The sequence below is a fragment of the Eucalyptus grandis genome, chromosome 6 (genome assembly GCF_016545825.1).
Source record: "Eucalyptus grandis isolate ANBG69807.140 chromosome 6, ASM1654582v1, whole genome shotgun sequence".
NCBI lineage: Eukaryota > Viridiplantae > Streptophyta > Magnoliopsida > Myrtales > Myrtaceae > Eucalyptus > Eucalyptus grandis.
The window spans coordinates 18,168,797-18,312,438 of record NC_052617.1 but is presented as its reverse complement, the minus strand read 5'-3'; the positions used below and the strand labels follow the sequence as shown (position 1 = coordinate 18,312,438).

General features: G+C 39.3%; 4 protein-coding genes and 6 long non-coding RNA genes across 60 annotated transcripts; 7 read left to right on the top strand and 3 right to left on the bottom strand.

Moving 5' to 3' along the window:
• The first annotated feature begins 28,104 nt into the window (after positions 1-28,104).
• LOC120294736 lies at positions 28,105-39,019 on the top strand. Its single transcript, XR_005552026.1, has 2 exons — positions 28,105-28,328; positions 28,432-39,019. It is a non-coding gene; the product is annotated as an uncharacterized LOC120294736 (long non-coding RNA).
• Positions 39,020-44,271: 5,252 nt separating this feature from the next.
• Positions 44,272-48,428, top strand: LOC120294740. The gene is made up of 2 exons (XR_005552030.1): positions 44,272-48,028; positions 48,137-48,428. It is a non-coding gene; the product is annotated as an uncharacterized LOC120294740 (long non-coding RNA).
• A 2,096-nt stretch (positions 48,429-50,524) lies between these two features.
• Positions 50,525-57,133, top strand: LOC108960394. Its single transcript, XR_005552025.1, has 2 exons — positions 50,525-50,819; positions 51,269-57,133. It is a non-coding gene; the product is annotated as an uncharacterized LOC108960394 (long non-coding RNA).
• An 11,315-nt stretch (positions 57,134-68,448) lies between these two features.
• LOC120294737 lies at positions 68,449-70,396 on the top strand. The gene is made up of 2 exons (XR_005552027.1): positions 68,449-68,657; positions 68,748-70,396. It is a non-coding gene; the product is annotated as an uncharacterized LOC120294737 (long non-coding RNA).
• A 4,050-nt stretch (positions 70,397-74,446) lies between these two features.
• LOC120294739 lies at positions 74,447-79,451 on the top strand. Its single transcript, XR_005552029.1, has 2 exons — positions 74,447-76,390; positions 76,495-79,451. It is a non-coding gene; the product is annotated as an uncharacterized LOC120294739 (long non-coding RNA).
• A 2,461-nt stretch (positions 79,452-81,912) lies between these two features.
• Positions 81,913-119,725, top strand: LOC104448713. 50 transcript variants are annotated; one of them, XR_005552022.1, is made up of 5 exons: positions 88,489-94,848; positions 95,328-95,387; positions 96,103-109,769; positions 109,873-111,609; positions 112,228-119,644. It is a non-coding gene; the product is annotated as an uncharacterized LOC104448713 (long non-coding RNA). The 50 variants fall into 50 exon arrangements; XR_005552017.1 differs by having other exon boundaries at positions 88,489-94,901; XR_005551993.1 differs by having other exon boundaries at positions 88,490-109,769; positions 112,228-117,258; positions 117,902-118,005; positions 118,752-119,725.
• A 1,276-nt stretch (positions 119,726-121,001) lies between these two features.
• LOC104448703 (pterocarpan synthase 1) lies at positions 121,002-121,556 on the top strand. Its single transcript, XM_010062588.3, has one exon. It carries the CDS (start codon positions 121,002-121,004, stop codon positions 121,554-121,556), a length of 555 nt encoding a protein of 184 aa, XP_010060890.2.
• A 270-nt stretch (positions 121,557-121,826) lies between these two features.
• On the bottom strand, positions 121,827-124,976 carry LOC104448704 (mediator of RNA polymerase II transcription subunit 18). Of its 2 annotated transcripts, none has more exons than XM_010062589.3 (6): positions 124,670-124,976; positions 123,925-123,993; positions 123,147-123,246; positions 123,012-123,069; positions 122,565-122,921; positions 121,827-122,306 (listed from the first exon to the last, which is right to left on the bottom strand). In XM_010062589.3, the coding sequence occupies exons 2-6, from the start codon at positions 123,958-123,960 to the stop codon at positions 122,204-122,206; spliced, it is 654 nt and encodes a 217-aa protein (XP_010060891.2). In that variant the 5' UTR covers positions 123,961-123,993; positions 124,670-124,976; the 3' UTR covers positions 121,827-122,203. The 2 variants fall into 2 exon arrangements, with proteins under 2 accessions (XP_010060891.2, XP_010060892.2); XM_010062590.3 differs by having other exon boundaries at positions 123,925-123,987.
• Positions 124,977-127,434: 2,458 nt separating this feature from the next.
• Positions 127,435-129,486, bottom strand: LOC104448702. Its single transcript, XM_010062586.3, has 5 exons — positions 128,880-129,486; positions 128,646-128,723; positions 128,425-128,524; positions 128,007-128,140; positions 127,435-127,874 (listed from the first exon to the last, which is right to left on the bottom strand). Exons 1-5 carry the CDS (start codon positions 129,246-129,248, stop codon positions 127,629-127,631), a joined length of 927 nt encoding a protein of 308 aa, XP_010060888.2. The 5' UTR covers positions 129,249-129,486; the 3' UTR covers positions 127,435-127,628.
• A 2,836-nt stretch (positions 129,487-132,322) lies between these two features.
• Positions 132,323-134,444, bottom strand: LOC104448701. Its single transcript, XM_010062585.3, has 5 exons — positions 134,312-134,444; positions 134,162-134,222; positions 133,639-133,965; positions 132,815-133,155; positions 132,323-132,678 (listed from the first exon to the last, which is right to left on the bottom strand). The coding sequence occupies exons 1-5, from the start codon at positions 134,390-134,392 to the stop codon at positions 132,460-132,462; spliced, it is 1,029 nt and encodes a 342-aa protein (XP_010060887.1). The 5' UTR covers positions 134,393-134,444; the 3' UTR covers positions 132,323-132,459.
• Between the last annotated feature and the right edge of the window lie 9,198 nt (positions 134,445-143,642).

The following is a 143,642-nucleotide window of genomic DNA, read 5'->3' as shown; positions in this document are numbered from 1 at the left end:
GCGCCACAACAGATCAGTATCCAATATGGATCCACTTGCCGGTGTCTTCTTGCTAGAAGTAGTCCCTCCCTCATGTTCTCATCCTTCAATCTCATTGGGAGATGTCGTTATAGGAAGTGTTTGGTCTAGCTCCTCCTCTGATCCTTTGTCAAACTCACTTTCTGTACAATTGTTTGACGGAGCTGCTTCTGGATTTTTGTTATTTGGTGAATCCGCAGTGGCTTATTTATTTCATGGAGCGAAACTGTTTGTCTGAGGATGTCAAGGACGATGAATACGATGACACGGGTCAGCTTTTTTCATAAAACAGGGATGCTTGAGTCTTTTGGAGGACTGATGATCCTTTTGCTGCCGTCTTTTTTTCTTGGTTGAGATGATGAATGATGAACTAGTAGTCTTTCAGGGGATGGGCTGAAATTTGCTGGTCTTGATTGGTTACTTCGGTTTTTTTTTTATCTTTGGGGGTTGATTGTTGTGTAGTCCTGATCCTCTCACAGGTTGGAGTTTTGCTAGACTCGACTCAGTGGTGATCTGTTGCGAGCTGATGATTGTCTGAAATTGGATAAGCTCTATCGTCTCTCGAGGCAGTTATCGGTTTGAATGAAAGTTGTTCTCCAGTCCCATAATTCCGATGCGAAACCCGATTCTCATTCCTTTGGAGGTCTGTTTGATGTATGATCTGTGATGGTTCTTTCTTTGCAAGGTGTACGCGCCACAACAGATCAGTATCTGATACGGATCCACTTGCCAGTGTCTCCTTGCTAGAAGTAGTCCCTCCCTCATGTTCTCATCCTTCAATCTCATTGGGAGATGTTGTTATAGGAAGTGTTTGGTCTAGCTCCTCCTCTGATCCTTTATCAAACTCACTTTCTGTACAACTATTTCACGAGCTGCTTCTGGATTTTTGATATTTGGTGAATCCACAGTGGCTTATTTTCTCCATGGAGCGAAACTGCTTGTCTGAGGATGTTGAGGAAGATGAATATGATGACACTGGTCAGCTTCTTTCATAAAACTTTGATGTTTGGGCGTCTTTTTTCTTGGTTGAGATGAAGAACTAGTAGTCTTTCTGGGGATGGGCTGAAATTTGCCGGTCTTGATTGGAATTTGTTCTTCGGTTTTTTTATCTTTGGGGGTTGACTATCATCTAGTCCTGATCCTCTTACAGTTTGGATTTTTGCTAGACTCGACAAGTGGTGATCTACTGCGAGCTGATGATTGTCTGAAATTTGATAAACTCTATTGTCTCTCGAGGCAGTTATCAGTTTGAATGAAAGTTGTTCTCCAGTCCCATAATTTTCCAATTAATGCGAAACCCGATTCTCATTCCTTCGGAGGTTGGTGTTTTATTGATGTATGGCCTGTGATGGTTCTTTGCAAGGTGTACGCACTGCAGCAGATCACTATCCAATACGGATCCCTTGCTGGTGTATCCTTCCCAGAAATAGTCCTTTGCTCATGTTCTCATTGTGTGTCTATGATTGTGTGTGCATTCCTCAATCAGCTGACGCCCTTACTCTTCAGAGGGGACATCTTTCCTGAAAATGCGCTCCTGGCCTTTCTTCTTTTCTTTTTATTTCTTAGATTGATTTTAAAATCGGTCTGATTCTATTTACGCTATGTTATTTTTTGAAGGTGATGCCTGGCCTTTATCGAACTCTGCCATGTTGTGGGCATTGTTAGGGTTATTGCTCGTCTGACCGTTGGTTGAATTATCATTGATTGATCTTTCCATTGTATTATGAGCTGATTCTGGTATTAACTATTCCTTGAATTGGCAGTGGTTTCTTTCTTCTTGGAGCAATCATTTTCTCTGAGGATGATGTCTGAGAGGACAATGAATATGATGCAGCTGGTCAGTTGGTTACAAAAAATATGACATTTGGGCTTTTTGGTGGACTATTGATCTATCTTGCACTGTTTGTGGTTGAGTTGATCATCTAAAGAAGCCTTTTTTCTTCAGGACAAACGATGGACTGAAATTTCGACAACCTTCTAGGCTTCTTTTACAAATTGAAAGTTTACTGGTTTTGACAGCTGGTGATCTGTTGCGTTTTCTGTGGGGCTGAGTTGATAATTGTTCGAAATTGGATGAGCTCCCGCTTCCCGAATTTTGGGCAGTTTTTGGTTTGAAAGGAACTTGTCCTTTACTTCTGTTATTTCTTTGTTAATCCGAAAGATTAGATCTAGTTCTCTTCCCTTTGCAGATTAGAGTTTGGTTGAGGCAATGCTTTATGTGGCCAGTTCGATATGGAGCGTCTATGATCTGTGATGTTCTTTCTTGCTGCATAAACATAAATTTCTAATTTGTCTTCCACTTATGTTATCGTCTAGTTAAGGTGGTTATCATCTAGTTGAGGTGGAACGATCAGTTGCTCTCGTTTCTTCGCAGGTCATAGTTTGGTCAAGGCAATACCTTACCTCATCAATATCGAGATGGAGTGTCTGTGGTCAGTGATGGTTCTTTCTTGCTGCATAAGGATTAATTCATAGGACAATCTCTCCTTTCAGAGTTCTTTCTTGTCTGGAAAGGTCTACGCAATTGGTTTCACTTCAGGGCAAACTGGTAGCATCTTATATTGAAATGATGTACTTCAGATATCTATCACAATTTGCATTCCTAATCTTTCTTATATTGTTTCTATTTCTTAATGGAAGCTGATGGCTGATACCAGTTGTTCTTTGGTAGATTAGAGCCTATATTATCTTTGCGATTGGATTGGAAACTTTTGATTAGTATGTCTTACCTTTTTCTTTGATGGAAACTATCCTGCATTTTATTTATCATGGACTTTTTCCTTTCAACAGACTTTGTTACACATTCATTTTGAAATACGTTTGTTTTGACTTGGTGTGTACGTCTGCTTGAATTTTGTGTCAATATAATGTTAAATTTGGTTTATTTGAAGAATTTTTGTTAGGTTCCTTTTGTGTTTATATTTTATGAGATTGATGTTGTCTGCATGGTAATTTCCTATGCTGAGATGTTATTTTTATGTGACATATTGCCTCCTTTTTCCCTATGTTATTTGGAACTTGCAGGCGAGGTTCTTTTCCAAAAAATATTTATTTTTTACATTGTTTATGTGGGGTAGCATTTACCTTTTGTCAAAATTTTACCAAAAGTATAGCATGGAATGTTCACTTATAAAGTGATGTTCTTGGATGGTTCATCAATAGATTGATCCTTTTAAATAGTTTATCATAATGATTATGGATTTATGTGGATTGGCAGTTGCATCTTTCCTCTTGTAGCGATCTCTTCATCTGAGCATGTCATCTAAGAATGACAAATACATAGAAGCTGGTCAGTTAACATGGAAGAAGGTAATTGGGCTTCCTGGAGGAGAGGTGATCTAATATGCAGTCTTTGTTTTCTTGAGTTCTGAAGTAGTCTTCTCTGATTGCATCTTCAGGATGAGCGAATGTTGAGGATTTATAGGCATCTTGTAGTTTTGATTTAAGTTTGTCTTCAGTTGATTATCTTTGGGGAGCAGTGATAATTATTATCGAGTTCTAATTCCTCTACAGGAAGCTTTGCCAGGTTTGAGAAGTGGTGATCTATTGCCTTCTTCTGTAGGGTAAGTTGATGATTGTTTGAAATTGGATAAACAGCCATTTTTGTGGATTCTAGGGAATGGTATATATGATGAGGCTGGTTGATTATTACTTAGAATGACTGAGCTTTTCTTGAGTTTGACGATCTATTCACATCTATCTTCGGTTGGGTTGGTGTATGGGCAGTGTCCTTGATCATCTTGAGGACCAGGTGAAGAGCTGAAATTTTGATAAACTCCTGCTGCGTAGGCACTTTGTTGAATGTCATTCCTCAGTTGATTCCCTTGGAGTGGAAAGAAGACAATTCAGCTTTTTCTGTGTGGCTAAGTTGATGAATTGTGGAGTCCGCGCTTTGTTTGAAATTGGATAAACTCCCCCTTTTTGGATTTGGTTCCTTTGATGTCTTCACTCTATATGTGTACATGGATGAATCCTTAATTAATTAATATTTTGGCCATGCTATGATAGGGTGTGTGAGAACAAACTTGACTTATGCTTTGAGGGTTTGAAGTTTGACAAAAGATTGCTGATTGTCATTGGATGGCCTCTCTGTTGGACATACTTGCAAAAGGAGAGTACTAAATCTCCTTAGTTGCAATAAGATATCTGTATGGGTTTTTGCTTAGCCAATATTCTCCACTGCTATAATACTTTCTTCTGGCTACGTCATTGTTGGGGACAGTTTACAAGTGAGGGTTTTTGTATGTGAGATGTGTTGTTTTTAGTTTGTAGTGTGCCACCTTGAGGACCTAAATTGTGAATATTTTAGGTTCCTGTTGATCAATGGGACAATGAAGGCTTTTCTGCAAGGACCCAAGTTGGCATCTCATTCTGAAAAGATGGACTGCGCTGTGCTCTTGCCTGTTTGCATGATTGGCATATGTGATCAGGCCTCACATGGGGATGTTGACCGGACAGCCATATGGACATAACTTCCTTGGCATTGCTTGCGCTCGGACCGGTTCTTTCCTTTCTGCTGATTCTCTCATTTCTTATTCATCACAAAGCTGTGTCGTTTCGTGTATGCTGTTAGTAGACATGGCTGGTCAAGCTGGGAGGAGCAGACACTTGGTGCTCGGCTGCCATGTTTGTCAAATTTTGTAGTTATTTTTAAATCGGTGAAACTGAAGGGGCAGACAACAATCCTGCAGTGAATAAGCTTTGGTTTGAGGTTCTAACATATCTTGCGAGCATGGACCCCTTCTGATCTCTTATGATACCTAATGTACGACGGGTGAACTTCTACTTCGTATATATAAACTAAATTCACAGCTGTTTAGGGCTATGAACTTATACATGTCCAATTGCATCCTGATCCTTTGCGAATGATGATCTGTCGACCAGATATTTACTGTATCTCTTTCTCATCGGCTCTACGGGGGTTGTTCGAAGTCATCTGGAGATACTAGACAGTTGCCTTATGATCGGTTTCATTTGCTTTGGTATTTGCTTTGAAGGGATGAATTTTGAAGCATCTGGTTGGGTCTATCTACAGAATAATGTTGGCGAAGGCTCTGATTTTGGATAGACAGCTTATCAAAGTTATTAAGGTTCAGGTCTCCCTCTGATCATACTAATTTTGTGGCTTCCATGCTGTATGGACTTATTCAGTTTTCCACGTGTGCTTGTTCCAGTTTAGAGCGATCCAATTAAGGACCGTGTAATCAAAACTGTTAGAGAATCCAAGTTCTTGAGTTGGGAAGGCAGGAGGTTATTATTTAATGCAATTATGTTTAGTTGAGCTACTGAATTGTTGTTTTCCTTTTTGGATTGGAGTGATGAGCGGGTTCTAGATCTTTCTATAGGGATTGTCTGATTCTTTTATTTTCAAGGATTAGAGGAGATTCAATGAACATATAATTCTCTCATGTTGTGAGTTGGACTCCTTTTGTTGCAGATCATTCTGAATTCGACCTGGTTTGTGTTTAGTGTATTTGACTTAGCAAGCTTTCGCTTTGCTTCTCCTGGGTATTTTTCGTATAAGTGGTTTATTTTGGGTGCCAGTTCAAGTCTCTCTCTTTGATGACGTCGTGTCGGGACACGCGGCGAGCGTCCCTTCCCGATTCTTTACGCAATGATAAATGACCGATGGCACCGCGAGCGTCTCAAGCAACGGTCGGAATCGGCAGCCCACCGACTTTCCTGAATTAAACCGTCAGCAGATCACAGCCGTCCAATCCCGACCCCTGTTTCAGATTTTTTTTTTAATTATCGGACGGTCAATGCGAAGTCGGTGAATCCTTCCCTATGAATAACGGGCCTTCTCCCCTTTCCGACTTTCATGATGCGTTTCTGGTTCTGCTCGCATTCCCCTCTTCTCTTTTCTCTCGCCATGGCGACTGGCGATATCGTCGTCTTCCCGATTGAGAGCGTTCTCCGTCGGCCCTTCTCCCTTTTTCTTTTCCGTTTCTCGATTGATTGATTGTTGATGGGGTCCGATCGCCATCTCGGTCTTGATTTTGTGGAAGCATCATCTGTGGCGCCGAGATTCTCGAGGGTTTCGCTTGCATCTCTGTCGGTGTCTGGCGGTATCCTCGTCTTCCAGAGAGGAGGAGAAGTAGCGATGGTCCCGATTTGACTGTTGATGGGGGACTTTGTGAAGCATCATCTGGTTGCAGAGAACTCAATGTTGCGGAGATTTTTGAGGGTTTGGCTCGGCCTACTTTGCCTATTGTTTATCGGATTTCTTTGGTTTACGCCTCGTCCCTTTGATCACTTAGCGATTAATTGACCGATCGATTGATCTTTGCGTTATGCGTCGTTGTTTTGACCAGCTCGCTCTGGATTCTTCTTGTTCGGTGGATGAGCAGTGCGCGCCTTCTTTCCTTCCTCTTGGATCATATCTCTTGAGGATGCCGTGATGCCGTAATGGGAGTGTTTGGTTTAGCTCCTCCTTTGACGCTTTCTTAATACAATGACCGATCAATCCTTCTGTACAATTGTTTCACGAGCTGCTTTTGGATTTTGTTATTTGGTGAATCCGCAGTGGCTCCTTTCCCCTTGGAGCAAAACTGTTTGTCTGAGGATTGTCTAAAATTGGATAAGCTCTATCGTCTCTTGAGGCAGTTACTGGTTTGAATGGAAATTTGTTCTCTAAACCCATAATTTTCCGATTAATGCGAAACCCAATTCTTGTTCCTTCAGAGGTCAGTGATTGGTTGATCTATGACCTGTGATGGTTCTTTCTTTGCAAGGTGTACGCAGCACAACAGATCATTATCCAATCTGGATCCGTTTGCCGGTGTCTCCTCCCTAGAAATAGTCCCTCCCTCGTGTCCTCATCCTTCAGTCTCATCAGGAAACATCGTTATGGGAAGTGTCTGGTTTAGCTCCTCCTCTGATCCTTTAAAGAACCCACTTTCTGTACACTTGTTTTATGATCTGCTTCTAGATTTTGGTATTTGATGAATTTGCAGTGGTTTCTTTCCCCCTTGGAGTGAACTATTTTTCTGAGGATGGCAAGATCGAATGAATACCATCACATCGGTCAGTTTGTTTCATAAAACCAGACGTTGGGATTTTTGGAGAATGATGATCCTTTTGCTGTCTCTTTTTAGTTGAGATGATGAACCAGTAGTCTTTCAGGCGATAGGCTGAAATTTGCTGGTCTTGATTGGAATTTGTTCATCAGTTTTTTTAACTGGGGGTTGATTATCGTCTTGTCCCGATCCTCTCACAGCTTGGAGTTGTGCTGGACTTGACAAGTGGTGATCTGCTGCGAGCTGGCGATTGTCTGAAATTGGATAAGTTCTATTGTCTCTCGAGGCAGTTACCGGTTTGAATGGAAATTTGTTCTCCAATCCCATAATTTTCCAATTAATGCAGAACCCGATTCTTGTTCCTCCGGAGGTCACCGTTTGGTTGATGTATGATCTGTGATGGTTCTTTCTTTGCAAGGTGTATGCGCCACAACGGATCATTATCCAAGCCGGATTCGCTTGCCGGTGTCTCCTTCCTAGAAATAGTCCCTCCCTCATGTCCTCATCCTTCAGTCTCATTGGGAGACATTGTTATGGGAAGTGTTTGGTTTAGCTCCTCCTCCGATTCTTTAAAGAACCCACTTTCTGTACAATTGTTTTATGATCTGCTTCTAGATTCTGGTATTTGGTGAATTTGCAGTGGTTTGTTTCCCCCTCGGAGTGAACTATTTTTCTGACGATGGCAAGAACGAATAAATACCATGACACCGGTCAGTTTGTTTTATAAAACTAGATGTTGGGCTTTTGGAAGACTGATGATCCTTTTGCTGTCTCTTTTGGGTTGAGATGATGAACCAGTAGTCTTTTGGGTGATAGGCTGAAATTTGCTGGTCTTGATTGGAATTTGTTCTTCGGTTTTTTTAACTTTGAGGGTTGATTATTGTCTAGCCCGGATCCTCTCACAGGTCGGAGTTTTGCTAGACTTGACAAGTAGTGATCTGCTGCAAGGTGATGATTGTCTGAAATTGGATAAGTTCTATTGTATCTCGAGGCAGTTATCGGTTTGAATTGAAATTTGTTCTCCAATCCCCTAATTTTCCAATTAATGCAATACCCGATTCTGGTTCCTCCGGAGGTCAGCGTTTGGTTGAAGTATGATCTGTGATGGTTCTTTCTTTGTAAGGTGTACACGGCACAATTCCTAGAAATTGTCCCTCCCTCATGTCCTCATCCTTCAGGCTCATCGTGCGTCTATGATTGTGCATGCATTCCTCACTGAGCCGACACCCTTTCTGAACTACTCTTCAGGGGAGACATTGTTCCTGAAAACGTGTTCCTGACCTTTCTTTCTTTCTTTATATTTCTTGATTGATTTTAAACTCAGTCTGATTTTGTTAACACTATGTTATTTTCCAAAGGTTACACCTGGCCTTTCTAGGACTCTGGCATGTTGTGGGCAGGGTCTGTGCTCCTCTCATTGCTGATCGATTCATCATCAATTGATATTTTACAAGTTCAATTGTATTATGAGCTCATTCTGGTATTCACTATTCCCTGAATTGGCAGTGGCTTCTTTCTTCTTGGAGCGATCATTTTCTCTGAGGATGATGTCCAAGTGGACAATGAATATGATGCAACTGGTCAGTTGGTTACATAGAATGCCACATTTGGGCTTTTGGAGGACTAATGATCGATCTTACACTATTTGTGGTTGAGCTGATGATCTAGAAGTACTACAAATGATTGAAATTGAAATTTTGACAACCTTCTAGGCTTCTTTTACTGGTCCAAAGTATTACTGGATTTTGACAGCTGGTGATCTATTGCATTTTCTGGAGGGCTGAGTCGATAATTGTTTGAAATTTAATGAGCTGTTGCTGCTCGGATTTTAGGCAGTTATTGGTTTGAATGGAACTTTTTCTTTACTACTGTTATTTTCAAGTTAACCCGAAAGATCAGACTCCACAGATCAGAGTTTGGTCGAGGCAATATTATACCTGGCCAAGATTGATAAGGAGTGTCTGGGATAAGTGATGTTCTTTCTTGCTCATACACATCAACCCCTAATCTGTCTTCCACTTCTGTTATCTTCTGGTTAAGGTGGAACGATCAAATGTTCTCTTTCTTTCGCAGGTCAGAGTTTGGTCGAGCCAATAGTTTACCTCGTCAATTTTGGTATGGAGTATCTGTGATCGGTAATGGTTCATTCTTGTTGCATAAGCATTAATTCATAGGACAAGTTCTTCTTTCAGAGTTTCTCTCCCCATTCTTCTGTAGGACTCCTGATTGCACTTTCGGCTGCATAAGCTAGAGTTATTTGTGGGTGAATAAAAATGAAATTTTGAAGTTCCTTTGCCATTGATCAACAGCTCTCTGCTACTTTTCACCAGCTTTAAGATGGTGAATTCAATTTGGTGAAGATGGTTGTTGAGACTGAGGTTTTATCCAACTCTGATCACAATCCACCGTCAGGAAGTTGGTCAAGGTGGAGACAAATTGCTTTTTATATGGACAAAGTATCTTTTTGGTTTTTAATAGCCGTGGAATTTGATTTAGATGTAGAAGATGTGCTAATTGCAGGAGTCTTTCGATTATTTCATAGTTATTCTAAGTATATTACTCGCCTTGTGGTTGGATAGCATTTGGTGCACTCCCTTGCTGGTAATTTCACTTGAAACGACTGGTTGGTCACAGATGGATGAGGTTCTTGCCTTCTTGGGGAATTGCTTCAGTCAGATATGAGTTTTTGGTCTGACTCTTTTCTTTGTTATTCAGTTGGTACTGCCTTGATTCGCTTATAATGTATATAAGTTTTTCACCTGATGGAGATTCTTCATAAAACCTGTCTTTAAACACCACAACAGATCACTATCCAGTATCCAATCCAGATCCGCATCTTATAAGTTCGAAGGCCAGTGTCTCCTTCCTGGAAATAGTCCCTCTTATGTGTCCTCATCCTTCAGTTTCATCTTGTGTTGTGTTCCCCTCTCAGTCAACAGCCTCTGCGAAGTTCAGATGAGACATCGTTCCCAAAATGCGCTCTTGATCCTCTGCTTTTCGTCTTGTTTCTTTGATTGATTGTTAAATTGGTCTGATTCTGTTTATGCTATCTTATTTTTCGAAGGTTCCACCTGGCCTCTCTGGGACTTTGCCATGTTGTGGGCGTTGTTGGGGTTTGCGCTCTTCTGATCGTTGATTGATTCATCATTGATTGATCTTTCCATTGTATTATGAGTTGATTCTGGTAAATACTAATTCCGTGAATTGGCAGTGGCTTCTTTCTTCTTGGAGCGATCATTTTTTTTTTCTCTGAGGATGTTGTCTGAGGACAATTAATACAATGCAACTGGTCAGTCAGTTACCTAAAATATTACATTTGGGCTTTTTCGAGGACTAATGATCTTGCACTCTTTGGTTGAGCTGATGATCTTTAGAAGCCTTTTTTCTTCAGGACAAACAGTGGAAATTTTGACAACCTTCTAGGCTTCTTTTACAGATTGAAAGTTTTATTGGATTTGACAGCTGGTGATCTGTTGCTTTTTCTGTGGGCTGAGTGGATAATTGCTTGAAATAGGATGAGCTCCTTGTTTTCGGATTTTGGGCAGTTAATTGGTTTGAATGAAACTCTTCCTTTAGTTCTGTTATTTCTTAGTTAATCTGAGAGATTAGACCTAGTTCTCTTCCCTTTGAGATCAGAGTTTGGTCGAGGCAGTGTTTCATGTGGCCAAGTTCAACATGGAGTGTCTACAATGCAGCATCAATTTCTAATTTGTCTTCCACTTCTGTTTTCTTCTAGTCATGGTGGTTATCATCTAGTTGAGGTGGAACGATCAGATGTTTTCTTTACTTTGCAGGTCATAGTTTGGTCGAGGCAATCCTTTAACTCATCAATTTCACGATGGAGTGTCTGTGATCAGTGATGGCTCTTTCTTGCTGCATAAGAATTAATTCAGAGGACAAGCTCTTCTGTCAGAGTTCTTTCTTGCCTGGAAAGGTCCACACAAGTTTGAGCTTGTTTCTCTTCATTCTCATCTGTGTGCCACAATCACTAATTGGATCTCTGGTTATTCATGGAGATATCATTAAGATGTATGCGTTATGCACTTCTTCCCTATTGTGGAGATCGTTCTTGGCATTACCTAGTTTGCTTCGCCTTCCTTCGTACACAACTTCTGTGTTTTTCTTTTGGTACAGATCAAGAGGTCACTTCGTGTTCTTTATGTGCAAGAGATTGTTCAAGTTGGATTCAGTCAATGGCCATATAAATGTCTAAAGAATTGTAGGTTTTCTTTGGTCATTGGGACTGTGAAGGCTGTTTGCTGACAGAATCGGTTTCTTCAGGGCATACTGGTAGAATTCTATTTTTTGATGATGTATTCCAAATAACTATCTGGATTGGTATTCTTAATCTTTCTTATTTTAAATCTATTTAACAGATGATGATAGTTGATACTAGTTGTTCTTTGTTATTTTAGAGTCTGCTTTCTCTTCGGGATTGGATTGGAAACTTTTGATTTGTATGTCTTGGAGAAGTGGTGTTCTATTATGCAGTTTTTGTTTGCTCGAGTTCTGAAATAGTCTCTGACCACAGATTCACTATAGGCGCTGGACTGGAATTTTCAAGATCTCTAGGCATTTTGTAGTTTTGATTTAAGTTTGTCTTCAGTTGATTGTCTTCAGGGAGCAGTGAGATAGAAATTGTTGAGTTCTCTCTAGAGGTTAAGTTTTGCCGGGTTTGAGAAGTGGTGATCTATTGTGTTTGTCTGTAGGGCTGAGTTGATGATTGTTTGAAACTGGACAAGCAGCTGCTCTGTGGATTCTAGGCAGTTATTGGTTTGAATGAAGTTTGTTTTCCACTTCTTCTTTTTTCTGTTTATGGTGAGATGATTAGGCCTTCCTCTTTTTCCTTCTATCGCAAGCCTCTTCTGTTTAGGTGCGGGCTGTCTTTAATCTGTAATGGTTCTTTTTACATTTCAATTAACAAGCTCTTCTTTATTTGAGCTTCTCTTGCCTTTTGTTGTTTTTGGAAAATGAATAGTCATTCACTATCTTCCATTGTAGGGATTGTTTATGAATCTGGAAAGCTTGGGATCTCAAAGTTCTGGCTTGTTTCTATGCTTGTAATGCATGCTGCATTAACTAAAGTGATTGGTGGTAAATCATGGAGATATTGCAAGTGTAATTTATTTGCGAATGCTAGCTTCATACGATTTAGTTAGCTTAGGGTTTCATTCTATACGATTTATATGTTTTCTTTTGATACAGAACTTTTGGTGGAACTTTTCATTTACCAGGTGATTTCTATGCTTTAAGTGGGTGTTGACGAGTGGTCATGGACATCCTTAGTGTTTATGCTCCTGTGATCATCGATTGATGGATTGATCAATCCTTCTGTTGTTTTAGAGCTGTTTCTGGATTTATAATCTAGTGCATTGACTGTAGCTTCTTTTCTCACAGAGTGATCTCTTTGATTGAGGAGGTTGTCTCAGGAATGGGTACATATGATGTGGTTTGTCAATTATTACATAGAATGACTGAGCTTTTCCCAAGTTCGATGAGCTATTCACATCTATCTTTGGTTGGGTTGGTGTATGGGCAGTCTCCTTGATCATCTTCAGGAGTGAGTGAAGAACTGAAATTTCGATGAACTCCTGCTGCGTAGGCACTTGGGTTTTTATTGAATCATTCCTCAGTTAATTCCCTTGGAGTGGAAATATGATAACTGTCTTTGTTCCTATTCCTTTATAGGTTGGAGTTTTGCCAGATTTTATAAGTGATGATCTATTGCCTTTTCTGTGCAGCTGAGTTGATGCATTGTGGAGTCCGGCCTTTTTTTGAAATTGGATAAGCTCCCCCTTCTTGGATTTTGGTTCTTTTGATGTGCTCACTCTATATGTGTCTATGGATCAATCCCTAATCAATTGATAATTTGTCCATGCTTTTATGATAGGGTGTGCGAGAACTACCTTGACTTATGCTTAGAGGGTTTGAAGTTCGACATAAGATCTCTTGATTGTCATTGGATGGCCTCTCTTTTGGACATAACTCCTAAAGGAGAGTACTAAGTCTCCTTACTTGCAATAAGATATCTGTATGGTTTGCTTAGCCAACATCTTCCACTGCTCTAATAATTCTTCTGATACAGTGATTGTTGGGGAGATTTTACAAATGAGGTTTTTTGTAGGTGAGATGGGTTGCTTTTAGTTTGTAGTGCCACCTTGAGGGCCTAATTTCTGAATATTTTAGATTCTCGTTGATCCATGGGACTATGAAGACTTTTCTGCTGGACCTAAGTTATACTTCGTTGCAAACTGTTAGCATCTCATTCTGAAAAGATGAACTGGTACTGTGCTGTTTTAATAACATACACCACGTGTGTTCCTTTCATAACCAGTAGGTCTCTTTCTTCTCGTGTTTCATGATTGTCATAAGTGATCAGGCCTCACATGGGGATGTTGACAGGACAGCCATGTAGACATAACTCCCTTGGCATTACTTGCACTCTGACTGGTTCTCTCCTTTCTGCTGATTCTCTTGTTTCTTATCCATCACAAAGCTGTGTTGTGGCTGTACACTGTCAGCAGACAACTTGGTGCTTGGTTGGCATGTTTGTTGAATTTTGTGGTTAATTTTAATCGGTGAGACTGAAGGGGCGGATGACAATGCTGCATAAGCTATGTTTTGAGGTTTTAACATACCTGGTGAGCATGGAGCTCTTCTGATATCTTATGATACCCTAGTGTACGACAGGTGAACTTCTACTTTTTATATGTGATCTTAAATTTAATCAAGAACAGATGCTGGTGAGGATGGAGCTCTTCTGATATCTTATGATACCCTAATGTACAACGGGTGAACTTCTACTTCTTATATATGATCTAAATTTAATCAACAACAGATGTTGAAGCTTTTTAGGGTTATGAATTTATAGATGTCCAATTGCTGCATCATCCTTTGCCATTGATGATCTTTCGACCAGATGCTGTAATTCATGGTTCTACTGTATCTCTTTCTCATCGGCTTTACAAGGGTTGTTCAAGTCATCTTCCTTGTAATTGGAGATACTAAATGGTCACCTTATGATCGGTTTCATTTGCTTTGGTATTTCGTTTGGAGGCATGAATTTTGAAGCATCTGGCTTGGTCTATTTCCAGAACAATTTTGGCGAAGGCTCTGATTTTTTACAGAAAGGTTCATCGATGTTATTAATGTTCAAGCCTCCGTCTGATCACATCAACTAATTTTGCAGCTTCTAATGCTATATGGATTATTCAGTCGTCGACGGGTGCTTGGGCTTGTTCCAGTTTAGAGCGATCCCAGTAAGGACCATGTGAGGATGCTAATTGATCAAAATTGGTAGAGAATTCTAGTTCTTGAGTTGGAGAAGGCAGGAGGTTATTATTTAATGCAATTATGTTTAGTTGAGATACTGAATTATTGTTTTTCTTTGTGGATTGGAGTGATGAACAATGTGTGGATCTTCCTATAGGGATTGTCTGATTTTTGTATTCTCAAGGATTAGAGGAGATGCGACGGACATCTAGATCTCTTCCTGTTGTAGGTTGGAGTGCTTTCGCAACTCATGCTGTCAACTTGGTTTGTGTTGTAGGATATGGACCCATTTTAACTATTTGGGGGATCGATTGACTTAGCAAGCTTTTGCTTTTTGCTTCTCCTGGGGTACTTTCGGTATAAATGGTTGACTTTGGGTGCCAGTTCAAGTTTCTTTCTTCTATGATGTCATTTTCTCTATCTTCGTTTCGTCTGCAAACTTCACTGGGTAAAATAACTACAATTGAGTCTTGTGTCCAAGGGTAAGTCTAGTTGGGGCTTCTACTTTTTGCTTCTCTTGGCGTATATTTCGTATAAATGGTTAATTTTGGGCACCAGTTCAATCTGTTCAATGATGTCGTCCTCTCATCTTTTTCTGTGATCTTGTTTCTTTGCTTGGTGGTTTGGCGGCACACATCAATGGTAGTTTGACTTATCAGATTCTTCTACCCAACTCTTGTGAGATAATTGCAGATATTCGCTAACATCATGGCCAGTTTATTCCTTAATACTTTCAATTTGTTTGGTACAGTCTGTAGAAGAGCTCTTCGGGATTCTCTCTATATTAAAGTTCAAGTTGATATAAATTTGCCTGACAAATCAGTTTTATATTGCTTGTGTGTTGAAATCGAAAGTTACTTGGCCATGAGCTCGCATGATCCTTCTACATGGGTTCACCCCTCATCCTCTTCAAAACTCTTATTCTATTATCTTCATTTTCTGAAGATGTTGGCTCTAGTTTGTACCTAAAAAACTATATCTGCAAGGATGCTCAGGAATATGCTCGTGTGTAAGTGAGGGTGGATGGTTTGGATGTTTTTTGCCAACTTTTATAAGCTCGCTCTTTGAATGAGATGGTGCCCTTGGACATGTTGCTTTCGGGTAGGGTTCATGTGTTGTATGAGCCATGCCTGATGTTGAACTTGAGAGGAAAGACTAACTGTTTTGAAGACCTTGCAAAGAAATTGAGCCTTCCTGCAGCATATATGGAGCTTGTATAATTCTGCTCGTATTTTTGGACTTATCAACATATTTCTGTCTATCGGCAGTTGCTCATTTTTTAGAGCAAATTGTGCAACTATTATCATAGCACAAGTAAGACAGTTGTGGTTGGCAGAAAATCAGGCATGGATTGTGCAGATAGCACCTGTTTTCATTTTGGTTAGGGTGTGATGTGCTAACTTTTGTAAGTGATGTCCTGGGCCCATGCTCTGTATTTTATAAAGACTTCAAATTTTTGACATTTTCCAAACGAGAGGCGGTGATTTTCTTGTGACTAGTTGTGGGTGTTCCCGGTCAAGTTTCCTAATTGGAGATATTGAGTGTTTTGCCAACCAGTAATCATGGGCAATTATGGACTTAGGTAAAGTGGCAAGTCGAAGTTTGTTGGTCTTTTATTATTTTAACCACATTTTATTTAAGAACAAAAAATTATTTAAAGCAGCCAGCCCCAATTTCTAAAACTGGGGTCATGCTGCGACCATTGCAACTCTCAGGAGGTCAAAGATGACCCGTTATCTCAAACGAAAGTTGGAATTGGCAGCCCACCGTCCCTTCCCAAGTCGGTGGATACTTCATTATATTCTTCCAGTCTTGTCACGCGTTTCTGGTTCTGCTCGCGTTCCCCTCTTCTCTCTCTCACCTTCTTGAGAGAGGAGTAGCAATCCCTCTTCATCGACCATTCCTTCCCTCTTGTTTCCGTTTCTTGGTTGATTATCTCTGCATCTAAGTGTTTGCTTGCAAAAGCCTCACCGTTGTGGAGATTCTTGAGGGTTTGATTTGGCCTACGATACTCATGGTTATTGGAATTATCTTGTTTACGCTCAATGATTGATCAACCCATCTGTCTTTGCGTTATTGCTTGACCAGCTTATTTTGGATCATACCTCTTTCGTCTGAGGATGTCGTCATGGGAAGTGTTTGGTTTAGCTCCTCTTTTGACCCTTGATTGATACATTGATGGATTGATCTTTCCCTCCAATTGTTTTACAAGCTGCTTCTGGATTTTGTTATTTGGTGAATTGGCAGTGGCTTCTTTCTGGTCTTGTCTGAGGATGTCAAGGACAATGAATACTATGATGCATTGGTCAGTTTGTTTCATGAAAACTCAGATGTTGGGGCTTTTTGGAAGACTGATGATCCTTTGCGATCTCTTTTTGGTTGAGATAATGAACTAGTAGTCTTGATTAGAATTTGTTCTTCGGTTTTCTTATCTTCGGGGTTGATTATCGTCTAGTCCTCATCCTCTCACAGGTTGGAGTTTTTCTAGACATGACAAGTGATCTGCCGCAAGCTGATGATCGTCTGAAATTGGATAAGCTCTATAGTCTCTCAAGGTAGTTATTGGATTGAGTGAAATTGGTTCTCCAGTGCTGTAATTTTCTGATTGATGGGAAATTCGATTCTCATATCTTCGGAGGAGAGTGTTCAGTCGATCTATGATCTGTGATTGTCCTTGCGCCACAAATTGCTATCCAATCTAGATCCACTTGCCAGTGTCTCCTTCCTAGAAGTAGTCCCTCCCTTGTGCCCTCATCCTTCAACCTCATCATGCGTCTATGATTGTGCACGCATTCCTCACTCAGGTAACACCCTTTGGGCAGTACTCTTCAGAGGAGACACCGATCCTGAAAATTTGTTCCTAACCTTTCTTCTTTTCTTTTTATTTTTTGATTGATCTTAAAATTGGTCTGATTCTGTTTACGATATGTTATTTTCCAAAGGTTAAGCCTGGCCTCTCTTGGACTCTGCCGTGTTTTGGGCATCGTTAAGGTTTTGCGCTCCTTTGATCGTTGAGTGATTCATCATTGATTGATCTTTCCAAGTTCAATTGTATTATGACATCATTCCAGTACTCACTATTACCTGAATTGGCAGTGGCTTCTTTCTTCTTGGAGCGATCATTTTCTCTAAGAGGACAATGAATACAATGCAACTGGTCAGTTGGTTGCATAGAGTACAACATTTGGGCTTTTTGGAGGACTAATGGTCTATCTTGCACTGTTTGTGATTGAGCTGATGATCTAGAAGTCTTTGTCTTGAGGACAAACAGTGGATTGAAATTTTGACAACCTTCTAGTCTTCTTTTACAGTTGAAAGGTTTACTGGATTTTGACAGCTGGTGATCTATTGCATTTTCTGTGGGGCTGAGTTGATAATTGTTTGAAAGTGGATGAGCTCCTGCTTCTCGGATTTTGGGCAGTCATTGGTTTGAATGGAACTTGTCCTTTACTTCTGTAATTTTTTAGTTAATCCGAAAGATCAGATCTCGTTCTCTTCCCTTCGCAGATCAGAGATTGGTTGGGGCAATACTTTACTTGGCCAAGTTCGATATGGAGTGTCTATGATCAGTGATGTTCTTTCATGCTGCATAAGCATCAGTTCCTAATTTGTCCTCCACTTCTGTTATCTTCTAGTTAAGGTAGAACGATCAAATGTTCTTTTTCCTTCGCAGAGTTTGGTCTAGGCAATACTTTACCTCATCAATTTTAATGTGCAATGTGTGCATAAGCATCAATTCATAGGACAAGCTCTCCTTTCAGAGTTCTTTCTTGTCTGGAAAGGTCCGCACATGTTCTGGCTTGTTTCTCTCCATTCTTTTCTATGTGCTACTATCACTAATTGGATCTCTTGTAAATCACGGAGGGTATTTTGTTATATGTGAATGCTCTTTTTACCTATCCTGGAACTAGCTCCAATCATTACCTAGTTTGCTTCACCTTTTCTTTTTACACAACTTCTGTGTTTTCTTTTGGTACATAACAAGTGAGGTCATTTCGTGTTCTTTATGCGCAAGAGGTTGTTTGAGTTGGTTGGACTCAATGCCATATAATCGTCTTAATTGTAAGTTTTCTTTGGTTATTGGGACTGTGAAGGCTTATTGCTGACAGAATCGGTTTTACTTCAGGGCATCCTAGCATCTTATTTTGAAATGATATATTTCAGATATCTATCACGATTTGCTTTCTTAATCTTTCTTATTTTGTTTTATTTCTTAACGGATGATGAAAAGATTACTTTCTCGGTCTAATTTCAGAAGCACCTGACTTGTTGCAGAAGCTCAATTCATTCTGTTTCCTGTTGCCTCTTTGGGACTTTGCTATGGTCATGGACATCATTAGGGTTTACTCTCCTTCTTTGATCATTTAATAATTGATTGGTTGGTCGTTTGAGTTAATATTTTTCAGGAGCAGATTCTGGATATGTTATTTAGCATAAAGAACAGTAAATATGATGTGTTTGGTCAATTGTTGCATAAAATAAAGCTTTCTATCTTCTTTTTTTTTTTTTTTGGGGGGAACTGACACGATTCCTCTGCAGTCTGATGTTGGGTTGGTGGACCAGGAGTGCTGGGTTATGAACACGTGTTTCTTTTTTAAAATTTATTCTTTAATCATCTTTGGGTAGTGGCAAGAATCGAGATGCTAATCGTCTAGTTCTAATTGCATTAGGTCGAAGGTTTGCGGAATTTGAGAACTGCTGATCCATTGCCTTTTCTGCAAGGCTGGGAGGATGAATTGTGGAAACAGGGTCTTGTTAGCTCTCATTTGGATGCTGGACTAGGAGTACTTGGCGATGAACACTTATGTTTCTTTTTTAAAATTTATTCTTTATTTAATCATCTTTGGGTAGTGGCAAGAATCTAGATGATAATCATCTAGTTCTAAGTGCATTAGGTCAAAGGTTTGCCGAATTTGAGAAGTGCTGATCCATTGCCTTTTCTGCTAGGCTGAGAGGAAGAATTGTGGAGAGGGGATTTTGTTAGCTCTCTTTTGGATTGTGGACAGTAAATGGTTCCAATATTATTCTTTAGCTCCTTTGTTTTTTCAAGCAAGAGGATCACCATCCCGTTCTCTCTCTTTTGTAGGAAATTGGTTAAAGCAAAGACTTCACCTCTAACTTCACTATGGTGTGTTATTTTGATTGATGATGGTGCTTTGTAGTTGTGTATTAGACGAATGGTTTGATTGGACGAGATCCTTAATTGTTTGGCACTTTTTACCTGGAAAGCTTGAGGTCCACATTAGTTTTGGCTTGCTTCTCTGCATTTTTATCTTATATGTGAACTGCAATCACTAATTGGATTGCTTTTGGAAAGCATGTAAATAGTTTATGCCTCATGGTGCTCTTATTGTAGACTCTTGATAAATCTGAATTTGGTTGGCACTTATGACTTTCGATTTGATTTTGTAAGATGATAGTTGATACCAGTTGTTCTTTGACAGATCTGAGTCTACGTTCTCTTCGGGTTTGGATGGCAAAATTCGATTTGTATCTTTTTCTTTGATGGAACTATCCTGCATGTTATTTATCACAAACTTTTTCCTTTCCAACATACGTTGTTGCACATTCATTTGGAAAAATGTTTCAAAAATGTTTCTTGCATATGCATTTGCTTGGACTTGGTGTGTATGTCTGCTTGAATTTTGTGTGAATAGATGTTTTTTTTTGTGTGAATAGATTCGAGCCTGCTTGATGTTAAATCTGGTTTATTTGAACAATTTTTTGTGAGGTTTCTTTTGTGTTTATGTTTGATGAGACTGATGGTGTCTGGACGGTAATTCCTATGCTGAGATTTTAATTTGGTGTAACCTATTGTCCCTTTTTTCTCTACGTTATTTGAACTTGCAGGATAGGTTTTATTCCAAAAATAGTTGTTTTTCGCACTATTTTTTGCAGTAACATATACCTTTTGCCAAAATTTTACCAAATGTATAGTATGTGATGTTTTCACTTATAAAACGATGCTGTGGGATGGTTTATTTTATAGATTGATCTTTCTATTAAAATCTTTATCAAGATGATTATGGATTTCGGTGGATTGGCAGTCGCATATTTCCTCTTGGGGTGATCTCTTCATCCAGGCATGTCGACCAAGGATGATAAATACATAGAAGCTGGTCAGTTTACATAGAATAAGGTGCTTGGACTTCTTGGAGGATTGGTGATCTATAATGCTGTCTTTGTTTGCTTGAGTTCTGAAGTAGTCTCTGATCACATCTGAAGGACAGGCGATGGACTGAAATTTTGAAGATTTGTAGGCATTTTGAAGTTTTGATTTAAGTTTGTCTTCAGTTGATAGGACAGCTGTCTAGAAATCACTTGCCTCTGCATTGCTTGCCCTCTGACCGGTTCTCTCCTTTCTGCTGATTCTGTTATTTCGCATCCACTACAAAGCCGTGTTGTTACATGTATGCTGTCCACAGACATGGCTGGTCAGGCTGGGAGGATCGGACTAGGCTTGGTTGGCATGTCTGTCAAATGTTATAGTTATTTCTAGATTGGTGAAACTGAAGCGACACAGGATGATCCCTCAGCTGTAAGCTTTGGTTTACATATCTGGTGAGCATGGACTTCAGTCTATATGATACCCTAATGTACAACGGGCAAACTTCTACTTTGTAATATAATCTAATTTAATCAAAGCATGGCCGTTGAAGCTCTATGAAGTTATGGATCTCCAAATGCAGTATGATCCTTTGTTAATGATGATCTGTCCTCCAGATATTCTAATTCATGGTTCTATCACTGTATCTCTTTCTCATAGGCTCTACAAGGGTTGTTTGGAGTCATCTTCCTTCTAGTTGGAGATATTAAACAGTTCCTTATGATCGGTTTCATGTGCTTTGGTATTTGCTTTGAAGGCATGAATTTTGAAGGATCTGGCTGGGTCTTTCCAGAAAAATGTTGGTGAAGGCTCTGATTTTATACAGAAAGGTTAACCCGTATTAAGGTTCAAGTCTCCTTCTGATTATATCAACTAATTTTGTGCTTCTATGCAATACGGATTTCTTCAGTCATCAACAGGTGCTTGTCCCAGTTTAGAGTGATTTCACTAAGGATGGTGTGAGAATGCTAATTGGTCAGAGCTGTAGAGAATCCAAGTTCTTGAGTTGGGGAAGGCAGGAGGTTATTATCTAATGCAATGTTTAGTTAAGCTACTGACTACTTGTTTTTCTTAGTGGATTGGGGTGATGGACAATGTCTGGATCTTTCTATAGGGATTGTCTGTAGCTGCATGAATTCTGCGAAGATCTGGTTTATGATATTTTTATTCGAGGATGCGATGAATGTCCAGTTCTCTTCCTGTTGTAGGTTGGACTCTTTTTGTTGCAAATTATGCTGAATTTGACCTGGTTTGTGTTGTAGGGTATCAACCCATTTTAACTAACTTTTAGGGGAATGATTTGACTTTGGCAAGCTTTTACTTTTTGCTTCTCATGGGGGTATTGTTGGTGTAAATGGTTTATTTTGGGTGCTGGTTCAACCCTCTCTCTTCGATGATGTCGTGTTCTCATCTTGGATTGCGAACTTCACTGGATAAATCTAAATTACTACAATTGAGTCGTGTATCCAAGGCTAAGTCCTGTTGTTGCTTAGCTCGGTCATTTGGGGCTTTTACTTTTTGCTTCTTCTGGATGTATTTTTGGTATAAATGGTTTATTTTGGGTAGCAGTCCCATTCATTCTCTTCGATGGTGTCATGCTCTCATCTTTTTCTGTGACCTTCACTGGATAAAACTACAACTGAGCCGTATTTCAACGCTAAGCCAAGTTCCTTTGCTTGGTCATTTGATGGCACACATTGATGGCAGTGTTTGACTTATCGGATACTTCTGTCTTATTCTTGTGAGATGGGAGACTGATTGCAGATATTCACTAAAGTCACGACAGATTATCCGTTTCTACTTTCGATTGGTTCGGTGCATTCCATAAAAGCTCTCTCCGGATTCTCCTTTTGAATATCCAGTTGATGTGAATTTGCCTGGCAAATTACTCTTATACTGCCTGTGTGTTGGAATCAGGAGTTACTTGGCCAGGAGCTCACCCGATCCCTCTAGCACGGATTAACCCCTCATTCTCTTTCAAACTAATGTTCTATTATCATCATTTTTCTGAGGAAGCTGGCTCTCGTTTTTTAAACCAGAGCCATGCCTTGACCATGGCAATTCAGGACACGTGGTCAAAGATGACTCATCACGGGCGTCCCTCAGCATGCGTCTCAAGTGACTGTCAGAATTAGCAGCCCACCACCTTTCCTTAATATACCGTCAGCAGATGATGCCTGTCCAATCATGACTCTCCTTAGGATTTATTATTATCAACAGTCAATCCAAAGTTGTTGGATCTTTCCCTATAAATAACCGTCCTTTTCCCCTCTCGTCCTCATTATATCCTTTGCTCTTGTCACGCATTTCTGGTTCTGCTCTTCTGCTCGCGTTCCCCTCTTCTCTCTCTCCCCATGGCCTCTGCAAAGTGCAAACATCATCAACATGGAGAAGTAGCAATCCCGATTAGGCGCTCTTTGTGGACCATCCCTTCTCCTTCTGTTTCCGCTTCTTGATTGATTGTTGATGGCATTGATTGCTTTCTCGGTCTGATTTTGTGAAGCATCTGGTTGCAGACCCCCTGTTGTGGAGACTCTGGAGGGTTTCGCTTGGCCTACTATTCCTATGGTTATCAAAATTAATTTGGTTTACGCCTCATCCTCAATCGATCTTTCTGTTACCCTTTTAGCAGCTTCTGGATTTTTGTTATTCGGTAAATTGGCAGTGGCTTCTTTCCTCTTGGATCATCTCTTTTGTCTGACGATGTTGTTGTGGGAACTGGGAAGTGTTCAGCGCCTCCTCTGATCTTTTATTGATCAATTGACTGATAGATCTATCCGTTTAATCGTTTTACGAGCTGCTTCTTTCCCCCTGGAGTGAAACAGTTTGTCTGAGGATGTCAAGGACAATGAATACGGGAACACCAGTCTTGTTTTGTGAAACTAGGTGTTTGGGCTTTTTGGAGGACTGATGATACTTTTGTGGTCTTTTTTCTGGTTGAGACAATGACCTAGTAGTCTTTGATCACGTCTTAGAGCTGGCGATAGACTGATGAAATTTACTGGCTTTGATGGGAATTTGTTCTTCAGCATTTTTTATCTTGGGGAGTTGATTATCGTCTAGTCCTGATTCTCTCACAGGTTGGAGTTTTGCTAGACTTGACAAGTGGTCTTCTGCTGCGAGCTGATAATTATCTGAAATTGGATAAGCTCTATTGTCTCTCGAGGCAGTTATCGGTTTGAATGAAATTTGTTCTCCAGTCTCATAATTTTCCAATTGATGTGAAAACCGACTCTCATTCCTTTGGAGGTCAGTGTTTGGCCAATGTATGATCTGTGATGGTTCTTTCTTTGCAAGGTGTACGGGCCATAACAGATCCAATCCAAATCCGCTTCGTCATATTTTTATTGAAGGTTGAAAGCAGGTGTCTCCTTCGTAGAAATAGTCCCTCCCTCAGGTCCTCATCCTTCAGTCTTATCAGGCATCTATGATTGTGCATGCGTTCCTCACTCAGCTGACCCCCTTTGCGAAGCACTCTTCAGAGGAGACATCGTTCCCAAAAGTGCACTTGATCCTTCTTCTTTTCTTTTATCTCTTCATTGATTGTTAAATCGGTCTGATTCTGTTTATGCTACGTTTGTTTTCCAAAGGTCAAGCCTCTCCCGGCAGGACTCTGCCATGTTGTGGGCATCGTTAGGGTTTGTGCTCCTCTGGTCATTGATTGGTTCATCATTGATTGAACCAAGTTCAATTGTATAATGAGCTGTTTCTGGTATTTACTATTCCGTGAATTGGCATGGTTTCTTTCTTCTTGGAGCAATTGTTTTCTCTGAGGATGATGTGCAACTGGTCAGTAGGTTACATAGAATACGACATTTGGGCTTTTTGGAGGACTAATGATCTATTCTTGCACTGTTTGGTTGAGCTGATGATCTAGAAGTCTGTCTTTAGGACAGGTGATGGACTGAAATTTTGACAACCTTCTAGGCTTCTTTTGCATGCTTCTTGGATTTTAGGCCATCATTGGTTTGAATGGAACTTGTCCTTTACTTCTTTTATTTTCTAGTTAATTTGAAAGATCAGATCTAATTCTCTTACCTTTGCAGATCAGAGTTTGGTCAAGGCAATACTTTACCTGGCCAAGTTTGATATGGAGTGTCTGGGATCAGTGATGTTCTTTCTTGCTGCATACGCATCAATTCCTAATCTGTTTTCTGCTTCCCTTATCTTCTAGTCGAGGGGAACGATCAGATGTTCTCTTTCCTTCGCAGGTCAGAGTTCCGTCGAGGCAATACTTTACCTCGTCAATTTCAATAAGGAGTGTCTGTGATCAGTAATGGTTCGTTCTTGCTGCATAAGTATCAATTCCTTGGACAAGCAGAGTTCTTTCTTATCTGGAAAGGTCCACACAAGTTCTAGCTTGTTTCTCTTTATTCTTATCTGTGTGCTACGATCCCTAAATGGATCTCTCTGGTAAATCGCAGAGATAACATATGTGAGAGTCATATGCCGTGCTCTTTTTCTATCCCGGAACTGGCTCCAGGCATTACCTAGTTTTCTTGACCTTTCTTCTTACATGACTTTTAAGTTTTCTTTTGGTACAGAACAAGAGCTGATTTCTTGTGTTCTTTTGGTGCCAGAGGTTGTTTGAGTTGGTTGGACTCTGTTAATGGCCATATAAATGTCTACGTTGTAGGTTTTCTTTGGTTATTGGGACTGTGAAGGGTTATTGCAGACAGAATTGGTTTTAATTTGGTGCACACTGGTGGTGTCTTAATTGGAATGATGTACTTCAGACATCTATTATGATTCGCATTAATAGTCTATCTTATCCTTTTCTATTTCGTAACAGTTGATGAGCCGATTACTTTCTCGATCTAATTTCTGAAACATCTGGCTTGTTGCAGAAGCTTGATTTCTTCTGTTTGCGTTGCCTCTTTGAGAATTGGCCATGGTCATGAACATCATTAGGTTTATTGTCGTCCTTTGACAATTTATTAATTGATTGGTTAGTCGTTCTATTTAGTTGTTTTATGAGCAGATTCTGGATCCATTATTTAGTGGATTGGAAGTACCTTCTTCTCTGATGGACCAATCTCTACTTCTGAGGATGTCATGTAAGGAGCAGTAAATATGATGAGTTTGGTCGATTATTGCATACATTAAAGTGTTAAAGCTTTTTTTGGGAATGACAATTTCTTTGCAGTATAATGTTGGGTTGGTGGACTAGGAGTACGTGGTGATGAACTGAAATTTTTAATAATTTCCTGCATGGACACTTATGTTTCTTTTTTAAATTCATTCTTTCGTTGATTATTTTTTAGTAGTGGCAAGAATTGAGATAATGGTCTAGTTCTAATTGCTTTAGGTTGAAGGTTTGCTGAATTTGAGAAGCGCTGATCCTTTGCCTTTTTTGCAAGGCTGAGACCAGGTTTTGTTTGAAATTGGATAATTTATTGAATTCTGGACAGTAAATGGTTCCAATATTATTGACTCTGGTTTCTTTATTTTTTATTTACGCAAGGGGGTCCCTATTCTGTTCTCTTTCTTCTGTAGGTCAGAAATCGGTGAAGCAAAGACCTTACCTCTTACTTAAATATGGGGCATTCTTTAATCTGTGATGGTTCTTTATAGTTGGATATTAGAGGAATGGTTTGATTGGACTAGATCCTTAATTCTTTGGCACTTTTATCTGAGTATTAAGTTGTTTTTGGAAGGTCAATAATTGTCTACTTTCTTCTGTTGTAGGAGTCGTTCACAAGTCTGGAAAGCTTGAGGTCTGCATTAGTTTTGGCTTGCTTCTCTTCATTTTTACCTCATATGAGAACTGCATTCACTAATTGAATCGCTTTTGGAAATCATGCAAATAGTGCTCTTATAGTAGGTTCTTGGCAAATCTGACTTCCATTGGCACTTATGAGTCTTGATATTTGTCAACTGATTTTGTATGACCTTCTGAATATTGTATGTTGTTAGCTGATACAAGTTGTTCCTTGGCAGATTAGAGCCTTTCTCCACGTGATTGGATTGAAAACTTTTGATTTGTATATCTTACCTTTTTCTTTGATGGAACTATCCTGCATGTTATTTATCACTGACTTTTCCTTGCAACGTCTGCTTGAATTTTTGTCAATTTGTTAAATTTATATGAAGAATTTTAGTCAGGTTTCTTTTGTTCTAATATTAGATGAGATTGATGTTGTTTAGATGGCAATTTCTTACGCTGAGATGTCTCTATGTCATTTGGAACTTGCCGCATAGGTTCTTTTCCAAACTAATATTTGTTTTTTCACACTGTTTGTTGCGATAACACTGACCTTTTGCCAAAAGATTACCAAATGTCATAATTTCACTGACAAACAATTTTTTGTACGGTTCATCAATGGATTGACCTTTCCATTACATTGTTTAACAAGATGACTCTGGATTTTGGTGGATTGGCAGTTACATTTTTCCTTTTGGAGCGATGTCTTCTTCTGAGCATGTCAGCTAAGGATGATAAATAATACATAGCACCTGGTCAGTTTACATAGGATAAGGTGTTTGGGCTTCTTGGAGGAGTGGTGATCTATTGTGCAATCTTGTTTGCTTGAGTGCTGAAGTAGTCTTCAATCACATCTTTAGGCCCGGTGATGGACTGAAATTTTGGAGATTTCTATGCATTTTGTAGTTCAGATTTAAGTTTGTCTTCAGTTGATTATCTTTGGGGAGCATTGAGATAATTATGGTCTATCTTTAATACCTCTACAGGTTGAAATTTTGCCAGTTTTGGGAAGTGGTGATATATTGAGTTCTTCTGTGGGGCTGGGTTGATGATTGCTTGAAATTTGACAAGCTACCAATTCGTGTATTCTAGGCAGTTTTTGGTTCAAATGAAGTTTGTTCTCTGCTTCTGCTTTTTTTCGGGTTATGGCGAGATGATTAGGGCCCAGTTCTCTTTCCTTTGATGCAAACTTCTTCTGGTTCAATGTGGACTGTGTAAAATCTGTGATGGTTCTTTTGAGCTTCATAATCTTTATGTCATTTAACAAGATCTTCTTCTTTTGAGATTCTATAGGCTTTTGTTGTAGTTGGAAGATCATTGAGTATCTTCCATTGTAAGTATTGTTTATGAGTCTGGAAAGCTTGAAGGTTCACTAAGTTCTGGCTTGTTTCTTTTCATTCTTGTAATGCATGCAGCCCTCACTAAATCGATTGCTGATAAATCAGATATTGCATGTGCGATTTATTCATCTTGCTTTTTTTCTTTCTTTTATTTTTTCACCTAATACTAGGTTCACAGAATACCTAGCTAGTTTAGGCTTTCATTCTGTACAATTGACGTGTTTTCTTTTGGTTCAGAACCCTTGGTGGAACTTCTTCATTTATCAGGTGATTTTTATGTCTTGGGTTGTGAGGAGTGGTGATGGACATTGTTTGTGTTTATGCTCCTCCTTTGATCATTAATTGATGGATTGATCCATTTTTTTGTTGTTTTACGAGCTGTTGTTGGATTTATAATCCGATGGATTAGTAGTAGCTTCTTTTCTCATGGAATGATCTCTTTGATTGAGGATATTGTCTAAGGAATGGTACATAAGATGAGGTTGGTCAATTATTACTTAGAATAACTGAGCTTTCTTTAGTTCGCCAATCTATTCTCATTAATCTTTACATGATACCAAGTTAGCTCAGGCTTTCATTCAATATGATTGACGTGTTTCTTTTTTTTTTTTGGGGGGGGAGGGGGTGTACAGAACCTTTGTTGGAACTTAATCATTTATCAGGTGATTTCTATGCTTTAGGTGGCTGTTGAGGAGACTGCTCATCGACATTGTTAGTGCTTTACGCTCCTTCTTCGATCTTTGAGTGATAGATTGATCCATCCTTCTATTGTTTTACAAGCTGCTTCTGGATTTATAATCTAGTGGATTGGTTGTAGCATCTTTTCTCGCGGAATGATCTCTTTGATCAAGGAGGATGTCTAAGACATGGTACATATAATGACGATGGTCAATTATTACATAGAATAACTGAGCTTTTCTTGAGTCCAACGATCTATTTACATCTATCTTTGGTTGGTTGGTGGATTGGCAGTGTCCTTGATCATCTTCAGGACTGGTGAAGAAGAACTGAATTTTCAATAAACTCCTGCTATGTAGGCACTTGGGGGGGGTGGGGGTGTACAGAACCTTTGTTGGAACTTATTCATTTATCAGGTGATTTCTATGCTTTAGGTGGCTGTTGAGGAGACTGCTCATCGACATTGTTAGTGCTTTACGCTCCTTCTTCGATCTTTGAGTGATAGATTGATCCATCCTTCTATTGTTTTACAAGCTGCTTCTGGATTTATAATCTAGTGGATTGGTTGTAGCATCTTTTCTCACGGAATGATCTCTTTGATCAAGGAGGATGTCTAAGACATGGTACATATAATGACGATGGTCAATTATTACATAGAATAACTGAGCTTTTCTTGAGTTCAACGATCTATTTACATCTATCTTTGGTTGGTTGGTGGATTGGCAGTGTCCTTGATCATCTTCAGGACTGGTGAAGAACTGAATTTTCAATAAACTCCTGCTATGTAGGCACTTGGGTTTTTGTTGAATCTCCTTCCTCCATTGATTCCCTTGGAGTGGAAAGATGATAATTATCTTTGTCCTAATTCCTTTATAAGTTGGTGTTTTGCCAGATTTTAGAAGTGGTGATCTATCACCTTTTCTGTGTGGCCAGGTCAATGAACTGCGGAGTTCAGACTTTGTTTGAAATTTGGATAAGCTCCCACTTCTTTGATTTTGGTTCTTTTGATGTCCTCACTGTCAATGTGTATATGGATCAACCCTAATCAATTGAGTGCTTTTATGATAGGGAGTGCAAGAACTAGCTTGACTGTGCTTCGAGGGTTTGTGGTTCGACTTGATATCTCTGGTCGCCATTGGATGGCCTCTCTGTTGGACGTACTTGAATGAAGAGAGTACTAAATCTCCTTAGTTGGAATAAGATATCTGTGTGGGTTTGCTTAGCCTATATTTTCCACTGCTGCAATACTTTCTTCTGTTACAGTCTCTTGTTTTTATCCATCACAAAGCTGTGTTGTTACGTGTGTACTGTCAGCGGCAACATAGCTGGTCAGGCTGGGAGGATCAGACACTAGCTGCTTGGTTGGCATGTTTGTCAAATTTTGGTAGTTTTTTTTAGATGGGTGAAACTGAAGGGGCATACAACAATCCTGCAGTGAATGAGGCTCTGATTTGAGGTTCTAACATTTCTGGTGAGCACAGAATTCAGTCTACTTCCCCTTCCAATTACTTATGATACCCTAATGGACGGTAGGCGAACTTCTACTTCGTATGTGTAATCTAATTTAAGCATCAAGCATAGCTGTTGAAGTTCTTTAGGTCTATGAATTTATAGATCTCCAATTGCATCATGATCCTTTACCAATGGTGATCTGTCGTCCAGATTAATTCATGGTTCTAGTGACTCTGCAAGGATTGTTTGGAGCCATCTTCCTTCTAATTGGAAATATCAAACTTTTGCCTTATGATCAGTTTCATTTGCTTTGGTATTTGCTTTGAAGGCATGATTTTTGAAGCATCTAGCTGGGTCTATTTCCAGAACAAAGCTGGTGAAGGCTTTAATTTTATACAGAAAGGTTTATCAACGTTATTAAGTTTCGAGTCTCCCTCTGATTATATCCGCTAATCTAGTGGCTTCCATACTATACGGATTTTTTCAGTTGTTAGTGGGTGCTTGTTCCAGTTTAGAGAGATCTCAGTATGGACCATGTGAGGATGCTAATTGATCAAGCTGTTAGAGAATCCAAGTTCTTGAGCTGGGGAAGGCAGGAGGTAATTATCTAACGCAATTATGTTTTTCGTTGTGGATCAGGGTGATGTGTGATGTCTATAGGGATTATTTGTAGCGGCATGAACTCTGCAAAGATCCGGCTTATGATATTTTCATTTCACAGATTAGAGGAGATGCGATGGACATCTAGTTCTCTTCCTGTTGTAGGTAGGAGTCCTTTTTTTTTTTTGGCAGATTATGCTGAATTTGACCTGGTTTGTGTTGAAGTGTATTGACCCGTTTTAACTAACTTATAGTGAAATGACTTGACTTAGCAAGCTTTTACTTTTTGCTTCTTCTGGGGACATTTTTGGTATAAATGATTTATTTTGGGGGCCAGTTCAAGTTTCTGTCTTTGATGTCTTGCTCTCATCTTCATCTTTGAAAGTGACTGGATAAAACTACAATTACTACTATTGAGTCTTGTGTCCCAGGCTAAGTCTACTTGTTGCTTCTTCTGGAGGTATTTTAGGTATATTGGTATATTTTGGGTGCCAGTTTATGTCTTTCTCTTCGATGATGTCATGCCCTCGTCTTTTTATGTCAACTTCACTGGATAAAAGTACGATAGAGTCCTGTTTCAAGGCTAAGTCTAGTTGTTTCTTGCTTGGTCATTTGGTGGCACACATTGATGGCTACTTGACTAATGGAGTAGTGACTGAGTCCTGACTGTTGCATTTCTTATCAAATGCTTCTGCCTTATACTTGTGAGATGGGAAACTGGTTGCCGATATTCACTAACATCATGGCAGATTATCCCTTTCTTCTTTCAATTGGTTTGGTGCAGTCCATAGAAGCTCTGTCCTCGGGATGCTCTTTATATTGAATCTCCCAGTTGAACAACTTAGTTTTATAATGCTTGTGTGTTGAAATCAAGAGTTACTTGGTCACGAGTTCACTTGATCCCTCTACATGGATTCACGCCTCATTCTCTTCGAAACTCGTATTCTATTATGATCGTTTTCTGCAGAAGCTGGCTTTAGTTTTTGTACCTGCAAAACTATATCCGCAAAGATGCTTGTAATCTGCTGGTGGGGGTGCGTGGAGTGGATGGTTTGGTTGTTTTTGCCATCTTTAGTGCTCGCACTTTGAATGAGATGGTGCAGTGGACATGTTGGTTTAGGTGTGTGTTGTATGAGCCAAGAAAAATTGAGTGTTTTGATGACCTCGCAAAGAATTGCGCCTTCCTGCAGGATGTATGGAGCTTGTAAAACTCTGCTCATATTTTTGGACATATTTCTGTCTATTGTCAGTTGCTCACTTTGTTGAGCAAATTGTGCAGCTTTGTATCTTCTCACAAGTAAGACGTTCGTGGTTCGCAAGAATCAAGCATAATTGTGCAGAGAGCACTTGTTATCATTTTGGTCTGGGCGTGATGTGCTAACTCTTGGAAGTGATGTCCTTGGCTAATAACCTGTATTTTATGGACTTCAAATTCTTGAGATTTGCCAAATGAGAGGTGGCGATTTTCTTGTGACTAGTCTTGATTTTCGTTTGTGGCATCTAATTGTGGGGGTTCATGGTCAAGTTTCCTAATTGGAGATATTTTTAGTGTTTGCTGACTAGTAATCATGGGAATTATGGAATTAGCATCTCTTCCTCTCTCTTTTGGAAGTTCGCTTTTACAAACTATCTGGCTGACATGGGCACTTTGCCAATTAAATGTCTTTTCACTTTTTTCCGATATGAATGTTTTGTAATGGCTATTGGAGCCTTACAAAAGTCGAGGATTCCTGTGGCTGCTGGGATGTTTCCTGGCAGATTTGAGGTCTCATCTTTTTTACCCTGGATAGCATCTTTGTAGCTCCTCTCAGTGCAGTATTCCAGTTGAAGTGTTGGGAATAGTCTTATTATCAGAAGAAACAAACTGATTTCATCATTTGTTGATGCCAATGCTCTGTTGCACGCATTCTCAATTTCAGCTGGTTTATCTTTGGATTCAGTCAGGCACAGAAATTGACCATACCAGCACTGGTCGGTTTATTCTTCTTTCCTCAAGTAAAACGACTTTGATATTACAACTAAGCTATGCTGCCATTCACATTGACTTCACTCTAGCACTAATCTATGACAGCTATCGTAAAGTTGGAAAGTCTATAAAATTGAGCTTTATGATAAGCCACGGCAAAGCTCCATTTCAGTGCCTCCTACAGAACATTAATTAATTTGTTGAGAAATAATTCAACCATTAGTTTATATTAATTTATAAATTTGCTCCCTATATATTTTTCGATATAATTTTTAGCTACTAAGTTCTTCTGTTGATAATTTAATTGTTGTACACATAATCATTCTCAATTTATGATTAGCCTCTCATACTGTATTCAGAAATGGATGAAGAAATTCAATCATTTCTTTATATAATGCAAAAGATTAGATGATTCCGCTTGTTGGTAAAACTAAGTTGTCCTAATGATATTCTGTCCAATTCTAGCTCTTTCTTTGCCATAGAAACCAGGAAAGAGGATCCTTGTGCTCCTACTAGGAGAAGGAAATCCTCATAAAGATGTTTTTCCTTTGCCAGATTAAATGTAGTTACCTTTTTCCCCTCTCCAAGTTGATGAAGAGGAATGCCACTGCAAGCATTTTGCGTATAGATCAATTTCCCTTTCACTTTTCCCTTACATTGGTAGTTTATGATTGTCGATTTGTGAGGGTGGGTGGCTTATTGTTATTAGCATGAGTACCTCAGTAAGTTTGGCCACATTGGCATTTGGTATATTTTTTATTACCAGGTCTTTTTATTCAGTTTCCATGCTTTCTTTTGCCAATTAAATCTTTCAGTATGTTTTTCAGTTGAGATAATGGATTCTTCTGATTTTCCATAGTGGGAACTCTTATCTTGAGAACTTTGCTTTCGATTCTTATATTTACTACTTCCTATTGCTTTTTGTTAAAATTTTGCATATTGTTTCTTCAGGCATTTTCATTATCGAGTAGCCATTATTCCTCTGCCAAAAAACATTTTCTATGAGAATGGATGTCTCTCGGTGGATGCCTGCTGTCCATGTAAGGTTGTTAAGACTACAGCTTTTGGTGCATGCTGTCCAACAACTTTTTGCTACAATGAAGATTGGATTTGTTGCCATTTCTTTCATGCGGAAGCCATCTTTGGTCCCAGTATTCTTCGAACCTAAATTATTAAAGGTTTGTACAGGTCGCAAACAAATCATTATCACCTAATATGAAATCTCAAATCCTTGTGTGGACTTTGTTAGTGAATAATCCCCTCTGATGATGAGGGAGATGAATAAATTGATATAAGAACGAGTCGAATAACTTTGGTTGCTGTGTAAATGGATGATATTTTATTTTCTAGTTAGTAATTCTATTATAATATTAAGGATAACAAACTCCTAAGTGCGACCTCATTTGCAATTGAAACTATCGTGTGTAGAATCCTAGCATGAAATAGAAGTGAAAAATATCTTAAATTGATAGAAGTTGTGAAATAGATGATGAGCTTATAGTTTGATACTCGTTTATAAATTCATTAGGTGATCAGTCATGGATTGGTAAGACTTTGTATAAATGGAATGATTTGATGATATAATCCAAAGACAAAAAGGGGGCATAGGGACTTTCATCAACTTTGGTTGATGGTGAGGACAAGAGCCCTGTTGGGGAGAAAAGAGGTTCTTGTTAGTGGAGAGCTGCTTATCTTGGATAAAATCGGGTTAATAGAAAGCCATCCAAGTTGGATCGCCTTTTCTTTCTTTGCCATCAAGTCATTCATGTGGTTGAATTATCCCAAAAATGTTGTTCCTACTAAAGGCCAAGTAGTAGAATAAATCCCAACCTTCTAAATGGTGCATAATTTCATCTTGATATTTATATCTTATCATAAAAAGATCCAACAATTCAAATTTATTAGACTACATATTGGCCATTTTTGTCTATTAAAATATTTTCAAAATTATTGGCATGAAAGAAGAATGAAAAAGCTCGGGTTGATTATCATCTAGTCCTGATCCTCTCACAGGTCGGAGTTTTGCTAGACTTGACAAGTGGTGATCTGTCGGAGCTGATGATTGTCTGAAATTGGATAAGCTCTAGCCTCTCTCGAGGCAGTTATCGGTTTGAATGGAAATTTGTTCTCCAATCCCATAATTTTCCGATTAATGCGAAACCCAATTCTCATCATTCCTTCAGAGGTCAGTGATTAGTCTATCTATGACCTGTGATGGTTCTTTCTTTGCAAGGTGTACGCGCCACAACAGATAATTATCCAATCCGGATCCGCTTGCCAGTGTCTCCTCCCTAGAAATAGTCCCTCCCTCATGTCCTCATCATTCACTCTCATCGGGAAACATCGTTATGGGAAGTGTCTGGTTTAGCTCCTCCTCTGATCCTTTAAAGAACCCACTTTCTGTACAATTGTTTTATGATCTGCTTCTAGATTTTGGTATTTGGTGAATTTGCAGTGGTTTCTTTCTCCCTCGGAGTGAACTATTTTTTTGAGGATGGCAAGAATGAATGAATACCTTGACATCGGTCAGTTTGTTTCATAAAACTAGATGTTGGCTTTTTGGAGAATGATGATCCTTTTGCTGTCTATTTTTAGTTGAGATGATGAACCAGTAGTCTTTCAGGCTGAAATTTCCTGGTCTTGATTGGAACTTGTTCTTCAGTTTTTTTAACTTTGGGAGTTGATTATCATCTAGTCCCGATCCTCTCACAGCTTGGAGTTTTGCTAGACTTGACAAGTGGTGATCTGCTGCGAGCGGATGATTGTCTGAAATTGGATAAGTTCTATTGTCTCTTGAGGCAGTTACCGGTTTGAATGGAAATTTGTTCACCAATCCCATAAATTTCCAATTAATGCAAAACCCGATTCTCATTCCTTCAGAGGTCAGTGATTGGTCGATGTATGACCTGTGATGGTTCTTTCTTTGCAAGGTGTATGCGCCACAACGGGTCATTATCCAAGCCAGATTTGCTTGTCGGTGACTCCTTCCTAGAAATAGTCCCTCCCTCATGTCCTCATCCTTCAGTCTCATCGGGAGACATTGTTAAGGGAAGTGTTTGGTTTAGCTCCTCCTCTGATTCTTTAAAGGACCCACTTTCTGTACAATTGTTTTATGATCTGCTTCTAGATTCTGGTATTTGGTGAATTTGCAGTGGTTTGTTTCCCCCTCGTAGTGAACTATTTTTCTGACGATGGCAAGAACGAATGAATACCATGACACCGGTCAGTCTGTTTCATAAAACTAGATGTTGGGCTTTTTGGAGGACTGATGATCCTTTTGCTGTCTCTTTTCGGTTGAGATGATGAACCAGTAGTCTTTTAGGCAATAGGCCGAAATTTGCTGGTCTTGATTGGAACTTGTTCTTTGGTTTTTTTTAACTTTGGGGGTTGATTATTGTCTATCCCGGATCCTCTCACAGGTCGGAGTTTTGCTAGACTTGGCAAGTGGTGATCTGCTGCGAGCTGATGATTGTCTGAAATTGGATAAGCTCTATCGTCTCTCGAGGCAGTTATCGGTTTGAATGGAAATTTTTTCTCCAATCCCCTAATTTTCCGATTAATGTAAAACCCAATTTTCATTCCTCCGGAGGTCAGCGTTTGGTTGATGTATGATCTGTGATGGTTCTTTCTTTGCAAGGTGTACGCGCCACAACAGATCATTATCCAATCCGGACTTGCTTGCTGGTGTCTCCTTCCTAGAAATTGTCCCTCCCTCATGTCCTCATCCTTTAGGCTCATCGTGCATCTATGATTGTGCATGCATTCCTCACTGAGCCGACACCCTTTCTGAACTACTCTTTAGAGGAGACTTCATTCCCGAAAACGCGTTCCTGACCTTTCTTTTTTTCTTTATATTTCTTGATTGATTTTAAAATCAGTCTGATTTTGTTATTGCTATGTTATTTTCCGAAGGTTACACCTGGCCTTTCTGGGACTCTGGCATTTGTGGGCATTGTCAGGGTTTGTGCTCCTCTGATCGTTGATTGATTCATCATCGATTGATCCTTACGAGTTCAATTGTATTATGAGCTCATTTTAGTATTCACTATTCCGCGGAATTGGCAATGGCTTCTTTCTTCTTGGAGCGATCATTTTCTCTGAGGATGATGTCCGAGTGGACAATGAATATGATACAACTGGTCAGTTGGTTACATAGAATGCCACATTTGGGCTTTTGGAGGACTGATGATCAATCTTACACTGTTTGTGGTTGAGCTGATGATCTAGAAGTACGACAAATGATCGAAATTGAAATTTTGACAACCTTCTAGGCTTCTTTACTGGTCCAAAGTATTACTGGATTTTGACAGCTGGTGATCTATTGCGTTTTCTGGGGGGCTCAGTTGATAATTGTTCGAAATTGAATGAGCCGTTCTTGCTTGGATTTTAGGCAGTTATTGGTTTGAATGGAACTTGTCCTTTACTACTGTTATTTACGAGTTAAGCCGAAAGATCAGACTTCGCAGATCAGAGTTCGGTCGAGGCAATATTATATTTGGCCAAGATTTATATGGAGTGTCTGGGATAAGTGATGTTCTTTCTTGCTCATACACATCAATCCCTAATCTATCTTCGACTTCTGTTATCTTCTAGTTAAGGTGGAAGGATCAGATGTTATCTTTCTTTCGCAGGTCAGAGTTTGGTCGAGCCAATGGTTTACCTTGTCAATTTTGATATGGAGTATTTGCGATTGGTAATGGTTCATTCTCATTGCATATGCATTAATCCATAGGACAAGTTCTACTTTCAGAGTTCTTTCTTATCTGGAAAGGTCCGCACATGTTCTAGCTTGTTTCTCTCCCCATTCTTCTGTAGGACTCCTGATTGCACTTTCAGCTGCATACCATACGACTTGATGCTTCTGGCTCTCATTTTCCAGAGTTATTTTTTCTTATTAACAAAAATTTTACTGTGGGTGAATAAAAATGAAATTTTGAAGTTCCCTTGCCATTGATCAACAGCTCTCTGCTACCTTTCACCAGCTTTAAGATAATGGTGAATTTAATTTGGTGAGATGGTTGTTGAGACTGAGGTTTTATCCAACTCTGATCATAATCCACCGTCAGTAAGTTGGTCAATGTGGAGACAAATTGCTTTTTATATGGACATGGTATCTTTTTGGTTTTTAATAGCGGTGGAATTTGATTTAGATGGAGAAGATGTGCTAATTGCAGGAGTCTTTCGATTATTTCATAGTTATTCTAAGTATATTACTCACCTTGTGGTTGGATAGCATTTGGTGCACTCCCTTGCTGGTAATTTCACTTGAAACGACTGGTTGGTCACAGATGGATGAGGTTCTTGCCTTCTCGGGGAATTGCTTCAGTCAGATATGAGTTTTTGGTCTAACTCTTTTCCTTGTTATTCAGTTGTTATCGCCTTGATTCCTTTATAATGTATATAAGTTTTTCACCTCATGGAGTTCATAAACCTGTCTTTACGTGCCACAACAGAACACTATCCAGTATCCAATCCAGATTCGCATCTTATAAGTTCAAAGGCTAGTGTCTCCTTCCTAGAAATAGTCCCTCTCGTGTGTCCTCATTCTTAAGTTTTATCTTGCATTGTGTTCCCCTCTCAGTCGACAGCCTCTGCGAAGTTCAGATGAGACATCGTTCCCAAATGTGCTCTTGATCCTCTGCTTTGCTTCTTGTTTCTTTGATTGATTGTTAAATTGGTCTGATTCTGTTTATGCTATCTTATTTTCCGAAGGTTACACCTGGCCTCTCTGGGAGTTTTCCATGTTGTGGGCGTTGTTAGGGTTTGCGCTCTTCTGATCATTGATTGATTCATCATTGATTGATCATTCCATTGTATTATGAGCTGATTCTGGTAAATACTAATTCCGTGAATTGTGCAGTGGCTTCTTTCTTCCTGGAGTGATAATTTTTTTTCTCTGAGGACTTTGTTTGAGGACAATTAATACAATCCAACTGGTCAGTTGGTTACCTAGAATATGACATTTGGGCTTTTTAGAGGACTAATGATCTTGCACTGTTTGGTTGAGCTGATGATCTTTAGAAGCCTTTTTTTCTTCAGGACAAACAGTGGACTGAAATTTTGACAACCTTCTAGGCTTCTTTTACAGATTGAAAGTTTTACTGGATTTGACAGCTGGTGATCTGTTGCTTTTTCTGTGGGCTGAGTTGATAATCGCTTGAAATTGGATGAGCTCCTGGTTTTCGGATTTTGGGCAGTTAATTGGTTTTGTTAGGAGTAAGAAGGGTAAATTAGTCTTTACCACTTTTAGGGTTTATTTTTTATGTATATATATTAAAGTTTATTGAATAATACAAAGTAACTTTTCTCTACATGGTATCAGAGCTTAGGGTTTAACCCTAGACGACGGAGCAGCCGCCCGCCGCCGTCGACTCGCCGGACCGCCGTCGACTCGCCGGACTGCCGTCGGCTCACCACCACCGTTCACCAGAAGAGGGCTTCTCCCTCGCGAAGCTCACTCGCGTTGCTCGCACAGCTCGCTTGCGCGGCTTGCTCACGGGGCTCGCTCACGCGGCTCGCCCGCGTGGCTTGCTCGCGGAGCTCGCTTGCGCGGCTCGCTTGCGGGGCTCTGTCGCGCGGCTCCCTCAGCTCGCGCTGCTCACGCTGCCTGCACGGCTTGCTCGAGCGACTTCCACGCGCTTGTGCTTGTGCGATTTGCTGGCCTACCAGGGGTTTTGACCTACGAACTTCCTTTTTTTTTTTGCTGATCTGGGTTGGTAAAAAGAGGGAAAACCTAGAGAGAGAAAGAAGACAAGTTGCAGTAGCGACAGAGTGCAATACGATGATCTTGTGGGTTAGAATTTGCTTTAAAGTTGCTGATTTGGCTGATTTGGCTGATTAATGAAGCAAGTTGCTGCTTGGGTATAGTGCAGTTATTTATTTGATGATTTGAAAGTTGTGTGGTAGCTTCTGTCACTATATTTGATAGTGGTAATATTGAGTTATTGAATTGTTGAGGCTGAGTTGTTTGACGGAAGCTAAGGTCAGAATTTTTTCTTCTTATTTGGAAAATGGGCGATGAGAAGAATAATACTGTGATGAGTGAGGTGATTTCCTCTTCATCTAATCGAATTACTGATAAGAAGCTCGCAGGTAGTGCTAACTTCCACCAATGGAAGAAAATTGTGAAGCTTACTTTGACAGGCAGGAATCAACATAGACACTTAATTGAGTTTAAGCCTAGAGATGATGTAACTTGGGATGGTGTTGATGCACGTATTCTTGGTCAAATGCTGAATTCTATGGAGAGTAATATAGTTGACATGGTAACTCATATTGATACAGTCAAAGAACTATGGGAGTATTTAAATGAGCTGTATTCTGGCCAAGATAATTTGTCACGGATTTATGAGCTATCACAGGAGTTTTATCGATTTGAAAGAAAGGGGCGCTCTATTACTCAGTGCTTTGCAGACTTTAAGAGATTGTATGAGGAGTTGAATGCTGTTCTCCTATTTCAGCTGATGTTCAACAAATGCAACGTCAAAGGGAACAATTGGCTGTAATGGGATTCTTAGGATGTCTTGGTTCTGAATGTGAAAATGTTAGGTCTCAGATTCTTGGAGGAGAGAATATAGCATCACTCACAGATACATTTGTTCGAGTTCTTCGAGTATCTCGTGAGTCCTCTCGGATACTACATCTATGGTGGGGAGTTCAGCCCTTGTGTCCCGGACTCGGGCGGTAGTGGTAAGAGGAGTGATGGAGGAACCCGTGGCGGGTATAGTGGGCGTGGTGTCCGAGGAGGAGGCCGAGGCATTGGAATAGGGAGAGGTCAAGGTAATCAGCATCCTTATGGACAATTCCATATATCTACTGATAATTCGGGAACTACACGAGTTTGTCATTACTGTGGCAAACCTGGTCATATTCAAAAATTTTGCTACAAGCTACATGGGAGACCAGGGCAGCAGCACCAGTTTGCTAATACGGCGTCTAATATTGACCATACTCCACGGTCATCTGAAGAGAAGGTGGTGGTTATGTCTGGTGAGGAATATGCTCGGTACACACAGTCTCAAATCTCACAGCCTGTTTCTTCCACTGCTACTTTGGCTCAGACAGGTAATGCTACTGCATGTCTTTCGGCTACTTCTCGTCCTTGGATCATTGATTCAGGGGCTTCTGATCACATGTCAGGTCTTTCAGGTATATTTTCCTCTTTTTCTCCATCTTCGTCCATAGTTACTCTAGCCAATGGGTCACCTACACATGTTAGGGGAATTGGCACAGTTAACCCAAGTCCTTCATTACCTTTGTCCTCAATGCTTTATCTTCCACAATTTCCATTTAACCTAATGTCTGTTAGTAAGTTAACCAAAAACTTTTAGTATTCAGTAACTTTTTATCCTGATTCTTGTGTCTTCCAGGATCTGGCTACGAAGAAGACGATTGGTAGACGACGTGAGGAAGGGGGGCTGTATGTACTTGAAGATGCTTCTTCAGTTGCTTGCACAAGTGTTGCGTCCCCACATCAAATCCATTGTCGTCTTGGTCATCCTTCTCTACGTAGTCTTCAAAAGTTAGATTCTAGTTTTCAATCTCTTTCTAGTCTAGAGTGCGAGTCATGCCAACTTGGCAAATTACATCGTGTTAGTTATACACCTCGAGTCATTAAACGATCAGCATCTCCTTTTTTATTAGTTCATTCAGATATTTGGGGTCCATGTCGTGTGGTTTCCAATTCGGGTTTCAGATATTTTGTTACTTTTGTCGATGACTATTCCAGAGTTACTTGGTTATATTTAATGAAAGATCGTTCAGAATTATTTTCTATTTTTCGTGCATTTATATCTGAAATTTATACTCAATTTGGCATGCGTGTTAAAGTTCTGCGTTCGATAATGCTAAGGAGTATTTTTCCACATCCTTTTCGATTTTATGACTCAACATGGTATGATCCATGAATCTTCCTGTCCCGATACTCCACAACAGAATGGTATTGCTGAACGAAAGAATAGGCATTTATTGGAAGTAACTAGATCTATGTTATTTGAGATGAAGGTACCGAAAACCTTTTGGTCGATCTTTGTTCTAACTGCATGTTATCTCATTAATCGCATGCCTTCTTCTATTCTGCAAGGTGGTATTCCTTTTTCCACCTTGCTTCCTAGTGAACCACTATTTGTCTTACCACCCCGTATCTTTGGTTGTGTTTGTTTTGTTCGTGATCATCGACCCGGAGTATCAAAACTTGATTCCAAGGCACTCAAGTGTATGTTTATGGGTTATTCCCGCACTCAAAAGGGATATCGCTGTTATTCTCCATTACTGAAAAAATATTTTGTAACAGCTGATGTTTCATTTTTTGAATCCACTCCTTATCATAATGTTCCAATTGATGTGTCTGAATTAGATGAAAACTTGTGTGTGACCATCATTCAGTCTACTATTCCCAATGTTTCCCCGGTATCTACGAGAGAAACCACCTCCTCTCCCGAGTTTATACACGACGTCATCGTGATGCTACTCTGCTCCTCCTGCTCCTCATGTCACTACTATGTCGACTTCAGCTCCGAGATCCGCCATTAGCTGTCCCTCCTCTTGTATCTGATCTTGATCTTCCTATTGCTCATCGCAAAGGTACACGTATTTGTACTCAACATTCTATTGCAAATTTTATTTCTCACTCTTCTGTGTCTCCTAATTTTCAAGCCTTTTTAACTATTGTTGAACAATATTCTATCCCCATGTCTGTCACTGAGGCATTACAAAATTCTGGTTGGAGGACAGCAATGGAAGAAGAATTACAGGCTCTTGAGATTAATCAAACTTGGGACTTAGTACCACTTCCTCTAGGCAAAACTGTTATTGGTTGTCGATGGGTGTATGCTGTAAAAGTTAACCCCGATGGTTCTCTTGCTCGTTTAAAAGCAAGACTTGTTGCAAAAGGGTATGCTCAAGTGTATGGAGTTGACTATCTAGACACATTTTCTCCTGTTGCCAAATTTACTTCTGTTCGTATTCTGATCTCTCTTGCTGCAACGTATAATTGGCCTTTATTTCAGCTTGATGTTAAGAATGCTTTCTTGAATGGCACTCTTCATGAGAAAGTTTATATGGAGCAACCTCCAAGGTTTGTTGCTCAGGGGGAGTCTGGACTAGTTTGCAAATTAAAAAAATCTTTATATGGTTTGAAACAATCTCCACGAGCATGGTTTGGAAGATTTTCTGAGATTGTATTGTCTTTTGGGCTATCAAAATGTGGAAATGATCATTCTTTCTTTTATAAACAATCGAGGGGCGGCAAACTATTCTTGATTGTGTATGTTGATGATATTATCATCACGGGAGATGACTTGGTTGGTATAGCTGAGCTAAAAGCCTATCTTCAGCAACAGTTTCAAACTAAGGATTTAGGAAAATTGAAATATTTCCTAGGAATCGAAGTGGCACAATCACAAAAGGTGTTGTTCGTCACGGCGAAAATATGTATTGGATTTGCTCACCGAGACGGTATGTTGGGATCAAAGCCTCTTGATTCACACATGGAACAAGGGGTTAAATTAGTTGCTGATGGAGGAGAAATTCTTAATAATCCTGAGAGATATAGAAGACTGGTAGGTAAGCTGAATTATCTTACAGTTACTCGACCAGACATTGCTTTTCCTGTCGTGTAGTAAGCCAATTTTTGTCTTCCCCTCGTACATCTCACTTTGGGATGCGATTATTCGGATATTGAGGTATTTGAAGAAAGCTCCGAGAAAAGGAATTCTCTACCAAAACCATGGTCATAACAAAGTTGAAGCTTTTACGTGCTTTGATTGGGCTGGGTCTCCGGATAATAGAAGATCAACTACTTGGATATTGTATCTTAGTCGGAGGAAATCTGGTATCATGGAAAAGTAAGAAACAAAGTGTTGTTGCCCGCTCTAGTGCTGAGTCAGAATATAGAGCCATGGCACAAGTAACGTGTGAATTAGTGTGGATTTGACAGTTATTGATTGAGTTAGGCTTTAAAGATTTAGTACCCATGACTCTGTGGTGCGATAATAAAGCTGTTGTGCATATAGCTTCCAACCCCGTGTTTCATGAGAGAACAAAACACATTGAGGTTGATTGTCATTTTATCCGAGAGAAGTTGCAGAATGGAGTAATTCTTCCCAGTCATGTTCGAACTAGTGAACAACTTGCAAATATCTTTACTAAGTCCTTGGGTAATGGGAGGATAGAACATATTTGTAACAAGCTGGGCATGATTAATATTTATGCTCCAGCTTGAGGGGGAGTGTTAGGAGTAAGAAGAGTAAATTAGTCTTTACCACTTTTAGGGTTTATTTTTTATGTATATATATTAAAGTTTATTGAATAATACAAAGTAACTTTTCTCTACAGGTTTGAATGAAACTTTTCCTTTACATCTGGTACTTCTTAGTTAATCCGAGAGAGCAGATCTAGTTCTCTTCCCTTCGCAGATCAGAGTTTGGTCGAGGCAATATTTCATGTGGCCAAGTTCAACATGGAGTTCGACCAAAAAAAAAAAAAAGTTCAACATGGAGTGTCTACAATGCAGCATCAATTTCTAATTTGTCTCCCACTTCTGTTATCTTCTAGTCAAGGTGGTTATCATCTAGTTAAGGTGGAACGATCAGATGTTTCCTTTCCTTTGCAGGTCATAGTTTGGTCGAGGCAATACTTTACCTCGTCAATTTCACGATGGAGTGTCTGTGATCAGTGATGGCTCTTTCTTACTGCATAAGAATTAATTTATAGGACAAGCTCTTCTGTCAGAGTTCTTTCTTGTCTGGAAAGGGTCCACACAAGTTCTAGCTTGTGTCTCTTCATTCTTATCTGTGTGCCACAATCACTAATCAGATCTCTAGTTATTCATGGAGATATCATCAAGATGTATGCGTTACGCACTTCTTCCCTATTGTGGTGATCGCTCTTGGCATTACCTAGTATGCTTCGCCTTCCGTTGTACACGATTTCTGTGTTTTTCTTTTGGTACAGATCAAGAGGTCATTTCGTGTTCTTTCTGTGCAAGAGATTGTTCAAGTTGGATTCAGTCAATGGCCATATAAATTTTTAAAAATTGTAGGTTTTCTTTGGTTATTGGGACCGTGAAGGCTGTTTGCTTGACGAATCGGTTTTACTTGGGGCATACTTTGGTAGAATTTTATTTTTTGATGATGTATTTCAAATAACTATCCGGATTGGTATTCTTAATCTTTCTTATTTTAAATCTATTTTTTTACAGATGATGATAGTTGATGCTAGTTGTTCTTTGTTATTTTAGAGTCTACTTTCTCATCGGGATTGGATTGGAAACTTTTGATTTGTATGTCTCGGAGAAGTGGTGATCTATTATGCAGTTTTTGTTTGCTCAAGTTCTGAAATAGTCTCTGACCACATATTCAGGATGGGCGCTGGAGTGGAATTTTGAAAATCTCTAGGCATTTTGTAGTTTTGATTTAAGTTTTTCTTCCATTGATTGTCTTCAGGGAGCAGTGAGATAGAAATTGCTGAGTTCTCTCTGTAGGCTGAAGCTTTGCCAGGTTTGAGAAGTGGTGATTTATTGTGTTCTTCTGTAGGGCTGAGTTGATGATTGTTTGAAATTGGACAAGCAACTGCTTTGTGGATTCTAGGCAGTTATTGGTTTGAATGAAGTTTGTTTTCCACTTCTGCTTTTTTCCGTTTATGGTGAGATTATTAGGCCTTTCTTTTTTTCCTTCTATTGCAAGCCTCTTCCATTTCAATGTGGGCTGTCCTTAATCTATAATGGTTCTTTTTACATTTCAATTAACAAGCTCTTCTTTATTTGAGCTTCTCTTGCCGTTTGTTGTTTTTGGAAAATGAATAGTCATTCACTATCTTCCATTGTTGGGATTGTTTATGAATCTGGAAAGCTTGAGATCCTCAAAGTCCTGGCTTGTTTCTATCCTTATAATGCATGCTGCATTAACTAAAGTGATTGGTGGTAAATCATGGAGATATTGCAAGTGTAATTTATTCATCTCGCCTTTTTTATTTTGCGAATGCTAGCTGCATACAATTTTGTTAGCTTAGGGTTTTATTCTATATGATTTATATGTTTTCTTTTGATACAGAATATTTTGGTGGAACTTTTCATTTACCAGGTGATTTCTATGCTTTAAGGGGTTGTTGAGGAGTGGTCATGGACATCCTTAGTGTTTACGCTCCTTTGATCATCAATTGATGGATTGATCAATCCTTTTGTTGTTTTAGAGTTGTTTCCAGATTTGTAATCCAATGCACTGGCTGTGCTTCTTTTTTCGTGGAGCGATCTCTTTGATTGAGGAGGTTGTCTCAGGAATGGGTACATATGATGAGGTTGGTCAATTATTACTTAGAATGAATGAGCTTTTCCCGAGTTCGATGATCTATTGACATCTATCTTTGGTTGGGTTGGTTTATGGGTGGTGTCCTTGTCATGCGTTGTTGAGGCTTTAATACACCAGACAAATGGAAGAGACGTATTGCTTGTTCCCATATTCAAGGTTGTCTGTGGCACGAGCTTACTAGGTACATGCTTGATCCTGATAAAAAACTTTTTACTGGGGACTTTGATGGGTTTGAAACCATAATGGGGTGATCTTCTACTGTGTTTTGAAAATGTGGGCATCCCACCAATAACTGCAATGGGTAGGTTGCTCTGTTGAGGGGAGTGGATTGAGGCTTCTCTGCTTGCAGTTGTGTTGGGGTTTAGCATGCTGTTCATCATGGACATTAGTACTAGATCGTGCACCAGTATCTACTCCTATGCAAAATCTACAGTGCTCTGATTACAATTTTTTTTGTTCTGGAGATCGTTTCTTTTTACAATAGGATGGAGGACATCTGCAATAAGATCTTGCTGTGGACTTTCAGCTGCATATCTTTGGACTTGATGCTTCTGGTTCTCGTTTTCCAGAGTTCGTTTTTCTTATGAGCAAAAGATTCTGGTGTGTCAGTGAATAAGAAGGAAATTTTGAAGTTCCCTTGCCATTGATCAACAGATCTCCTCAGTTCTGATCTCGACTCACCATCAAAAAGTCAAAACAATGTGGAAACAACTTGCTTTTATATGGATGTGGTTTCTAAGTTGTCTTTAATAGCAATGGAATTTGATTAAGACACAGAAGATTTACTTATTACTGGACTCTTTCAGTTATTTCAGTCACTGTAAGGATAATGCCGGCCTTCTTTTGGCTGGACAGTTGGCATTTGGTGCGCTATCTTAATGGTTCACTTGAAGTGACTGGTTGATCACAGATGGCTTAGGTTATTAACTTCTTGGGAAATTGCTTCAGTCGGATATGAGATGGGTCTATTGTCTTTTCTTTGTTATCTGGTTGCTATCGCCTTGATTCCCTTGTGATGTATATAAGATTTTTACCTGATGGAGATGTTTCACAAAACTTGTCTTACTCATTTCTCCCAATCTTCTGATGTCGTTGAGGGTGGATGGTCCCTTTAATAGTGTACACCAGACATCAGGATGGTGATCTTCAAGAATGTCAATACGTCATCCAGCTATACTGAGTAATGTCTCTTCCTTGGCTATACGGTTTCCCGCCGGCCTTTGTATCATTGGCTCTCTGGGAAATTCTCACCAAGCATGGTTATTGTAAATGTAAATGCTATTAGATGTGAAAGTATTGACTTGTGCACAGCTTCTGGAACTATTGACAATCTCTACTACGGCTGAGCACTTCAATTTGTTCGTTATAGTAACCTGGTTCTTTTATATAATGAGTGTTTTGTTTTAAGTTCGGTACCTACCTTGATTATGTAGGCATATGAAATCTGTTATCCCTAATTCTGTTCAAGAGGCAATTTCTAAGTATTTGTTAGCAGTACTTGTTTTCCTTCTCATTGATGCTTAACTTGCAAGGCCACAGCGTTTGTGCTGTCAGCAATCAAGAGAGGTGGTAAAATTGAGAACTAGCCAAGATGCCAGTCACAATTATAGATATTCATTCTGATGAAGAGGTTTTGGTGTATTTCTTTCGTCTCCTAGGGAACTGAATTTGTTGCTGGGTTTTTGTTTGCCTATGGTTTTTTTTGACAAGTTGGTTAAGCACAATACAATGTTGACTGACTGAAGATGTATATTGGCCTTATGTTTACCATCTGGGGATTTACTTGAACGTTCATCTCTGGAAACATCTTTGGGACACATAATTATGATGATGGAGCTATCAATAGAAGTTTAATGTTTGTATGCGACTCCTTTCAGAATCCCTCTCTTTATTTGGAGTTTGAAAGTAGTTTTGACTCTCTATCTTGACTTTTATATCTGTGGATGACAAGTGGGAGAAGAGGGTTATCTTGTGGATTCTGAATCTGTTTATTTGAAGAAGCTGGGGTCTTCTATTTGCATGTCCCTCAGCTCCAGGTTGTCTTGCCGATTTTAATTCTGTTTGGAGTTAGGTCCATCGATTTGTGTTCCTTAGCTTCTGCATTACTGCATCATCTCTTACAATTTTTTAGCATTGCTGATCATGAAATGGCTGGGATTTTGCTCTTACTTACGTTGTGGGTGGTGGAGCCAGGCTTAAATGCAAGGGTATTGTCAAGCCAACATTAGTGCACCGTCCACAAACTTTCAGTAAATCCATGTTGATAAGAGGGGGAGAGTTTTAGAATGTTGCATGTCCTTTGTTCTATCTTATGTGCTATGATACTTGTTTTGGATCGTTCTTTAATTGTCATGTTTGTATTCATACTGGAAAGGAGCTTCTGTGGCATGAGAACAATTGTAATGCGTGCGTTTTGTGAATAGTTCGGTCTTGCCATAAAAAATTTGGAAACCAGTGCAGATTATGCAACTATCGTGTCAACCCAGATTGGTGAAAAATTGTGGCGAGGAAGGCTATTCCAGCAATGCGACGGCCATCGAATTTGCTTGAGTGCAGCTATGGCAGATAGGTTGGCTGGACAGACTGCAATTTTCTCGATTTAAAGAAAAATCCCTTATCCCATCTGTAGTAGAGAACTTGCTGCTCTTCTGAATACTTGTGTTTGCTGCTGTCGTAGTTAAGTCACCAGGACCATCTACGGGATAAAGAGTCGTCGGGCCCTCATTGTGGTCTGGCCGGGGGAGAGTGGGACCAGGCCCACTCGTTGCTGCTCAAGTAGGGATAAAATGTCTAGAGATTGTTGGAATATGTGTTACCAAGGGAGCAATTGAATCTAGATGGCTGCCATGTTGTAATTCTTGGTTCATAAAGATAATGCGCTACTTTTCATCCGTGGATGTAGGTCAACTCGACTGAACCATATAAATTTTCGGGTGCATCATCTAATGGTTTTATTTACTTTTTATCCATGTCATTGATTCTGGTTTAGGCAAAATGACAAAACAGGAAAAAATAAATATAATGATAAGACTTTAGTTTTGTAGTTTTTCGAACCCAAATTAAAACTTTTTATAGGTTGCAAATAAATCATTACCAATTAATGTGAAATCTCAAATCCTCATGTGTGGACTTTGTTAGTGAATAATTTTCTGATGGCGAAGGAAATGAATAAAATTGATACAAGAATGAGACGAAGTACTTTAGTTGCTTTGTAAATGGATGATGTCTTATTTTCTGATCAGTATTTCTATTATAATATCAAGAATAACAAACTCATAAGTGCTATCTCATTCGCGAAACTATCATGTGTAGAATCCTAGCATGAAATAAATGTGAATTTATCTTGAATTGGGAAAAATATAATCAACTGTAGATTGACTAATTTCATGGCGAATCTTTGATTGATGATAGGTTTGTAGTTTGATACTCGTAGACTGGGTAGTCATGGATTGAGACTTTGTATTTAACGGAATGGTGTGATGATAATAATACAAAGATGAAAAGGGGCATAGGGACTTTTCATCGACTTTTATCGATTTTAAGGATGAGTTGTCAGTAGAGAGATACTGATCCTTGATAGAACCAAGCTAGTAGAAAGCTATCCAAATTTAATCACCTTTTCTTACCTTGCCATCAAGTTGTTCACATGGTGGAATTATCCCAAAAATCTTTCCCTACTAAACACTAAATTTACCATACACATATATATATGGATGCATATATATATCCCACTCTACTAGAGAATGCCTATTTTCGTCCTAATATTTTAATTCTATCATAAAAAGATCCAACCATTCAAATTTGTTGCAAATTTATTTCCAAGTCCTTTAATGCATCCAGTTTGAGCAAATATTTCGTTAGATCTCCTCAAATTTCAATTTCACCCTTAAAGAATGGAAGGTTATCAAGTCTTATTGTCCAAACTCGACTTGAGCCCCTTTACTAGGTTGGGTGCTGGGGGTCGATCAACTATTCCTCAGGTGCTTTAGCTGATTGATTCTTTCGTCCATATTGGGCTAAGACCTCTATCTTGCTATTAGGTAGGAGCAGCTTTCCTTCCGATCTATATATTTCCTTTGGTGCTTCGGCCTCAATGAAAAAATAAAATGGAGCACCTAACAACGTATCTTCACAGACCAAGAACTACGAGATCGCCCCTTTCATTCTGAGGTGACGAGTGATGCTTAGGGTCTATTTGGCAATATTTTTTTTTCCCCAAAATAGAAGAAGAGTAGAAAACATGTTTGATAATGTTAATTAATTTTTCCATTTTTTAAAATATAAAAGTGGTTAGAAAATAGATTTGAAATAAAAATTAAAAAAATTAAAAAAATAACTTTTTGTTCTCGTGAATAATTTTTAGAATTTTTTTTCCTCCTTGGCCCCTAAGGCCCCCCCACCACCGTACCTTGCTGTCTGGCTGCTAGCCAACCATTGTAGACTAGCTGCGATAAGGAAGATTAAGGGAAAAATAAAAGTTTTAAAAAATTAATAAAAAATTAAAAGAAATTTTACATTATAAAAAATATATATTGATTGTATCAAATGCATTCCTCTTCTTTTTCCATTCTGGAAATATAAATTTTGTATTATTACAAAATGTATTTTTTTACTCAAAAATTATTCCAAATAATAAAAATAGAAAAAGATTATTTATGAATAGAAATTATTTTCTAGATGAAAAGCATTGCTAAACGGATTCAAAAATCCGCGTATATATAAGTGGAGGGAGAATATTTATTAGACTACATATTGGCCCTTTTTATCTATATTTTAAAGTAATTTGGCATGAAAGAAAATGAAAAATATGGGCCTTCTAGAAAATACAGTCTTCATTGTAATGCCATGGATCCGAATTTTGAGATCAAGAAGGAAGGACACGATCACACCAACTAAGGACACGTGTTCAAAGAAGATCCGTGCCGAGTGTGCCTTCCCGATTCTTCACGCGATACCGCGTGCGTCTCAAGCAAGCAACGGTCGGAATCGGCGGCCCACCGACTTTCGACGGTCACAGCCGAAGTCGGTGGATCCTTCCCCATAAATAACGGTCCTCTCCCCTTCATTCCTCGTTTTTCATTACGCGTTTCTGGTTCTGCTCGCGTTCGCCTCTTTTCTTCTCTCTCTCGCCATGGCGTCTGGCGATATCGTCGTCTTCCGGATTGAGAGCGTTCTCCGTCCTATTTCCCTTTCGTTTTCCGATTCTTGATTGATTGATTGTTGATGGGGGTTCCGATCGCTATCATCTGGTTGCAGAGTCCCCACCGCTGTCGCGCGGAGATTCTCGAGGGTTTCGCTTGCCCTACGGTCGTCCCCGTTGGTTATGGGAATCATCCGGTTTACACCTCGTCCTTTGATCGGTTAGTGATTCATCGGCCGATCGATTGATCTTTTCGTTATTCGGTGAATTGGCGGTGTGGCTTCTCTCCTCCTGGATCGTATCTCTTTCGTCTTTGTGAGGATGCTGTCGCGGGAAGTGTTTGGTTTAGCGCTCCTCCTCTGACCCTTTATTGAATGACCAATCGATCTTTCCGTATGATTGTTTTATGAGCGAAACTGCTTGTCTGGGGGATGATGAATACTACCACATTGGTCAGCTCGTTTCCTAAAACACGGGGTGTCTGGGCTTTCTGGAGGACCGACGATCCTTTTGCTGTCTGTTTTTCAGTCGAGACGATGAACTATAGTAGTCTTTGACCACATCTTAGACCGGGTGATGGACTGAAATTTACTGGTTTTGATGGGAATTTGTTCTTCAGTTTTTTGATCTTGGGGAGTTGATTATCGTCCGGTCCTGGTTCTCTCACAGGTTGGAGCTTGCCAGACTCGACAAGTGGCGATCTGCGGCGAGCTGATGATTGTCTGAAATTGCATAAGTTCTATGGTTTCAGTTTGAATGAAATTTGTTCCCCACTCCCATAATTTTCCAATTAATGAGTAAACCGATTCTCATTGCTTTGGAGTGGTTAATGTATGATATGTGATGGTTCTTTCTTTGCAAGGTGTATGCGCCACAACATATCACTAGTCAATCCAAATTTGCCTGCCGGTGTCCCCCTCCTAGAAATAGTCCCTCCCTCGTGTCCTCATCCTTCAGTCTCATCGGGAGACATCGTTATGGGAATCTATTCGGTTTATGCCTCGTCCTTTGATCACTTAGTGATTCATCGACCTATCAATTGATCTTTGCGTTTTGCATTGTTGTTTTGCCCAGCTCATTCTGGATTCATCTTGTTTGGTGAATGGGCAGTGTGCGGCTTCTTTCCTTCCTCTTGGATCATATCTCTTGAGGATGCTGTGATGCCATAACGGGGAGGGTTTGGTTTAGCTCCTCCTTTGACCCTTTATTGATACAATGACCGATCGATCTTTCTGTACAATTGTTTCACGAGCTGCTTCTGGATTTTGTTATTTGGTGAATCCACAGTGGCTCCTTTCCCCTTGGAGCGAAACTGTTTGTCTGAGGATGTCAAGGACGATGAATACTACGATGACACTGGTCAGCTTGTTTCATAAAACATGGATGTTTGGGCTTATCGGAAGACTGATGATTCTTTTGCTGTTTCTTTCTTCTTGATTGGAACTCGTTCTTCGGTATTTTTTTTTTTCTTTTTAATCTTTGGGGGTGGATTATCGTGTAGTCCTGACAGGTTGGAGTTTTGCCAGACTCGACATGTGGTGATTTGGTGCCAGCTGATGATGCTGATGATTGTCTGAAATTGGATAAGCTCTATCATTTCTGGAGGCAGTTGTCGGTTTGAATGGAAATTTGTTCTCTAGTGTTATAATTTTCTAATTAATGTGAAACACAATTCTCATTCCTTTAGAGGTCAGTGTTTGGTTGATGTATGGTCCATGATGGTTTTTTCTTTGCAAGGTGTATGTGCCACAACAGATCATCATCCAATCCGGAGCTGCTCGCCGATGTCTCCTTCCTAGAAATAGTCCCCCCTCATGTCCTTATCCTTCAGTCTCATTGGGAGACATTGTTATGGGAAGTGTTTGGTTTAGCGCCTCTTCTGATCCTTTATCGAACCCACTTTACGTATAATTATTTTACCAGCTGGTTCTAGATTCTGGTATTTGGTGAATTTGCAGTGGTTACTTTCCCCCTCAGAGTGTACTATTTTTCTGATGATGGTGAGGAGGAATGAATACAATACCATGACAGCGGTCAGTTTGTTTCATAAAACTAGATGTTGGGGCTTTTTGGAGGCCTGATGATCCTTTTGCTGTCTCTTTTTGGTTGAGATGATAAACCAGTAGTCTTTCAAGCGAGAGGCTGAAATTTGATGGTCTTGACTGGAACTTTTTCTGAGGATGTTGTCTGAGGACGGTGAATATGATGAATACAATGCAACTGGTCAGTTGGTTGCCTAGAATACAACATTTGGGCTTTCTAGAGGACTTGCACTGTTTGGTTGAGCTAATGATCTATAAAAGCCTTTTTCTTCAGGACAAACAGTGGACTGAAATTTTGACAACCTTCTAGGCTTGTTTTATAGTTTGAAAGCTTTACTGGATTTGACAGCTGGTGATCTGTTGCGTTTCTGTGGGCTTGAGTTGATAATCGCTTGAAATTGGATGAGCTCCTGGTTTTCGGATTGTGGGCAGTTATTGGTTTGAATGAAACCTTCTCTTTACTTCTGTTTTTTCTTAGTTAATCCGAAAGATCAGATCTAGTTCTCTTCCCTTCGCAGATCACAGTTTGGTGGAGGCAATATTTCATGTGGTCAAGTTCGATATGGAGTGTCTACAATGCAGCATCATTTTCTAATTTCTCTTGCACTTATGTTATCTTCTAGTCAAGGTGGTTATCATCTGGTTGAGGTGGAACGATCAGATGTTCTCTTTCCTTTGCAGGTCATAGTTTTGATCAAGGCAATCCTTTACCTCATTAATTTCGAGATGGAGCGTCTGTGATCTGTGATGGCTCTTTCTTGCTGCATAAGAATTTATTCATAGGACAAGCTCTTCTGTCAAAGTTCTTTCTTTTCTGGAAAGGTCCACACAAGTTCTAGATTGTTTCTCTTCATTCTTATCCGTGTTCCACAATCACTAATTGGATCTCTGGTTATTCATTGGAGATTATCATTAAGATGTATGCATCATGCACTTCTTCCCTATCGTGGAAATGGCTACTGGCATTACCTAGTTTGCTTTGCCTTCCTTTGTACACGATTTCTGTGTTTTCTTTTTGTACAGATCAAGAGGTCATTTGGTGTTCTTTCTATGTCTAAAAAATTGTAGGTTTTCTTTGGTTATTGGAACCGTGAAGGCTTTTTGCTGACAGAATCGGTTTTACTTCAGGGCATACTAGGAGTATCTTAATTTCAAATGATGTATTTCAAATAACTATCTAGATTGGCATTCTTAATCTTTCTTGTTTTAAATCTATTTCTTAACGGATGATGATAGCTGATACCAGCTGTTCTTTGTCTTTTTAGAGCCCACTTTCTCTTCGGGATTGGATTGGAAACTTTTGATTTGTATGTCTTGGAGGAGTGGTGATGTATTATGCAGTTTTTGTTTGCTCAAGTTCTGAAGTCGTCTCTCATCATATTTTCAGGATGGGCGCTGGACTGAGATTTTGAAGATTTCTAGGCATTTTGTAGTATTGATATAAGTTTGTCTTCAGTTGATTGTCTTTGGGGAGCGGTGAGAGAGTTCTCTCTACAGGTTGAAGTTTTGCCGGGTTTGAGAAGTGGTGATTTATTGTGTTCTTCTGTAGGGCTGAGTTGATGGTTGTTTGAAATTGGACAAACAACTGCTTTGTGGATTCTAGACACTTATTAGTCTGAATGAAGTTTGTTTTCCACTTCTTTTTTCCGTTTATTGTGAGATGATTAGGCCTACCTCTCTTTCCTTCGATTGCAAGCCTCTTCTGTTTCGATGTGGGCTGTCTTTAATCTGTGATGGTTCTTTCTACATTTCATTTAACAAGCTCTTCTTTATCTGAGCTTCTCTTGCCTTTTGTTGTTTTTGGAAAATGAATAGTCATTCACTATCTTCCATTGTAGGGATTGTTCATGAGTCTGGAAATCTTGAGATCCTCAAAGAGCCGGCTTGTTTCTATCCTTGCAATGCATGCTGCAATAACTAGTAGCTGGTAAATCATGGAGATATTGCAAGTGTAATTTATTCGTCTCGCCTTTTCTATTTTGCAAATGCTAGCTTCACACAATCTATATGATTGATGTGTTTTCTTTCGATACAGAACTTTTGGTGGAACTTTTCATTTACCAGGTGATTTCTATGCTTTAAGTGGGTGTTGACAAGTGGTCATGGACATCCTTAGTGTTTATGCTTTTTTGATCATCGATTGATGGATTGATCAATCCTTCTGTTGTTTTAGAGCTGTTTCTGAATTTATAATCTAGTGCATTGACTGTAGCTTCTTTTCTCACAGAGCAATCTCTTTGATTGAGGAGGTTGTCTCAGGAATGGGTACATATGATGAGGTTGGTCAATTATTACATAGAATGACTGAGCTTTTCCCAAGTTCGATGATCTATTCACATCTATCTTTGGTTGGGTTGGTGTATGGGCAGTCTCCTTGATCATCTTCAGGACTGTGTGAAGAACTGAAATTTCGATGAACTCCTGCTGCATAGGCACTTGGGTTTTTATTGAATCTTTCCTCAGTTGATTCCCTTGGAGTGGAAATATGATAATTGTCTTTGTTCCTATTCCTTTCTAGGTTGGAGTTTTGCCAGATTTTATAAGTGATGATCTTTCGCCTTTTCTGTGCGGCTGAGTTGATGCATTGTGGAGTCCGGCCTTTTTGTGAAATTGGATAAGCCTCCCCTTCTTGGATTTTGGTTCTTTCGATGTGCTCACTCTATATGTGTCTATGGATCAATCCCTAATCAATTGATATTTTGTCCATGCTTTTATGATAGGGTGTGCGAGAACTACCTTGACTTATGCTTAGAGGGTTTGAAGTTCGACATAAGATCTCTTGATTGTCATTGGATGGCCTCTCTTTTGGACATAGCTGCAAAAGGAGAGTATTAAGTCTCCTTACTTGCAATAAGATATCTGTATGGTTTGCTTAGCCAACATCTTCCACTGCTCTAATAATTTCTTCTGATACAGTGATTATTGGGGACATTTTAGAAATGAGGCTTTTTGTAGGTGAGATGGGTTGCTTTTATTTTGTAGTGAGGGCCTAATTTCTGAATATTTTAGGTTCTCGTTGATCCATGGGACTATGAAGACTTTTCTGCTGGACCTAAGTCATACTTTGTTGCAAACTGTTAGCATCTCATTCTGAAAAGATGAACTGGTACTGTGCTATTTTAATAGCATACACCGCGTGGGTTCCTTTCATAACCAGTTGGTCTCTTTCTTCTCGTGTTTCATGATTGTCATAAGTGATCAGGCCTCACATGGGGATGTTGACAGGACAGCCATGTAGACATAACTCCCTTGGCATTACTTGCACTCTGACTGGTTCTCTCCTTTCTGCTGATTCTCTTGGCTGATTCTCTTGTTTCTTATCCATCACAAAGCTGTGTTGTGGCTGTACACTGTCAGCAGACATGGCCGGTCTGGCTGGGAGGAGCAGACACTTGGTGCTTGGTTGGCATGTTTGTTGAATTTTGTAGTTAATTTGAATGGGTGAAACTGAAGGGGCGGATGACAATCCTGCATAAGCTATGTTTTGAGGTTTTAACTTACCTGGTGAGTATGGAGCTCTTCTGATATCTTATGATACCCTAATGTACGACGGTTGAACTTCTACTTCTTATATATGATCTTAAATTTAATCAAGAACAGATGCTGGTGAGGATGGAGCTCTTCTGATATCTTATGATACCCTAATGTACAATGGGTGAACTTCTACTTCTTATATATGATCTAAATTTAATCAACAACAGATGTTGAAGCTTTTTAGGATTATGAATTTATAGATGTCCAATTGCAGTGTGATCCTTTGCCATTGATGATCTTTTGACCAGATACTCTAATTCATGGTTCTACTGTATCTCTTTCTCATGGGCTTTACAAGGGTTGTTAAAGTCATTTTCCTTGTAATTGGAGATACTAAATGGTCACCTTATGATCGGTTTCATTTGCTTTAGTATTTCATTTGGAGGCATGAATTTTGAAGCATCTGCTTGGTCTATTTCCAGAACAATTATGGTGAAGGCTCTGATTTTTTACAGAAAGGTTTATCAAAGTTCTTAAGGTTCAAGCCTCCGTCTGATCACATCAACTAATTTTGCGGCTTCTAATGCTATATGGATTATTCAGTCGTCGACGGGTGCTTGTTCCAGTTTATAGCGCTCCCAGTAAGGACCATGTGAGGATGCTAATTGATCAAAATTATTAGAGAATTCTAGTTCTTGAGTTGGAGAAGGCAGGAGGTTATTATTTAATGCAATTATGTTTAGTTGAGATACTGAATTATTGTTTTTCTTTGTGGATTGGAGTGATGAGCAATGTGTGGATCTTCCTGTAGGGATTGTCTGATTTTTGTATTCTTAAGGATTAGAGGAGATGCGACGGACATCTAGATCTCTTCCTGTTGTAGGTTGGAGTCCTTTCGCAACTCATGTTGTCAACCTGGTTTGTGTTGTAGGATATGGACCCATTTTAACTATTTGGGGAATCAATTGACTTAGCAAGCTTTTGCTTTTTGCTTCTGCTGGGGTACTTTCGGTATAAATGGTTGATTTTGGGTGCCAGTTCAAGTTTCTTTCTTCTATGATGTCATGCTCTCTATCTTCGTCTGCAAACTTCACTGGATAAAATAACAATTACTACAATTGAGTCTTGTGTCCAAGGGTAAGTCTAGTTGGGGCTTCTACCTTTTGCTTCTCCTGGGGGTATTTTTTGTATAAATGGTTAATTTTGGGCGCCAGTTCAATCTCTTCGATGATGTCGTCCTCTCATCTTTTTCTGTGAACTTCATTGATAAAACTACAGTTGAGTCCTGTTTCAAGGCTAAGTCTACTTGTAGCTTTGCTTGGTGGTTTGGCGGCACACGTCAATGGCAGTTTGACTTATCAGATTCTTCTACCCAACTCTTGTGAGATAATCGCAGATATTCGCTAACATCATGGCCAGTTTATCCCTTAATACTTTCAATTTGTTTGTTTCAGTCTGTAGAAGCTCTCTCTTCGGGACTCTCTCTATATTAAAGTTCAAGTTGATATAAATTTGCCTGACAAATTAGTTTTATATTGCTTGTGTGTTGAAATCGAAAGTTACTTGGTCACGAGCGGCTCCCATGATCCTTCTGCATGGGTTCACCCCTCATCCTCTTCGAAACTCTTATTCTGTTATCTTCATTTTCTGAAGATGTTGGCTCTAGTTTGTACCTAATAAACTATATCTGCAAGGATGCTCCGGAATATGCTCGTGTGTAAGAGTGGGTGGATGGTTTGGATGTTTTTTGCCAACTTTTATAAGGTCGCTCTTTGAATGAGATGGTGCACTCGGACATGTTGCTTTCGGGTAGGGTTCATGTGTTGTATGAGCTATGCCTGATGTTGAACTTGAGAGGAAAGACTAACTGTTTTGAAGACCTCGCAAAGAAATTGAGCCTTCTTGCAGCATATATGGAGCTTGTATAATTCTGCTCGTATTTTTGGACTTATCAACATAGTTCTGTCTATCGGCAGTTGCTCATTTTTTAGAGCAAATTGTGCAACTATTATCATAGCACAAGACAGTTGTGGTTGGCAGAAAATCAAGCATGGCTTGTGCAGATAGCACCTGTTATCATTTTGGTTAGGGTGTGATGTGCTAACTTTTGTAAGTGATGTCCTGGGCCCATGCTCTGTATTTTATCGAGACTTCAAATTCTTGACATTTTCCAAACGAGAGGCGGTGATTTTCTTGTGACTAATTGTGGGTGTTCCCGGTCAAGTTTCCTAATTGGAGATATTGAGTGTTTTGCCAACCAGTAATCATGGGCAATTATGGACTTAGGTAAAGTGGCAAGTCGAAGTTTGTTGGTCTTTTATTATTTTAACCACAATTCATTTAAGAATAAAAAATTATTCAAAGCAGCCAACCCCGATTTCTAAAACCAGGGTGATGCTGCGACCATAGCAACTCTCAGGAGGTCAAAGATGACCCGTAATCTCAAGCGAAGGTTGGAATTGGCAGCCCACCGCCTTTCCTTGACTAAAATGTCAACAGATATATTATTTTCACGATTCACGACTCTGCTTCGATTTATTATTTTCACCGTCCCTTCCCAAGTCGGTGGATACTTCTCTATAAATAACCGTCCTTTCCCCTCTCCTCATTATATTCTTCCAGTCTTGTCACGCGTTTCTGGTTCTGCTCGCGTTCCCCTCTTCCCTCTTATTTCCGTTTCTTGGTTGATTGTCTCTGGGTCTAAGCGTCTGCTTGCAGAGGCCTCACCGTTGGGGAGATTCTTGAGGGTTTGATTTGGTCTACGATGCTCATGGTTATGGGAATTATCTTGTTTACGCTCAGTGATTGATCGACCCATCTGTCTCTGCGTTATTGCTTGACCAGCTTATTTTGGATCATACCTCTTTCGTCTGAGGATGTCGTCCCGGGAAGTGTTTGGTTTAGCTCCTCCTTCGACCCTTTATCGATACATTGACGGATTGATCTTTCCCTCCAATTGTTTTACGAGCTGCTTCTGGGTTTTGTTATTTGGTGAATTGGCAGTGGCTTCTTTCCGGTCTTGTCTGAGGATGTCAAGGACAATGAATACTATGATGCATTGGTCAGTTTGTTTCATGAAAACTCAGATGTTGGGGCTTTTTGGAAGACTGATGATCCTTTTGCGATCTCTTTTTGGTTGAGATAATGAACTAGTAGTCTTGATTAGAATTTGTTCTTCGGTTTTGTTATCTTCGGGGGGTTGATTATCGTCTAGTCCTCATCCTCTCACAGGTTGGAGTTTTTCTAGACATGACAAGCGATCTACTGCGAGCTGATGATTGTCTGAAATTGGATAAGTTCTATAGTCTCTCAAGGTAGTTATTGGTTTGAGTGAAATTGGTTCTCCAGTGCTGTAATTTTCTGATTGATGGGAAATCCAATTCTCATATCTTCAGAGGAGAGTGTTCAGTCGATCTATGATCTGTGATTGTCCTTGCGCCACAACAAATCGCTATCCGATCAAGATCCGCTTGCCGGTGTCTCCTTCCTAGAAGTAGTCCCTCCCTCGTGCCCTCATCCTTCAGTCTCATCATGCGTCTATGATTGTGCATGCATTCCCCACTCAGCTAACACCCTTTGGGCAGTACTCTTCAGAGGAGACACCGATCCTAAAAAGGTGTTCCTGACCTTTCTTCTTTTCTTTTTATTTTTTGATTGATCTTAAAATTGGTATGATTCTGTTTACGATATGTTATTTTCCAAAGGTTAAGCCTGGCCTCTCTTGGACACTGCTGTGTTTTGGGCATCGTTAGGGTTTGCGCTCTTTTGATCGTTGATTGATTCATCATTGATTGATCTTTCCAAGTTCAGTTGTATTATGAGATCATTCCAGTACTCACTATTACCTGAATTGGTAGTGGCTTCTTTCTTCTTGGAGCAATCATTTTCTTTGAGAGGACAATGAATACAATGCAACCAGTCAGTTGGTTGCATAGAGTACAACATTTGGGCTTTTTGGAGGACTAATGGTCTATCTTGCACTGTTTGTGATTGAGCTGATGATCTAGAAGTCTTTGTCTTGAGGACAAACAATGGACTGAAATTTTGACAACCTTCTAGTCTTCCTTTACAGTTGAAAGGTTTACTGGATTTTGACAGCTGGTGATCTATTGCATTTTCTGTGGGGCTGAGTTGATAATTGTTTGAAAGTGGATGAGCTCCTGCTTCTCGGATTTTGGGCAGTCATTGGTTTGAATGGAACTTGTCCTTTACTTCTGTAATTTTTAGTTAATCCGAAAGATCAGATCTCGTTCTCTTCCCTTCGCAGATCAGAGATTGGTTGGGGCAATACTTTACTTGGCCGAGTTCGATATGGAGTGTCTATGATCAGTGATGTTCTTTCATGCTGCATAAGCATCAGTTCCTAATTTGTCCTCCACTTCTGTTATCTTCTAGTTAAGGTAGAACGATCAAATGTTCTTTTTTCTTCGCAGAGTTTGGTCTAGGCAATACTTTACCTCATCAATTTTAATGTGCAATGTGTGCATAAGCATCAATTCATAGGACAAGCTCTCCTTTCAGAGTTCTTTCTCATCTGGAAAGGTCCGCACACGTTCTGGCTTGTTTCTCTCCATTCTTTTGTATGTGCTACTATCACTAATTGGATCTCTTGTAAATCACGGAGGGTATTTTGTTATATGTGAATGCTCTTTTTACCTATCCTGGAACTAGCTCGAATCATTACCTAGTTTGCTTCACCTTTTTTTTACACAACTTCTTTGTTTTCTTTTGGTACATAACAAGAGAGGTCATTTCGTGTTCTTTATGTGCAAGAGGTTGTTTGAGTTGGTTGGACTCAATGCCATATAATTGTCTTAATTGTAGGTTTTCTTTGGTTATTGGGACTGTGAAGGCTTATTGCTGACAGAATCGGTTTTACTTCAGGGCATCCTAGCATCTTATTTTGAAATGATATATTTCAGATATCTATCACGATTTGCTTTCTTAATCTTTCTTATTTTGTTTTATTTCTTAACGGATGATGAAAAGATTACTTTCTCAGTCTAATTTCAGAAGCACCTGACTTGTTGCAGAAGCTCAATTCATTCTGTTTCCTGTTGCCTCTTTGGGACTTTGCTATGGTCATGGACATCATTAGGTTTTACTCTCCTTCTTTGATCATTTAATAATTGATTGGTTGGTCGTTTGATTTAAGATTTTTTAGGAGCAGATTCTGGATATGTTATTTAGCATAAAGAACAGTAAATATGATGTGTTTGGTCAATTGTCACATAAAATAAAACTTTCTATCTTTTTTTCTTTTTTCTTTTTTTTTTTTTTTTTTTTGGAAGTGACACGATTCCTCTGCAGTCTCATGTTGGGTTGGTGGACCAGGAGTGCTGGGTGATGAACACTTGTTTCTTTTTTAAAATTTATTCTTTAATCATCTTTGGGTAGTGGCAAGAATCGAGATGCTAATCATCTAGTTCTAATTGCATTAGGTCGAAGGTTTGCTGAATTTGAGAAGTGCTGATCCATTGCCTTTTCTGCAAGGCTGGGAGGATGAATTGTGGAAACAGGGTTTTGTTAACTCTCATTTGGGTTCTGGACTAGGAGTACTGGGCGATGAACACTTATGTTTCTTTTTAAAATTTATTCTTTATTTAATCATCTTTGGGTAGTGGCAAGAATCTAGATGATAATCATCTATTTCTAAGTGCATTAGGTCAAAGGTTTGCCGAATTTGAGAAGTGCTGATCCATTGCCTTTTCTGCTAAGCTGAGAGGAAGAATTGTGGAGAGGGGATTTTGTTAGCTCTCATTTGGACTGTGGACAGTAAATGGTTCCACTATTATTCTTTAGTTCCTTTTGTCATTTTTTTTTTCAAGCAAGAGGATCACCATCCAGTTCTCTCTCTTTTGTAGGAAATTGGTTAAAGCAAAGACTTCACCTCTAACTTCACTATGGTGTGTTATTTTGATCTATGATGGTGCTTTGTAGTTGTGTATTAGACAAATGGTTTGATTGGACAAGATCCTTAATTATTTGGCACTATTTACCTGGAAAGCTTGAGGTCCACATTAGTTTTGGCTTGCTTCTCTTCATTCTTATCTTATATCGAACCCACTTTCTGTACGATTGTTTTACGAGCTGCTTCTAGATTCTGTTATTTTTTTTGAATTTGCAGTGATTTCTTTCTCCCTTGGAGTGAACTATTTTTTGAGGATGGCAAGGACGATGAATACCATGAGACCGGTCAGTTTGTTTCATTAAATTAGATGTTGGGCTTTTTGGAGGACTGATGATTTTTTTGCTGTCTCTTTTTGGTTGAGATGATGAACTAGTAGTCATTTAGGTCACTTTGGAGTTCTGCTAGACTTGACAAGTGGTGATCTGCCGCTGATGATTGTCTGAAATTGGATAAGCTCTATTGTCTTTCGAGGCAGTTGTTGGTTTGAATGGAAACTTGTTCTTCAGTCCCATAAGTTTCCAATTAATGCAAAACCAGATTCTCATTCCTTTGGAGGTCAGTGTTTGGTTGATGTATGATCTGTGATGGTTCTTTCTTTGCAAGGTGTATGCGCCACAACAAATCACTATTCAATCCAAATTTGCTTGCCAGTGTCCCCTTCCTAGAATAGTACCTCCCTCATGTCCTTATCCTTTAGTCTCAACGGGAGACATGGTTATGGGAATCTATTCGGTTTATGCCTCGTCCTTTGATCATTTAGTGATTCATCGACCTATCGATTGATCAAATTGCGTTTTGCGTTGTTGTTTTGCCCAGCTCATTCTGGATTCTTGTTGTTCGGTGAATGGGCAGTGTGCAGCTTCTTTCCTTCCTCTTGGATCATATCTCTTGAGGATGCTGTGATGCCATAACGGGGAGGGTTTGGTTTAGCTCCTCCTTTGACCCTTTATTGATACAATGACCAATCGATCTTTCTGTACAATTGTTTCATGAGATGCTTCTGGATTTTGTTATTTGGTGAATCCACAGTGTCTCCTTTCCCCTTGGAGCAAAACTGTTTGTCTGAGGATGTCAAGGACAATGAATACTACGATGACACTGGTCAGCTTGTTTCATAAAGCATGGATGTTTGGGCTTTTCGGAAGACTGATGATCCTTTTGCCGTTTCTTTCTTCTTCATTGAAATGATGAAAGTAGTCTTTCAGGCAATAGGCTGAAATTTGCTGGTCTTGATTGGAACTTGTTCTTCAGTATTTTTTTTCTTTTTCTTTTTCTCTTTTTTTTTTTAAATCTTTGGGGGTTGATTATCGTGTAGTCCTGACAGGTTGGAGTTTTGCCAGACTTGACAAGTGGTGATTTGCCGTGAACTGATGATTGTCTGAAATTGGATAAGCTCTATCATTTCTGGAGGCAGTTGTCGGTTTGAATGGAAATTTGTTCTCTCGTGTTATAATTTTCTAATTAATGTGAAACACAATTCTCATTCCTTTAGAGGTCAGTGTTTGGTTGATGTATGGTCCGTGATGGTTTTTTCTTTGCAAGGTGTATGTGCCACAACAGATCATCATCCAATCCGGAGCTGCTTGCCGATGTCTCCTTCCTAGAAATAGTCCCCCCTCATGTCCTCATCCTTCAGTCTCATTGGGAGACATTGTTATGGGAAGTGTTTGGTTTAGCGCCTCTTCTGATCCTTTATCGAACCCACTTTACGTATAATTATTTTACCAGCTGGTTCTAGATTCTGGTATTTGGTGAATTTGCAGTGGTTACTTTCCCCCTCAGAGTGTACTATTTTTCTGATGATGGTGAGGAGGAATGAATACAATACCATGACAGCGGTCAGTTTGTTTCATAAAACTAGATGTTGGGGCTTTTGGAGGCCTGATGATCCTTTTGCTGTCTCTTTTTGGTTGAGATGATAAACCAGTAGTCTTTCAAGCGAGAGGCTGAAATTTGCTGGTCTTGACTGGATTTTTTTCTTCAGTTTTTTTTTTTTTTTTTTTTTTTTTTAACTTTGGGGATTGATTATCGTCTAGCCCTGATCCTCTCACAGGTCGGAGTTCTGCTAGACTTGACAAGTGATCTGCTGTGAGCTGATGATTGTCTGAAATTGGATAAGCTCTATCGTCTCTCGAGGCAGTTACGGTTTGAATGGAAATTTGTTCTACTATGCCATAATTTTCCAATTAATGCAAAACCCAATTCTCATTCCTGCGAAGGTCATTGTTTGGTTGATGTATGATCTGTGATGGTTCCTTCTTTGCAAGGTGTACGTGCCACAACAGATCACTATCCAATCCGGATCCACTTGCCAGTGTCCACTCCCTTCCTAGAAATAGTCCCTCCCTCATGTCCTCATCCTTCAGGCTCATCGTGCGTCTATTATTGTGCATGCATTCCTCACTGGGTTGACACCCTTTGCAAACTACCCTTCAGAGGAGACATCATTCCCGAAAACGCGTTCCTGACCCTTCTTTTGTTCTTTTTATTTCTTGATTGGTTTTAAAATTGGTCTGATTTTGTTAACACTATGTTATTTCCTGAAGGTTACACCTGGCCTTTCTGGGACTCTGCCATGTTGTGGGCATCGTTAGGGTCTACGCTCCTCTGATCATTGATTGATTTATCATCAATTGATCTTTCCAAGTTCAATTGTATTATGAGCTCATTCTGGTATTCACTATTCCCCGAATTGGCAGTGGCTTCTCTCTTCTTGGAGCGACTATTTTCTCTGAGGATGATGTCTGAGTGGACAATGAATATGATGCAATTGGTCAGTTGGCTACATAGAATGCGACATTTGGGCTTTTGAAGGACTAATGATCGACTTTACACTGTTTGTGGTTGAGCTGATGATCTAGAAGTACAACAAATGATGGATTGAAATTTTGACAACCTTCTAGGCTTCTTTACCGGTTCAAAGTATTTCTGGATTTTGACAGCTGGTGATCTATTGCGTTTTTTGGAGGGCTAAGTTGATAATTGTTTCAAATTTAATGAGCTGTTGCTTCTTGGTTTTTAGGCAGTTATTGGTTTGAATGGAACTTGTCCTTTACCACTGTTATTTTCTAGTTAACCCAAAGGATCAGACTTCACAGATCAGAGAGTTCAGTGGAGGCAATACTATACCTGGCCAAGTTTGATATGGGGTGTCTGGGATCAGCGATGTTCTTTCTTGTTGCATACGCATCGATCCCTAATTTGTCTTCCACTTCTGTTAACTTCTAGTTAAGTTGGAACGATCAGATGTTCTCTTTCTTTCGCAGGTCAGAGTTTGGTCGAGGCAATAATTACCTCGTCAGTTTTGATATGGAGTATATCTGTGATCAGTAATGGTTCATTCTTGCTGCATAAGCATTAATTCATAGGACAAGTTCTTTCAGAGTTCTTTCTTGTCTGGGAAGGCCTGCACATGTTCTAGCTCATTTCTTTCCCCATTCTTCTGGAGGACCCCTGATTGCACTTTCAGCTGTGTACCCTACGACTTGATGCTTCTGGCTCTCATTTTCCAGAGTTATTTTCTCTTATTCACGAAAATTTTAGTGTGGGTGAATAAAACTGAAATTTTGAAGTTCCCTTGCCATTGATCAACAGCTCTCTGCTGCCTTTCACCAGCTTTAAGATAATGGTGAATTTAATTTGGTGAAGATGGTTGTTGAGACTGGGGTTTTATCCAACTCTGATCACAATCCACCGTCAGTAAGTTGGTCAATGTGGCAGACAAATTGCTTTTTATATGGATATGGTATCTTTTGGTTTTTAATAGCTGTGGACTTTGATTTAGATGGAGAAGATGTGCTAATTGTGGGAGTCTTTTGAATTTTTCATAGTTATTCTAAGTATATTACTTGCCTTGTGGTTGGATAGCATTTGGTGCACTCCCTTGCTGGTAATTTCACTTGAAACAACTGGTTGGTCACAGAGGGATGAGGTTCTTGCCTCGGGGAATTGCTTCAGTCAGATATCAGTTTGTGGTCTTAACTCTTTTCTTTGTTATTCAGTTGTTATCGCCTTGATTTGCTGATAGTGTATATAAGTTTTTCACCTGATGGAGATTCTTCATAAAACCTGTCTTTAGGCGCCACAACAGATCACTATCCAGTATCCAATCCAGATCTGCATCTTATAAGTTCGAAGGCCGGTGTCTCCTTCCTGAAAATAGTCCCTCCTGTGTGTCCTCATCCTTGAGTTTCATCTTGCGTTGTGTTCCCCTCTCAGTTGAGAGCCTCGGCAAGGTCCAGATGAGACATTGTTCCCAAAATGCGCTCTTGATCCTCTGCTTTTCTTTTTTCCTTTTGATTGATTGTTAAATCGGTCTGATTCTGTTTATGCTATGTTATTTTCCGAAGGTTACACCTGGCCTTTCTGGGACTCTGCCATGTTGGTGGGCATTGTTAGGGTTTGCGCTCTTCTGATCGTTGATTGATTCATCATTCATTAATGTTTCCATTGTATTATGAGCTGATTCTGGTAAATAATTCCGTGAATTGGCAGTGGCTTCTTTCTTCTTGGAGCGATCATTTTTTTTTGAGGATGTTGTCTGAGGACGGTGAATATGATGAATGCAATGCAACTGGTCAGTTGGTTGCCTAGAATACAACATTTGGGCTTTCTAGAGGACTTGCACTGTTCTGATGATCTATAAAAGCCTTTTTCTTCAGGACAAACAGTGGACTGAAATTTTGACAACCTTCTAGGCTTGTTTTACGGTTTGAAAGCTTTACTGGATTTGACAGCTGGTGATCTGTTGCGTTTCTGTGGGCTTGAGTTGATAATCGCTTGAAATTGGATGAGCTCCTGGTTTTCGGATTGTGGGCAGTTATTGGTTTGAATGAAACCTTCCCTTTACTTCTGTTTTTTCTTAGTTAATCCAAAAGATCAGATCTAGTTCTCTTCCCTTCGCAGATCAGAGTTTGGTGGAGGCAATATTTCATGTGGTCAAGTTCGATATGGAGTGTCTACAATGTAGCATCAATTTCTAATTTGTCATGCACTTCTGTTATCTTCTAGTCAAGGTGGTTTTCATCTGGTTGAGGTGGAACGATCAGATGTTCTCTTTCCTTTGCAGGTCATAGTTTGGTCGAGGCAATCCTTTACCTCATTAATTTCGAGATGGAGTGTCTGTGATCTGTGATGGCTCTTTCTTGCTGCATAAGAATTTATTCATAGGACAAGCTCTTCTGTCAGAGTTCTTTCTTGTCTGGAAAAGTCCACAGTGCTAGATTGTTTCTCTTCATTCTTATCTGTGTGCCACATTCAATAATTGGATCTCTGGTTATTCATTGGAGATATCATTAAGATGTATGCATCATGCACTTCTTCCCTATTGTGGAAATGGCTACTGGCATTACCTAGTTTGCTTTGCCTTCCTTTGTACACGATTTCTGTGTTTTCTTTTTGTACAGATCAAGAGGTCATTTGGTGTTCTTTATTGGAACTGTGAAGGCTTTTTGCTGATTGAATTGGTTTTACTTCAGGTTATACTAGGAGTATCTTATTTTCAAATGATGTACTTCAAATAACTATCTGGATTGGCATTCTTAATCTTTCTTATTTTAAATCTATTTCTTAACGGATGATGATAGCTGATAGCAGCTGTTCTTTGTTTTTTTAGAACCTACTTTCTCTTTGGGATTGGATTGGAAAACTTTTGATTTGTATGTCTTGGAGGAGTGGTGATGTATCATGCAGTTTTTGTTTGCTCAAGTTCTGAAGTTGTCTCTGATCACATCTTCAGGATGGGCGCTGGACTGAGATTTTAAAGATTTCTAGGCATTTTGTAGTTTTGATATAAGTTTGTCTTCAGTTGATTTGTCTTCGGGGAGCGGGGAGAGAGTTCTCTCTACAGGTTGAAGTTTTGCCGGGTTTGAGAAGTGGTGATTTATTGTGTTCTTCTGTAGGGCTGAGTTGATGATTGTTTGAAATTGGACAAACAGCTGCTTTGTGGATTCTGGACAGTTATTAGTCTGAATGAAGTTTGTTTTCCACTTCTGTTTTTTTCCGTTTATTGTGAGATGATTAGGCCTACCTCTCTTTCGTTCGATTGCAAGCCTCTTCTGTTTCGTTGTGGGCTGTCTTTAATCTGTAATGGTTCTTTCTACATTTTATTTAACAAGCTCTTCTTTATTTGAGCTTCTCTTGCCTTTTGTTGTTTTTGGAAAATGAATAGTCATTCACTATCTTCCATTGTAGGGATTGGTTATGAGTCTGGAAATCTTGAGATCCTCAAAGAGCCGGCTTGTTACTGTCCTTGCAATGCATGCTGCAATAACTAGTAGCTGGTAAATCATGGAGATATTGCAAGTGTAATTTATTCGTCTCGCCTTTTTTATTTTGCGAATGCTAGCTTCACAGTCTATATGATTGATGTGTTTTCTTTCGATACAGAATTTTTGGTGGAACTTTTCATTTACCAGGTGATTTCTATACTTTAAGTGGGTGTTGACAAGTGGTCATGGACATCCTTAGTGTTTATGCTCCTTTGATCATCGATTGATGGATTGATCAATCCTTCTGTTGTTTTAGAGCTGTTTCTGGATTTACAATCTAGTGCATTGACTGTAGCTTCTTTTCTCACAGAGCGATCTCTTTGATTGAGGAGGTTGTCTCAGGAATGGGTACATATGATGAGGTTGGTCAATTATTACATAGAATGACTGAGCTTTTCCCAAGTTCGATGAGCTATTCACATCTATCTTTGGTTGGGTTGGTGTATGGGCAGTCTCCTTGATCATCTTCAGGACTGGGTGAAGAACTGACATTTCGATGAACTCCTGCTGCGTAGGCACTTGGGTTTTTATTGAATCTTTCCTCAGTTGATTCCCTTGGAGTGGAAATATCATAATTGTCTTTGTTCCTATTCCTTTATAGGTTGGAGTTTTGCCAGATTTTATAAGTGATGATCTATTGCCTTTTCTGTGCAGCTGAGTTGATGCATTTTGGAGTTCGGCCTTTTTCTGAAATTGGATAAGCTCCCCCTTGGATTTTGGTTCTTTTGATGTGCTCATTCTATATGTGTCTATGGATCAATCCCTAATCAATTGATATTTTGTCCATGCTTTTATGATAGGGTGTGCGAGAACTACCTTGACTTATGCTTAGAGGGTTTGAAGTTCGACATAAGATCTCTTGATTGTCATTGGATGGCCTCTCTTTTGGACATAGCTGCAAAAGGAGAGTACTAAGTCTCCTTACTTGCAATAAGATATCTGTATGGTTTGCTTAGCCAACATCTTCCACTGCTCTAATAATTTCTTCTGATACAGTGATTGTTGGGGACATTTTAGAAATGAGGCTTTTTGTAGGTGAGATGGGTTGCTTTTAGTTTGTAGTGCCACCTTGAGGGCCTAATTTCTGAATATTTTAGGTTCTCGTTGATCCATGGGACTATGAAGACTTTTCTGCTGGACCTAAGTTATACTTCGTTGCAAACTGTTGGCATCTCATTCTGAAAAGATGAACTGGTACTGTGCTGTTTTAATAACATACACCCTTCGGTTCCTTTCATAACCAGTAGGTCTCTTTCTTCTTGTGTTTCATGATTGTCATAAGTGATCAGGCCTCACGTGGGGATGTTGACAGGACAGCCATGTAGACATAACTCCCTTGGCATTACTTGCACTCTGACTGGTTCTCTCCTTTCTGCTGATTCTCTTGTTTCTTATCCATCAAAGCTGTGTGTTGTGGCTGTACGCTGTCAGCAGACATGGCCAGTCTGGCTGGGAGGAGCAGACAACTTGGTGCTTGGTTGGCATGTTTGTTGAATTTTTGTAGTTAATTTTAATGGGTGAAACTGAAGGGGCAGATGACAATGCTGCATAAGCTATGTTTTGAGGTTTTGACATACCTGGTGAGCATGGAGCTCTTCTGATATCTTATGATACCCTAATGTATGACGGTTGAACTTCTACTTCTTATATATGATCTTAAATTTAATCAAGAACAGATGCTGGTGAGGATGGAGCTCTTCTGATATCTTATGATACCCTAATGTACAACGGGTGAACTTCTACTCCTTATATATGATCTAAATTTAATCAACAACAGATGTTGAAGCTTTTTAGGGGTTATGAATTTATAGATGTCCAATTGCAGCGTGATCCTTTGCCATTCATGATCTTTCGACCAGATACTCTAATTGATGGTTCTACTGTATCTCTTTCTCATGGGCTTTACAAGGGTTGTTAAAGTCATCTTCCTTGTAATTGGAGATACTAAATGGTCACCTTATGATCGGTTTCATTTGCTTTGGTATTTCGTTTGGAGGCATGAATTTTGAAGCATCTGGCTTGGTCTATTTCCAGAACAATTTTGGCGAAGGCTCTGATTTTTTACAGAAAGGTTTATCAAAGTTATTAAGGTTCAAGCCTACGTCTGATCACATCAACTAATTTTGCGGCTTCTAATGCTATATGGATTATTCAGTCGTCGACGGGTGCTTGTTCCAGTTTAGAGCGATCCCAGTAAGGACCATGTGAGGATGCTAATTGATCAAATTTTTAGAGAATTCTAGTTCTTGAGTTGGAGAAGGCAGGAGGTTATTATTTAATGCAATTATGTTTAGTTGAGATACTGAATTATTGTTTTTCTTTGTGGATTGGAGTGATGAGCAATGTGTAAGAATTTGGCCTACGATACTCATGGTTATTGGAATTATCTTGTTTACGCTCAATGATTGATCGACCCATCTGTCTTTGTGTTATTGCTTGACCAGCTTATTTTGGATCATACCTCTTTCATCTGAGGATGTCGTCATGGGAAGTGTTTGGTTTAGCTCCTCCTTTGACCCTTGATTGATACAATGATGGATTGATCTTTCCCTCCAATTGTTTTACAAGCTGCTTCTGGATTTTGTTATTTGGTGAATTGGCAGTGGCTTCTTTCTGGTCTTGTCTGAGGATGTCAAGGACAATGAATACTATGATGCATTGGTCAGTTTGTTTCATGAAAACTCAGATGTTGGGGCTTTTTGGAAGACTGATGATCCTTTTGCGATCTCTTTTTGGTTGAGATAATGAACTAGTAGTCTTGATTAGAATTTGTTCTTCGGTTTTCTTATCTTCGGGGGGTTGATTATCGTCTAGTCCTCATCCTCTCACAGGTTGGAGTTTTTCTAGACATGACAAGTGATCTGCCGCAAGCTGATGATCGTCTGAAATTGGATAAGCTCTATAGTCTCTCAAGGTAGTTATTGGATTGAGTGAAATTGGTTCTCCAGTGCCGTAATTTTCTGATTGATGGGAAATCCAATTCTCATATCTTAGGAGGAGAGTGTTCAGTCGATCTATGATCTGTGATTGTCCTTGCGCCACAACAAATCGCTATCCGATCAAGATCCGCTTGCCGGTGTCTCCTTCCTAGAAGTAGTCCCTCCCTTGTGCCCTCGTCCTTCAGTCTCATCATGCGTCTATGATTGTGCATGCGTTCCCCACTCAGCTAACACCCTTTGGGCAGTACTCTTCAGAGGAGACACCGATCCTAAAAAGGTGTTCCTGACCTTTCTTCTTTTCTTTTTATTTTTTGATTGATCTTAAAATTGGTATGATTCTGTTTACGATATGTTATTTTCCAAAGGTTAAGCCTGGCCTCTCTTGGACACTGCTGTGTTTTGGGCATCATTAGGGTTTGCGCTCTTTTGATCATTGATTGATCTTTCCAAGTTCAGTTGTATTATGGGATCATTCCAGTACTCACTATTACCTGAATTGGCAGTGGCTTCTTTCTTCTTGGAGCGATCATTTTCTCTGAGAGGACAATGAATACAATGCAACCAGTTAGTTGGTTGCATAGAGTACAACATTTGGGCTTTTTGGAGGACTAATGGTCTATCTTGCACTGTTTGTGATTGAGCTGATGATCTAGAAGTCTTTGTCTTGAGGACAAACAATGGACTGAAATTTTGACAACCTTCTAGTCTTCTTTTACAGTTGAAAGGTTTACTGGATTTTGACAGCTGGTGATCTATTGCATTTTCCGTGGGGCTGAGTTGATAATTGTTTGAAAGTGGATGAGCTCCTGCTTCTCGGATTTTGGGCAGTCATTGGTTTGAATGGAACTTGTCCTTTACTTCTGTAATTTTTAGTTAATCCGAAAGATCAGATCTCGTTCGCTTCCCTTCGCAGATCAGAGATTGGTTGGGGCAATACTTTACTTGGCCAAGTTCGATATGGAGTGTCTATGATCAGTGATGTTCTTTCATGCTGCATAAGCATCAGTTCCTAATTTTTCCTCCACTTCTGTTATCTTCTAGTTAAGGTAGAACGATCAAATGTTCTCATTTGGATTGTGGACAGTAAATGGTTCCAATATTATTCTTTAGTTCCTGTTTTTTTTTTTTCAAGCGAGAGGATCACCATCCAGTTCTCTCTCTTTTGTAGGAAATTGGTTAAAGCAAAGACTTCACCTCTAACTTCACTATGTGTGTTATTTTGATCTATGACGGTGCTTTGTAGTTGTGTATTAGACGAATGGTTTGATTGGACAAGATCCTTAATTATTTGGCACTTTTTACCTGGAAAGCTTGAGGTCCACATTAGTTTTGGCTTGCTTCTGTTCATTCTTATCTTATATGTGAACTGCAATCACTAAATGGATTGCTTTTGGAAAGCATGCAAATAGTTTATGCCTCATGGTGCTCTTATAGTAGACTCTTGACAAATCTGAATTTGGTTGGCACTTATGACTTTCAATTTGTTTACTGATTTTGTAAGATGATAGTTGATACCAGTTGTTCTTTGGCAGATCCGAGCCTACTTTCTCTTCGGGTTTGGAAGGAAAACTTCAATTTGTATGTCTTATCTGTTTCTTCGATGGAACTATCCCGCATGTTATTTATCACAAACTTTTTCCTTTTCAACATACTTTGTTGCACATTCATTTGGAAAAATGATTCAAAAATGTTTCGTGCATATGCATTTGCTTGGACTTGGCTTGTATGTCTGCTTGAATTTTGTGTGAATAGATGTTAAATCTGGTTTATTTGAACAATTTTTCGCGAGGTTTCTTTTGTGTTTATATTTGATGAGACTGATGGTGTCTGGACGGTAATTCCTATGCTGAGATGTTAATTTGGTGTAACCTTTTGTCCCTTTTTTTCTCTACGTTATATGAACTTGCAGGATAGGTTTTATTCCAAAAATAGTTGTTTTTCACACTATTTTTTTGCAGTAACATTTACCTTTTGCCAAAATTTTACCAAATGTATAGTATGTGATGTTTTCACTTATAAAACGATGTTGTGGGATGGTTTATTTTATAGATTGATCTTTCTATTAAATTGTTTATCAAGATGATTATGGATTTCGGTGGATTGGCAGTCCCATCTTTCCTCTTGGAGCGATGTCTTCATCTGGGCATGTTGACTAAGAAGCTGGTCAGTTTACATAGAATAAGGTGCTTGGACTTCTTGGAGGAGTGGTGATCTATAATGCAGTCTTCGTTTGCTTGAGTTCTGAAGTAATCTCTGATCACATCTGAAGGACAGGCGATGGACTGAAATTTTGAAGATTTCTAGGCATTTTGAAGTTTTGATTTAAGTTTGTCTTCAGTTGATAGGACAGCTGTCTAGACATGACTTGCCTTGGCATTGCTTGCCCTCTGACCGGTTCTCTCATTTCTGCTGATTCTCTTATTTTGCATTCACTACAAAGCCGTGTTGTTACATGTATGCTGTCCACAGACATGGCTGGTCAGGCTGGGAGGATCAGACTAGGTGCTTGGTTGGGATGTCTGTCAAATGTTATAGTTATTTCTAGATTGGTGAAACTGAAGCGACAGATGATGATCCCTCAGCAGTAAGCTTTGGTTTACATATCTGGTGAGCATGGACTTCAGTCTATATGATACCCTAATGTGCAACGGGCAAACTTCTATTTGCAATATAATCTAATTTAATCAAAGCATGGCTGTTGAAGCTCTATGAATTTATAGATCTCCAATTGTAGTGTGATCCTTTGCTAATGATGATCTGTCCTCCAGATATTCTAATTCATGGTTCTATCACTGTATCTCTTTCTCATCGGCTCTAGAAGGGTTGTTTGGAGTCATCTTCCTTCTAGTTGGAGATATTAAACAGTTGCCTTATGATCAGTTTCATCTGCTTTGGTATTTGCTTTGAAGGCATGAATTTTGAAGGATCTGGCTGAGCCTTTCCAGAAAAATGTTGGCGAAGGCTCTGATTTTATACAGAAAGGTTAACCCGTATTAAGGTTCAAGTCTCCTTCTGATTATATCAACTAATTTTGTGCTTCTATGCAATACGGATTTATTCAGTCATCAACAGGTGCTTGTCCCAGTTTAGAGTGATTTCACTAACGACGGTGTGAGAATGCTAATTGATCAGAGCTGTTAGAGAATCCAAGTTCTTGAGTTGGGGAAGGCAGGAGGTTATTATCTAATGCAATGTTTAGTTAAGCTACTGACTACTTGTTTTCTTAGTGGATTGGGGTGATGGACGATGTCTGGATCTTTCTATAGGGATTGTCTGTAGCTGCATGAATTCTGCGAAGATCTGGTTTATGATATTTTTATCCGAGGATGCGATGAATGTCCAGTTCTCTTCCTGTTGTAGGTTGGAGTCTTTTTGTTGCAAATTATGCTGAATTTGACCTGGTTTGTGTTGTAGCGTATCAACCCATCTTAACTAACTTTTAGGGGAATGATTTGACTTTGGCAAGCTTTTACTTTTTGCTTCTCATGGGGGTATTGTTGGTGTAAATGGTTTATTTTGGGTGCTGGTTCAAGTCTCTCTCTTCGATGATGCCGTGTTCTCATCTTGCATTGCGAACTTCAGTGGATAAATGTAAATTATTACAATTGAGTCTTGTGTCCAAGGCTAAGTCCTGTTGTTGCTTAGCTCGGTCATTTGGGGCTTTTACTTTTTGCTTCTTCTGGATGTATTTTTGGTATAAATGGTTTATTTTGGGTAGTAGTCCCATTCGTTCTCTTCGATGATGTCATGCTCTCATCTTTTTCTGTGACCTTCACTGGATAAAACTACAACTGAGCCCTATTTCAAAGCTAAGCCAAGTTCCTTTGCTTGGTCATTTGATGGCACACATTGATGGCAGTGTTTGACTTATCGGATACTTCTGTCTTATTCTAGTGAGATGGGAGACTGATTGCAGATATTCGCTAAAATCACAACAGATTATCCGTTTCTACTTTCAATTGGTTTGGTGCATTCCATAATAGCTCTGTCCGGATTCTCTTTTTGAATATCTAATTGATGTGAATTTGCCTGGCAATTACTCTTATACTGCTTGTGTGTTGGAATCGGAAGTTACTTGGCCAGGAGCTCGCCCGATCCCTCTAGCACGGATTTACCCCTCAATTCTCTTTGAAACTAATGTTCTATTATCATCATTTTTCTGAGGAAGCTGGCTCTAGTTTTTTAAACCAGAGCCACGCCTCAAAGATGACTCATCATGGGCGTACCTCAGCATGCGTCTCAAGTGACATTCAGAATTAGCAGCCCACCACCTTTCCTTAATTTACCGTCAGCAAATGATACCTGTCCAAATCACGACTCTCCTTGGGATTTATTATTATCAACAGTCAATCCAAAGTTGGTGGATCTTTCCCTATAAATAACCGTCCTTTTTCGGTCTGATTTTGTGAAGCATCTGGTTGCAGACCCCCTGCTGCGGAGACTCTGGAGGGTTTCACTTGGCCTGCTATGCCTATGGTTATCGAAATTAATTCGGTCTACGCCTCATCCTCAATCGATCTTTCTGTTACTGTTTTAGCAGCTTCTGGATTCTTGTTATTTGGTAAATTGGCAGTGGCTTCTTTCCTCTTGGATCATCACTTTTGTCTGAGGATGTCGTTGTGGGAACTGGGAAGTGTTCAGCTCCTCCTCTGATCTTTTATTGATCGATTGTCTGATAGATCTATCCGTTTAATCGTTTTACGAGCTGTTTCTTTCCCCTTGGAGTGAAACAGTTTGTCTGAGGATGTCAGGGACAATGAATACAGGAACACCAGTCTTGTTTCGTGAAACTAGGTGCTTGGGCTTTTGGAGGATTGATGATACTTTTGCTGTCTTTTTTCTGGTTGAGACAATGACCAAGTAGTCTTTGATCACATCTTAGAGCTGGTGATAGACTGATGAAATTTACTGGTTTTGATGGGAATTTGTTCTTCAGCATTTTTTATCTTGGGGAGTTGATTATCATCTAGTCTTGATTCTCTCACAGGTTGGAGTTTTGCTAGACTTGACAAGTGGTCTTCTGCTGCGAGCTGATAATTATCTGAAATTGGATAAGCTCTATTGTCTCTCGAGGCAGTTATCGGTTTGAATGAAATTTGTTCTCCAGTCTCATAATTTTCCAATTGATGTGAAAACCGACTCTCATTCCTTTGGAGGTCAGTGTTTGGCCAATGTACGATCTGTGATTGTTCTTTCTTTGCAAGGTGTACACGCCACAACAGATCCAATCCAAATCCGCTTCATCATATTCTTATTGAAGGTTGAAAGCAGGTGTCTCCTTCCTAGAAATAGTCCCTCCCTCGGGTCCTCATCCTTCAGTCTTATCAGGCATCTATGATTGTGCATGCGTTCCTCACTCAGCTGACCCCCTTTGCGAAGTACTCTTCAGAGGAGACATCGTTCCCAAAAGCGCACTTGATCCTTCTTCTATTCTTTTTGTCTCTTCATTGATTGTTAAATCGGTCTGATTCTGTTTATGCTATGTTTGTTTTCCAAAGGTCAAGCCTCTCCTCCCCAGGACTCTGTCATGTTGTGGGCATCGTTAGGGTTTGCGCTCCTCTAATCATTGATTGAACCAAGTTCAATTGTATAATGAGCTGTTTCCGGTATTTACAATTCCGTGAATTGGCATGGTTTCTTTCTTCTTGGAGCAATTGTTTTCTCTGAGGATGATGTGCAACTGATCAGTTGGTTACATAGAATACGACATTTGGGCTTTTTGGAGGACTAATGATCTATTCTTGCACTGTTTGGTTGAGCTGATGATCTAGAAGTCTATCTTTAGGACAAGCGATGGACTGAAATTTTGACCTTCTAGGCTTCTTTTACAGGTTGAAAGTCTGTCGCATTTTCTTTGGGGCTGAGTTGCTAATTGTTTGAAAGTAGATGAGCTCATGCTTCTTGGATTTTAGGCCATCATTGGTTTGAATGGAACTTGGTCCGTTACTTCTTTTATTTTCTAGTTAATTTGGAAGATCAGATCTAGTTCTCTTACCTTTGCAGATCAGAGTTTGGTCGAGGCAATACTTTACCTGGCCAAGTTCGATATGGAGTGTCTGGGATCAGTGATGTTCTTTCTTGCTGCATATGCATCAATTCCTAATCTGTTTTCTGCTTCCCTTATCTTCTAGTCAAGGGGAACGATCAGATGTTCTCTTTCCTTCGCAGGTCAGAGTTCAGTCAAGGCAACACTTTGCCTCATCAATTTCAATATGGAGTGTCTGTGATTAGTAATGGTTCGTTCTTGCTGCATAAGTATCAATTCCTTGGACAAGCAGAGTTCTTTCTTATCTGGAAAGATCCACACAAGTTCTAGCTTGTTTCTCTTTATTCTTATCTGTGTGCTACGATCCCTAAATGGATCTCTCTGGTAAATCGCAGAGATAACATATGTGAGAGTCATACGCCCTGCTCTTTTTCTATCCTGGAACTGGGTCCAGGCATTACCTAGTTTGCTTGACCTTTCTTCTTACATGACTTTTTATGTTTTCTTTTGGTACAGAACAAGAGCTGATTTCTTGTGTTCTTTTGGTGCCAGAGGTTGTTTGAGTTGGTTGGACTCTGTTAATGGCCATATAAATGTCTACATTGTAGGTTTTCTTTGGTTATTGGGACTGTGAAGGGTTATTGCAGACAGAATTGGTTTTAATTCGGTGCATACTGGTGGTGTCTTATTTGGAATGATGTACTTTAGACATCTATTACGATTCGCATTATTAATCTATCTTATCCTTTTCTATTTCGTAACAGCTGATGAGCCGATTACTTTCTCGATCTAATTTCTGAAACATCTGGCTTGTTGCTGAAGCTTGATTTCTTCTCTTCGCGTTGCCTCTTTGGGACTTGGCCATGGTCATCAACATCATTAGGTTTATTGTCGTCCTTTGACAATTTATTAATTGATTGGTTAGTCATCCTATTTAGTTGTTTTATGAGCAGATTCTGGATCCATTATTTTGTGGATTGGAAGTACCTTCTTCTCTGATGGACCAATCTCTACTTCTGAGGATGTCATGTAAGGAGCAGTAAAGATGATGAGTGTGGTCGATTATTGCATACATTAAAGTGTTGAAGCTTTTTTTGGGACTGACAATTTCTTTGCAGTATAATGTTGGGTTGGTGGACTAGGAGCACGGGGTGATGAACTGAAATTTTTAATAATTTCCTGCATGGACACTTATGTTTCCTTTTTAAATTCATTCTTTCGTTGATTATTTTTTAGTAGTGGCAAGAATTGAGATAATCGTCTAGTTCTAATTGCTTTAGGTTGAAGGTTTTTCTGAATTTGAGAAGCGCTGATCCTTTGCCTTTTTTGCAAGGCTGAGACCAGGTTTTGTTTGAAATTGGATAAGCGCTCATTTATTGAATTCTGGACAGTAAATGGTTCCAATATTATTGACTCTGGTTTCTTTATTTTTTATTTAAGCAAGGGGGTCCCTATTCAGTTCTCTTTCTTTCGTAGGTCAGAAATTGGTGAAGCAAAGACCTTACCCCTTATTTAAATATGGGGCATTCTTTAATCTGTGATGGTTCTTTATAGTTGGATATTAGAGGAATGGTTTGATTGGACTAGATCCTTAATTCTTTATAGTTGGATATTAGAGGAATGGTTTAGATGATTCCACTTGTTGGTAAAACTAAGTTGTCCTAATGATATTCCGTCCAATTCTAGCTCTTTCTTTGCCATAGAAACCAGGAAAGAGGATCCTTGTGCTCATACTAGGAGAAGGAAATCCTCATAAAGATGTATTTCCTTCGCCAGATTAAATGTAATTAGCTTTTTCCCCTCTCCAAGTTGATGAAGAGGAATGCCGCTGCAAGCATTTTACGTATAGATCAATTTCCCTTTCACTTTTCCCTTACGATTGTCGATTTGTAAGGGTGGCTGGCTTATTGTTATTAGCATTTACCTCAGTAATGAATGGTCCTCGAAATAGCGTATACCAGGTGATCTTCACGAGTTTTGATACCTCATCTTGCATGTGTTAAGCTTTTAGCTAGCGTTCCATCTGAACCAAGATCAAACTCTTCTTTTGACTATGATTGGGCCCTACAGAGGTTCAGGTTCGGTGAACCGGCCGTATTACTTTCCAACCTTCTATATGTGGGCCTTCCTTCTTCTTCTTTTTTTATGAGACAAATCAAATTGATGGCAATGGAAAAAACAGGACGTGCCCTTTTATTAATAGTACTCGTCACTAAAAATGCTTTCTCTCATCCTCATGAATCGGACAATATCATGTTATTTTCTATGGTTATATTAGTTCTATTTACTTTTGTTCGTAGGAGTCCCGTTTACTTATAATCAAGGAGGAATTCAGTTGGATATATTATTTAAATTGTTAAATTCATCTATAAAGCTTTTACATCTCAATTCAGATAATTTTGTGGATTGGTATGAATTTGTGATAGATGCAAGCTTTTCTGTTGGTAGAAAAATTCACCTATCCCGATAACAAGATAACAAAAAAACCTGACTTAAATGATCTTGAATTCAAATAATTTTGTATTATCTTGAGGTACACATACATTACATTGGGCTAAACTAAAAAATGAATATTTTGAAAATGGGTCGATGATAACCCTCCATGAATTCGCCTATAAAAGCCGCAGCTAAAGTTGCAAAAATAAGAGCTTGAATACCACATCCATTTATAGTGAGTAATGTTCCTTCTTTGGTCATACAGATTCCTGCGAGCCAGTATGTTGTGGTCTCTATGGGAAATGCTCCTCGAGCATGGTTATTGTGTTCCCGTTAGATGTGGAAGTTTTTATTCGTTGGAATGTGTTGCCAAGGGAGCAATTGAATCTAGACGGCTGCCGTGTTGTAATGATAATGTGCTCCTTTTCATCCGTGGATGTAGGTCAACTCGGCCAAACCATGTAAATTTTCGGGCGTGTTTTTTGGCGGTTATATTTACTTTTTATCCATGTCAATGATTTTGGTTTAGGTGGAATGACAAAATAGGAAAAACTAAATCTAAAGATAAGACTTTTGGTTCAAGTATTCTTCGAACCTAAATTATTAAAGGTTTGTACAGGTCGCAAACAAATTATTATCACTTAATATGAAATCTCAAATCCTCGTTTGGATTTTGTTAGTGAATAATCCCCTCTGATGATGAGGGAGATGAATAAATTGATATAAGAACGAGTCGAATAACATTGGTTGCAATGGAAATGGATGATAATTTATTTTAAATCAGTAATTCTATTATAATATCAAGGATAACAAACTCCTAAGTGTAACCTCATTTGCAATTGAAACTATCGTGTAGAATCCTAGCATGAAATAGAAGCGAAAAATATCTTAAATTGATTGATGTTGTGGCAAATTTTCCATAGATGATAAGCTTACAGTTTGACACTCGTTTATAAATTCATAAAGTGAGTAGTCATGGATTGATAAGACTTTGTATAAGTGGAATGATGTGATAATATAATCCAAAGACGAAAAGGGGGCATAGGGGCTTTTCGTCAACTTTGGTTGATGTTGAGGATGAGGACCCGTTGGGGAGAAAAGAGGTTCTTTTTAGTGAAGAGCTGCTTATACTGAATGAAATCGGGTTAATAGAAAGCCATTCAAATTGGTTGCCTTTTCTTTCTTTGCCATCAAGTCATTCGTGTGGTTGAGTCATCCCAAAAATGTTGTTCCTACTAAAGGCTAAGTTGTAGAATAAATCTCAACCTTCTAAATAGTGCGTAATTTCAACTTGATATTTAATCTTATCATAAAAAGATCCAACCATTCAAATGTATTTGCCAAGTCCTTTAATGCCTCCCGTGGGAATATGTTTCATTAGATCTCTTCTCAAATTTTGATTTCACTCTTAAAATATACAGCATATATATATAAGTGTAAGGAGAATATTTATTAGACTACATATTGGCCATTTTTGTCTATTAAAATATTTTCAAAATTTTTGGCATGAAAGAAGAATGAAAAATATGGGCCTTCTAGCTTAATTGCAATGCTATAGATTTGAATTTTGAGATCAATTGGGAGTGAAGGGCTGACTAAGCTTTGCAATGATTCTTTACACTTTTTCTTTTTTCAATATTTTGAACTTTCAACATGATTTTTCATAATTTCTTGAGTAAATGCAATAGTTTCTACCCGGTTGATTATCCCGCTACTTTCTTTTCTTTTTTGTTTAAAGCGGTCATATATTTTGTAAAATGTTAATGTTAGTCTTGATTAGATTTTTTTTTTTCTCTTGTCGCTTTATTTTAACAAACATGGACCGTCGGATTGTTGACATGAATAACAAGGCACGTGTGTCATGTTACCAGCAGGCGCCATATTTTCAGCAGAAAGAAAGAAGCCATGAAGATAATTTTCCTTTTTTATTACTAAATTTCGGAGGGAAAGCGGCAGGAATAAGTCGGGACACGTGTTCAAATATGATTCGCGGCGAGCGTCCCTTCCCGATTCTTTTTTTTTTTTTGTCAATCCCTTCCCGATTCTTTACGCAATAATAAATTACCGAAGGCACCGCGAGCGTCTCAAGCAACGGTCGGAATCGGCAGCACACCGACTTTCCTGAATTTAAACTGTCAGCGGATCACAGCCGTCCAATCACGACCCCTGCTTCGAATATCTTTTTATTATCGACGGTCAATCCGAAGTCGGTGGATCCTTCCCTATAAATAACGGTCCTCTCCCCCTCTTCCTCGTCTTCGTTACGCGTTTCTGGTTCTGCTCGCATTCTTCTCTCTTCTCCTCTCTCGCCATGGCGTCTGGCGATATCGTCGTCTTCCCGATTGAGAGCGTTCTCCGTCGGCCCTTCTTCTCCCTTTTTTATTTGCCGTTTCTCGATTGATTGATTGTTGATGGGGGTCCAATCGCTATCTCTCGGTCTTGATTTTGTGGAAGCATCATCTGGTTGCAGTGACCCCACCCCTGTTGCGCCGAGATTCTCGAGGGTTTCGCTTGCCCTACGATCTCTGTCGGCGTCTGGCGGTATCGTCGTCTTCCAGAGAGGAGGAGAAGTAGCGATGGTCCCGATTTGACTGATGACAGGGGGATCGATTGCTTTCTCGGTCTGATTTTGTGAAGCGTCCATCTGGTTGCAGAGAACTCAATGTTGCGGAGATTTTTGAGGGTCTGGCTCGGCCTACCTTTGCCTATTGGTTATCGGATTTCTTTGGTTTGCGCCTCGTCCCTTTGATCGCTTAGCGATTCATTGACCGATCGATTGATCTTTGCATTATGCGTCCTTGTTTTGACCACCTCATTCTGGATTCTTGTTGTTCGGTGGATGGGCAGTGCGCGGCCTCTTTCCTTCCTCTTGGATCATATCTCTTGAGGATGCCGTGATGCCGTAATGGGAGTGTTTGGTTTAGCTTCTCCTTTGACCCTTTATTAATACAATGACCTATCGATTCTTCTGTACAATTGTTTCACGAGCTGCTTCTGGATTTTGTTAGGCTCCTTTCCCCTTGGAGCGAAATTGTTTGTCTGAGGATATCAAGGACGATCAATACTACGGTGACACCGGTCAGCTTGTTCATAAGACACGGATGTTTGGGCTTTTTGGAAGACCGATGATCCTTTTGCTGCTTCTTTTTTCTTGGTTGAGATGATGAAAGTAGTCTTTCAGTCGATAGGCTGAAATTTGATGGTCTCGATTAGAACTTGTTCTTTGGTTTCTTTTATCATTTGGGGGTTGATTATCATCTAGTCCTGATCCTCTCACAGGTTGGAGTTTTGCTAGACTTGACAAGTGGTGATCTGCTGTGAGCTGATGATTGTCTGAAATTGGATAAGCTCTCTATCGTCTCTCGAGGCAGTTATCGGTTTGAATAAATTTGTTCTCCAATCCCCTAATTTTCCGATTAATGCAGAACCCGATTCTCGTTCCTCCGGAGGTCAGCGTTTGGTTGATGTATGATTTGTGATGGTTCTTTCTTTGCAAGGTGTATTCGGCACAACAGATCATTATGCAATCTGGATCCGCTTGCCGGTGTCTACTCCCTAAAAATAGTCCCTCCCTCATGTCCTCATCCTTCAGTCTGATCAGGAAACATCGTTATGGGAAGTGTTTGGTTTAGCTCCTCCTCTGATCCTTTAAAGAACCCACTTTCTGTACAATTTTTTTATAATCTGCTTCTAGATTTTGGTATTTGGTGAATTTGCAGTGGTTTCTTTCCCCCTTGGAGTGAACTATTTTTCTGAGGATGGTAAGAACAAATGAATACCATGACATCGGTCAGTTTGTTTCATAAAACTAGATGTCGGGCTTTTTGGAGAATGATGATCTTTTTGCTGTCTCTTTTCAGTTGAGATGATGAACCAGTAGTCTTTCAGGCGGGGCTGAAATTTGCTGGTCTTGATTGGAACTTGTTCTTCGGTTTTTTTTTTTTAACTTTTGGGGTTGATTATCGTCTAGCCCGGATTCTCTCACAGGTCGGAGTTTTGCTAGACTTGACAAGTAGTGATCTGCTGCGAGGTGATGATTGTCTCAGATTGGATAAGCTCTATCGTCTCTCGAGGCAGTTATCGGTTTGAATGGAAATTTGTTCTCCAATCCCTTAATTTTCCGATTAATGCAATACCCAATTCTCATTCCTCTGGAGGTCAGCGTTTGGTTGACGTATGATCTGTGATGGTTCTTTCTTTGCAAGGTGTATGCAGCACAACAGATCATTATCCAATCCAGATCCGCTTGCCAGTGTCTCCTTCCTAGAAATTGTCCCTCTCTCTTGTCCTCATCCTTCAGGCTCATAATGCGTCTATGATTGTGCATGCATTCCTCACTGAGCCGACACCCTTTCTGAACTACTCTTCAGAGGAGACATTGTTCCGGATCTTTTTTTTCTTTATATTTCTTGATTGATTTTAAAAATCAGTCTGATTTTGTTAACGCAATGTTATTTTCCAAAGGTTACAACTGGCCTTTCTGGGACTCTGGCATGTTGTGGGCATCATTAGGGTCTGTGCTCCTCTGATCGCTGATCGATTCATCATCAATTGATCTTTACAAGTTCATACAATGAGCTCATTCTGGTATTCACTATTCCATGAATTGGTAGTGGCTTCGTTCTTCTTGGAGCGATCATTTTCTCTGAGGATGATGTCCAAGTGGACAATGAATATGATGCAACTGGTCAACTGGTTACATAGAATGCCACATTTGGGCTTTTGGAGGATTAATGATCGATCTTACACTGTTTGTGGTTGAGCTGATGATCTAGAAGTACGACAAATGATCGATCTTACACTGGTGATCTATTGCATTTTCTGGAGGGCTGAGTGAATTGTTTGAAATTTAATGAGCTGTTGCTGCTCGGATTTTAGGCAGTTATTGATTTGAATGGAACTTGTCCTTTTCTACTGTTATTTTCGAGTTAACCCGAAAGATCAGACTCCACAGATCAGAGTTTGGTCAAGGCAATACTATACCTGGCCAAGATTGATATGGAGTGTCTGGGATAAGTGATGTTCTTTCTTGCTCATACACATCAATCCCTAATCTGTCTTCCACTTCTGTTATCTTCTGGTTAAGGTGGAAACGATCAGATGTTCTCTTTCTTTCGCAGGTCAGAGTTTGGTCGAGGCAATAGTTTACCTCGTCAATTTTGATATGGAGTGTCTGCAATCGATAATGGTTCATTCTTGTTGCATAAGCATTAATTCATAGGACAAGTTCTTCTTTCAGAGTTCTTTCTTGTCTGGAAAGGTCCGCACATGTTCTAGCTCATTTCTCTCCCTATTCTTCTGTAGGACTCCTGATTGCACTTTCAGCTGCATACCATATGACTTGATGCTTCTGGCTCTCATTTTCCAGAGTTATTTTCTCGTATTAACAAAAAATTTAGTGTGGGTGAATAAAAATGAAAGTTTGAAGTTCCCTTGCCATTGATCACCAGCTCTCTGCTACCTTTCACCAGCTTTAAGATGATGCTGAATTCAATTTGGTGAAGATGGTTGTTGAGACTGAGGTTTTATCCAACTCTGATCACTATCCACTGTCAGTAAGTTGGTCAATGTGGAGACAAATTGCTTTTTATATGGACATGGTATCTTTTTGGTTTTTAATGGCTGTGGAATTTGATTTAGATGGAGAAGATGTGCTAATTGCAGGAGTCTTTCGATTATTTCATAGTTATTCTAAGAATATTACTCGCCTTGTGGTTGGATAGCATTTGGTGCACTCCCTTGCTGGTAATTTCACTTGAAACAACTGGTTGGTCACAGATGGATGAGGTTCTTGCCTTCTCAGGGAATTGCTTCAGTCAGATATGAGTTTTTGGTCTAACTCTTTTCTTTGTTATTCAGTTGGTATTGCCTCGTCGCTTATAATGTATATAAGTTTTTCACCTCATGGAGATTCTTCATAAAACCTGTCTTTACATTCCACAACAGATCACTATCCAGTATCCAATCCAGATCCGCATCTTATAAGTTCGAAGGCTAGTGTCTCCTTCCTAGAAATTGTCCCTCTCGTGTATCCTCATCCTCCAGTTTCATCTTGCGTTTTGTTCCCCTCTCAGTTGACAGCCTTTGCAAAGTTCAGATGAGACATCGATCCCAAAATGCGCTCTTGTTCCTCTGCTTTTCTTCTTGTTTCTTTGATTGATCGTTAAATTGGTCTGATTCTATTTATGCTATCTTATTTTCTGAAGGTTACACCTGGCCTCTCTGGGACTTTGCCATGTTGTGGGCGTTGTTAGGGTTTGCGCTCTTCTGATTGTTGATTGATTCATCATTGATTGATCTTTTCATTGTATTATGAGCTGATTCTGGTAAATGCTAATTCCATGAAATTGCGCAGTGGCTTCTTTCTTCCTGGAGTGATCATTTTTTTTTTCTCTGAGGATGTTGTCTGAGGACAATTAATACAATGCAACTGGTCAGTCGGTTACCTAGAATATGACTTTTGGGCTTTTTAGAGGACTTATGATCTTGTACTATTTGGTTGAGCTGATGATCTTGAGAAGCCTTTTTTCTTCAGGACAAATGGTGGACTGAAATTTTGACAACCTTCTAGGCTTCTTTTACAGATTGAAAGTTTTACTGGATTTGACAGCTACTGATCTGTTGCTTTTTCTGTGGGCTGAGTTGATAATTACTTGAAATTGGATGAGCTCCTGGTTTTCAAATTTTGGGCAGTTAATTGGTTTGAATGAAACTTTTCCTTTACTTCTGTTATTTCTTAGTTAATCCGAGAGATTAGATCTAGTTCTCTTCCCTTCGCAGATCAGAGTTTGGTCGAGGCAATATTTCATGTGGCCAAGTTCGACATGGAGTGTCTACAATGCAGCATCAATTTCTAATTTGTCTTCCACTTCTGTTATCTTCTAGTCAAGGTGGTTATCATCTAGTTGAGGTGGAACGATCAGATGTTTTCTTTCCTTTGCAGGTCATTGTTTGATTGAGGCAATCTTTTACCTCATCAATTTCATGATGGAGTGTCTGTGATCAGTGATGGCTCTTTCTTGCTGCATAAGAACTAATTCATAGGACAAGCTCTTCTGTCATAGTTCTTTCTTGTCTGGAAAGCTCCGCACAAGTTCTAGCTCGTTTCTCTTCATTCTTATCTATGTGCCACAATTGCTAATTGGATCTCTGGTTATTCATGGAGATATCATTAAGATGTACGTGTTATGCACTTCTTCCCTATCATGGAGATCGCTCTTGGCATTACCTAGTTTGCTTCGCCTTCCTTTGTACACAACTTCTGTGTTTTTCTTTTGGTACGGATCAAGAGGTCATTTCGTGTTCTTTCTGTGCAAGAGATTGTTCAAGTTGGATTCAGTCAATGGCCATATAAATGTCTAAAAAATTGTAGGTTTTCTTTGGTTATTGGGACTGTGAAGGCTGTTTGCTGACAGAATCGGTTTTACTTCAGGGCATACTGGTAGAATTTTATTTTTTGATGATGTATTTCAAATAACTATCCCGATTGGTATTCTTAATCTTTTTTATTTTAAATCTAATTTTTAACAGATGATGATAGTTGATGATAGTTGATACTAGTTGTTCTTTGTTATTTGAGAATCTACTTTGTCTTTGGGATTGGATTGGAAACTTTTGATTTGAATGTCTTGGAGAAGTGATCTATTATGCAGTTTTTGTTTGCTTGAGTTCTGAAATAGTCTCTGACCACATATTCAGGATGGGCGCTGGACTGGAATTTTGCAGATCTCTAGGCAATTTGTAGTTTTGATTTAAGTTTGTCTTCAGTTGATTGTCTTCAGGGAGCAATGAGATGGAAATTGTTGAGTTCTCTCTACAGGTTGAAGTTTTGCCGGGTTTGAGAAGTGGTGATCTACTGTGTTCTTCTGTAGGGCTGAGTTGATGATTGTTTGAAATTGGACAAGCAGTTGCTTTGTGGATTCTAGGCAGTTATTGGTTTGAATGAAGTTTGTTTTCCACTTCTGCTTTCTTCCGTTTATGGTGAGATGATAAGGCCTTCCTCTTTTTCCTTCTATTGCCAAGCTCTTCTTTATTTGAGCTTCTCTTGCCTTTTGTTGTTTTTGGAAATTGAATAGTCATTCACTATCTTCCATTGTAGGGATTTTTTGTGAATCTGGAAAGCTTGAGATCCTCAAAGTTCTGGTTTGTTTCTATCCTTGTAATGCATGCTGCATTAACTAAAGTGATTGGTGGTAAATCATGGAGATATTGCAAGTGTAATTTATTTGTCTCGCCTTTTTTATTTTGCGAATGCTAGCTTCATACAATTTAGTTAGCTTAGGGTTTCATTCTATACAATTTATATGCTTTTTTTTTATACAGAGTTTTTGGTGGAACTTTTCATTTACCAGGTCATTTCTATGCTTTAAGTGGTTGTTGAGGAGTGGTCATGGACATCCTTAGTGTTTACACTCCTTTGATCATCAATTGATGGATTGATCAATCCTTTTGTTGTTTTAGAGTTGTTTCTGGATTTATAATCCAATGCATTGGCTATGCTTCTTTTTTTAGGGTCTCTTTGATTGAGGAGGTTGTCTCAGGAATGGCTACATATATGATGAGTTTGGTCAATTATTACTTAGAATGATTGAGCTTTTCCCGAGTTCAATGATCTATTGACATCTATCTTTGGTTGGGCTGGTTTATGGGTGGTGTCCTCGTCATGTGTTAGACTATTTGTGAATATAATTATTTTCCGAATTAGAAGCGTTACTAATCAGATCCTTAAAATCAAATCAATGTATATATAAGTGGAAGGAGAATATTTATTAGACTACATATTGGCCCTTTTTATCTATATTTTAAAGTAATTTGGCATGAAAGAAAATGAAAAATATGGGCCGTCTAGAAAATACAGCCTTCATTGCAATGCCATGGATCCGAATTTTTGAGATCAAGAATGAAGGACACGATCACACCCACTGAGGACACGTGTTCAAAGAAGATCCGTGCCGAGCGTGCCTTCCCGATTCTTCACGCGATACCGCGTGCGTCTCAAGCAAGCAACGGTCGGAATTGACGGCCCACCGACTTTCCTGAATTAAAACGTCAACAGATCACAGCCGTCCAATCACGACCCTTGCTTCGGATGTATTTATTATCGACGGTGAATCCGAAGTCGGTGTATCCTCCCCTATAAATAACGGTCCTCTCCCCCTCTTCCTCGTCTTTTATTACGCGTTTCTGGTTCTGCTCGCGTTCACCTCTTTTCTTCTCTCTCTCGCCAGGGCGTCTGGCGATATCGTCGTCTTCCCGATTTGAGAGCGTTTTTCTGTCGGCCCTTCTCCCTTTTTGTTTTCCGTTTCTCGATTGATTGATTGTTGATGGGGTTCCGATCGCTATCTCTCGTTCTTGATTTTGTGGAAGCATCGTCTGGTTGCAGAGACCCCACCCCTGTTGCGCGGAGATTCTCGAGGGTTTCGCTTGCCCTACGGTCATGCCTGTTGGTTATGGGAATCATCCGGTTTACGCCTCGTCCTTTGATCGCTTAGTGATTCATCGGCCGATCGATTGATCTTTCCGTTATTCGGTGAATTGGCGGTGTGGCTTCTTTCCTCCTGGATCGTATCTCTTTCGTCATGACCAATCGATCTTTCCGTATGATGTTTTACGAGCTGCTCCTGCATTTTGTTATTTGGTATTCGCAGTTGGCTTTTTTTCCCTGAGAGCGGAACTGCTTGTCTGGGGGATGATGAGTACCATGACATTGGTCAGTTTGTTTCCTAAAACACGGGTGTTTGGGCTTTTTTGGAAGATCGATGATGAGTACCATGACATTGGTCTGTTTTTCAGTTGAGATGATGAACTATCGTAGTAGTCTTTGACCACATCTTAGACCGGGTGATGGACTGAAATTTACTGGTTTTGATGGGAATTTGTTCTTCAGTTTTTTGATCTCGAGGAGTTGATTATTGTCCGGTCCTGGTTCTCTCACAGGTTGGAGCTTGCCAGACTCGACAAGTGGCGATCTGCGGCGTGCTGATTGTCTGAAATTGCATAAGTTCTATGGTTTCAGTTTGAATGAAATTTGTTCCCCAGTCCCATAATTTTCCAATTAATGCGTAAACCGATTCTCATTGCTTTGGAGTGGTTAATGTATTATCTGTGATGGTTCTTTCTTTGCAAGGTGTATGGGCCCCAACTGATCACTATTCAATAATTTTGGCAAATAATTTTGAAGGCCAGTGTCTCCTTCCTAGAAATAGTCCCTCGCTCGTGTCCCCATCCTTTAGTCTCATTGGGAGACATCGTGATGGGAAGTGGTTGGTTTAGCTCCTCCTCTGATCTTTTATCAAACCCACTTTCTGTACGATTGTTTTACGAGCTGCTTCTAGATTCTGTTATTTTTTTTGAATTTGCAGTGATTTCTTTCTCCCTTGGAGTGAACTATTTTTTGAGGATGGCAAGGACGATGAATACCATGAGACCGGTCAGTTTGTTTCATTAAATTAGATGTTGGGCTTTTTGGAGGACTGATGATTTTTTTGCTGTCTCTTTTTGGTTGAGATGATGAACTAGTAGTCGTTTAGGTCACACTTTGGAGTTCTGCTAGACTTGACAAGTGGTGATCTGCCGCTGATGATTGTCTGAAATTGGATAAGCTCTATTGTCTTTCGAGGCGGTTGTTGGTTTGAATGGAAACTTGTTCTTCAATCCCATAATTTTCCAATTAATGCAAAACCAGATTCTCATTCCTTTGGAGGTCAGTGTTTGGTTGATGTATGATCTGTAATGGTTCTTTCTTTGCAAGGTGTTTGCGCCACAACAAATCACTATTCAATCCAAATTTGCTTGCCAGTGTCCCCTTCCTAGAAATAGTACCTCCCTCGTGTCCTCATCCTTTAGTCTCAACGAGAGACATGGTTATGGGAATCTATTCGGTTTATGCCTCGTCCTTTGATCATTTAGTGATTCATCGACCTATCAATTGATCAATTGCGTTTTGCGTTGTTGTTTTGCCCAGCTCATTCTGGATTCTTGTTGTTCAGTGAATGGGCAGGTGTTCGGCTTCTTTCCTTCATCTTGGATCATATCTCTTGAGGATGCTGTGATGCCATAACGGGGAGGGTTTGGTTTAGCTCCTCCTTTGACCCTTTATTGATACAATGACCAATCGATCTTTCTGTACAATTGTTTCATGAGATGCTTCTGGATTTTGTTATTTGGTGAATCCACAGTGTCTCCTTTCCCCTTGGAGCGAAACTGTTTGTCTGAGGATGTCAAGGACGATGAATACTACGATGACACTGGTCAGCTTGTTTCATAAAACATGGATGTTTGGGCTTTTCGGAAGACTGATGATCCTTTTGCCGTTTCTTTCTTCTTCGTTGAAATGATGAAAGTAGTCTTTCAAGCAATAGGCTGAAATTTGCTGGTCTTGATTGGAACTTGTTCTTCGGTATTTTTTCTTTTTCTTTTTCTCTTTTTTTTTTTTTTTTTTTTTAAATCTTTGGGGTTGATTATCGTGTAGTCTTGACAGGTTGGAGTTTTGCCGGACTTGACAAGTGGTGATTTGCCGCGAACTGATGATTGTCTGAAATTGGATAAGCTCTATCATTTCTGGAGGCGGTTGTCGGTTTGAATGGAAATTTGTTCTCTAGTGTTATAATTTTCTAATTAATGTGAAACCCAATTCTCATTCCTTCAGAGGTCAGTGTTTGGTTGATGTATGGTCTGTGATGGTTCTTTCTTTGCAAGGTGTATGTGCCACAACAGATCATCATCCAATCCGGATCTGCTTGCCGATGTCTCCTTCCTAGAAATAGTCCCCCCCTCATGTTCTCATCCTTCAGTCTCATTGGAAGACATTGTTATGGGAAGTGTTTGGTTTAGCTCCTCTCCTGATCCTTTATTGAACCCACTTTATGTATAATTGTTTTACGAGCTGGTTCTAGATTCTGGTATTTGGTGAATTTGCAGTGGTTACTTTCCCCCTCGGAGTGTACTATTTTTCTGATGATGGCAAGGACGAGTGAATACAATACCATGACAGCGGTCAGTTTGTTTCATAAAACTAGATGTTGGGGCTTTTTGGAGGCCTGATGATCCTTTGCTGTCTCTTTTTGGTTGAGATGATAAACCAGTAGTCTTTCAAGCGAGAGGCTGAAATTTGCTGGTCTTTACTGGAACTTTTCTTCAGTTTTTTTTATTTATTATTTTTTTATTATTTTTTTTTTTTTATAACTTTGGGGATTGATTACTGTCTAGCCCTGATCCTCACAGGTCGGTCGGAGTTTTGCTAGACTTGACAAGTGATCTGCTGTGAGCTGATGATTGTCTGAAATTGGATAAGCTCTATCGTCTCTCGAGGCAGTTATCGGTTTGAATGGAAATTTGTTCTACAATGCCATAATTTTCCAATCAATGCAAAACCCAATTCTCATTCCTGCGAAGGTCATTGTTTGGTTGATGTATGATCTGTGATGGTTCCTTTGTTGCAAGGTGTACGTGCCACAACAGATCACTATCCAATCCGGATCTGCTTGCAGTGTCCACTCCCTTCCTAGAAATAGTCCCTCCCTCATGTCCTCATCCTTCAGGCTCATCGTGCATCTATTATTGTGCATGCATTCCTCACTTGGTTGACACCCTTTGCAAACTACCCTTCAAAGGAGACATCATTCCTGAAAACGCGTTCCTGACCCTTCTTTTGTTCTTTTTATTTCTTGATTGGTTTTAAAATTGGTCTGATTTTGTTAACACTATGTTATTTCCTGAAGGTTACACCTGGCCTTTCTGGGACTCTGCCATGTTGTGGGCATCGTTAGGGTCTACGCTCCTCTGATCATTGATTGATTTATCAGCAATTGATCTTTCCAAGTTCAATTGTATTATGAGCTCATTCTGGTATTCACTATTCCCCGAATTGGCAGTGGCTTCTCTCTTCTTGGAGCGACTATTTTCTCTGAGGATGATGTCTGAGTGGACAATGAATATGATGCAATTGGTCAGTTGGCTACATAGAATGCGACATTTGGGCTTTTGAAGGACTAATGATCGACTTTACACTGTTTGTGGTTGAGCTGATGATCTAGAAGTACAACAAATGATGGATTGAAATTTTGACAACCTTCTAGGCTTCTTTTACCGGTTCAAAGTATTTCTGGATTTTGACAGCTGGTGATCTATTGCATTTTTTGGAGGGCTAAGTTGATAATTGTTTCAAATTTAATGAGCTGTTGCTTCTTGGTTTTTAGGCAGTTATTGGTTTGAATGGAACTTGTCCTTTACCACTGTTATTTTCTAGTTAACCCAAAGGATCAGACTTCACAGATCAGAGAGTTCAGTGGAGGCAATACTATACCTGGCCAAGTTTGATATGGGGTGTCTGGGATCAGGGATGTTCTTTCTTGTTGCATACGCATCGATCCCTAATTTGTCTTCCACTTCTGTTAACTTCTAGTTAAGTTGGAACGATCAGATGTTCTCTTTCTTTCGCAGGTCAGAGTTTGGTCGAGGCAATATTTACCTCGTCAGTTTTGATATGGAGTATCTGTGATCGGTAATGGTTCATTCTTGCTGTATAAGCATTAATTCATAGGACAAGTTCTTTCAGAGTTCTTTCTTATCTTGGAAGGCCGGCACATGTTCTAGCTCGTTTCTTTCCCCATTCTTCTGTAGGACCCCTGATTGCACTTTCAGCTGTGTACCCTACAACTTGATGCTTCTAGCTCTCATTTTCCAGAGTTATTTTCTCTTATTCACGAAAATTTTAGTGTGGGTGAATAAAACTGAAATTTTGAAGTTCCCTTGCCATTGATCAACAGCTCTCTGCTGCCTTTCACCAGCTTTAAGATAATGGTGAATTCAATTTGGTGAAGATGGTTGTGGAGACTGGGGTTTTATCCAACTCTGATCACAATCCACCGTCAGTAAGTTGGTCAATGTGGCAGACAAATTGCTTTTTATATGGATATGGTATCTTTTTGGTTTTTAATAGCTGTGGACTTTGATTTAGATGGAGAAGATGTGCTAATTGTGGGAGTCTTTTGAATTTTTCATAGTTATTCTAAGTATATTACTTGCCTTGTGGTTGGATAGCATTTGGTGCACTCCCTTGCTGGTAATTTCACTTGAAACAACTGGTTGGTCACAGATGGATGAGGTTCTTGCCTCGGGGAATTGCTTCAGTCAGATATCAGTTTGTGGTCTTAACTCTTTTCTTTGTTATTCAGTTGTTATCGCCTTGATTTGCTTATAGTGTATATAAGTTTTTCACCTGATGGAGATTCTTCATAAAACCTGTCTTTATGCGCCACAACAGATCACTATCCAGTATCCAATCCAGATCTGCATCTTATAAGTTCGAAGGCCGGTGTCTACTTCCTGAAAATAGTCCCTCCTGTGTGTCCTCATCCTTCAGTTTCATCTTGCGTTGTGTTCCCCTCTCAGTTGAGAGCCTCGGCAAAGTCCAGATGAGACATTGTTCCCAAAATGCGCTCTTGATCCTCTGCTTTTTTTCTTTTGATTGATTGTTAAATCGGTCTGATTCTGTTTATGCTATGTTATTTTCCGAAGGTTACACCTGGCCTTTCTGGGACTCTGCCATGTTGTGGGCATTTTTAGGGTTTGCGCTCTTCTGATCGTTGATTGATTCATCATTGATTAATGTTTCCATTGTATTATGAGCTGATTCTGGTAAATGCTAATTCCGTGAATTGGCAGTGGCTTCTTTCTTCTTGGAGCGATCATTTTTTCTGAGGATGTTGTCTGAGGACAGTGAATATGATGAATACAATGCAACTGGTCAGTTGGTTGCCTAGAATACAACATTTGGGCTTTCTAGAGGACTTGCACTGTTTGGTTGAGCTGATGATCTATAAAAGCCTTTTCTTCAGGACAAACAGTGGACTGAAATTTTGACAACCTTCTAAGCTTGTTTTACAGTTTGAAAGCTTTACTGGATTTGACAGCTGGTGATCTGTTGCGTTTCTGTGGGCTTGAGTTGATAATCGGTTGAAATTGGATGAGCTCCTGGTTTTCGGATTGTGGGCAGTTATTGGTTTGAATGAAACCTTCTCTTTTACTTCTGTTTTTTCTTAGTTAATCCGAAAGATCAGATCTAGTTCTCTTCCCTTCGCAGATCAGAGTTTGGTCGAGGCAATATTTCAAGTGGTCAAGTTCGATATGGAGTGTCTACAATGCAGCATCAATTTCTAATTTGTCGTGCACTTCTGTTATCTTCTAGTCAAGGTGGTTATCATCTGGTTGAGGTGGAACGATCAGATGTTCTCTTTCCTTTGCAGGTCATAGTTTGGTCGAGGCAATCCTTTACCTCATTAATTTCGAGATGGAGTGTCTGTGATCTGTGATGGCTCTTTCTTGCTGCATAAGAATTTATTCATAGGACAAGCTCTTCTGTCAGAGTTCTTTCTTGTCTGGAAAAGTCCACAGTGCTAGATTGTTTTTCTTCATTCTTATCTGTGTGCCACAATCACTAATTGGATCTCTGGTTATTCATTGGAGATATCATTAAGATGTATGCATCATGCACTTCTTCCCTATTGTGGAAATGGCTACTGGCATTACCTAGTTTGCTTTGCCTTCCTTTGTACACGATTTCTGTGTTTTCTTTTTGTACAGATCAAGAGGTCATTTGGTGTTCTTTCTGTGCAAGAGATTGTTTGAGTTTGATTCAGTCAATGACCATATATATGTCTAAAAAATTGTAGGGTTTCTTTGGTTATTGGAACTGTGAAGGCTTTTTGCTGACAGAATCGGTTTTACTTCAGGTTATACTAGGAGTATCTTATTTTCAAATGATGTACTTCAAATAACTATCTGGATTGGCATTCTTAATCTTTCTTATTTTAAATCTATTTCTTAACGGATGATGATAGCTGATACCAGCTGTTCTTTGTTTTTTTAGAGCCTACTTTCTCTTTGGGATTGGATTGGAAAACTTTTGATTTGTATGTCTTGGAGGAGTGGTGATGTATCATGCAGTTTTTGTTTTCTCAAGTTCTGAAGTTGTCTCTGATCACATCTTCAGGATGGGCGCTGGACTGAGATTTTGAAGATTTCTAGGCATTTTGTAGTTTTGATATAAGTTTGTCTTCAGTTGATTGTCTTCGGGGAGTGGGGAGAGAGTTCTCTCTACAGGTTGAAGTTTTGCCGGGTTTGAGAAGTGGTGATTTATTGTGTTCTTCTGTAGGGCTGAGTTGATGATTGTTTGAAATTGGACAAACAGCTGCTTTGTGGATTCTGGACAGTTATTAGTCTGAATGAAGTTTGTTTTCCACTTCTGTTTTTTTTCCATTTATTGTGAGATGATTAGGCCTACCTCTCTTTCATTCAATTGCAAGCCTCTTCTGTTTCGTTGTGGGCTGTCTTTAATCTGTAATGGTCCTTTCTACATTTCATTTAACAAGCTCTTCTTTATTTGAGCTTCTCTTGCCTTTTGTTGTTTTTGGAAAATGAATAGTCATTCACTATCTTCCATTGTAGGGATTGGTTATGAGTCTGGAAATCTTGAGATCCTCAAAGAGCCGGCTTGTTTCTATCCTTGCAGTGCATGCTGCAATAACAAGTAGCTGGTAAATCATGGAGATATTGCAAGTGTAATTTATTCGTCTCGCCTTTTTTATTTTGCGAATGCTAGCTTCACACAATCTATATGATTGATGTGTTTTCTTTCGATACAGAATTTTTGGTGGAACTTTTCATTTACCGGGTGATTTCTATGCTTTAAGTGGGTGTTGACAAGTGGTCATGGACATCCTTAGTGTTTATGCTCCTTTGATCATCGATTGATGGATTGATCAATCCTTCTGTTGTTTTAGAGCTGTTTCTGGATTTACAATCTAGTGCATTGACTGTAGCTTCTTTTCTCACAGAGCGATCTCTTTGATTGAGGAGGTTGTCTCAGGAATGGGTACATATGATACATATGATGAGGTTGGTCAATTATTACATAGAATGACTGAGCTTTTCCCAAGTTCAATGAGCTATTCACATCTATCTTTGGTTGGGTTGGTGTATGGGCAGTCTCCTTGATCATCTTCAGGACTGGGTGAAGAACTGATATTTCGATGAACTCCTGCTGCGTAGGCACTTGGGTTTTTATTGAATCTTTCCTCAGTTGATTCCCTTGGAGTGGAAATATGATAATTGTCTTTGTTCCTATTCATTTATAGGTTGGAGTTTTGCCAGATTTTATAAGTGATGATCTATCGCCTTTTCTGTGCAGCTGAGTTGATGCATTGTGGAGTCCGGCCTTTTTCTGAAATTGGATAAGCTCCCCCTTGGATTTTGGTTCTCTTGATGTGCTCATTCTATATGTGTCTATGGATCAATCCCTAATCAATTGATATTTTGACCATGCTTTTATGATAGGGTATGCAAGAACTACCTTGACTTATGCTTAGAGGGTTTGAAGTTCGACATAAGATCTCTTGATTGTCATCGGATGGCCTCTCTTTTGGACATAGCTGCAAAAGGAGAGTACTAAGTCTCCTTACTTGCAATAAGATATCTGTATGGTTTGCTTAGCCAACATCTTCCACTGCTGTAATAATTTCTTCTGATACAGTGATTGTTGGGGACATTTTAGAAATGAGGCTTTTTGTAGGTGAGATGGGTTGCTTTTAGTTTGTAGTGCCACCTTGAGGGCCTAATTTCTGAATATTTTAGGTTCTCGTTGATCCATGGGACTATGAAGACTTTTCTGCTGGACCTAAGTTATACTTTGTTGCAAACTGTTAGCATCTCATTCTGAAAAGATGAACTGGTACTGTGCTGTTTTAATAACATACACCCTTCGGTTCCTTTCATAACCAGTAGGTCTCTTTCTTCTCGTGTTTCATGATTGTCATAACTCATAAGTGATCAGGCCTCACATGGGGATGTTGACAGGACAGCCATGTAGACATAACTCCCTTGGCATTACTTGCACTCTGACTGGTTCTCTCCTTTCTGCTGATTCTCTTGTTTCTTATCCATCAAAGCTGTGTGTTGTGGCTGTACACTGTCAGCAGACATGGCCAGTCTGGCTGGGAGGAGCAAACAACTTGGTGCTTGGTTGGCATGTTTGTTGAATTTTGTAGTTAATTTTAATGGGTGAAACTGAAGGGGCAGATGACAATGCTGCATAAGCTATGTTTTGAGGTTTTGACATACCTGGTGAGCATGGAGCTCTTCTGATATCTTATGATACCCTAATGTACGACGGGTGAACTTCTACTTTTTATATATGATCTTAAATTTAATCAAGAACATATGCTGGTGAGGATGGAGTTCTTCTGATATCTTATGATACCCTAATGTACAACGGGTGAACTTCTACTTCTTATATATGATCTAAATTTAATCAGCAACAGATGTTGAAGCTTTTTAGGGGTTATGAATTTATGGATGTCCAATTGCAGCGTGATCCTTTGCCATTGATGATCTTTCGACCAGATACTCTAATTGATGGTTCTACTGTATCTCTTTCTCATCGGCTTTACAAGGGTTGTTCAAGTCATCTTCCTTGTAATTGGAGATACTAAATGTTCACCTTATGATCGGTTTCATTTGCTTTGGTATTTCGTTTGGAGGCAAGAATTTTGAAGCATCTGACTTGGTCTATTTCCAGAACAATTTTGGCGAAGGCTCTGATTTTTTACAGAAAGGTTTATCAAAGTTATTAAGGTTCAAGCCTACGTCTGATCACATTAACTAATTTTGCGGCTTCTAATGCTATATGGATTATTCAGTCGTCGACGGGTGCTTGTTCCAGTTTAGAGCGATCCCAGTAAGGACCATGTGAGGATGCTAATTGATCAAAATTGTTAGAGAATTCTAGTTCTTGAGTTGGAGAAGGCAGGAGGTTATTATTTAATGCAATTATGTTTAGTTGAGATACTGAATTATTGTTTTTCTTTGTGGATTGGAGTGATGAGCAATGTGTGGATCTTCATATAGGGATTGTCTGATTTTTGTATTCTCAAGGATTGAAGGAGATGTGACGGACATCTAGATCTCTTCCTGTTGTAGGTTGGAGTCCTTTCGCAACTCATGCTGTCCACCTGGTTTGTGTTGTAGGATATGGACCCATTTTAACTATTAGAGGAGTCGATTGACTTAGCAAGCTTTTGCTTTTTGCTTCTGCTGGGGTACTTTCGGTATAAATGGTTGATTTTGGGTGCCAGTTCAAGTTTCTTTCTTCTATGATGTCATGCTCTCTATCTTCGTCTGCGAACTTCACTGGATAAAATAACAATTACTACAATTGAGTCTTGTGTCCAAGGGTAAGTCTAGTTGGGGCTTCTACTTTTTGCTTCTCCTGGGGGTATTTTTCGTGTAAAGTACTGTTGAATGGCAGTATGACTTATCAGATTATTTTACCCAACTCTTGTGAGATATTTGCAGATATTCGCTAACATCATGGCCAGTTTATCCCTTAATACTTTCAATTTGTTTGGTACAGTCTGTAGAAGCTCTCTCTTCGGGATTCTCTCTATATTAAAGTTCAAGTTGATATAAATTTGCCTCACAAATTAGTTTTATATTGCTTGTGTGTTGAAATCGAAAGTTATTACTTGGTCACGAGCAGCTCGCATGATCCTTCTACATGGGTTCACCCCTCATCCTCTTCGAAACTCTTATTCTGTTATCTTCATTTTCTGAAGATGTTGGCTCTAGTTTGTACCTAATAAACTATATCTGCAAGGATGCTCCGGAATATGCTCGTGTGTAAGAGTGGGTGGATGGTTTGGATGTTTTTTGCCAACTTTTATAAGGTCGCTCTTTGAATGAGATGGTGCACTCGGACATGTTGCTTTCGGGTAGGGTTCATGTGTTGTATGAGCTATGCCTGATGTTGAACTTGAGAGGAAAGACTAACTGTTTTGAAGACCTCGCAAAGAAATTGAGCCTTCCTGCAGCATATATGGAGCTTGTATAATTCTGCTCGTATTTTTGGACTTACCAACATATTTCTGTCTATCGGCAGTTGCTCATTTTTTAGAGCAAATTGTGCAACTATTATCGTAGTACAAGTAAGACAGTTGTGGTTGGCAGAAAATCAAGCATGGCTTGTGCAGATAGCACCTGTTATCATTTTGGTTAGGGTGTGATGTGCTAACTTTTGTAAGTGATGTCCTGGGCCCATGCTCTGTATTTTATCGAGACTTCAAATTCTTGACATTTTCCAAACGAGAGGCGGTGATTTTCTTGTGACTAATTGTGGGTGTTCCCGGTCAAGTTTCCTAATTGGAGATATTGAGTGTTTTGCCAACCAGTAATCATGGGCAATTATGGACTTAGGTAAAGTGGCAAGTCGAAGTTTGTTGGTCTTTTATTATTTTAACCACAATTCATTTAAGAATAAAAAATTATTCAAAGCAGCCAACCCCGATTTCTAAAACCAGGGTGATGCTGCGACCATAGCAACTCTCAGGAGGTCAAAGATGACCCGTAATCTCAAGCGAAGGTTGGAATTGGCAGCCCACCGCCTTTCCTTGACTAAAATGTCAACAGATATATTATTTTCACGATTCACGACTCTGCTTCGATTTATTATTTTCACCGTCCCTTCCCAAGTCGGTGGATACTTCTCTATAAATAACCGTCCTTTCCCCTCTCCTCATTATATTCTTCCAGTCTTGTCACGCGTTTCTGGTTCTGCTCGCGTTCCCCTCCTCTCTCTCGCCTTCTTCAGAGAGGAGTAGCAATCACTCTTCATCGACCATTCTTCCGTTTCTTGGTTGATTGTCTCTGGGTTTAAGCGTTTGCTTGCAGAAGCCTCACCGTTGTGGAGATTCTTGAGGGTTTGATTTGGCCTACGATGCTCATGGTTATTGGAATTATCTTGTTTACGCTCAGTGATTGATCCACCCATCTGTCTTTGCGTTATTATCTGACCAGCTTATTTTGGATCATACCTCTTTCGTCTGAGGATGTCATCCCGGGAAGTGTTTGGTTTAGCTCCTCCTTTGACCCTTTATCGATACATTGACGGATTGATCTTTCCCTCCAATTGTTTTACGAGCTGCTTCTGGGTTTTGTTATTTCGTGAATTGGCAGTGGCTTCTTTCCGGTCTTGTCTGAGGATGTCAAGGACAATGAATACTATGATGCATTGGTCAGTTTGTTTCATGAAAATCAGATGTTGGGGCTTTTTGGAAGACTGATGATCCTTTTGCGATCTCTTTTTGGTTGAGATAATGAACTAGTAGTCTTGATTAGAATTTGTTCTTAGGTTTTCTTATCTTCGGGGGGTTGATTATCGTCTATAGTCGCTCAAGGTAGTTATTGGTTTGAGTGAAATTGGTTCTCCAGTGCTGTAATTTTCTGATTGATGGGAAATCCAATGCTCATATCTTCAGAGGAGAGTGTTCAGTCGATCTATGATCTGTGATTGTCCTTGCGCCACAACAAATCGCTATCCGATCCAGATCCGCTTGTCGGTGTCTCCTTCCTAGAGGTAGTCTCATCATGCGTCTATGATTGTGCATGCATTCCCCACTCAGCTAACACCCTTTGGGCAGTACTCTTCAGAGGAGACACCGATCCTAAAAAGGTGTTCCTGACCTTTCTTCTTTTCTTTTTATTTTTTGATTGATCTTAAAATTGGTATGATTCTGTTTACGATATGTTATTTTCCAAAGGTTAAGCCTGGCCTCTCTTGGACACTGCCGTGTTTTGGGCATCATTAGGGTTTGCGCTCTTTTGATCGTTGATTGATTCATCATTGATTGATCTTTCCAAGTTCAGTTGTATTATGAGATCATTCCAGTACTCACTATTACCTGAATTGGTAGTGGTTTCTTTCTTATTGGAGCAATCTTTTTCTCTGTGGATGATGTCTGAGAGGACAATGAATACAATGCAACTGGTCAGTTGGTTACATAGAATACAACATTTGGGCTTTTTGGAGGACTAATGGTCTATCTTGCACTGTTTGTGATTGAGCTGATGATCTAGAAGTCTTTGTCTTCAGGACAAACAATGGATTGAAATTTTGACAACCTTCTAGTCTTCTTTTACTGTTGAAAGGTTTACTGGATTTTGACAGCTGGTGATCTATTGCATTTTCTGTGGGGCTGAGTTGATAATTGTTTGAAAGTGGATGAGCTCCTGCTTCTCGGATTTTGGGCAGTCATTGGTTTGAATGGAACTTGTCCTTTACTTCTGTAATTTTTTAGTGAATCCGAAAGATCAGATCTCGTTCGCTTCCCTTTGCAGATCAGAGATTGGTTGGGGCAATACTTTACTTGGTCAAGTTCGATATGGAGTGTCTATGATCAGTGATGTTCTTTCATGCTGCATAAGCATCAGTTCCTAATTTGTCCTCCACTTCTGTTATCTTCTAGTTAAGGTAGAATGATCAAATGTTCTCTTTCCTTCGCCGAGTTTGGTCTAGGCAATACTTTACCTCATCAGTTTTCATATGCAATGTGTGCATAAGCATCAATTCATAGGACAAGCTCTCCTTTCAGAGTTCTTTCTCATCTGGAAAGGTCCACACATGTCCTAGCTTGTTTCTCTCCATTCTTATCTATGTGCTACTATCACTAATTGGATCTCACGGAGACTATTTTGTTATATGTGAATGCTCTTTTTACCTAGTTTGCTTCACCTTTTTTTTACACGACTTCTGTGTTTTCTTTTGGTACATAACAAGAGGTCATTTTGTGTTCTTTCTGTGCAAGAGGTTGTTTGAGTTGGTTGGACTCAATGGCCATATAATTGTCTTAATTGTAGGTTTTCTTTGGTTATTGGGACTGTGAAGGCTTACTGCTGACAGATCGGTTTTACTTCAGGGCATCCTAGCATCTTATTTTGAAATGATATATTTCAGATATCTGACATGATTCCTCTGCAGTCTGATGTTGGGTTGGTGGACCAGGAGTGCTGGGTGATGAACACGTGTTTCTTTTTTAAAATTTATTCTTTAATCATCTTTGGGTAGTGGCAAGAATCGAGATGCTAATCGTCTAGTTCTAATTGCATTAGGTCGAAGGTTTGCTGAATTTGAGAAGTGCTGATCCATTGCCTTTTCTGCAAGGCTGGGAGGATGAATTGTGGAAACAGGGTTTTGTTAGCTCTCATTTGGATTCTGGACTAGGAGTACTGGGCGATGAACACTTATGTTTCTTTTTTAAAATTTATTCTTTATTTAATCATCTTTGGGTAGTGGCAAGAATCTAGATGATAATCATCTATTTCTAAGTGCATTAGGTCAAAGGTTTGCCGAATTTGAGAAGTGCTGATCCATTGCCTTTTCTGGTAGGCTGAGAGGAAGAATTGTGGAGACGGGATTTTGTTAGCTCTCATTTGGATTGTGGACAGTAAATGGTTCCAATATTATTCTTTAGTTCTTTTTTTTTTTTCTTTTTTTTCAAGCAAGAGGATCACCATCCAGTTCTCTCTCTTTTGTAGGAAATTGGTTAAAGCAAAGACTTCACCTCTAACTTCACTATGGTGTGTTATTTTGATCTAGGATGGTGCTTTGTAGTTGTGTATTAGAAGAATGGTTTGATTGGACAAGATCCTTAATTATTTGGCACTTCTTACCTGGAAAGCTTGAGGTCCACATTAGTCTTGGCTTGCTTCTCTTCATTCTTATCTTATATGTGAACTGCAATCACTAAATGGATTGTTTTTGGAAAGCATGCAAATAGTTTATGCCTCATTGTGCCCTTATATTAGACTCTTGACAAATCTGAATTTGGTTGGCACTTATGACTTTCAATTTGTTTACTGATTTTGTAAGATGATAGTTGATACCAGTTGTTCTTTGGCAGATCCGAGCCTACTTTCTCTTCAGGTTTGGATGGAAAACTTCGATTTGTATGTCTTATCTGTTTCTTTGATGGAACTATCCTGCATGTTATTTATCACAAACTTTTTTCCTTTTCAACATACTTTGTTGCACATTCATTTGGAAAAATTCAAAGATGTTTCTTGCATATGCATTTGCTTGGACTTGGCGTGTATGTCTGCTTGAATTTTGTGTGAATAGATGTTAAATCTGGTTTATTTGAACAATTTTTTGCGAGGTTTCTTTTGTGTTTATATTTGATGAGACTGATGGTGTCTGGACGGTAATTCCTATGCTGAGATGTTAATTTGGTGTAACCTATTGTCCCTTTTTTCTCTACGTTATATGAACTTGCAGGATAGGTTTTATTCCAAAAATAGTTGTTTTTCACAGTATTTTTTGCAGTAACATTTACCTTTTGCCAAAATTTTACCAAATGTATAGTATGTGATGTTTTCACTTATAAAACGATGTTGTGGGATGGTTTATTTTATAGATTGATCTTTCTATTAAATTGTTTATCAAGATGATTATGGATTTCGGTGGACTGGCAGTCCCATCTTTCCTCTTGGAGTGATCTCTTCATCTGGGCATGTCGACTAAGGATGATAAATACATAGAAGCTGGTCAGTTTACATAGAATAAGGTGCTTGGACTTCTTGGAGGAGTGGTGATCTATTATGCAGTCTTCGTTTGCTTGAGTTCTGAAGTAGTCTCTGATCACATCTGAAGGACAGGCAATGGACTGAAATTTTGAAGATTTCTAGGCATTTTGAAGTTTTGATTTAAGTTTGTCTTCAGTTGATAGGACAGCTGTCTAGACATGACTTGCCTTGGCATTGCTTGCCCTCTGACCGGTTCTCTCATTTCTGCTGATTCTCTTATTTTGCATTCACTACAAAGCCGTGTTGTTACATGTATGCTGTCCACAGACATGGCTGGTCAGGCTGGGAGGATCAGACTAGGTGCTTGGTTGGCATGTCTGTCAAATGTTATAGTTATTTCTAGATTGGTGAAACTGAAGCGACAGATGATGATCCCTCAGCGGTAAGCTTTGGTTTACATATCTGGTGAGCATGGACTTCAGTCTATATGATACCCTAATATGCAACAGGCAAACTTCTACTTTGCAATATAATCTAATTTAATCAAAGCATGGCTGTTGAAGCTCTATGAATTTATAGATCTCCAATTGCAGTGTGATCCTTTGCTAATGATGATCTGTCCTCCAGATATTCTAATTCATGGTTCTATCACTGTATCTCTTTCTCATCGACTCTAGAAGGGTTGTTTGGAGTCATCTTCCTTCTAGTTGGAGATATTAAACGGTTGCCTTATGATCGGTTTCATTTGCTTTGGTATTTGCTTTGAAGGCATGAATTTTGAAGGATCTGGCTGAGTCTTTCCAGAAAAATGTTGGCAAAGGCTCTGAATACAGAAAGGTTAACCCTTATTAAGGTTCAAGTCTCCTTCTGATTATATCAACTAATTTTGTGCTTCTATGCAATACGGATTTATTCAGTCATCAACAGGTGCTTGTCCCAGTTTAGAGTGATTTCACTAAGGACGGTGTGAGAATGCTAATTGATCAGAGCTGTTAGAGAATCCAAGTTCTTGAGTTGGGGAAGGCAGGAGGTTATTATCTAATGCAATGTTTAGTTAAGCTACTGACTACTTGTTTTTCTTAGTGGATTGGGGTGATGGACGATGTCTGGATCTTTCTATAGGGATTGTCTGTAGCTGCATGAATTCTGCGAAGATCTGGTTTATGATATTTTTATTCGAGGATGCGATGAATGTCCAGTTCTCTTCCTGTTGTAGGTTGGAGTCTTTTTGTTGCAAATTACGCTGAATTTGACCTGGTTTGTGTTGCAGTATCAACCCATTTTAACTAACTTTTGGGGGAATGATTTGACTTTGGCAAGCTTTTACTTTTTGCTTCTCATGGGGGTATTGTTGGTGTAGATGGTTTATTTTGGGTGCTGGTTCAAGTCTCTCTCTTCGATGATGCCGTGTTCTCATCTTGGATTGTGAACTTCACTGGATAAATCTGAATTACTACAATTGAGTCTTGTGTCCAAGGCTAAGTCCAGTTGTTGCTTAGCTCAGTCATATGGGGACTTTTACTTTTTGCTTCTTCTGGATGTATTTTGGTATAAATGGTTTATTTTGGGTAGCAGTTCAATTCTTTCTCTTCGATGATGTCATGCTCTCATCTTTTTCTGTGACGTTCACTGGATAAAACTACAGCTGAGCCCTATTTCAACGCTAAGCCTTTGCTTGGTCATTTGATGGCACACATTGATGGCAATGTTTGACTTATCGGATACTTCTGTCTTATTCTTGTGAGATGGGAGACTGATTGCAGATATTCGCTAAAATCACGACAGATTATCCGTTTCTACTTTCAATTGATTTGGTGCATTCCATAAAAGCTGTCTCTGGATTCTCTTTTTGAATATCCAGTTGATGTGAATTTGCCTGGCAAATTACTCTTATACTGCTTGTGTGTTGGAATCAGGAGTTACTGGGCCAGGAGCTCGCTTGATCCCTCTAGCACCGATTAACCCCTCATTCTCTTTGAAACTAATGTTCTAATATCATCATTTTTCTGAGGAAGCTGGCTCTAGTTTGTTAAACCAAAGACATGCCTTGACCATGTCAATTCAGGACATGTGGTCAAAGATGACTCATAACGGGCATCCCTCAGCATGCGTCTCAAGTGACGGTCAAAATTAGCAGCCCACCATGGCAATTCAGGACATGTGGTCAAAGATGACTCATCACGGGTGTCCCTCAGCATGCATCTCAAGTGTCGGTCAGAATTAGCAGCCCACCTACCTGTCCAATCATGACTCTCCTTGGGATTTATTATTATCAACAGTCAATCCAAAGTTGGTGGATCTTTTCCTATAAATAACCGTCCTTTTCCCCTCTTGTCCTCATTATATCCTTTGCTCTTGTCACGCATTTCTGGTTCTGCTTTTCTGCTCATGTTCCCCTCTTCTCTCTCTCCCCATGGCCTCTGCAAAGTGCAAACATCATCAACATGGAGAAGTAGCAATCCCGATTAAGCGCTCTTTGTGGACCATCCCTTCTCCTTCTGTTTCTGTTTCTTGATTGATTGTTGATGGCATCGATTGCTTTTTCGGTCTGATTTTGTGAAGCATCTGGTTGCAGACCCCCTGTTGCGGAGACTCTGGAGGGTTTCGCTTGGCCTACTATGCCTATGGTTATCAAAATTAATTCGGTTTACGCCTCATCCTTAATCAATCTTTCTGTCACCGTATTAGCAGCTTCTGGATTTTTGTTAGTTGGTAAATTGGCATTTGCTTCTTTCCTCTTGGATCATCTCTTTTTTCTAAGGATGTCGTTGTGGGAACTGGGAAGTGTTCAGCTCCTCCTCTGATCTTTTATTGATCCATTGACTGATAGATCTATCCGTTTAATCATTTTACGAGCTGCTTCTTTCCCCTTGGAGTGAAACAGTTTGTCTGAGGATGTCAAGGACAATGAATACAGGAACACCAGTCTTGTTTCGTGAAACTAGGTGTTTGGGCTTTTTGGAGGACTGATGATACTTTTGCGGTCTTTTTTCTGGTTGAGACAATGACCTAGTAGTCTTTCATCACACCTTAGTGCTGGCGATAGACTGATGAAATTTACTGGTTTTGATGGGAATTTGTTCTTCAGCATTTTTTATCTTGGGGAGTTGATTATCGTCTAGTCCTGATTCTCTCACAGGTTGGAGTTTTGCTAGACTTGACAAGTGGTCTTCTGCTGCGAGCTGATAATTATCTGAAATTGGATAAGCTCTATTGTCTCTTGAGGCAGTTATCGGTTTGAATGAAATTTGTTCTCCAGTCTCATAATTTTCCAATTGATGTGAAAACCGACTCTCATTCCTTTGGAGGTCAGTGTTTGGCCAATGTATGATCTGTGATGGTTCTTTCTTTGCAAGGTGAACGCGCCACAACAGATCACTATCCAATCTAAATCCGCTTTGTCATATTTTTATTGAAGGTTGAAAGCAGCTGTCTCCTTCCTAGAAATAGTCCCTCCCTTGGGTCCTCGTCCTTCAGTCTTATCAGGCATCTATGATTGTGCATGCATTCCTCACTCAGCTGACCCCTTTGCGAAGTACTCTTCAGAGGAGACATCGTTCCCAAAAGTGCACTTGATCCTTCTTCTTTTCTTTTTGTCTCTTCATTGATTGTTAAATCGGTCTGATTCTGTTTATGCCATGTTTTTTTCCCAAAGGTCAAGCCTCTCCTCCCCGGGACTCTGCCATGTTGTGGGCATCGTTAGGGTTTGCGCTCCTCTGGTCATTGATTGATTCCTCATTGATTGAACTAAGTTCAATTGTATAATGAGCTGTTTCTGGTATTAACTATTCCGTGAATTGGCATGGTTTCTTTCTTCTTGGAGCAATTTCTCTGAGGATGATGTGCAACTGGTCAGTTGGTCACATAGAATACGACATTTGGGCTTTTCGGAGGACTAATGATCTATTCTTGCACTGTTTGGTTGAGCTGATGATCTAGAAGCCTGTCTTTAGGACAAGCGATGGACAGAAATTTTGACAACCTTCTAGGCTTCTTTTACAGGTTGAAAGTCTGTCGCGTTTTCTTTGGGGCTGAGTTGCTAATTGTTTGAAAGTAGATGAGCTCATGCTTCTTGGATTTTAGGCCATCATTGGTTTGAATGGAACTTATCCTTTACTTATTTTATTTTCTAGTTAATTTGAAAGATCAGATCTATTTCTCTTACCTTTGCAGATCAGAGTTTGGTTGAGGCAATACTTTACCTGGCCAAGTTCGATATGGAGTGTCTGGGATCAGTGATGTTCTTTTTTTTTTTTTTTTTTTTTGGTAAGAGTAAGCAATATATATATATTAATAGGGGTCAAACTGTACAAACAACACGGCTCCAAAAACTTACACTCAAAATGAACACACTCATTAAGAGTGGAAGGAAGCCGCGGAAAAGCAACAAAACGACCAACAGAAAGCCAACAGCAAACGCATCAATTCCTAATCTGTTTTCTGCTTCCCTTATCTGCTAGTCAAGGGGAACGATCAGATGTTCTCTTTCCTTCTCAGGTTAGAGTTCGGTCGAGGCAATACTTTACCTCGTCAATTTCAATATGGAGTGTCTGTGATCAGTAATGGTTCGTTCTTGCTGCATAAGTATCAATTCCTTGGACAAGCAGAGTTCTTTCTTATCTGGAAAGGTCCACACAAGTTCTAGCTTGTTTCTCTTTATTCTTATCTGTGTGCTACAATCGCTAAATGGATCTCTCTGGTAAATCGCAGAGATAACATATGTGAGTCATACGCCGTGCTCTTTTTCTATCCCGGAACTGGCTCCAGGCATTACCTAGTTTACTTGACCTTTCTTCTTACATGACTTTTATGTTTTCTTTTGGTACAGAACAAGAGCTGATTTCTTGTGTTCTTTTGGTGCCAGAGGTTGTTTGAGTTGGTTGGACTCTGTTAATGGCCATATAAATGTGTGTAGGTTTTCTTTGGTTATTGGGACTGTGAAGGGTTATTGCTGACAGAATTGGTTTTAATTCGGTGCATACTGGTGGTGTCTTATTTGGAATGATGTACTTTAGACATCTATTACGATTCGCATTATTAATCTATCTTATCCTTTTCTATTTCGTAACAGTTGATGAGCCGATTACTTTCTGGATCTAGTTTCTGAAACATCTGGCTTGTTGCAGAAGCTTGATTTCTTCTGTTCGCGCTGCCTTTTTGGGGCTTGGCCATGGTCATGAACATCATTAGGTTTATTGTTGTCCTTTGACAATTAATTAATTGATTGATTGGTCGTTCTATTTAGTTGTTTTATGAGCAGATTCTGGATCCATTATTTAGTGGATTGGAAGTACCTTCTTCTCTGATGGACCAATCTCTACTTCTGAGGATGTCATGTAAGGAGCAGTAAATATGATGAGTTTGGTCGATTATTGCATACATTAAAGTGTTAAAGCTTTTTTGGGACTGACAATTTCTTTGCAGTATAATGTTGGGTTGGTGGACTATAGGAGTACGGGGTGAACACTTATGTTTCTTTTTAAATTCATTCTTTCGTTGATTATTTTTTAGTAGTGGCAAGAATTGAGATAATTGTCTAGTTCTAATTGCTTTAGGTTGACTTCTATGCTTTAGGTGGCCGTTGAGGAGACTGCTCATTGACATTGTTAGTGCTTACGCTCCTTCTTTGATCTTTGAGCGATGGATTGATCCATCCTTCTATTGTTTTACAAGCTGCTTCTGGATTTATAATCTAGTGTATTGGTTGTACCTTCTTTTCTTGCGGAACGATCTCGTTGATCGAGGAGGATGTCTAAGACATGGTGCGTATGATGACGATGGTCAATTATTACATAGAATAACTGAGCTTTTCTTGAGTTCAACGATCTATTTACATCTATCTTTGGTTGGTTGGTGGATTGGCAGTGTCCTTGATCATCTTCCGGACTGGTGAAGAACTGAAATTTCGATGAACTCCTGCTACGTAAGCTCTCACTTCTTTGATTTTGGTTCTTTTGATGTCCTCACTGTCAATGTGTATATGGATCAACCTTAATCAATTGATATGTTGGCCGTGCTTTTATGATAGGGGGTGCAAGAACTAGCTTGACTGTGCTTTGAGGGTTTTTGGTTCGACTTGATATCTCTGGTCGCCATTGGATGGCCTCTCTGTTGGACGTACTTGAAAGAAGAGAGTACTAAATCTCCTTAGTTGCAATAAGATATCTGTGTGGGTTTGCTTAGCCTATAATTTCCACTGCTGCAATACTTTCTTCTGTTACTGTAACTTTGCTGGGGACATTTCACAAATGAGGTGATTTGTAGGTGATGTGTTGATTTTAGTTTGTAGTGTTACCTTGAGGGCCTAATTTCTGTATATTTTAGGTTCTTGTTGATCCATAGGACTATGAAGAATTTTCTGCCAGGAACTAAGATATACTTCATTGGAAACTGTTAGCATCTCATTCTGAAAAGATGAACTGGTACTTTTGCCTTTTAGCTTCCTAATAACGTACACCGTGGGGGTTTCTTTCATCACTAGAAGGTCTCTTTCTTCTGGTTGGCATATGTGATCAGGCCTCACATGGGGATGATGACAGGACAGCCATCTAGACATAACTTCCCTCGGCATTGCTTTACCTTTCTTCTCCTTTCTGCTGATTCTCTTGTTTTTGTCCATCACAAAGCTGTGTTGTTACGTGTGTACTGTCAGCGGCGATATGGCTGATCAGGCTGGGAGGATCAGACACTAGCTGCTTGGTTGGCATGTTTGTCAAATTTTGGTACTTTTTTTTAGATTGGTGAAACTGAAGGGGCATACAACAATCCTGCAGTGAATGAGGCTCTGATTTGAGGTTTTAACATTTCTGGTGAGCACAGAGTTCAGTCTACTTCCCCTTCTAGTTACTTATGATACCCTAATGGACGGTGGGGAACGTCTACTTTGTATGTGTAATCTAATCTAAGCATCAAGCATAGCTGTTGAAGTTCTTTAGGTCTATGAATTTATAGATCTCCAATTGCATCATGATCCTTTACCAATGGTGATCTGTCATCCAGATTAATTCATGGTTCTAGTGACTCTTTCTCAGTGGCTCTGCAAGGATTGTTTGGAGCCATCTTCCTTCTAATTGGAAATATCAAACTTTTGCCTTATGATCAGTTTCATTTGCTTTGGTATTTGCTTTGAAGGCATGAGTTTTGAAGCATCTAGCTGGGTCTATTTCCAGAACAATGCTGGTGAAGGCTTTAATTTTATACAGAAAGGTTTATCAACGCTATTCAGTTTCGAGTCTCCCTCTGATCATATCGGCTAATCTAGTGGCTTCCATGCTATACGGATTTTTTCAGTTGTCAGCGGGTGCTTGTTCCAGTTTAGAGAGATCTCACTATGGACCCTGTGAGGATGCTAATTGATCAAGCTGTTAGAGAATCCAAGTTCTTGAGCTGGGGAAGGCAGGAGGTTATTATCTAACGCAATTATGTTTAGTTGAGCTACTGAATTGTTGTTTTTCGTTGTGGATCAGGGTGATGAGTTATGTCTGGATCTTTCTATAGGGATTATTTGTAGCGGCATGAACTCTGCAAAGATCTGGTTTATGATATTTTCATTTCACAGATTAGAGGAGATGCGATGGACATCTAGTTCTCTTCCTGTTGTAGGTTGGAGTCCTTTTTTTTTTTTTGGCAGATTATGCTGAATTTGCCTGGTTTGTGTTGAAGTGTATTGACCCGTTTTAACTAACTTATAGTGAAATGACTTGACTTAGCAAGCTTTTACTTTTTGCTTCTTCTGGGGATATTTTTGGTATAAATGGTTTATTTTGGGGGCCAGTTCAAGTTTCTGTCTTCGATGTCTTGCTCTCATCTTTGTCTTTGAATGTGACTGGATAAAACTACAATTACTACTATTGAGTCTTGTGTCCAAGGCTAAGTCTACTTGTTGTGTAGCTTGGTTGGGGCCTTTACTTTTTGCTTCTTCTGGAGGTATTTTAGGTATTATTGGTTTGTTTTGGGTGCCGGTTTATGCCTTTCTCTTCGATGATGTCATGCTCTCATCTTTTTATGTCAACTTCACTGGATAAAAGTACATCGAATCCTGTTTCAAGGCTAAGTCTAGTTGTTTCTTTGCTTGGTCATTTGGTGGCACACATTGATGGCTACTTGACTAATGGAGTAGTGACTGAGTCCTGACTGTTTGTTGCATTTCTTATCAAATGCTTCTGCCTTATACTTGTGAGATGGGAAACTGATTGCTGATATTCACTAACATCATGGCAGATTATCCCTTTCTTCTTTCAAGTTTGGTGCAGTCCATAGAAGCTCTCTCCTCGGGATGCTCTTTATATTGAATCTCCCAGTTGAACAAATTAGTTTCATAATGCTTGTGTGTTGAAATCAAGAGTTACTTGGTCACGAGTTCACTTGATCCCTCTATATGGATTCATGCCTCATTCTCTTCGAAACTCGTATTCTATCACCATCGTTTTCTGCAGAAGCTGGCTTTAGTTTTTGTACCTGGAAAACTATATCCGCAAAGATGCTTGGAATTTGCTCGTGGGGGTGCATGGAGTGGATGGTTTGGTTGTTTTTGCCATCTTTAGTGCTCGCACTTTGAATGAGATGGTGCACTGGACATGTTGCTTTATGAGCCAAGAAAAATTGACTGTTTTGAAGACCTCCCAAAGAATTGCGCCTTCCTGCAGGATGTATGGAGCTTGTAAAACTCTGCTCATATTTTTGGACATATTTCTGTCTATTGTCAGTTGCTCACTTTGTTGAGCAAATTGTGCAACTTTGTATCTTCTCACAAGTAAGACGTTCGTGGTTGACAAAAATCAAGCATAATTGTGCAGAGAGCACTTGTTATCATTTTGGTCTGGGCGTGATGTGCTAACTCTTGGAAGTGATGTCCTTGGCTAATAATCTGTATTTTATGGACTTCAAATTCTTGAGATTTGCCAAATGAGAGGTGGTGATTTTCTTTTGACTAGTCTTGATTTTCGTTTTGTGGCATCTAAATGTGGGGGTTCACGGTCAAGTTTCCTAATTGGAGATATTTTTAGTGTTTGCTAACTAGTAATCATGGGCATTATGGAATTGGCATCTCTTCCTCTCTCTTTTGGAAGTTTGCTTTTACAAACTATCCGGCTGACATGGGCACTTCGCCAATTAAATGTCTCTGCACTTTTTTCTGATATGAATGTTTTGTAATGGCAATTGGAGCCTTACAAAAGTGAGGATTCCCGTGGCTGCTGGGATGTTTCCTAGCAGATTTGAGGTCTCATCTTTTTTACCCTGGATAGCATCGTAGCTCCTCTCAGTGCAGTATTCCAGTTGAAGTGTTGGGAATAAGTCTTATTATCAGAAGAAACAAACTGATTTCATCATTTGTTGATGCCAATGCTCTGTTGCACGCATTCTCAATTTCAGCTGGTTGATCTTTTGATTCAGTCAGGCACAGAAATTGACCATACCAGCACTGGTCGGTTTATTTTTCTTTCCTTGAGTAAAACAACTTTGATATTACAGCTAAGCTATGCTGCCATTCACATCGACCTCACTCTAGCACTAATCTATGATAGCTATCATAAATTTGGAAAGTCTATAAAATTGAGCTTTATGATAAGCCACGGCAAAGCTCCATTTCAGTGCCTCCTACAGAACATTAATTAATTTGTTGAGAAGTAATTCAACCGTTAGTTTATATTAATTTATAAATTTGCTCCTATATATTTTTCGAATAATTTCTAGTTACTAAGTTCTTCTGTTGAAAATTTAATTGTTGTACACATAATCATTCTCAATTTATGATTAGCCTCTCATACTGTATTCAGAAATGGATGAAGAAATTCAATCATTTCTTTATATAATGCAAAAGATTAGATGATTCCGCTTGTTGGTAAAACTAAGTTGTCCTAATGATATTCTGTCCAATTCTAGCTCTTTCTTTGCCATAGAAACCAGGAAAGAGGATCCTTGTGCTCCTACTAGGAGAAGGAAATCCTCATAAAGATGTTTTTCCTTTGCCAGATTAAATGTAGTTACCTTTTTCCCCTCTCCAAGTTGATGAAGAGGAATGCCACTGCAAGCATTTTGCATATAGATCAATTTCCCTTTCACTTTTCCCTTACATTGGTAGTTTATGATTGTCGATTTGTGAGGGTGGGTGGCTTATTGTTATTAGCATGAGTACCTCAGTAAATTTGGCCACATTGGCATTTGGTATATTTTTTATTACCAGGTCTTTTTATTCGGTTTCCATGCTTTCTTTTGCCAATTAAATCTTTCAGTAGGTTTTTCAGTTGAGATAATGGATTCTTCTGATTTTCCATAGTGGGAAGTCTTATCTTGAGAACTTTGCTTTCGATTCTTATATTTACTACTTCCTATTGCTTTTAGTTAAAATTTTGCATATTGTTTCTTCAGGCATTTTCATTATCGAGTAGTCATTATTCCTTCTTCTGATTTTCCATAGTGGGAACTCTTATCTTGAGAACTTTGCTTTCGATTCTTATATTTACTACTTCCTATTGCTTTTTGTTAATATTTTGCATATTGTTTCTTCAGGCATTTTCATTATCGAGTAGTCATTATTCCTCTGCCAAAAAACATTTTCTATGAGAATGGATGTCTCTTGGTGGATGCCTGCTGTCCATGTAAGGTTGTTAAGACTACAGCTTTTGGTGCATGCTGTCCAACAACTTTTTTCTACAATGAAGATTGGATTTGTTGCCATTTCTTTCATGCAGAAGCCATCTTTGATTTCTCCTAACAAGAGAATAGGTTATCCATTTCTGCTGAAACTCTTATCTCGATAGTTGTTCATTCTGAAAATTGGGTGGCTACCTCTTTTGATGAATTTGAAGAGAAGTGGGCTGTGGGTCGTGTCTTGTATCTCAATAGTATCTAATAGTGTTCATTTTGGCCTGTTAATATGCACTATCTGTGTTCTTTCTGTTGGTACAGAAATTAGAGTGGCAACTGGACATATTATGCTGGCATGGATTTCCTGAATCAGTCAGGTCTTAAGGATGCTTATTAGTGACTGCCCTTCTCTGTGCTCCATTTTTTTATTGTGCTCTTTTTTTTTATTTTTACCTTCGAAAATTGGATTGACCTATACATTTTCAGGGGTAGAACCTGCTTTGGCATCAGGTGGGTTCACCTTCATCTTGGGTGGACTGGTTGTATCATCTTCTGACAGTTTGCTGTTGGTGGATTAGAGGCTATTTGATTGGGTTGTTAGATGTTTGTCAGAGTCTCTTTGTCTTGTTGATGTTCTTTGAGTAGGACTCTGAAGTTGATTGGAGTTGCAGCCATTGAAGTGGTGGGGTTGCACTTGCTTAACACGCACACAACTTGAACACTGTCTGTCCTTTTCTTCACTTCTCCTCCAACATCTTACTTACTAGATGGATAATGGACCCCATATCATGAATTATTGATCCATTGGAAGCAATATTGAAGAGATGTCTGTTAGAGTTATGGAAGAGAAAAAATGCTTTGCGAATTAGTTGGATGAAGTGTGAATATCTTTTGAAAGGGAATTCTATGGTGACTGCTTTCTCGCTCTTTCTCTTAGTTCTTTGAGGAACTAAGACTTTACATGATATGCGTACATGGCACGTGTAATTATTTATTGTCAGTTTCCTAGTTTGGATGCTGTTTGCTGGGTGACTTCAGGTCTGATGAACTTGAAAAGAGACATAAGAAAGTCCTTATTTTTCCCCTTCTGGCTTCTGGTTTGGGGTTGATCATGATGTCAGTCATATTTATTCCCACATATGGTTTTCTATGGTGCCCCTTTTGGAAGATTCCATGAATTGCCTAAGAATTTAACTTTTATGGAGATGATATAAAGTCCAATGTGGAGGCTTTTTTATAGCCCAGGGGACCCAAGGAGCACAAGATGAATATCGCATTCACATAGCCAATATTGTCCTTGTCTTACCTTTGTCAATGTGCCTTTGTCATGTGCTGATGAGGCTTTTAACACATCAGACCAAGGGCAGAGAGATGAATTGCTTGTTCGCCATATTCAAGGTTGTCTAAAGTCCAATGTGGAGGCTTTTTTATAGCCCAGGGGACCCAAGGAGCACAAGATGAATATCGCATTCACATAGCCAATATTGTCCTTGTCTTACCTTTGTCAATGTGCCTTTGTCATGTGCTGATGAGGCTTTTAACACATCAGACCAAGGGCAGAGAGATGAATTGCTTGTTCGCCATATTCAAGGTTGTCTGTTGTACAAGCAAACTAGGTACGTGCCCAATGAAGAACTTTTCACTGGGGACTTGGATGGGCTTGAAACCAGAATCCTCTTCTACCATGTGCTGAAAATGTGGGCATCCTACCAAAAACTGGAAGGGCTAAGGTTGCTCAGTTGAGGGGAGGGGGTTGAGGCTTCTCTGCTTGCAGTTGTGTTGGGGCTTAGCAAGCTGTCCATCATTGCTGTTCTGTACAACGCTCTGATTACAATGGTTTTTTGTTCCAAAGATAGTTGCTTTTTACCATTGCCGGGGTAATCTCCAGTAAGACTCCAGCTGTAGACTTTCAGCTGAATATGTAAGGACTTGATGCTTCTGGTCCTCTTTTTCCAGAGTTTTTTTCTCTTAGATTCTAGTGTTCGTGAATAAGATGTCTAGAACTTTTCACCTGTTTCCAAAATAATGGTGATTTTAATTTGGTTAAGATGGTCATTGGCACTGGGGTTTTTTATTCAGTTCTGATCATGATGCATCGTTGATAAGTTGGACAATGTGGAAACATATTGCTTTTATATGGATATGGTTTCTTTCTGGTCTTCAATTGCTATGGAATTTGATCAGGACAGAAGATTTACTGATTGTAGGAGTCTCTCAATTATTTCAGAGTCACTGTAAGAATAATACTCGCCTTAGTTTGGCTGGATTGGTAGCATTTGGTGCACTCCTCGGTGGTAATTTGACTTGAAATGAATAGTTGGATGCAGATGGATGAGTTTATTACCTTCTTGGGTAATTGCTTCAGTGGGATATGAGATTAGCCATTCTCTTTTCTTTGTTATTTAATTGTCATCACCTTGATTCCCTTGTGATGTAAATAAGATTTTCACCTGATGGAGATGTTTTACAAAACCTGTCCTACTCATTTCTCCCTATCTTCTGATGCCGTCGAAATGGATGGTCCTCGAAATAGCGTATACCAGGTGATCTTCAGGAGTTTTGATACCTCATCTTGCATGTGTTAAGCTTATAGCTAGCGTTCCTTCTGAGCCAGGATCAAACTCTTCTTTTGACTATGATTGGGCCCTGCAATGGTAGAACCTGGTGAGCCGACCGTACTTACTTTCCAACCTTCTATCTGTGGGCCTTCCTTCTTTTCCTTTTTTGTAAGACATATCAAATTGATGGTAATGGAAAAAACAGGATACGCCCTTTTATTAATATTACTCTTGTCACTAAAAATGCTTTTTCTTATCCTCATGAATGGGACAATATCATGTTATTTTCTATTGTTATATTAGTGCTATTTACTTTTGTTTGTTGGAGTCATAGGAATCCCGTTTACTTATAATCAAGAAGGAATTTAGTTGGATATATTATCTAAATTGTTAAATTCGTCTATAAAGTTTTTACATCTGAATTCAAATAATTTTGTGGATTGGTATGAATTTGTGACAGATGCAAGCTTTTCTGTCGATAGAAAAATTCACCTACCCCAATAACGAAAAACCTGACTTAAATGATCTTGCATTCAAATAATTTTGTCTATTTTTATCTTGCCTGAGTAGATTATCTTGAGGTACACATACATTACTTTGGGCTAAACCAAAAAACGAATATTTTGAAAACGAGTCAATGATAACCCTCCATGAATTCGCCTATATAAGCCGCGGCTAAAGTTGCAAAAATAAGAGCTTGAATACCACATCCATTTATAGTGAGTAATGTTCCTTCTTTGGTCATACAGATTCCTGCCAGCCAGTATGTTGCGGTCTCTCTGGGAAATGCTCCCCGAGCATGGTTATTGTGTTCCTGTTAGATGTGGAAGTATTTACTTGTGTCCAGCTTCTGGTATTATTGACAACCTCTATCACTGCTGATCCCTTCTATTTGTTCATTATAGTAACCTGGTTTTTGTTATACAATGAGTGTTCTGTATTAAGATTGGTACTACCTTGACCAAGTAGCCATATGGAAGCTCTCTAATTCTGACCAAGAGACAATTTCCAAATATTTGTCACTATTAGTCGTTTCCCTTCCCATTGATTTTTTCCTTGCAAGGCCATATCATTTGTGCTATCTGCAGTCAAGTGAACGTGAGAACTATCAGAGATGCCAGTTACTCCTGTAGATCTTCGTACTGATGTAGAGGTCTTGGTGTATCTCCATCGCCTCCTGGGGATCTGAATCCATAGCGGGGTTTTTGTTTGCCTATGTTTTCCTTGACAGTTGGTTAAGCACGATACAATCTTATCTGACTGTGAACATGTATTACTATACTGTGTTGAGATTTACTTGAACGTTCATATTTGGAAACATCTTTAGGGCCCATGATTATGATGATGGAGCCATCAGTAGAAGCTTGATGTTTGTATTTGACTCCTTTCAGAATCCCTCTCTTGAACTTGAAGTTTGAACGTAGTCATGACTCTCTCAACTGTTCTTTCTTTCGTTGGATGACAAGCGGGAGAAGAGGGTCATCTTGCAGATTCTGAATCTGTTTATTTGAAGAAGCCTGGATCTTCTATTTGCATGCACCTCAGCTCTAGGTTCTCATGCCGATTTCTAATCCAGATCCATTGATCTGTGTTCCTCAGCTCCTTCATTACTTCATCATCTCTTGCAATTTTTGGGCATTGTTGATAAGGAAGAAACTCAAGGATCAGGCAACTCAGACAAGAAAAGGAGGCCGATCGATGCTATGATATCCAGCATCAAGGCCAAATCCCAAGGCTGAGAATTACCAAGCAGTTGCCCACAGGGATTTTGCTCTTACTTGTGTTATATATAGTGGCGGAGCCAGGCTCAATTGACAGGAGGTACTCTCAACGTTAGTGAACTGTCCACAAACATTCTGCAAATCCATGCGTGATGCATGTCCTTTGTACTAAGATGTGCTACGACACAGATCATTTTTCAAATTCATATTTGAAAAGAGCTTCTGTGGCACAAGAACATTTTTCATGCATGCGTTTTGTAAACAGAGTTGGGTCTTTCTGTCCAAAATTTTGATATTAGTGCACTGGTTATGCAACTATCGCGCCAACCTCAGAACTGGTGAAAAATTGCAGTGAGGAAGGCTACTCTCAGCAATGCGGCGGCCACTGAATTTGTTAAAGAGTGGCTGGGAGATGGGTTGGCTACTGAGTGTAGTTGTGTCTTGATTAAAGAACTAGCCCTCATCCCATCTGGAGTGGAAAATCTGCTGCTCTGCTGAATGCTTTTGTTTCCTTCTTGTAGTTGAGTCAACAGAAACATCTAGAAGATGAGAGTTGCCTTCACTGTGGCGTGGCCGGAGGAGAGTGGGACGAGACCCAATTGTCGCTGCTCGAGTAGGGGTGGATGTCTTGAGATTGTTGGAATTTGTGTTGCCAAGGGAGCCATTGAATCTAGACGGCTGCCATGTAATTCTCAGTTCATAATAATAGTGTGCTCCTTTCTATCCGTGGATGTAGGTCAAATTGACCGAACCACGTAAATTTTGTGTGCATTTTTTGTTGGTCTATTTATTTTTTATCCGTGTCAGTGGTTTAGGTTTATATGAAATCATAAGACAGAACTAAGACTTTCATTGCGTAGCGCTCCAATCTTCTGATCTTAAATTAAAGATCCGTGCAAGTCACAATCAATAAACATGATATCTTTGTCTATTGTTAATGGTGGAAAATCAAAAGAAGTTACTCAAATGCTCGTATGGATTTTGTTGGTAAATAATCCTTTTGGTGGTGAAGGAGATAAATGAATTGGGAAGAGTTAAATTATTTTAGTTGCTTTGCTTGACAGACATGGTCTAAATTGAATGGTGTGATAAAACAACAAACGGGGCAGCGGGACTTTTAATCAACTTCAACTTTAAAGACTAGGACCCCGTCGAGCAGAAAAGAGATGCGTAATGGTGGGAAACAGCTTTTCCTAGACAGAATTGGGGCTAGAAAGCTTTCCAGGTTCATTACCGTTTCTTTCATTGTCATTAACTCATTCACATGATTGAATTATCCTGAAAAGTTTATACCTACTATAAGCTAAGAGAAAATAAATCGCATTTTGTCAATTTCATCTTAAGCTTTCAATATTACTAGAAAAGGATCCAATCGTTCAAATTTATTTCAACTTTATTCTGGGTTTTTTAACACATTACGTGAAAGCAAATATTCTGCTAAATTGCTTCTCAAATTTGGATGTTACCCCTAGAGAAAGAAAGATTATCTAGTTTTATTATCTAAGGGAGGATATTTGAGGGTGTATAATCGAACACATATATATGATAGAAAGGAGAATATCTATCAGGCTTCATATTTGGCCATTTCTGTCTAATAAAAATCTTTTCAAAATTTTTGGTATGAGAGCAAAGAAAAATGTGAGGATTCTAGAAAATATAGTCTTAATTGCAATGCTATAAACACTTGAGCCTAAGACAGGAATAAGATAATCAAAATGACAATTTTTTTTATTTTAAATGGAATCTAGTTTTGGGATAAGATTAGGCGTAATTTTGAAAGGTGGGGATCTATTTTGATAACCCAGAAAGGTAAGGATAAAATTGAAAAAGGAGAAAGGTGAGAGCACAAATTGTATCCCTATTTGGCCATTTAAAAAGAGTACAATTCCCCGCTTGTTTTAATAATGAAAATGAGGGCTGTGTTGTTGAAATCCGAGGCGCACATCGCAATCCCCTCCTGGAAAAAGAGGCGGAATTCTTAAAGAGGGTTAGGTGCAAATCAAAAGAAAGAGGAGCAGGTTGACCCAACCTTCTCGATGAAGGTGTACAAAACTGCACACAAACCGATCCACATTACCCCCTGAAACTTAAAACGATCACCTTCAATAGGAGCCATTTTCCTTGCACCATGTTCCCCCGAATCATCTTCTGTGGCTCTGTCATTGTAGCCACGCTCACGGTGATTCTCCTGGCCTTGTTCTCACCCGTGGCTCACCACCGCCAATCGAAGACCCAGTCGCCACCGTGGCTCGCCCTGTCTCTGTACATCCAGCAACCAAGCACTCCGAGCTCATATAATCAGCAGGTGGTGGGATCAGAAGGGGGAGCATTCATATTCCACCGGACACTCACCGAGGGCCCCAAGAACACTTCCAGAGTCATTGGCCGAGCTCAAGGCTTCATCATCCCCATCGAACACTTTGCACATTCAGCATTTAATGTTATTTATCTGACTTACGACACAGCAACATATTCCGGTAGTCTCAGTGTAGAGGCAAGGCACGTTGCTCATGAGGACAGACAAGAGCTCACTGTGGTCGGTGGAACAGGGGATTTTGCCTTCGCCCACGGACTGGCTGTTTTTGCTCAAGCAGAAAAGCATCCATCTGACATCGATCCAACTACTTACCATATCAAGTTGCAACTGAAGTTCCCTAACAGGTCTCAGACCATCCCAGGATGATGCACAGTTCAATCTAAAAGATTGTGCTACACATATTTTTGTAAAATTTTTTGCACCTCTTCCTATTGTCTTCCTCATGAAGATGAGAATTACCCTGTATTAATTTCTAACAGATGAAAATGAGAATGCAGCAGCAACGATTTGGGGTTCATACATATTACTGCTATTTTATCCACTTCGTATGGCAGTTTTAATTTGCCGATACCCTCAGCCTAAACTAATGATTAGCTAGCAACCACCAATTCAACTAGGCGAACAAGATCATCCATGTCCAATCCACCTCAATAAATGAAGTTAACTATCATCATTGATTGTCTCAAGGGGTCTGTAACATCACTGAAAACTTGTAATCAACAACTTACAGGAGAACGGGGCATGACGACCGCCATGGCCAGCTTAAACCATTGAGAATCAAGCTAAGCTGGAACAACCTAATGAAAATCTTACTCTAAGAATGTTGGTTACAATATCAGGACCACAAGAAATGAGAATAAAGTGCCATTTCACTTCTTGGTTGATTCATCACTATGCAGTTAGGTGAGAAGAATAACTAGCGCCATAGCATGGGAAGGACCTACACTGCAATGACAAAGAAGCTCTGGGTGCAACATGTAGTATTAGACAACCTTGTACAGTTTATGATCCTGTTATAAAGTTGTACCTCCACCATCAGACATAAGAGACGCAGCAGCAGCCGCCGCTGTTGGCACAACCCCAGTTGAGATGCCTGGCTTTGACAGGTGCAAGAGCCTGAAAACAATTAATGACAAATATGGTCAAAAGTTTAAAAGGAGTATCATATATTTAGACAAGCAAGATGAGTATTCCAAACATTTATTCTGATTCAATCTGATAAACAGTCTCTTCTTCTGAAACCCAAGTCTAAAACATGCATTATATATAGCAATCAAACATAAGATGAGCCCAATCCTAACAGCTTGCAGGAGAGAGGACCACAGAGGCACATATTACGCTGACAAAAGGATGGGACATTTTTAAGAAACTCACGGAGCAAGATGTTCACAAAATGAAGTCACAGCTGCAACTACTTCAGTATAGTTCTCTGATGTTGCAGGAGCAGTTACTTCAACCAGCTGCATACCAGGTGTCACTGGCACAGCCTCATCCGTCGCATGTAATTTTAACATCTTATTTACTGAAGATACAGTAACGGTAATCTGAACGCCCCTCTGGAAGTGAAAGGCAAATCCCACTCTCAGCAGCTCATGGTCCAATTTGTAGCCAAGAGCATAAAAGAAACGAAGTACATTCTTGCTCGCTTTGCTTTCTACCATGGGTCTCACAAGAACTGAAATTTGTTCAGCACCAGTGCCTCTCATTGAGCCCCCAACATGCCGAACAGTCCTGAAGGATAATCGAGTGAGAAAGATTGCATCTTCTCTATACCATCCAAACAAACAAGGAGCAATATTTGGAAAAAAAATCACACTTTACCAACTAGGTTCTGGTTGCGCAAGATCACACAATATTTGAACTTCTGAGGATACTGCACCTGCAATGTAGAGATTAATATTTTAAGTTGGACTGACAGATATCCAAGCCTCTTGGTTGTAAATTTGTAAAAATCACCTAGATTTGGACTGCTTTTCAGGCATAGCTCATGGATCCTCAAGCGTTCTTTTTGAACACCACAGAGACCTTGCAGAAGGATCTCAAGGGCCTCAACATGCTACATAATATGAGTAAAGCAAAAACTGTTAAAAGTGTACATAAGAAACGCAAGACATAGCAGTAGATAGTGGAGCTAGGAATTCAGAGGTAAAGAACCATATATTGGGAAAAATGATACACAGATAAAGTCAAAAAAAAAAATATCTCATAATTCTTTCGGATTTGCTTCTTAATTTATTTCTGAAGAGATCATTTACTGCTTTGTTAGTGAAGACATCCATCAACTAGATGATCAGAGAATGTCTAGCACAATCAAAGACAACAGTTTCCCAATTTAAAGCTGCATTGTAACAGTTAATGCAATTCTAAAAACATTCTAGAGTGAAATCTTAATGATGAATTGATGACCTCCAACTAGATCACTAAATAATAGCAGGTGTTCTGATTAAAAGTGGAACGAGAAACTTCATTTTACTTCAGATACATGATTAAGCTTCTGATAATTTAACAGCAAAGTTAGGAGATAATACACCAGTAGAATGAATCAATAAACTAAGCACTCATACACAATCTGAAGACAAGATCATCTCAAAAAACAGAAGCATAAGTTTGTACTAAAAATTAAACTCTGCCTCTATTTATTTGCTGCGACGAAGAACATAAAAGACTAAGGAGAAATGAAAGAAAGGACAAAACTTTCATCCGATGAGCTGCATAAAGCCAATTTGAAACTTACCTGTGTCTCTATAATTCCTTGGACCACACACTCCATCAAAAAGCTTCGCTTGTCCGCCAATCACTGAAACTTCAATGAGATAAATCAACATAAGAGGAGGGAAACCCATCAAGCAGTCGCCATGCAGACATTGGACAAACTATTTCCAAGGGGATGCAACACACCCAGCTTCTAAAATTCACAGAAAAGATAAAAACAAAATCACTTTTTTTTTTCTTTTTTTTTTGGCTCCTTTTGAGCATCCCAACTAGTTCAGATACTAAAGATACAACAAGTATCCCAACCCATTTCATCAAACGGTTGCCCTGCAAGTCATTCCACCTACAACTCAAGCACAAAGTACAGAAAAAAACACGCCCGATTTCGGGTTTCAAGTTGTCCTGCTCCAAAAGAACCTACGAATCAAGTTGAACTGAAAATTAAACTTCGGCAAATCCAACCTTCTCCAAACACTGTCATAATAAAGTGAGAACAGAAACGAAAACACCAATCCTCTGTTCGGAATTTACAGTTTTTGCGGATCCAAATTGGCAGAGCAATACGTATTAGCGAAGGGATCGGATAATGGGTTTCCCAGCCTAGAACCGGAATTGGTCCTGTGAAGTGTGAACTGGGAACCGAATCGGTCGGTCAGTTCTGGCTAGCCCAGTACGAAGCATCGACTGCAAATTTGATTGTTTTCCAAGACCACCCACGTAGAAGAAGAAGAAGAAAGAATCTCTGCGAGCTCCATTGAGAGCATTACCAGGCTAGAGAAGACGCCAGAAGAAGGCGCGAAATTGAGCACGCAATGGACGACGGCGACGGCGACGGCGACGGCGGGGGATTTGAGCGCTACAAGAGTTGGACTCGCTCCGACGAAACGGTCTCCACCGGCTCTCCGGCTCTCGCGATCTCGCTCGGAACCGGCCGCAATCTCCCGTTTCCGCCGCGAGCAACGACGACCGGAGCAGCTCCGCCGCTCGTTTCCGATTCTCCGACCGAACGAGGTTTTGGCTTGCGGATTCGTTCTTCACGAGCGAGTTACTACTTACAATATGAAGAATGAGTTATCACACCTTGGCTGAATAGCGTGGTTCTTGAACTTTAATTTTATTAATAATATAATTTTTGAAGTATGAATTTATTTGATGTAATTCATGAGCTTTTTCTATATATTCATTTTAGTTCATAAATTATATAAAAATATTCAATATTATTCATAAACTTAAATTGATGAAATGATTATATTAGATATCATATAATTTATTAAACAAATTAAAAATTTATGAATTATATTATACTTTGAGTTAATACGCTTAAAAAACCCCAAACCTATAGTTGTGACAAAATTTACCCCAAACTATTTTTTTTTTTCCATAAAAACTCAAAACTGGTACACCTGTGACAAATTTACCCCAACTGATCATAAAATACCTTAAACCGGTACATTTATGACAAATTTACCCCAAACTAATTTATTTGACCATAAAAAATCCCCAACTGATAAATTTGTGACAAATATACCCTCCACTAAATTAGATTAATATCACCAAAAAAATCACAAAAATTGTAAACTATGACAAATGGAGCGTAAAATCCCAAATTGGTATATCAATCAACCGTCACGTGTTATTTAACTTAATATTTTAACGGTAAAATTTAACAAAAACTAACTGAGGGTAAATTTGTCACAAGTATACCGATTTGGGGTAAATTTGTCAAAAGTATACCAGTTTAGGGTTTTTTGTGGTCAAAAAAATAATTTATGGTAAATTTGTCATAAGTGTACCAGTTTGAGATTTTTCAAGATATTAACACTTATACTTTTGGTCAAAGTTTAAAGATCATTTATATAATTATATGCATTACTTATATCTTGGAATTGAGAACTAAATTAGTTGAACTGATTCTCGAGTAAAATCGGCACTTCCCACTTGAAATTGAAGAATCGAATCGATTCTAGACAATTGTGGGTTCTTAGAACCAAATTTGGAATTGGCTTTGAACCAATTGTTCCAAATTGGTTTGGTCCAATTTTTACGCTAGACCAATTATTTCAATGTTCATCGGGACTCATTGTAATGATTTCAAGCCATCAAACCATATTCTTTTTTGGCCAATTTTCTAGGTTCAATCGAGGAATTTCTAAAGTAATTTTTGTCGGTTGATTATGAGGAGTGATGGACATATCACAGTGTTTCATTTTAATTATGACAAGTGATGACATCACACAGCATATTATAGAAGTGCCCTAAAAAAAAAAAAATCAGGCAACCATATGATTTTACTGGATTTGTTTGTTTTTCTTATGGGACATATAAAGCTTTCTTCACATGGTATGTTTAACAAGTGCACTGAAACCTTTCAATAAGATTATTAATTTATTGATTAATTACGTTGGGGACCTTTTGCATTACTCAACTTTAAAACATAAGCAATTAAGCATAAGCATTGCCAGTTCCCTCTCTAGGCTCTTAAGAGGAAAAGTTAGAATTTTTTTTTTTTTTTCAACTGAACTAATTCTTAATTAACTGGATTTGCTATAGAACCTTTTTTTTTTTTCCATATTTTCTAATCTTAGTATCAAAACTAGACCGTGCACTTTGCACTCGAGACACCTCACGTCCTGGGTCACCCTCTTCTTCAATTCTGTCAGCATCGATTTTCATCATTAGCCGTCTTCTCCAATGGTCACATCAGTCCATTGTGTAGCATAACGTGCACAGATCATTTTTTTTAAAACTTAATTGATTTCTTCTATGCCTCGAGGGAAAGTTGTGGATTACTAGGATATTTTCCTTATTTCTGCATATCTTTGATGATTATACGCATATTTACATGTCAATTTATAATCGTGCATAAATCATAATTGATTATTTTATTATTTTAGATGATCATCTAGTAAAAAATAAAATCATATATTTCTCATCTAAAACTTCTAATAAAGGTCTTGAGAGTGAAAACAAAACAAGCGAATCATAATAGGGGTGCTGGGCAATTGCGGCAATTGCAACAATGAAACAAATCGTAAGAAGTCTTGAAATTTGTTAATGTATTTTTAATTGAAAGGTTTTAACTATACATATATATGAGATGTATTCTTTTATTTAATCGAATTCTAACTTAAATGCATTGTGGAGGATGACTTTAATCGATATCTCACCTAACATGCTAAGGTGGAGGATGACTTTAACCGGTGAATCGAATTTTACCTTAATATGTTGTGAACGAAACAGAAAAGTAAAATAAAAGCACTCATAAATTGCACACCAGTAGTAGGCAATGCCTAAACTGATATTTTTTTTCAAGAGTGACTGGTTTACTCTTTTTCTAGAATCATTAATTTATGGATTAGTCTTTAATTTAGCGACTTGTTTTTTCTTTAGGTCATTCAACCGTTCTATGAGAAAAATGTCCAAGAGAGAGAGATCGGTGACTTTTTCCACTTTCTTGCATAGATCAAATCGGATGGAAGTGACGGAACAGGAAGAGAGACATGGTCACAACAATTCAAGATCTCTATGGCAAAATTTTCGTCTGAGCATATTATCAATATCATATGGGCAAAAAAATCACATCGCCCTAGAGAAGAACATGTTTACAATTCCATCATAAAAAAATGGTTAAAAAAATGGAACACATGAAATGAAAGAAGTGGAAGTCGCATGTGCCTCCTCAAAAGGGCTTGTTCTCGACATTGACCATCAAGATATTTGAGTCCTTTACAGTGGTCTCTTCTCCGTTGCACCATTAGCGGAAGAACTGCCCAGAGAAAGTCTCGAGAGGAGGAATATACAAGCTGAGGAGAGGAATACGGCTCCCGCGAAACAGGCGAGATCCAAGCAGGTCTGGACGGGGACGCTCTTGAACTTATCCAGCACCCCGACTTGAAGTATCATCATCATCGCATGCCCGATCCTCGACTTGGCCTGCGAAATCGACTGCGCCTCGGCCCACGGCGGAACCTTCTGATCAAGCAACATCAAGAAAAAAAACTTTAATTGTGTGATTCTGTCGTCAACAATGGATACCATCACCATCATCATACGTAATATCTTGTTGGAATATATGCTCGCGAATGGAGAGGATGGAAAGCTCACCGTCAGATAGTAGAGGCCGAAGAGGTTGGACCCGGAAAGCCACGGCCCTCTCTCTCGTTTGGCTTGCGACCCGACGAACATCACGTGCAAGCTAACCCCGAATGTCAGCATTGCCATTCCGACCAAGAACATATCTGCGTCGAACCCCAAACAGATCAACAACTATGGGTCGAGAACATGGCAGAAACGAACGCAAACATCGATCGAGTGGTATAATGCCAGATCCCTAGCTATAGTCCGTTTATGAAAACATGTGCATATACAGATGTAAGAACTGGTAAACCCATTTGCTCATTAAATTTATCACTTTTGTGAAGTTTCAGACCAACAAAGATGTGTATCTTCGCCTGCATGCATTTCAATAGCCATCGATGGCATGTGTAACTCGACTAGCACCGAATGATAGAAGAGAAGATACCTAAGCCTTCAACAAGCAGCTGCACCACGTGCCCTTGATGGGACATCTGCGACATCGACTGGAAGTACTCCATGTACGACTCGATAATGATGAAGCAACCCTGCAACAAGATCGGGAACCCCTCGTCATCTTTCAGATCGATTCGGGATGAAGGAAGCGTGTGGAAAGGAACTGGTCAAGTATTGCATGATGGGAACTAGGAGGCGTATGTGCGTTATTACCTCCAGAAAACACAGCACCGAGCCCAGTAACGATCCCGCAACCGCGAATAACGTGAAAAACCGGCAGTCGACTATCGCCTGCAAGAAATCACACCCAATTCATTAAGGTGGGAAAGAAAGGATTCCAGATCTATGTCATCGTCACTTGTTACTTCTGATGTACATAGCAAGATATTGTGTAAGCTCCTACGTTGTACGAACTACAGGATTCAAATGAGAAGCGGGGTCAATTACCTTCTCAAGAAGACACTGGACGTTTAACCTCTTCGGCCTCCTCTTCACAGCCGCTCTCAGAACGACCAGCGCGGCTCTCAGGGAATTCCCAATAAACAAAGCCAAATCCATGGCGACGCGAAGCATTCGAGGCTCGGCCGTCATCAGTCTCTCGGACTCAGCAGCAACCGCCGCGGCCTTCACGACCACCTTCGGCGTTCTCTTGCGAGCATCCTCTCTTTCGAAGCCGCTCCTTTCTGCGCCGCCCGACGGAGCCGCCGAGCTTAAGCACCCTACGGTCGTCCTTGCCGGCGCAGCAGCAGCAAAAGACCGCGACCCAGAAGAGGAGAAAGGCCCGACCGGCGTCCGTAAAAGTCTAGCGGTCGCCATTGTTCGGGATAGCCTGCTTTGAAAGGTCGCTTCTAGGTTTGGTCTAAAGGTTGATTACGCCAAAGGGTTTATTTATATAGGAAGGAAGGCGCGGAACGTGGTGGACGGGAGGGAAGATTCGAGGCATATTTAGCACGCAGTGTGCTTGTCGCTACATGCAGCAGAAGAAGAAGAAGAAGAATATCAGAGCCTGTGCTTGCGTCGCTGTTTCGCTTTTCCTTGGGGAGGCGGGTTTCGGTCTACCTTTGAACAGTCGACGGTGAACCAACGGAGGCACGAGGCCCATGACTCGCACGTGGCTCCTTCGCGCTTCCCTCGACGCGTGGGGCCCCGTGCATTTTAGACCCGGACACACGGCGGCAGGCGTCTTTCGGGGACTTCTTCGCGAGAGAGCGAGAGAGGACGGACGAGCGGAGTTAAGTTTGGCTGCCGTCGAGGAATCACGGACGGCGCACGTGGGAGCGCAAGAACGACTGAACGGGCAAAAATGTCCCACGCCTTCATCGTGGCCGAGGCTATTCCCATTTCCAGTTCTCGCTATTTATATTCTTAATGACAAAGAAATAGTTATTAGAAATCTTTAAAGCAATATAAGAAAAATAGAACGTGCCCAGAAGAGAGTCGACAGCGGTACGAAATTTTGGTGTGAAAGTAAGTATTTGTCGAACCCTAAGCTTAGATTTTACAAAAAATTTCAGTTCGACCCTCATACGTTTCCACCTCCATGTGCATACTAATAATTTATTCAGAATATTTCAAAAAATAAAGAATTTCCGCTTTTTTTAAAAATTGTAGAGGAAAAATATGCAATAAACAGGCCATAAAAATTTTTTTAAAACGAAAAATTCTAGAAGGAACAGTTGGAAAGGAGATCTTTCCATCCAAGAAGCAGCCAAAATGCCAGTGGATGCGCGCGTAGAAATGGCGCGCCTTCTCCACCGTTCAGTAAAACCTCATGAGCTCATTGAAATTGCTGACTCCAGCGATGATGTGTAGGAGACTAAAATCGCTACGTAGCCACGGCCCAAATTAGTCACGCCACAAGACTTTCGCTACCAAGCGCAAAATCCACCGTTAAAAAGGTCGCGTTACATTCCAAGAGGTCAAAATTTTGAATCATGTCATAAGCGAATTTCTAACCAATTTGTACTTTACATATTTGCTAACTCATTTGAAAAGATTTTCAAGCTCCTGATGTATAGACTATGATGCCAGGCTCATAAATCTACGAATAGACTAAATAATTACGACTCAAATCGAATATTCTATAGCGAGTGTAAAACCCTTTAAATAAGATCTAAAGATGATAGATGGGTCATCCACTTTATTTAGCTCGGGCCATGACAATTAAACCATGTATCCTCCAAACTACCATCTCATCGCCCATCCATCGGCACATAATTTTCCCAATAATCTGTTTCTTTAGTGTACTGGAATCTTAAAGATGAAAGTTGAAGCTTGCGATACTAACACTCGTATCTTATATTTGTCTGCTAAAGGTGCGTTTATTTGACAAAAAATCAACTATTTAAAAAATGTCCTTGAGAAAATGATTCAAAAATTCAATCGACCAAAAATATTTTTAATAATATCAATGCAAATGAAAACGTTTTTCCACTATTTCATTTTTGTAAGCAACAGAAATGATAAATTTCATAACATTATTTCCAAAGCATTGATTTTCCGAGGAAGAAAAGCATCGTAAAGGGTACGATTTACTTAGAGCCTTCGACAGAAGGGCAAAAGACGCATTTCATTCCACACGCACATGGGATGAGCCACTAAGTAGCCCCACCAAACAAAGGGTTCATTCATTATCATCAAGGACAGTTGCTAGACGGTTGAACAGAGTGCCAACAAGGCAGTGAACATGGACACCGAGATGAATCCAAATGGTGAAACTCCAATTTTCCAAAACACCGTGAACATCGTACTCATGTGGAAACTGACAGGAACGGCCAACGGGCGAAATGCCAACATTTCACGGTACTCTACTATCTTGGCACTCATGAGCAACGGGCGGCTCTACAACTGAGAGAACTCCAATGCGGTGTATAATTGCAGCACGCAATCACAAACATAACCAAGTGAATAACTGAATCTCACACAATGTCCTCGAGAAGTAGATCAAGCCTCACACCCTATTCCAACATCAACAGCTCCATGCAGCACCCACTTTACACAATGGGTAGGGGTCCATGGTAAGACTAATGGAATATTTTGATGGAACTTCACCAAAATACATCAGGCTAGTTCATCTCCAATGAGTGGCTAAAGACACCTTCTCCTCATAATCAACAACATTCGATGACTCTCATCTTATAATTTGCTTGCAGCAAACATAGACACACAATAGAATACTTTGGCTAGTCGGCGATAATTTTGTGCTGTCATTTTGGTTCAGCAAGATTTGCAAAGTTCTTGACATCGAATCACACAACAAAAACATTTTACAGAAGAAAGCAATTAATATCATAGCTGCGAAATCATGCAGAATGATCATGGTCACCCCAGTTTAACTTCATGGCAATCATAAGCATCCAATAGATTTTCCAATAGGTAATTACAAAAGGTTAAATGATGAACGCCTAGGTCAACTCAAAAGCTGAGGCAATCTAATGAGCCATATAAACCAACAGTACGTAAGTTATTTTCTCCCTCTAACATCTAGAATGACAAGATGATTTGGGAGATTCCATGCCACTAAAACGTATACGACCTATATAATGTCATAGTTGAGAAGCATACTTTAGATACTTTTAAAACAATGAATGCAATGCAAAAGAAAATCTTAACATCACGACCAGGAAGTAACATAGGTGTCAAAGAAAAAGATATCAGAACACAGAAACACCATCTACTTTCGGAAGCAAGAACTAAACAGGTTAACATGCCGAAAGCATTGTGAAAAGAGATGAACCTAGGCGCCAGCACGACAGCTAACTCTGATGCACGTGTTCGATGGCTACAGCTTTTGTCCTTCTAGAGTGGATAATCTTTCTAATGCTGGAGTGACTCATGGAGCAAGGATCACGTAACAAATGTTGACAAGAAGTAATGAGATAAACGAAAGATTGTGTGAACTCTGAGACTACCCTACTCATGTATTCCACCAAGTACATAAGAGTAACAAAACATGGAAAGTCAAAAGTTATTTATGTTGCCAATGGTTCAAGAACATGACAAAATATATACAGCATCCCAAGAAAAACTAATAGTTCTCTGATACAGGTCTAGAAGGAAAAAGCCTCAGAAGAAATGTAATCAGGGACCAAAGGCACAACAAACCAAGGATTTGGAAACTCACAATTGTGGCAACCAGGGCACCACTTCTGTCAAGCACTTCTGGAGATGTGGGAAGATCTTTCATCGCAAACATTAGCCGCTCAATGTAATGAGCAGCTTTCGTTAGCTGATAAAATCTATACACCTAAAAAATTAACACAAAATCAGAATGCATACAACCTCTGTCTTTGTGGGTGCAACACGTGTTGCGCATGCATCTGTGCAGGTGTACACGTACTCCGGTGAGAGAGGGAAAGAGAGGGGGAGAGAGCACTAAATACCTCAAAAAGTATAGGGACCAGGGGCCAACATGATGACCCACTCTTCTCAAGACTCTTCTCAAAAATAAGTTGAGCAAGGCATCCAATGAGAAAAGGAGCTACTGCAATAAGGGATGGCAGACCAACTACAGGCCAAGTTATGTACACAGTGAATACCGGGATGACCACCTTGAAACCCATTGTGAAGAAAGCAGAACTTAAGTATCCTCTAAGTCCTGTAATGAGACTCCACCTCTTTGGACTAAATTGGAGATATGGTCTTTGAACACGATCAGTTACGAGCAGAAAGGTCATAAGACCGAAGTAAAACATAGCATCAAAAGACAAAGAAGTTACGATTTCTGCAAAAGCAAAACAATATTAAGACAGTTCATATGTGATTCACAAAAAAATTCCTATTTGGTGATAAAGACAATTCCCATGCATTTATTCCCTTCCCAGTTCCACCAATTTCCCATTTGAGAGACTACACTAATCACGAGACTATTTTTCAAATTTTCTAGCATCAAATAAGCCTCGTCAAAGCATAATATTTACTCTTGTAATCACTGTATGTTGAAATTTGAACAGCAAATAGCATTAATAGGCCTGTCTAAAAATAAGAATCTGACACGATAAACCAAAGGGTAATGACGACTATTAAAAAAGAATATGTATATCAAGGCCTGCTTCTTTCTGGGGCTTATTTTCTGCATGACTGTGAATCCACTTGATTTTCACCTCAGAGTTTGACAAGCAAGCTTTCTTCTCTCTCTTTTTTTTAAGCAGACTCCAGTTACAAGCCAAGCAGGCATAATCAAGGGTGAATTTGAATTAAACGATACCTACGAGAGTTTCATTCTTCAAGTAAGCCTCAACCGCATTTCCAAGAAAGAACTGCGGAAGAATCAATGACGAAATCAAGGCAGCAGGGGCCAACAACCATAGATATGACCCCTTGTCCTTCTCAAAAGGAGCGGACTCCAATTTCGCTTCTTCAACCAGCTGGTGAGTCAACCCATGGAATGACACAGAACCCGACTTTCCTCTGAAAGGTTCCACCCCACCGGCACGACAAACCACCAAACCCGCGCCACGCCCTCTACTCACGCACAGGGTAGCTCCCCTGCCCAAGCCATCCTTCAAAACCTCCTTCAATCGTGGCATCAAAGCTGATCATCCATAACTCTAATTAGAACTTCTAAGAATCACCAACTCCCCATTTGAAACTAAACTCGAATATCAAACGCGAAAGAAACTCAGTCCTATGAACTCGCAATGCAGTGACCTCAGCTCAAATAAAACTCGACAAAACCGCCATACTCAAGGGAAAAAATAAAAGGGTGTGCCAGAAAAGAGTGAACATACAGGTCGGTGTCCTCTCAACGCAAGCTCTTCGGTCCGTCGACCTTATGCTGCCCCCATGAATCTGGTGGAAAGCATTCCAGAGAACGGCGTCAAAGAGCAGTTCAAATTACTCGAGAAATAGATGATTCATTCGCACGTGTATATACTTACAGAATGGCGACAGACAAGGCGGTGATCGAACAGCTTGGGCTTCGGGGCGGAGATCCCCAGACAAACCGACTGCATTTCCATCGTCGAGCGCAAGAAGAGGAGCTCCAGCCAGGGGTTTTAGGAGATGGGTTTCGAGAATTAGATCCGTTCGTCACTTCGCACTCGGCTTAAACCCTAGGGACCTGAGGGGTCCAACCAGGCTTCGACACGTGGCGTGTCGGGCCTACGTGGCCTTTTGGTGATTTCGGCCCCGCGAAGGCCCGATGGCCAAACGGGCCTAGACGGGCCGTGGGGTACCACTTTGGACTCTGCATTTTTATAATTGTTTTCGGCCCAAGAAGTTTGTATTTCGTAAATTGAGCTCCCAGGGATTGGCTCATTTCTCTTTGTACATTGCAAGTGGAAATCCTAATGACTTCCAAGAACTTATCTACCGAGTGAATACCGGTTCCGACAATCTGAAATTTGAACCTACCCTACAAGCCTTCAGAACAGTCAGTTTCACCAGTTTCAGTGCACCCCACAATTTACACTGCCCTGTACTTCAGTAACAATCTTTTTATTTAGTTCAACACTGCACAAATCTGTTGACCGCTAACCCGGCTCGGTATTAAATCAAGCGCGTCATTTGTATAATTGCATAGTCATAGAATAACCATAAATAGTTTTAATCTGTCTACTTCTGAAGTGTATTCCATAGCTCCCCTTTTTTGGAGAGTATTCACTACCTGGACCCAGAAGATGCTTTTTGACCAATAGCTATATAAACACACGTTACATTTTGTCCTTGCTCATGTCTTGTCTATGAATATGAGAGAGGAACAGACTCCATCGAGCAAGAAGAGCCAGATAGAGAGAGCCAAATGGAACCGACAAACCTAGGAGGCATGTTGGTACCCCCGCACCTCGTAGTTCCAGAAAATTCCTATGATTTAAGTGAAAAAAATTTTAGGAAAAGAAAAGTTTATATACGCTATTTTAATGAAAAATATTGTGTCTACTAGTTAAGCCAGAATTTCGATCCCAATTCCATAATCTTGATCCGCCATAGTTAGCTGAAAATTTCGTGCATTCAAACTTGGAAAGTGGAACATGAAAAAAAGAAAAACTTGAAAATTGAAGTGTAAGATAGAAAGATCAAAACTAATAAATCAGATAAATAATTAATTAATATATTTTGCTAACGAAAAAGAGTGTCTTGAGGCCTCTTGTTAATTAATCAAATGAGGAAACATTGTGATTTCCAAATCATGGAACCCACCCCATACTCACGATGGCAAAGTTTGTAGTGCGAAACCAACCTTTGACATTTAGGGCGCGTTTAATAACGCTTCTATTCTGAGAACAATTTTTAATCGAAATAATTATTTTTATTTTGTTTCTAGGAACAATTTTTAAGCATTTTAAGTCATTTGGTAACTATCCAAAATTTCAATTCCTGAAATAAATTACGTCTAGTACCGTTCTCAAAATTTCTACTTCAAATCATTTTTTAAGTAATTTTATTTTTTTCTTCTTTTATTTTTTCCTTTCTTTCTCCCCTTCTTCTTCTTCAAGGTGGCCGGTGACCTCACTAGAGTGTCGTCGGTCCTCCCGAGGCCATGCCTCGTCGACCGAACCTCGTTGGCAACTAGGCGAGCGACCTCGCCCAAATTTGCAAGGCCAAGCTCGCCTAGTCGCCAACGAGGCTCGACCTCGCCGGGCCATTGAGAGGTCAGCCTCACCCTGGTCGGTGACATCAACCTCACGGTGCCCCGATAGCTGGGAGAGCTCGGCCTCGCCAAATTTGAGCTCAACCTCATTGGAGCTCGTCAAACCGATTGATGGCGACTGGCAATGGTAGGCGGCGGACGGCAAATGGCGGTGGATGGCAAAAGCAGTGGCAACAATTGAAGAAAAAGAAAGATGGAAGAAGAACAAAAAAAAAGAAAAGAAAATAGAGAAAGTGCTTGATTCTAGAATTATTCCAGGAACAAAGAATCAACTTTTTTTTTTATTTATCAATTCTATTCCAACTCTACTTTCGGGAACAAAAAATAGAAAATTGTTTTTGGGAACAAAATTTTTATCAAACGCATTTATGTTTTAAATCTACTCACGGGAACAAAAGAATAGACATTTTCACTATTGGGCAAGTTAACAAATAGGCCCTTAATGTTCATCATGTGATCTAACCGACCATGTTGGTTTTATAGTTCAATATCCATCATAGATTCCTTGTCAATGTTGATGGAACCAAAGGAGGCCCGAGGAGACCTATTAAATTGGGTCATAAATATATTTTTTAACCCATATGTGATGAAGTAAATAGATTTTAAATTAGTTATATTCAATGATCGGAGTCACGAACGAGTTAATAATGGTAAAACCTAAAATAAAATACAAGTACTAAATGGGCTCGCAGTTTAGAGTGTAAGATAGAAAGATTAAAACTAATAAATCAAATAAATAATTATTTTAAGTATTTTGCTAATAAAAGAAAGTGTCCCGAGGCCATTTGTTAATTAATCAAATGAGGAAACATTGTGATTTCCAAATCATGGAACCCACCCCGTACTCACAATGACAAAGTTTGTCACGCAAAACCGACCTTTGACATTTAATGTCCATCATGCAAATCATGGAACCCACCCCATGTTGGTTTTATAGTTCAATATCCATCATAGATTCCTTATCAATGTTGATGGAGCCAAATGAGGCCCAAGGAGACCTATAAATTGGATCATAAATCAATTTCTTAACCCATATTTGATGAAGTAAATAGTCACATGAATTAATTATATTCAATAAATGGAGTCATGAATTGGTTTATAATGGTAAAACCTAAAATGAAATACGAGTGTTAAATGCGCTCACAATTTACTTAAAATTGAAGTGTAAGATAGAAAGAAGAAAACCAATAAATCAAATAAATAATTATTGAGATAAGTGCAATATAAGTCTTAAAACTTGTAACGAAAATATGATTGAGTCTTAAAACTTACAAAAAGTATAATCAAGTTCTAAAACTTGTCAAATTGGTTTAATGGAGTCCTAAAGTTAACAACATCAACCTTTTTAATGGAAAATATTGACGTGACGCGGACATAGCATTTAAAATGTTTGTATTTTCCATGTGGATTAAAATTATTTTTTATTTAAATTAGATTTAAAAACTAGAAAAGAAAAGTTAAAATTTATTTAAAAAACAAAGCAGTTCAAAAAAAAAAAAAAAAAAAAAATGGCGGCGCTTCCTTCATCGCCGCCCATTGCCAGAGGGGCCGCCGACCGCTGTCAACCCCTCTGGCGATTATTTTTTTTGAACTTTTTTTTTTTAAATAAATTTTAGTTTTTCTTTTCTAGTTTCTAAATCTAATTTGAATAAAAATAATTTAAAAAGCCATATGGAAAATAAAAATTAATTTTTAAATGCCACATCAGCATTTTCTGTTAAAAAGTTAGGCGGTGTTAACTTTAGGACTCGATTAAACCACTTTGATAAGTTTTAAAACTTAATTGCATTTTTTACAAGTTTTATGACTCAATTACATTTTCGCTACAAGTTTTAAAACTTCTATTGCACTTATCCTATAATTATTTGAAGCATTTGCTAAAAAAAGAAAGTGTCCCTAGGCCACTTATTAGTTAATCGAATGAGGAAACATTGTGATTTCCACTCATGGAACCCACCTCGTACTCACGATGACAAAGTTTGTAATACGAAAGTGACCTTTGACATTTAATGTCCATCATGCAATCTAACCGACCATGTTGATTTTATAGTTCAATATCGATCATAGATTCCTTGTCAATGTTGACGGAGCCAAATGAGGCCCAAGGAGACCTATTAAATTCGGTCATAAATCAATTTCTTAACCCATATTTGATGAGGTAAATAGTTATATGAATTTGTTATATTCAGTAAAGGGAGTCACAATGGGTTTATAACAATAAAAACCTAAAATAAGATGTGAGTGTTAAATGGGTTAACTAATAAATTGGATAAATAATTATTTAAAGTATTTTGCTTTAAAAAAAAAAAGCATCGTGAAGCCACTCGTTAATTAATCAAATGAGGAAACATTGCGATTTCCAAATCATGGAAAACATCCCGTACTCACAATGACAAAGTTTCTAGTGCACAACTTACCTTTGATATCTAGGGCATTTTTGGTAACCACTCTATTCTCGAGAACAATTTTTAATCAGATATTCAAATCCGGAATAATTCTTAAACATTTTAAACCGTTTGATAATTGTCTAAAAATTTTATTCCCGGAATTAGAATTGCATTTAGTACCGTTCTAAAAATTTCTAATCCAAATCATTTTCTTTTAATTTTTTAATAATTTTGTTATTTTATTATTTTTTCTTCTTTTCTTCTTTTCATTTCTTTATCTTCTTCTTCTTCAAGGTTTGTCAGTTGTCGGCCTTGGGATGACCGACGACCGGCCAAACAAGGACTAGCGACCTTGTCGGAGCATCACCGACCCTCGGCGAGGCTGCGCCTCGTTAGCTGAGCCTCGTTAGCAGTGGGTGAGCGGCCTCAACCCAAATCTAGCAAGACTGAGCTCACCCAGCAGCCAATGGAGCTCAGCCTTGCCAAATCTAGATGAGATCAAGCCTCGCTAATGGCTGGGTGAGCCTAGCCCATTTAGGCGAAGCTTACTGATGGCCAGGGGAGGCTCGCTTGGCCATTGGCAAGGCTCAGCGCCCAACCAGTCATTGGCGACCGGCAATGGTGGACAGTGGCGACGACGGCGGCAATAATTGAAGAAGAACAAGAAGAAAGAAGAAAAAAATAAAATAAAATAAGTTACCTTGATTCTAGAATTGTTCTTGGGACAAAGAATCAACTTTTTTTTTACTTTACGATTTTGTTCCAAATCTATTTCTGAAGACAAAAAAATAAAAATTTGTTCTCATAAATAAAAATTTTACCTAACGAATCTTTATTCCAAATCTACTCTTGGGAACAAAAGAAAAGAAATTTTCATTGTTTGGCTAGTTGCCAAACGCGCCATTAATGTCCATCATGCAATCTAACCAACCATGTATGTTTTATAGTTCAATATACATCATAGATTCCTTGTCGATGGAACCAAACCATGCCCCAAGAGACCATTAAATCAGGTCATAAATACATTTCTTAACTTATATTTGATGAAGTAAATAATTGTATGAATTAGTTATATTCAATAAATGAGGTCATAAATGGGTTTATAATGGTAAAACCTAAAATAAAATACTAGTATTAAATGAGTTCATAATTTACTTAAAGTTGGAGTGTAAAATAGAAAGATCGAAACTAATAAATCAAATAAATAATTATTTAAAGTATTTTGCTAACAAAAGAAAGTGTCTCAAGGCCACTTCTTAAGAAGCTATTTGTTTTTACTCTAAATAGTGTATGATTATGTTCTTTTGTTCCTCAAAACAAAAAAAGAACATAAATCCAAAAAGAATATAAACCCGTTTGGTAAAAATTTTATTTATGGGAACAAAAATTTATTGTTTGTCCCTAGGAATAGATTTGAAACATAATTAAAAAGTAGAAAAAAAATAACTTCTTGTTCCTAAGGAACAATTCCTTTTTTTTTTTTCTTTTTCTTCTTCCCCTTTCTTCTTCTTCCTTTTGGCTAGTCGTCAGCCTTGGCTATAGTCGACGACCAGCCGGACAAAGGCCGGCAACCTCACCGAAGTGTCGCCGACCCCGGAGACGTTGAGCCACGACGAGGCTCGTCGGCTCGAGCATCGCTGTGGTTGGGCGAGGTTCGACCTCGCCTTGGCTAAGCGAGGTTGACCTCGCCCAGATCCGGGGAGGTCGAGCTTGCTTAGCTACTAGTGAGGCAAGCCTCGTCGGGCCACCTCAGTGCTGCGTCACCTAGCGGTGGCTTGACGAGCTTGGCCTCGCCAAATCTAGGCAAGGTCAACCTCACTCAACCAAGGTGAGGCTCAGCCTCGCTAGGCCACCTCCAGGTCGGCATCGCCTAGTGGTGGCCCGGCAAGCTCAGCCTCATCGGATCTAGGTGAGGTTGACCTCGCACGGCCTAGCTCGCTTGGCCACCGACTACAAAGAAGAAGGAGGAAGAAGAGAAAAAGAAAAAAGAGAAAACTAAGAAAAAATATAATAAAAGTATTAAAAAAATTAAAAGAAACAAAAGAATTTAAGAATCTTACCAAATGCATTTTTATCCCGAGAATATAAATATTGGATAGTTAGTTAACGCGTTCTTTTGCTTAGAAATTATTCCAGAGAAAAAATCGTTCCCCTAAACAGAATAGTTACCAAACGCACTCTAATTAACCAAATGAGGAAACATCGCGATTTCCAAATCATGAACCCATCTTGTACTCATGGTGACAAAATTTGTAGTGCAAAACTTACCTTTGACATTTAATGTCCATCATACAATCTAACCGACCAATTTTATAGTTCAATATCCATCATAGATTCCTTGTTGATGTCGATGGAACCAAATGAGGCCCCCAGGAGACCTATTAAATTAGGTCATAAATCCATTAATTAATCCATATTTTATTAAGTAAATAGTTATATGAATTAGTTATATTCAGTAAATGGGATTATGGATGGCTTTATAATGGTAAAACCGAAAATAAAATACGAGTATTAAATGGATCGTAATTTACTTAAAATTGGAGTATAAGATAGAAAGATCAAAACTGATAAATCAAGTAAATAATTATTTAAAGTATTTTGCGAACAAAAGAAGGTGTCCCAAGGCCACTTGTTAATTAACCAAATAGGGAAACATTAAGATTTCCAAATCATGAAACCCATCCCATACGATGACAAAATTCTTTGACATTTAGGCTCTATTTGGCAACTTGCCAAACAGTAATAGTTTATATTCTTTTGTTCTCGGTAGTAGATTTAGAAGATAAATTCGTTTTAGTAAGATTTTTGTTCCCGATAACAAATTTCTATTTTTTTGTTCTTGGAAGTAGATTTGGAATAGAATCGAGAAGTAAGAAAAAGTTGGTTCTTTGTTCTAAGGAACAATTCTAGAATCAACCAACCTATATTCTCTCTTTTATTTTCTTTTTTCTTGTTCTTCTTCCCTCTTTCTTCTTCTTCAACTACCTCACTACTGTCGTTGATGTCTTCGTTGTCCACTGCCGCCACCATTCTCCACCCACTGTCACTAGTCACTAGCGACCGATTGGCAAGCTTGTCGAAGGCTCGTTAGGCTAGGGCGAGGTCTGGCTAGCTCACGATGGCCAAGCAAGCCTCGCCTGGGCCTCCCCTGGCCACTAGTGAGGCTCTACCTCACCCAACTGCCAACAAGACGCGGCCTCACTAAGGGCGGGCGACACTCTAGCGAGGTCGCCGACCCTCGTCTAGCCGATCGCCAATCATCCCAAGGTTGGTGACCAATAGACCTTGAAGGAGAAGAAAAGAAAGAAAAGAAGAAAAAAGAAAAAAGTAATAAAATTATTTAAAAAATTATTAAAAAATGATTTATATTAGAAATTTTCAGAACGGTACCTAATGCAATTCTATTCAGGGAATTAAAATTTTGGACAATTACCAAACGATTTAAAATACTTAGAAATTGTTTCCAAGAACAGAAAAAAAAATCATTTCTAATCAGAAATTGTTTCCGAAAACAGAAATATTATCAAATGCGCCTTTAATGTCCATCATGCAATCTAACCAACCATTTCGGTTTTATAGTGCAACATTCATCATAGATTCCTTGACGATGTCAATGGAACCAAATGAGGCCCAAGGAGACCTATTAAATTAGGTAATAAATCCATTTATTAACCCATATTTGATTAAATAAATAGTTATATGAATTAGTTATATTCAATAAATAAGTTCATGAATGGATTTATAATGATAAAACCAAACATAAAATATGAGTATTAAATGGGTTCGCAATTTACTTAAATCCAATACACTTCAATGACTCTCTCTCACCCTAACTCATCTTATGCTCCCTTACTCCACGATCTCACCTCAATTTAGCTATAAATTTTCCTATATTTGAATAAATATGGAAGTATTTTTAGTAATATAAATTAAGTTTGGTATGAATCGGGTCTAATATATGTTATTAGATTTGTATTTTATAGAAATAGGTCAAAAAATGGTTAAAAAAGTCCATTTGGGTCAAATTATTTATTACCTATCATGTATAGACTCGAAATACATGTGAAAAAAGCTTTTACCTTTTGCTTATAGAAATCTTACTTTGTCAAGAGAGTCAAGCTACACATGGGGAGTGCCCAGTGGAGTCAATGGACGAAATTTATCGAGCTTCATCGTAAGCTTTCTTTCAAACGAATCTATGAATTCCCACTCGATATCTTCCTTTTCACTTTTTTTAATTTTTAATTTTTATTTCACCCAAGCAGCAACTCGAATATATTTCAATTTTTCTTTTCACCCAATTCGTGCCCGTCCCCACCCCCCACCAAATGAAGTCCCGCTGGCGTTTGCTGTTTGTCAGCATCTCTCTTGTCTGCAAGACACACGAAAAAGCGCAGGCAAGATGCCACTGTCGACCGACACCAATGGATCGCGTTAGAAGAATCCTAACATCCATCGATGATATTTTTGAAATCTACTTCTGTAGTGTCCATGTTAATGATTGTGCTTCTGACCCGGTGCAGTGCCACTCCCTCGGGAATTATCTATTTTAAAAAGGAAAAATAAAAAAGTACCTTTCAATTCCCTGCATTTCTATTACTATAAAATTCACGCTCATTTATCTCGAAGTACGCTAGCGACATCGCGAGTGACACTAGTGCACAGCTCTCTGTATAAGAGCCGTCATTGCATGATCGCAGCAGATACGAGTCCAAACTACATGTGCGCTAAATCAAGTAGCTCGTGTTATCCAATGGTGCATAAAAGTTGGGCTTTTTGTAAACCTAAGTCATGTAAGAATTTATTTACATGCATCCACATCCATCCTATGTCGGGCGCAGAAAGGGTACTGCAGAGAACAGAAACATTAATGAACGTGATAAGTTTGATTGACTTTTATATATGTCCCTTTCATTTTAAGACCCATTTGTAATTTGCCTTATCATTTAAATTATTACTTGAGCAAATTGATCTCCATGTGTATTTCGTTATTGAATAAGGGGGAAAAACCTTTAAGGTATATTTATACTCTGAGTGAAAGGTGGAAGTAGTTGTGATTGACAAAGGAAATGTTATGTTTTTGTTAGGGAATTTTTTAATATTTTAATGGTGACAACAAATCGAGTTCGCCTAGCATGTCTGATCTTTAGTCCATATTTTTGGAAAGTCAGCGTTGGTACTTGGTGTCCGCCTTGTAAAAGCCTAAAATATCCCTTATAAGCACTAGAAAAT

Coding starts and splice junctions, on each gene's coding strand:
- LOC104448701 (XM_010062585.3), bottom strand. CDS start 134,392: ATGGAAATGCAGTCGGTTTGTCTGGGGATCTCCGCCCCGAAGCCCAAG. Junction 134,223..134,311: donor GCCTTGTCTGTCGCCATTCT/GTAAGTATATAC, acceptor GCTTTCCACCAG/ATTCATGGGGGCAGCATAAG. Junction 132,679..132,814: donor TGGTCCCTATACTTTTTGAG/GTATTTAGTGCT, acceptor TTAATTTTTTAG/GTGTATAGATTTTATCAGCT.
- LOC104448702 (XM_010062586.3), bottom strand. CDS start 129,248: ATGGCGACCGCTAGACTTTTACGGACGCCGGTCGGGCCTTTCTCCTCT. Junction 128,525..128,645: donor CGGTGCTGTGTTTTCTGGAG/GTAATAACGCAC, acceptor ATCTTGTTGCAG/GGTTGCTTCATCATTATCGA. Junction 127,875..128,006: donor TCGGCCTCTACTATCTGACG/GTGAGCTTTCCA, acceptor TTGCTTGATCAG/AAGGTTCCGCCGTGGGCCGA.
- LOC104448703 (XM_010062588.3), top strand. CDS start 121,002: ATGTTCCCCCGAATCATCTTCTGTGGCTCTGTCATTGTAGCCACGCTC.
- LOC104448704 (XM_010062589.3), bottom strand. CDS start 123,960: ATGGAGTGTGTGGTCCAAGGAATTATAGAGACACAG. Junction 122,922..123,011: donor GCGCAACCAGAACCTAGTTG/GTAAAGTGTGAT, acceptor ATTATCCTTCAG/GACTGTTCGGCATGTTGGGG. Junction 122,307..122,564: donor TTTTGTGAACATCTTGCTCC/GTGAGTTTCTTA, acceptor AATTGTTTTCAG/GCTCTTGCACCTGTCAAAGC.